At 43.2% G+C, this 129,928-nt stretch overlaps 5 protein-coding genes and 1 pseudogene across 22 annotated transcripts; 4 read left to right on the forward strand and 2 right to left on the reverse strand.

Annotated features, from left to right (window-relative positions):
* Positions 1 to 18,799: 18,799 nt before the first annotated feature.
* On the forward strand, positions 18,800 to 74,734 carry OTUD7B (OTU deubiquitinase 7B). 14 transcript variants are annotated; one of them, XM_036273727.1, is made up of 16 exons: positions 29,232 to 29,407; positions 29,594 to 29,636; positions 33,823 to 34,023; positions 39,055 to 39,217; positions 40,767 to 40,876; positions 50,158 to 50,307; positions 54,815 to 55,003; positions 58,937 to 59,164; positions 61,879 to 61,980; positions 62,754 to 62,881; positions 67,231 to 67,343; positions 69,009 to 69,136; positions 69,457 to 69,606; positions 70,188 to 70,302; positions 71,292 to 71,376; positions 72,460 to 74,734. In XM_036273727.1, exons 5-16 carry the CDS (start codon positions 40,864 to 40,866, stop codon positions 73,666 to 73,668), a joined length of 2,610 nt encoding a protein of 869 aa, XP_036129620.1. In that variant the 5' UTR covers positions 29,232 to 29,407; positions 29,594 to 29,636; positions 33,823 to 34,023; positions 39,055 to 39,217; positions 40,767 to 40,863; the 3' UTR covers positions 73,669 to 74,734. The 14 variants fall into 14 exon arrangements, with proteins under 14 accessions (XP_036129621.1, XP_036129623.1, XP_036129632.1 ...); XM_036273731.1 differs by lacking the exons at positions 29,594 to 29,636; positions 40,767 to 40,876 and adding exons at positions 39,803 to 39,928; positions 49,298 to 49,394; XM_036273728.1 differs by lacking the exons at positions 29,232 to 29,407; positions 29,594 to 29,636 and adding an exon at positions 18,800 to 18,925 and having other exon boundaries at positions 33,827 to 34,023.
* Positions 74,735 to 79,974: 5,240 nt separating this feature from the next.
* Positions 79,975 to 88,040, forward strand: MTMR11 (myotubularin related protein 11). 3 transcript variants are annotated; one of them, XM_036273743.1, is made up of 18 exons: positions 80,211 to 80,276; positions 80,626 to 80,713; positions 81,147 to 81,268; positions 81,963 to 82,023; positions 82,191 to 82,333; positions 82,782 to 82,860; positions 82,980 to 83,115; positions 83,360 to 83,447; positions 83,597 to 83,685; positions 83,770 to 83,894; positions 84,334 to 84,400; positions 84,641 to 84,711; positions 85,230 to 85,396; positions 85,700 to 85,873; positions 86,143 to 86,325; positions 86,764 to 87,057; positions 87,373 to 87,536; positions 87,793 to 88,040. In XM_036273743.1, exons 1-17 carry the CDS (start codon positions 80,211 to 80,213, stop codon positions 87,514 to 87,516), a joined length of 2,097 nt encoding a protein of 698 aa, XP_036129636.1. In that variant the 3' UTR covers positions 87,517 to 87,536; positions 87,793 to 88,040. The 3 variants fall into 3 exon arrangements, with proteins under 3 accessions (XP_036129638.1, XP_036129636.1, XP_036129639.1); XM_036273745.1 differs by having other exon boundaries at positions 79,975 to 80,276; positions 80,641 to 80,713; positions 87,373 to 88,040; XM_036273746.1 differs by lacking the exon at positions 80,211 to 80,276 and having other exon boundaries at positions 80,500 to 80,713; positions 81,232 to 81,268.
* Positions 88,041 to 88,854: 814 nt separating this feature from the next.
* On the forward strand, positions 88,855 to 94,874 carry SF3B4 (splicing factor 3b subunit 4). The gene is made up of 6 exons (XM_036273749.1): positions 88,855 to 88,921; positions 89,379 to 89,507; positions 89,746 to 90,288; positions 90,608 to 90,814; positions 94,151 to 94,324; positions 94,506 to 94,874. The coding sequence occupies exons 1-6, from the start codon at positions 88,888 to 88,890 to the stop codon at positions 94,691 to 94,693; spliced, it is 1,275 nt and encodes a 424-aa protein (XP_036129642.1). The 5' UTR covers positions 88,855 to 88,887; the 3' UTR covers positions 94,694 to 94,874.
* A 10,066-nt stretch (positions 94,875 to 104,940) lies between these two features.
* On the forward strand, positions 104,941 to 119,556 carry SV2A (synaptic vesicle glycoprotein 2A). Of its 3 annotated transcripts, XM_036273741.1 has the most exons (14): positions 104,941 to 105,046; positions 108,767 to 108,791; positions 108,996 to 109,720; positions 110,952 to 111,132; positions 111,912 to 112,063; positions 112,177 to 112,310; positions 112,939 to 113,028; positions 113,254 to 113,364; positions 113,549 to 113,637; positions 114,276 to 114,440; positions 114,650 to 114,783; positions 116,369 to 116,575; positions 117,167 to 117,326; positions 117,730 to 119,233. In XM_036273741.1, the coding sequence occupies exons 3-14, from the start codon at positions 109,099 to 109,101 to the stop codon at positions 117,911 to 117,913; spliced, it is 2,229 nt and encodes a 742-aa protein (XP_036129634.1). In that variant the 5' UTR covers positions 104,941 to 105,046; positions 108,767 to 108,791; positions 108,996 to 109,098; the 3' UTR covers positions 117,914 to 119,233. The 3 variants fall into 3 exon arrangements, with proteins under 3 accessions (XP_036129634.1, XP_036129635.1, XP_036129633.1); XM_036273742.1 differs by lacking the exon at positions 117,730 to 119,233 and adding an exon at positions 119,357 to 119,556 and having other exon boundaries at positions 108,767 to 109,720; XM_036273740.1 differs by lacking the exon at positions 104,941 to 105,046 and adding an exon at positions 108,293 to 108,326 and having other exon boundaries at positions 108,767 to 109,720.
* Positions 119,557 to 122,614: 3,058 nt separating this feature from the next.
* Positions 122,615 to 123,171, reverse strand: LOC118638013 (annotated as a pseudogene).
* A 633-nt stretch (positions 123,172 to 123,804) lies between these two features.
* BOLA1 (bolA family member 1) lies at positions 123,805 to 124,957 on the reverse strand. Its single transcript, XM_036273750.1, has 2 exons — positions 124,873 to 124,957; positions 123,805 to 124,527 (listed from the first exon to the last, which is right to left on the reverse strand). The coding sequence occupies exon 2, from the start codon at positions 124,522 to 124,524 to the stop codon at positions 124,111 to 124,113; it is 414 nt and encodes a 137-aa protein (XP_036129643.1). The 5' UTR covers positions 124,525 to 124,527; positions 124,873 to 124,957; the 3' UTR covers positions 123,805 to 124,110.
* Positions 124,958 to 129,928: the final 4,971 nt, after the last annotated feature.

Below are 129,928 nucleotides of genomic sequence, written 5' to 3' on the forward strand. Positions count from 1 at the left end.
GCCAGGGTGCATGTTTTATTTTAAGTAGACCCACCCCTAGCATTGGTGGGACTTAGGCAAGAGTACAAATAAAGGCCCATACATCATATCTCGAAATAATGGAAAGTTATACATAAAGCTAACAAGTTGTTAGATAAAATATATACTTGTCTACCTTAACAAGTATATTTTTATAACAATGTAAAAGGCCAGGTTCAAATTTAGGATTATTAGACTCCTGGGTTGTGTCCTGGAATATGGCCATGTGAGGTGAACTGGCCTTTCTGGGGTGGTATCACCCTCAAAAATCTGGACCCTGTGAAGAGGCTCACACAGGCCCTGGAAGTGGGCTCAAGACATTTGCGCTGGAAATTCCAGATTCCCAGGAACCCAGAGGGTGCTCTAGAAGGGGTGGGTGGTAGGGGGGCTGTCCCAGGCTCCAGATGTGTATGCTTCCTGATTCTATAGTCTCCTCATCCTATGGGGAGAGAGAAGGCCAGAGGAAAGTCAGAATGGTGCCTTTTCAAGTTCAGGGCTCAGGGCATAGAGGTCCCTTGCTGGACCTAAGGGTGGTATGATTTGTCACCTGGGAATCACCCTTTATAATTCCTACTTTACGACTAATCCTCTGTCTTGTTTTGCCTCTTTTCTTGCTTACTGTCGTCCTTCAGAACACACAGAGGCTACCTATTGGTCTGCTTAGATACTTATTTTACTAAATAGGACACAAATATGCTATCTTCCATTATTTCTCTCTTTGATTCTAATTTCCTTTACTAATTATCTGGGACCTTTCTTATTAGCAAAGTTTACCTCTGGGAGGCCTGTCAGAGAAGAAAGAGCGTGAGTGGCAATAAGTCAGGGTGAGAAACTTTGTGTTTTCTTTTCACTGAGGAGAAGGCCTTCAGAACATTCCTGTTCTTAAGGTTGTGGCCGATTCCATCCCCCTAGCCTAGGTAGAGGGAAGGGCAGCGACCCCAGCAGCATTCATATGAAAGGAGAGAACACAGCTTGCTGGCCACAGCTGGAGGAGCAGAAAATGCATGATGGACCAGGCCTCTGAGCAGACCATTTTAAAGGAAAAAAAAATGAAAAATGAAGGGCAACACTATGATTACGTATTTATTTAGTAGAGTGCCACATGGGGCCCCCGTAGGACTCACAGGGAAAGGGAATAAAAAGAGATTGAATACACAGTTCTCATCAAATTGTAGCCCATGTTTCTGTGAAGGTGCCAGTGAGATTGAAACGAAACTGCTTTAAGACCATTCTCCTATACAGTAAGAGCCCCCAGTCACTCCAGGAATTCTGGAGGTGGGGGTGGGCCCTGTGCTTTTCTTTGTTACTGATTGGCTCAATGGATGGATCCTTTCAACAACTCTAGTATGCTGCTGCTATTCTGCACCATCTTGCCCCTAGACGGGAAACAACTGGTTTCATTTTCCCTAGAAAATATTCCTCACACATGATGTTTGTGCGTATGTTAGGCTTTGCTGAAGATCTGGAGGCAATGGAGAAGCTTTATATTGCTGTGTTGCTTGGTTCTTTATCTTCCTTTAAAGGTTCCTCATTTTCCTGACCCCCTTCCATAGGGCTCCCCTTTTATTGTTTGCTTTATTCTTATTTTATTATAGCCAAGGACTCATTAATATGTCCTGCTGAAATATTGATCATCTGTTCCATTCCCATCCTGAGCCTCAGAAGAACCAACAGAAACTTCTGATGGCTACCCCTTCCTTCTTGCAATTTTGTACGGAGGAGAGGCAGTGTGAAGAATTTTTTCTTTGCTATAGGAATTATATGATTTCTTAAATTTTTTTTTTTTTAGAGAAAGAGGAAGGGAGAGGGAGATAGAAACATTGATGTGAGAGAAAAACATCGATTGGCTGCCTCTTGCTCACCCCCTACTGGGGTTCAAACCTGATATCCAGGCATGTGCCCTGACTGGGAATTGAACTAGGACCTCTCGGTCCAAAGGATGATGCTCAATCCACTGAGCCACACCAACCAGGCTATATGATCTCTCTCTCTCTCTCTCTTTTTTTTTTTTTGGTATGTGCCCCGAGCGGGAATTGAACCTGGGACTCTCTGGTCCACAGGCTGATGCTCCAACTATTGAGCCAAACTGGCCAGGGCTCTCTCTCTCTCTTTTTTTTAAAATATTTTTTTCTTTATTGCTTTTATCCTCACCCAAGGACATTTTTTCCATATTTTGTTCAGATAGAGTGGGAGGGAGAGAGAGGAAGAGAGAGAGAAACATCAATGTGAGAGGGACACATCGACTGGCTGCCTCCCGCACGACCCGATCAGGGCCGGGGACAAACTGCAACCGAGATACGTGCCCTTAGCGGGAACCGAACCCAGGTCTCTCTGAACCACAGGCCGACGCTCTAACCGCTGAGCCAAAACGGCCAGGGCTCTTTATTGCTTTTAGAGAGAGGAAGGGAGAGGAAGATAGAAACATCAATGAGAGAGAACATTGATTGGTCGCCTCCTGCATGCCCCCCACTGGGGATCAGGCCCACAGCCTGGACATGTGCCCTGACAGGGAATTGAACCAGTGACCTCTTGGTGTATGGGTCGACGCTCAATCACTGAGCCACACTGGCTGGGCATATATGATCTCTTTTAAAAGACAGCAGCTATAGACAGTTTAGATTTTAAATGACCATATTTTCTTTCTCAGTTTACAAAATGACCCCAAAGCAATCTGTGAGATCTCTGAATTCTTTTAGTTTCTGAGGAATGTAAAGTGCTACCCACTAAAAAAATATATTATTATAAGTATATCATAACATAATAATAATAAAATAATATATATAGCATATATATTATAAATAACATAATACTATACTTAAAACATTTTATTTAATGTTATATACTTATAATAATAATTATTATTATTGGCAGTAGGTAAATTTCTCTTCAAGGACAATTGGAGGTTTTTGTTTTTTTTATCCTCACCCGAGGACATTTTTCCATTTTTTGTTCAGATAGAGTGGGAGGGAGGGAGAGGAAGAGAGAGAGAGAAACATCGACGTAAAAGGGACACATCGAGTGGCTGCCACCTTCACGACCAACCAGGGCCGGGGATAAACTGCAACCGAGGTACGTGCCCTTAGCGGAAACTGAACCCGGGTCTCTCTGGACCGCAGGCTGATGCTCCAACCGCTGAGCCAAACCGGCCAGGGTGACAATTGGAGGTTTTTCAGTGGGGAAATGATGTGATAAGTTTTTTTGGTTTTTTTAAAATTATTTATTTATTTTTTTTGTTACAGATGTTTCTCCTTTTTTACCCCATTGGCACCCCCCTTCCACATCCCCCCCGCCCCGTCCCCAGCTTTGTTGTCCATGTCCATTGGTTATGCATATAAGTTCTGTGGTTTATCTCTTCCCACCACCACCACCCCCACCCTCTCTTCTGAGGGATGTCAGTCTGTGCCCTACTTTCATGTTTCTGGGTCTACCGTATTCCTCAGACTGTTATGTTCATTATATTCCGTATATAAGTGAGATCATGTGGTATTTGTCTTTTTCTGCTTGGCTTATTTCACTTAGGATAATACTTTCCAGGTCCCTCCATGTCGTCTCAAAGGATAAGAGATCTTTCTTTCTTACAGCTGCATAGTACTCCATTGTGTATATGTACCACTGCTTTTTTATCCATTCGTCTACTGATGGACACTTGGGCTGTTTCCAAATCTTAGCTATTATAAATAGTGCTGCTATGAACATGGGGGTACATATATTCTTCTTGATTGGTGTTTCAGGCTTCTTGGGGGATATTCCTAGAAGTGGGATCACTGGGTCAAATGGAAGTTCAATTTTTAATTTTTTGAGAAAACACCATATTGTCTTCCATAGTGGCTGCACCAGTCTGCATTCCCACCAGCAGTGTACTAGAGTCCCCTTTTCTCCACACCCTCGTCAACACTTGTTGTTTGATGATTTGTTGATGGCAGCCATTCTGACAGGTGTGACGTGATACCTCATTGTTGTTTTAATTTGCATCTCTCTGATGATTAGTGATGTTGAGCATTTCTTCATATGTCTCTTGGCCATTTGTATGTCCTGTTTGGAGAGGTGTCTCTTCAGCTCCTCTGCCCATTTTTTAATTGGGTTCTTTGTCTTCCTTTTGTTGAGTTGTATGAGTACTCTATATATTTTGGAAATTAACTCCTTATCTGATGTATCATTGGCAATGATGTTCTCCCATACAGTGGATTGCCTTTCCATTTTAATGATTGTTTCTTTTGCTGTGCAGAAGCTTTTGAGTTTGATGTAGTCCCATGAGTTCATTTTTTCCTTTGTTTCTGTTGCCTTAGGTGATGTACCAGTGAAAATTCTGCTGCGTATGATATCCGAAATTTGGATGCCTACATTTTCTTCTAGAATTTTTATGGATTCACGGGTCACATTTAAGTCTTTTATCCATTTTGAGTTTATTTTTGTGTATGGTGTAAGTTGATGGTCTAGTTTCATTTTTTTGCATGGAGCTGTCCAATTTTCCCAACACCATTTATTTAAGAGGCTGTCTTGACTCCACTGTATGCTCTTGCCACCTTTGTCAAATATTAATTGAGCGTATTGCCTTGGGTCCATTTCTGGGTTCTCTGTTCTGTTCCACTGGTCTATATCCCTGTTCTTGTGCCAGTACCAGGTTGTTTTGATTACAGTGGCTTTGTAGTATAACCTGATATCTGGTATTGTGATCCCACCTACTTTGTCCTTTTTCAAAATTTCTGTGGCTATTCGGGGACTTTTTTGGTTCCCTATGAACTAGTTCTATGAAGTATGTCGTTGGTATTTTGATGGGTATTGCATTGAATCTATAGATTGCTTTGGGTAGTATGGACATTTTAATGATGTTAATTCTTTCAATCCATGAACAAGGTATGTGCTTCCACTTTTTTATATCTTCCTCTATTTCTTTTTTTCAATATCCTGTAGTTTTCTGAAAATAGGTCCTTTACTTCTTTGGTTAAGTTTATTCCTAGGTATCTTAATTTTTTTGGCGCGATGGTAAATGGGATTGTTTTTTCAGTTTCTCTTTCTGTGAGTTCATCATTGGTGTATACGAATGCTGTCGATTTCTTGACGTTAATTTTGTATCCTGCTATGTTGCCAAATTCACTTATTAAGTCTAGTAGATTTTTGATGGAGTCTTTAAGCTTTTCTATGTATAATATCATGTCATCTGCAAATAATGACAGTTTCACTTCCTCCTTTCCAATTTGGATCCCTTTTATTTTTTCTTCATGTCTGATTGCTGTGGCTAAGACTTCCAGTACTATGTTAAATAGGAGTGGCGAAAGTGGGCATCCCTGTCTTGTTCCTGTTCTTAATGGAAATGTTTTTAGTTTCTGCCCATTGAGTATGATGTTGGCTGTAGGTCTTTTATATATGGCCTTTGTTATGTCAAGATATGATCCCTCTATTCCCACATTGCTGAGTGTTTTTATCAGAAATGGATGCTGGATTTTGTTGAATGCTTTTTTCAGCGTCTATTGATATGATCATGTGGTTTTTATTCTTCATTTTGTTTATGTGGTGTATCACATTTATTGATTTGCGAATATTGTACCAGTCTTGCATCCCTGGAATGAATCGCACTTGGTCATGGTGAATAATTTTTTGATGTATTGCTGGATCTGATTTGCTAGTGTTTTGTTCAGGATTTTGGCGTCTATGTTCATCAGGGTTATTGGCCTGTAGTTTTCTTTCTTTGTAGTGTCTTTTTCTGGTTTTGGAATTAGAATTATGCTGGCCTCATAGAACGAGTTTGGAAGTCTTCCTTCTTGAATTTTTTGAAATAGTTTGAGGAGAATGGGTGTTAGTTCTTTTTTGAATGTTCGGTAAAACTCCCCGGTGAAGTCATCTGGGCCTGGGCTTTTTTGTTTGCTGGGAGAGTCTTGATTACCTCTTCAATTTCCTTAGTTGTTATTGGTCTGTTCAAGTTTTCTATCTCTTCCCGGTCCAGTTTTGGGAGACTTGTGTGTTTCTAGAAATTTGTCCATTTCGCTTAGATTGTCGAATTTGTTGCCATCTAGTTGTTCATAGTAGTTATTAATGATCTTTTGTCTTTCTGTGGTGTCGGTTGTTACTTCTCTTCCAGTTTTAGGCAGGGCGTGAAGGGTAGTAGAAGAGAGATTAAAGGCAAGAGACCAATTGTAGAGTTATTTTATAGTAGTTCAGGTCAGAAGTAATGAGCTAGAATTGTGGCAGTGGGAATTAGGAGAAAGAAATAGAGATAATGATTCAGTATAGAGGTATGGACAGTACATTCAGATATGTAAAAATAATCACCTAGGTTTAAGTAAGGACACTAGTAACAAACTGAGCCTGTGATGTAATATAACTGGATGTGTGTATGTCCAGAGGTGAGGGTATCCCACAGGCATAGTCCAGAACAACTCCAATTTACTGGGCTGTGCTTCAGGGTTAAGGAGCAACCACTGTCAACCACTGTGCTCTCTTTCTGTTGTTTTTTTTTAAATTTTATTTTTATCCTCACCCGAGGACATTTTTCCATTTTTTGTTCAGGTAGAGTGGGAGGGAGAGAGAGGAACAGAGAGAGAGAGAGAGAGAAACATCGACGTGAAGGGACACATCGAGTGGTTGCCACCCGCACAACCGACCAGGGCCGGGGACAAACTGCAACCGAGGTACATGCCCTTAGCGGGAACCGAACCCGGGTCTCTCTGTACCGCAGGCCGACGCTCTAACCGCTGAGCCAAACCGGCCAGGGCTTGTTTTGTTTTGTTTTTATCCTCATCCGAGGACATTTTTCCATTTTTTGTTTAGACAGAGCTGGGGAGAGAGAGAGGTAGAGTGAGAGAGAGAGAAACATCTACACAAAAGGGACACATTGAGTGGCTGCCTCCCGCACAGCACTGACCCGACCAGGGCTGGGGACAAACTGCAACCGAGGTACGTGCCCTTAGTGGGAACCGAACCCGGGTCTCTCTGGACCGCAGGCCGATGCTCCAACCGCTGAGCCAAACTGGCCAGGGCTGTGCTCTCTTTCTGAATGTTAGATGACGTTTGCTGTATAATGGCCTGTAAATACTATTCATTTAGAGAAGGGGAGGACGAAGCTGAAGATCAAAAGGAAAGTGTTGTAGGAAGCAGGAAATCAATGACAGAATGTAATGTATGAGTAGTAAAAATCAGCCCTTTCAGTTTCTTCCAGGAATAAATGTCAGTAGTCAAAGGCCACATTGTCCTTCTACAGTCTGCACCACCTCCCATCTTTTTTCCTGGGCAAGGTGAAGGCCATGTGTCAAGTTCAGAAGCATATGGACTTCTACTTCCTAATCTTGCTCGTGAAAGCTTCTGAAGGGCAATGATTGTATCTTTGTATGCCTTACACAGGGTGGGTGCTTAAAAAATATCAACAGAATTCACTGAATTGTGTCAATTCCCATTTTGTTGAGCTTTTGTTGCTCCTCTAGTGGATCTAGACAAGGTGGCAAGCAGTCTGCTGTTATATTCAGTATAATTTACTGGCAAGTAAGAGCAGAGCTGCCACTTATGTGTAATCTCTGGCCCAGGTGAGGAGAAGAAGGGCACCCACCACCCAAGGGGGAGCTAGCCCACTTAGCAACTGTTGTAGTGCAGCATCCCTGATTAGCATTTGTGACATTGTTCTACCACTTCTCATTACTCAGCTCCTTAGTTTTCCTTCCTCTCTCTTCCCATAGTTAATGCTTTCTTTTTAAAGTTCCCCCAGGTCTTATACTTTTCTCCTGGGTGGTCCGAGAGTATTTTACTTATCCATGGATCCCTCCCTAGTTCTTGGTCTTCTTCCACCGATTTCTTCTGACCTCAGGATTCTATCTGGTCTGGAACTAAGAAGGTTACCTAACACATTAGGTAAGTGTAATCTAAGGTAATCTAAGTAACTGTAACACTTTTTGATTCTAGCTTTTTTTTTCAGCTGAAAAAACTGTCATCCATTTACTTCTTTATGAAGAGTTGCTACTATGATCTGCTGGCCTGTTCACAGACCATATGCCACATGGGAATAACCCTGATGCTGATCAGGTCAGTAACCTGGAAAAAATAATCAGAGGGTACATCACTAAGAGAAATTCTAGTAGATGCCAATTAGATACAGTCACTCAACTCTGGAGCTCTCTAATGCAGGAAAAGAAACTATGTTTATAATTTAGAAACATTCTTAGTGTGTAGTACCTGCAGTGCTCAACACAAGCCATTAGTGACACAAAAAGAGGGAGTTTGGTGCAGTGTCACATCTTCTATCCCCTGAATGCTCTGTCAGTTTCCAGTAGCCTGAATTTGGCCTGCTTCCCAGTGCTGACCTAGTCAGGGGACAGAGTGACTTAGTTACTCCATTCCCCTGGCCTCTCATTGTCCCAACCAATGTGTTGGCAGTCTAATTATTTGCTTTTCCTCCAAGCCTGAGGGTGTGTCACCTGTGAGGTGGAGATGAAGCTGACCTAGCTGGCTGGCATTCCAATCAGGTAAGGTAGCACTTGCTCTCTTCAAAGCCTCAGGACCCAGCTTCTCTTCCTTACCTACCTGTTGCTAGGCCTCTCATGGCCTTAGAAGCCCATTCTTACATCCTCGGGGGATTTGTAGGACCAGAGTAGAAACATGCTCAATCTTGCCAAGAGTCCTTTAGTTAATGTCCTAACACAGCTCTCCTGAGGACCAGCACTTGCAATAATTGAGAGCTGATAAATCCTATTTGCAACAAAGTACCTCCAGTGATCTTTAGTGCTAACAGGCCTGGAGGCAGGGATTTTCTTTTTAGGAGTTCCCCTAATGCCTAATCCTAGGAACCCTTTACAGGGTACAGGAACATAAATGGTGTCACTGAACTCTTCTTTCTTAATGTTTTATAATTCCTAGATTTTTTTTTTCATTAATTGATTAAACAGTTGACTGAAGAGTAAATACTTGTGAAAAATAACAATTTCAAGGCAATTTTTAGGTTCCAATGGATTGATAAATATATTTACAATTTAGGATTTTATGGGAAGTCTTTAAAAGGAGATAATACAGGCTGGGCCTTGAACTCTAGGGAGAAAACTTACAGGCAGAGGAGAAAGTTGGAGAGTAGCCTGGTGGTGTGCTCTCACGGGCTTGCTGCTGCCGATGCACTTCTCTTTCCAGTTCTGTGTTCAGTGCCATCACATTCGTAACATGAAAGTGTCAGGATATTTATACCATGGAAATTGGTAAATGCTATAAATCCAAGCTTTTTCCTACCAGAGAGCTGGTTATTAATTTACCAGAACACCACTGGTGGTGAAGAAAGTAGAACACAAATTGTAGAGATGGAAATTAATAATCCATATTCTGGAGTTAGGACTAGACTGGGGTCAGATTATACAGGATTTTATAGGGCAGACTAAAGCATTTTGACTTTATTCTATAGGTATCCAGAAGTTGTTGATGGCTTTATATAAGTTGAGATGTTTTTGATTATAAGTAATAGAAAAACTAAATTCAAAATGGCTTAAATAGTAAGGAAGATGTATTATGTCATATAGTAAGGATTTCAACCAACTATGCATAGATAACTGCAGTTAAATATTTGCTGCATTTTTTCCAGTCTTTTATTCAATGTATAAATATTAAAATCATTTTATAGTTGAGATGATACTGCATATATGGTACTGTATCTTGTTTTTTCATTTTTCATGAGCATTTTCCCCATGGCATTAAAACTGTCTTTGAAAAATTGAAAGCATTTTGCACGGTCAGCATAACTGAAAATGTCTTCTTGGTGTGACACATGTATCTTTGTAAATTGGTTTGATTTAATGCGCTTTGCTTCAATAAAAGTTCAGTATTACAATTAAAAAGAAAAGAACATTTCAAGTAGGACCACTCAGTTTTGGCTAATTTAGCAATTCCCTCAAAACGCAGACTCTTTTCATCTTTTTGCTCTGCCATTCTTAGTATGTCAGCTTGTCCTCCAACTAGAACATCTGTTGAAATCTAACAACATTCGGCAGCAGAAGAGAATCACTTCATATTTCTCTTTGTCTCTTTGTAAGAGCAAGGAAGTCTAGCAGATTTCCTCCACTCTCTTCTTGGTCAAAACTTTATCACATGCCTAAACCAGGCACTGGCCAGGGAAATGGAACCCTGTGAGTGGCTTTCCCATCAGTGTTTCACCCATATCCCTTCCACTCAGCCAGCACCCCGCCACACTTGAGACAATCTCCCCTTAAGCCCAAGGTCATATAGAGAAGGTTGGCTACATGAACCTAATTAGGGTTCTATAAGCAAGAAGGAAGAAGGGGGATGGGCATTGGTTAAGTAACCAACATGCTGCTATAGATTTTAAAAAGAGAGAAACTATCAATGAAATATTTTAGGAAGTGTAATCCAGCAATGATGTGCAAGCAGGTAGGTGGGCTGGTAATAGAGAGACCCAATTATATTGTTATAAGAGTCTGGATGTGACCCTATTTGAGTCTGGTATGTGTTACCAAAGCATAGTTCTCAACTGCCAATTTATTCATTTACACATTACTCTATTTAATGAATGACTGCCATGGGTCAGGCACTATGCTAGGTACTATAGATGAAATGGTGAGCTTATTTCATGGAGGTTCACAATCTAATGGGTGAAGCAAATATCAATAAAATAATCCACAAGTAAATGTAAATTTATAACTCAGTTAACTGTTACAAAGGAACACAGGATATTTGTTTTCAATTTTTTAAATTGAGGTAAAATAAAATTCGCACAGTAAAATGTATAGATCTTAAGTACACAACTTAAAGTACATGTGTAACAGCTACACTATCAAGATATAGATCATTTCCATCACCCCAGAAAGTTTCCTTGTGCTCCTTTTTTATTCAATCCCCACCTTCCCCAACAGGCAACCATGGTTTGATTTCTTTTTTCTTTTTTTATCCTCACCCGAGGACATTTTTCCATTTTTTGTTCAGATAGAGTGGGAGGGAAAGAGAGAGAGAGAAACATCGACGTGAAAGGGACACATCGAGTGGCTGCCTCCCACAAGACCCAACCAGGGCCGGGGATAAACAGTAACTGAGGTACGTGCCCTTAGCGGGAACCAAACCCAGGTCTTTCTGGACTGCAGGCCGATGCTCTAACCGCTGAGCCAAACCGGCCAGGGCAACCATGATTTGATTTCTATCATCACCATTACTTTTGTCTGTTCTCGAATTTTATATTAATGGCTTCTTTTTCTCAACAAGTGATTTTGAGATTCATCCATTTTATTTTGTTTAAAGGGAGTTCACTTTTAAATTTTGTATTCCATTGTTTGATCAATGTATTTATTTTTCTGTTGATAGACATTTGAAATGTTTCTAGTTTTGGCCCATTAGGAATAAAGTTGTTATGAACATGCATATATAAGATTTTTTGTGGACATATCTTTTCATTTCCATTGGGTAAATACCTAGCAGAGAAATTGCTGGGTCATAGGTTAGGTATGTGTTTAAGTTTATAAGAACCCTAGATTTTAGAACTAGTAAATAAATTTGATAAAGCTGCAGGATAAAAAAATCAATATACAAAAATCTGTTGCATTGTTTCTATACACTAACAAAAAACTATCAGAAAGAGAAATTAAGAAAACAATCCTACTAATGATTGCACCATAAAGAACAAAATACCTAGGCATAAATTTAACCAAGAAGGTGAAAGACCTGTACACTGAAAACTATGACAATAATAAATGAAATTGAAGAAGAAATAAAAAAGATATTCTGTATTTATGTATTAGAAGAATTAATATTGTTAAAATGTATATACTACCCAAAGCAATCTATAGATTCCATACAATCCCTACAGAAATTCCAATGACATTGTTCACAGAAATAGAACAAACAATCCTAAAATCTCTATGGAATCACAAAAGATGACAATTAGCTAAAGAAATCTCCAGAAAGAACAAAGCTAGAGGCATCATGCTCCCTGATTTCAAACTATAATACAAAGCTATAGTAATCAAAATAGCATGATATTCATATAAAAACAGACACATAGATCAATGGAACAGAATAGAGAGACCAAAAATAAATCCATGTATATATGGTTAATTAATCTATGACAAAGGAAAGCAAGAATATACAATGGTGAAAGGACAGTCTCTTCAATAAATGGTATTGGGAAAACTGGATAGCCACATGCAAAAGAGTAAAAATAGACTATTGTATTACACCATATACAAAAATTAATTCAAAATGAATTAAAGACTTGAGTGTAAAACCTGAAACATAAAACTCCTAGAAGAAAACATAGGCAGTAAACTTCTTGACATTGGTCTTGACAAATGATTTTTTAATCTCATTCCAAAAGCAAAGGCAACAAAAAGAAAAAACAAACAAACAAGTGAGACTGTATCAAACTAAAAAGCTTCTGCACAGCAAAGGAAATTGTCAACAAAATGGAAAGGCAACCTATGAGTAGAAGAAAATATTTTCAAATCATATGTCTAATAAGGGGTTAATATCCAGAATATATAAAGAACTCATACAACTCAATAGCAAAACAAAAACAAACAATAGTCTGATTAAAAAATGGGCAGAGGAGTCCTGGCTGGTTTGGCTCAATGGTTAGAGCATTGGCCTGTGGACCAAAGAGTCCTGGGTTTAATTCCGGCCAAGGGCAGGTACCTCGGTTGCAGCTGGTCCCTGGCCCTGGTTGGGGTCGTGCAGGGGGCAGCCAGTTGATGAGTCTCTTTCACATCGATGCTTCTCTCTCTCTCTCTCTCTCTCCCTCCCTCCTACTCTATCTGAAGATAAAAATGTAAAAATATCTTTGGATAAGTATTAAAAAAAAAAAAAAATGGGCAGAGGACTTGCACAAGCATTTTTCCAAAGAAGACATTCAGGTGGCCAACAGGCACATGAAAGGATGCTCAAAATCACTAATCATCAGGAAAATTCTAATCAAAACCACAATGAGATATCACCTCACACCTGTTAGAATGGCTATCACCAAAAAGACAGACAGTAACAAGTGTAGGCGAAGACACAGAGAAATGGGAACCCTCATGCACTGTTGGTAGAAGTGGAAATTGGTGCAGTTACTATGGAAAACAGTATGGAGGTGCCTTAAAAAATTAAAAATGTAACTACCATATGATCCAGCAATTCTACTTCTGAGTACCTGACAAAAATGAAAATCCGAATTTAAAAACCTATGTACCCCCATGTTCACCAAAGCATTATTTACAATAGCCAAGATAAAGAAAAACCTAAGTGGATGAATGAATAAAGAAGAGATATACAATGAAATATTTTTCAGCCATAAAAAAGAATGGAATCCTGCCATTTGTTACAACATGGATAGACCTAGAGGGTCTTATGTTAAATGAAATAAGTCAGACAGAGAAAGACAAATACCATATAATCTCACTTATATGTGGAATCTAAAAAAAAACCCCACAGCCCTGGCCAGTTTTGCTCAGCGGTTAGAACACTGGCCTGCAGTCCAGAGAGACCTGGGTTCGGTTCCCACTAAGGGCACGTACCTTGGTTGCAGTTTGTCCCCGGCCCTAGTTGGGGTTATGTGGGTGGCGGCCACTCGATGTGTCACTCTCACATCGATGTTTCTCTCTCTCTCTTTCCCTCCCACTCTATTTGAATAAAAAATGGAAAAAAAAGTCCTTTGGTGAGGATAAAAAAAAACCCCACAAAACAAACAAATAAAAAACAAACCAAAAAAAAGCTCATTAGTACAGAGAACAGACTGGTGGTTTCCAGAGGCAGAGATGATGTGAGGGGTGTGAAATGGGTAAAGGGGGTCAAAAGGTACAAACTTACAAGTTATAAAGAAGTCACAGGGATGTAATATACAGCATAGAGACTATAGTTAATAATACTGTATTGTGCCCTGGCCAGTTTGGCTCAGCAGTTAGAGCGTCGGCCTGCAGTCCAGAGAGACCCAGGTTCGGTTCCTGCTAAGGGCACATACCTCGGTTGCAGTTTGTCCCTGGCCCTGGTTGGTCCTGTGGGTGGCGGCCACTCGATGTGTTCCTTTCACATCAATGTTTCTCTCTCTCTCTCTTCCTCTCTCTCTCTCCCACTCTATCTAAATAAATAAAAATAAATAAATAAATAAAAATAATACTGTATTGCATATTTGAAAGTTACTAAGAGAGTAAATCTTACAAATTCTCATCACAGGAATAAAAATTTTTATAACTGGAGTTAACTGTGGTGATCATTCACAGTGTATGCGAATATTGAATTACTATGCTGTTGTACACCTGGAACAAATATAATGTTATGTGTCAATTATACCTCAATTAAAAAAAGAAAGCCTGTGGCCTGGCCAGTGTGGTTCAGTGGATTGAGCATCATCCCGTAGACTAAGAGGACCTGGTTCAATTCCTGGTCAGGGCACATGCCGGGGTTGCGGGCTCCATCCCCAGTAGGGAGCATGTAGGAGGCAGCTGATCCATGTTTCTCTCTCACATCGATGTTTCTATCTCTCTCTCTCTAAAAAAAATTAAAAATATATATTTAAAAAGGAAAAGAAAATCTGTGGATATTTTAAAAATATAGAATTAATGGTCCTCAGTCCCGAGAATTTTGAATTAGTGAATCTGAGGTTCCTAGGCATATACAGTATGTAATTTTTGAAACTCCACAGAACCACTGGTCTAAATTATAGTGGTGGTAGTGGAAAGGAAGTTATTTTGGTTTGGTTTTCTTTTCTACCACAAAAATATATAAATGCAAACAATTTTTTCCTGGTTTGCTGCAAAAAATAGCTTTTTCTGAACATTTCCCCCTACTCTATCCATTAGCCCCAGTGTTTAAATAATCTCTCCCTTTAGTTTATCTTGTGAAATGAAAAGCTGTTTTTTCTGCTCTTGCTTAAAGTGAAGTGAAAGCTTAGGGAGCTTCTTGCTGCAACCCTTAGAATTGCTAAAATGAGTAAACAAAAGCAAGTCTTCTGGGTGGAAGAGAACTTTGTACCAAATGGCAGATGAGGGTGTGTGGCCCTGAGTACCCTAGTAGGATTTTCTCTACTGCTTTTACTTTTTTCCCCTCACTGTTCTTCTACCTGTCAGGGAAAAAAAAAAAAAAAAAAAATCCTCTGTGTTCTGGTTGCCGACAATTATATCACAGCTACTTCTGAGCATTCAGCAGAGTGACAATCTGAATGGCTTGTACATCACTACAGAAGAGGTCCCCAGTTTCTAGGCAGACAAACTGACACAGAGGAATAGGAAGGGAATCACTTAATGAATTAGGGAATGGCTGAACTGGGACCAAAACCCAGGTGGCCTGGCTCCCTGCCTGGCTGACCACACTGCTACCCACACAGACGGGCTGACCCCAAACAAGCAGTCCATTGAGCAATTGCACAAACAACAATGAGTGATGGATGGTCAGAGCAAGAAACAGGCACAAAGCAACTGCAACCCCATCACTTCCTGGCCCCTAAATTTCCAAGCAAGTCTGTAAAGTGTGGTTTCTTAAATGAGTCTGACCAGCAACATGGCCCAGCTTTCAAATATGGAAACTTTTTGTAGTTACTGCCAAAAGTAAAAGTCTGCCCTGTACTGCAGGTGGAGAGTGCCTTTGAACTCCACACTTGGCCCTAATAAGTCTGTGGTAGTTAAGACTAGAACATAGTTAACAGATGGGCATAACCTAGTCCTGGGAGGGCCTTTGTAAAACAAGACAGCTTTAGATTTTTGAGGCTCCTCATCTGTGAATCTGTCTTCCTACCTTAGACTTATCTACCAAGGGGTAGGTGTGATCAATGGAGTTCAATCAGAATCAACTTAAATGACCAAGTCTCATCATACTCTCCTCAAATTTGCCACTGAGCCGTAGCAAAAAATTGTAGTACCCACATGTTTGAAGCTCAGGCCAAATGGCTCTGCTTGCCAAGCTGTATTGTTGGTCCTGGGTATAAGGCACTCTGACCTGCTTGGCCTTGGTATGGCCCTAGGCCCAGGCCTAAATTTTCAATTCTAAACCCAGGGTATCCCCAAGAGATATAGCTAGCTAGGAAGTTTCCTGTTTCAGGTGTCGATTTTCTAATCTTGAGCTGGATAATTCTAAAATGTCTCTGTTTCACCTGTTTAGAAACTGAGGCGTTCAGAAAGTAGTGAGGGGACAGGAAAGTTGACTGTAATATTTGTTTTTAAATAGACCTAACAGGCACACTTTAGACAATAGACATTTTGAATATGCAGACCAGGAGCCACAATGTTAGGAATTTGAATGAAGGATTTTCTTGGTCAGATTATAGCAGAGACTGGCCCCATTTTGTGTTTGTCCTAAGAGGTATTTATTAAATGACACCTCTTATTTGAACCAGTCCACATTCTCCTAATATTTATTTATTCATTCAACAAATATGTAAGGTCTGCTAAGTGCCCGGCAAGCTTATGTTCTCATAGCCATAGCTTATTGTAACTCACATAGTACATATGTGAGTTCTGCCTTATATAATATAGTTTTATGTATTTTACTTAAGTGGAAGATCCCTGATGCCTGAAATTGTCTTGTTCATTTTTGTGTCTCCAATATCAATTAGTGCCGTGCATAGTGGAGACTAAATATTTGTTAAATTGAATTATGCTGTAATGCTGTTAAAAGGCATTGCCAAAAAAGGTTCTATGTAACTTTTTTTTTTTATTGTGCTAACAGTCTAAGGCAGATGTGTCAATAAGATATCATAATTATGCAAATCAGAAGGGTATGTTTACTTCGTGAGTGAAGAAAGGAGAGTGCATAACTGGGTGGAGGCTGTTGTGGAAGAAGCGTTGTTAAAATTCCTCTAGTCTGCCTAGAATGATTGAGTCTTCCCGTTCTATTCTAACTAGAATTTCAGTCTTCTCATTCTAGAGTATTTTCATCCCTCTCACCTTTCTAGACCTACCCCACTTTCGGCTTCTTCCCAAAGTGCTGTAGCCAACTGAGTCTACCGCAAAGTCTCAAGAGCCCATCCTGGTCCCTTCCAGGCTCAGTTCAAAAAGTCTCCAGACCAGCCGCTTTAGTAACACCGGCCAGGAAAACACCGGGTCACGCGCAGGGCAGCGCCAAACTGGCCCCAGCCAGGGGAGCGGCGCAAAGGCGGGGCTGCTACGGGGAGGGGCGGGGCGGGGCGGGGCGGGGCGGGAGGAGGCCCGGGGGCGGCTTGGGTGTCACCACCAACCCGCTCCGGCCGGAAACTGGCGCTTGTTTCCGGCCGGACGACCGAAAACCACCGATCCTGAACCAACCACCGGAGTCGGAGCGGCGACCGTGTGTGGAGTAGGCAAAAAGCCACTGGAGGAGGCTAGTCCGGATCAGTCCCGTCTGGCTCCAGCTCCTGATCCTGTGTGGAGCAACAGCCGCGGTCGCAGTCTCCGCCACCGCCTCCGCCTCCATCGTCGTCGGGGGAGGGGCCGGCCGGACCCCGGGGTCACAGCAGAGGAATGAGGAGAGGCGGCCGGGCCCCGCGCTCCGCCCCGGCCTAGGGCCTTGCCCCGGGAGCCGCGAGGGTAACGGAGCCCCCCGCCTTGTCACCCTCCCCCGTCTGCTCCCGCCCCTCCCGCCTCTTCAGTTTCCCAAATTCTGACCCTCTGATCTCCACTGTCCCCCTTCTCTTTTCTGATTATATTTCATCCGGAGCCAGCGCCTCTCGGCACCCCTTCCTCGTCCTGACTGTTCCTTGCTTCGTCCCACCCTTTTCCCTGTTACTCCTTTCACCTGTGTCCCGCGTCGCTGGCCCCCCGCCCCGTTCCTGGCCTCCCAAGTGTGCTGGGCAGTTTGGACGGTCCCCTCTTGTCAGCTGGACTTTCGGGGAGGGGTGGTGGAGTTTTAAGGAGTGCAGGTTACTAACCCGCAGTGGGATAAAGTTCATTGTAAAGTCTCAGTAGAAAAGTAAAATGAAAAGACAGCGAGCTTGTTCTCCCCTATCGATAGCCAAACCGAGGTGCATCCAGTAATGGAGGAAGGGAGCGAAAAAGTGTGTTTGAGTGTGTGCGCGAGAGAAAGCGATTCTAGGGCAGGCTTGTGAACTTCAGAAAACTGCAGAGTTGCCATGAGCCGATGGAAACTTTAGAAGCTGATGATGAGTAAGCCGGGGGCTGCGTGATCTCACTCCTCTTCTCATAATTACTAGGTTAACGGTGTGGCTCCGGTCGGGATGGAATGGGATTTGTTTACTGGGCCCGCGTATTTTTAGCTTGTCGGCTCACATGGACCAGCGCTCCGAGTCCCTCCCTCCCTCTCTCCCTCCCTCCCTCGCCCCAGCCCTCTCCCTCTCTGTCTAGGTAGTCTGGCTAACGTAGGTGGCTCCCCTGGGCACAGTGCAGTTATAAATATTAAGTTGAAAGAAGCTGACTGGGGAAATTTTACGTAAGAGATTCTCTCCACATTCTTCAGGGAGTTATGAATACAAAAGCAAGAATTAGCGGGACTTTGACTCTTATTTTCCTATCTTTTTATAAGTACGTATTTAAAATGCTTTTTAGAAAATCAGAAACGTAATTTTTCAGTCTTTACCTTCTCATACTGTGTATTTAAGAGATCTTAGAGGAGGCTGGCTGGATTCCTTTGTTTTTCAGAATCTATTTCTAAGGTAGGAAAGGACAAAGTAGACGGAAGAGTTGGTGGTAAGGCTAGTCCTAAAAGGTAGCTAATCCTACATCTTTTAAAAACATTTTCTATATTATACAAATTAAAAAACTTCCTTTCTAGTAAATGAGATTGCATTCCTGATTGGGTAGAGAAGACTGCAGGGACTTAGGTGGCTAGGGAGAATCAGACTTGTAATTAAACATTTGCTCTGCATAATTTACAAATGAATACATTATAGGCAAACAATTACACTCTTTGTCCTCATTGTTTTTGAGCAGATCTTTTCAAGTTTACTAATCATTCTCCTGTGCTAGTCTATTGATATTTTGAAGACTGAACCAAACTGTAAAATAAATGAAGTTAATGTTGCTCATCTGGAGTCTGAATATGGGTATGTTATAATTTCCACTAGCTACCCTGTGTGCCTCAGAGCACCTCCCTGAATAAATGGCCAGTTACTATGTACTTTGGGATTGCAAATGAATACAAATATTAGCTCATGCTAGGAATAATTGAGAAGGTAAACATGCTGAAAAGATATTCCAAAACTGAAATAGGTTATTTAAATTTTTTTTCCATTTCAGATTATCAGCACCTTTCTGCCGATAATTGTCCATTAACATGAATAATTTAGAATTGAACAGATACCCACTTTGGACATTATGCATTCAAGCAGGAAGGAAAAATGGAGGGAAGATTGTTCCCAAACTATTATAGATTTGTTGTTGTTGCCTGATTTGACTTATCCCTCTCATTTAATGCCAAAGACTCCCTTGTGAAAACACACACACACAACTAAACCTTTGCCAAAGGAAGGGCTGTCTGCTGACTTGTATTAAGGCAGGCTGACCAGTACTGAATGCTAATTGTTAGTTGGACTTGGTTGAGTTATGTCACCAACTACTTGGAAATTTTTCTGAATCTTTACTTCCTTAATCTGGAGGTTAAATATAATTTTTAAAAATCATAACACACCCTCTCAGAGTCTGCTGTTGATCAATAATTCTTTCAATATTTGAGTTGGTTTGTGTCAATATTAGTGATGATATCTGGTAAATTCTACTTATATCTGTATTTAGCAACTTCCCCTAGTTGAACTACATGTATCATTCCGTGGCAGTGGGAGTAAGGTTTGAAGGGGTTGAATAAACCCAGGATTAAGTACACGGCTGCCAAGTAGCCTACCACTATTCTCAGTTTTCAGAAGGCTTTGTTTGCAATTTTGAGATTCAATATGTTTAACCAAGTGAATTATGATGGAACAACTCAGTATTAAAAATTAGTTCTCAATTTGTTATGGGGAAGCACTGAATAATACATGTTAAAAGTTTTAGCGCTCCTAAATGTGTCAAACATGCTAAGGGTTCTGGCAGAGGACATTGTACCCCTTTTTACTGTAAACATTCATCCCATCAAGGGGAAAATCCCAAAACAATGCTTTGAAATGTGACTTCAGCAGTATCTTTCCTATGGGAACCTGGGAGCTGTGGAATGGCAGACCATGGAATCTTCTCAACAGCCCCTGATACATTTAGATAATTAATATCTGTGTAACTAGAATGTCGATACAGGGCAGTTTTATCATGAGTGCCTGAACTCAGTTGATTTTTTTAATATGATAGAAGGAGGGAGTTTTTTTGTTTTGTTTTAAGAAGTCGATGCTGAATAATGATTGAACACTCTGGTGGATAAAGCCATTTCCAAACTTCAGTGACAGGCTTTGGGAATATATAAAGGGTATAAAGACAGGTGTTTTTGTCCTTGGGATGGGTTGGGGTTGGGGAAGGTGCTATATAGTAAATGGGAAACAGACTGTTACATACTTTAACATTTAGGAAACATGGAAATCCAATTTTATGTGCTATAATTACAGTATATCAAGTCTAGAAAACTTGAAGTAACAAAGTAAGAATTGGATGAATTAGCCCTGGCCCGTTTGGCTCAGCAGTTGGAGCGTCGGCCTGCGGTCCTGAGAGACCTGGGTTCGGTTCCCGCTAAGGGCGCGTACCTCAGTTGCAGTTTGTCCCCGACCCTGGTTGGTTGTGCGGGTGGCAGCCACTCGATGTGTTCCTTTCACATCGATGTTTCTCTCTCTCTCTCTCTCTCTCTCTCTCTCTGTTCCTCTCTCTCCCTCCCACTCTACCTGAACAAAAAATGGAAAAATGTCCTCGGGTGAGGATTAAAAAAAAAAAAAAAAAAGAATTGGATGAATTAGGGACTATTTCTGAATCAGTAAAATCTGAAATGGATTAGAGTAATAAAGAGGCAGGGGCTATAGAGTTAGTTGAAACTTGGTTCAGATCTTGGTTATGGTTTATGCTATGTGACATTGGGACAATTTACCTCTCCATCCTTATCTATAAAATAGTGTGAGCATTCAAATAAATGTTAGGAGTAAAAGAAAAGATCTTCCAGGCAGAAAGTATAGAATGTACAGTGTGCACTGGTGGTATGAATGACTAAGTTGTGTTTGTCAGGGGGAATAAACGAGAGTGACTGGAGAGAATGTGGGTTGGTCAAGTTATGGGTAGAGCAAGCAAGAGGGTGGAGAGGACTCAATGGCTGGACTCTGTTGTGTGTTGATGGAAGGGTCAATAGAGTCATTGTAGGTTCTTGAACAAAGGATGGATTTAATAAAGAGTATTGAGCCTTCTGGTCCAGGAACTCAGGGACAAGGAATCAGGCAGGCACCAGTACATTGTGACCCCTCTGCTTCTCTTCTGGACCATCCTGGCTTAAAAGCATCAGCCAGGAGACATAAAATCCCTTGTAGAAGTTTTTGTATTAACACACCTTAGTCACTATGCTGAGCTCTGTTTGTGCCTGTCTAACATTGTACCCATCTGTGGGGAAGTCTCAAGACTAGGGCTGGATTCTCCTTATGAGCTTATGGTAAGGTTAGTATCATGTTTGAAGTACATTTACTTTTCTCTGCTATTGTAGGGAGCACTGGTATAGGTAATTCAGAACTTAATAAAGAAATTTCTTAGTTTAAAATGCATTATTTTTTAGCCAGATTTATTTTCGTGTTTTGGGATCATACCAATATTGAAATGAATGTGCAATTCTAAGCTTATATTACCTGATGGTGAAGAGAATATACTGATGGTGAAGAACAGTCAGTCTTGGATTAAAGCTTTTGCCTCAGAAATCCACGAAATGAATAATCCATTTTTGGGTAATCAAGACTAGGCTACATATGTTAAGAACAACTTCTTTTCAAAGTCTGTGTGGGTCCAGTGTGGCCTCTCTGGCTGTCTGCCTTATGCTTAAGAGCGATTGGTAGATGATGCCTATGTTGCAGCCAAAATGTGTCTCCACTCACAGTATTTGGAGGAATCTTATTGTGATATGTTGCACTGTTGAAGATTAAGGTGGCTTTTTCAAAAGACTTGTGCTTTGTAGAGGCTCTTCCAGATGTCAGCTTCACTGAATATCTGTCAGATTTTTTTCTCCTGAAGTAAACTTGTTTGACAATATGGCCAATTAAAAAAAAAAAAAGGAATAAGAATTGTTAACATTTAAAAATAAACAAACAAAAAAAGTCACACAGCTGTTCTTTCAATAGACTTGCTTTCCTTCATTCCTACCTGCCCCCCTCCCCCTTCTCATCATCATTACCAAACTATGTGCTTATGATGTCATGAGCACAGGATTATTATTTACCTCTTGAGTCAGAAGACTAGTATCTCTGAGCTGGACATCAGAGGTAGAAATTCAGGAATCTTAATTTATACAGTATAGTTCAGGATTATTTTCAACTGTGTTTTTTAGGACTATGTTTTACCCCTTTATTTCCTCAAAGAAATAATTTTGGATGGGAGAAATTACTAAACTATTATTTTTAATGACGTGCTCTGAGTTTAGTTCTATGCTAGGTGCTATGGAGGATTAGATAAAATGACAGTTTTGTATCCATTGAAGAATTTACAGTCCAGTTAGGAATTCAGAGAATAGGAAGGAAGGAATAACTATTGAGTCTCTATTATGCCACACAAATACAATTTTAAAATGTGAAAGTATACTATCCACTGCATAGCACACACTTCATACATACCTTAGGTATTTTTAGAGTATGGTCCTCAGGTAGTTATAAGTGATGTCACAGAGGAATTGTGACTGATTCCAGATCTTAAAAAATAAAATAGTATTAGGTACAAGGGATAAAGAGAATAACAAAAATTATTTCATTTTGAAGCTGAGAGGGCTGAAGTAAAAGCCTGGAATAGGAATGTATTCAGGGTGTTCTTGGGGCAGTGTAAGACTGAGGAGCAATGAATAGTAGTGAAACAAAGGTGGTTAGGATGGTTTGGAGCTATGTTTACAAGAGGTCTTGAAAACCAGGCTTATAATTTTAGATTTTAAATGATAGAAGATTGTGAACCACTGAAAAAAATTGATTGGGATAGTAATAGGATGATAGTAGGGAACAAGGTTGGCTTGGAGGGAAGGGAGATTGGCACCTGGCATGTGTGAGGTGATTCATTAGACTTGTGTGGACAGAGTGGGCTAAGGAGAGTAGTGAAAAAGAGATTGTGAAAGAAAAATTGAAATCATGAGGACTGGATATGGAAGATGAAGGAGAGTGATCAATCAAGTATGACTGTGCCATTTTAAGTCTGGGTTTCTGAGACATTGCCTGAAATGAAGTTAGGAAGGTTTTGTCATATTTGGGGGGCGGGGGGGCGGCGAATATTTTGAGTTCAATTTGAGATGTGTTGGCTTTAAAGTGGCAATGAAACGTCCAAGTGAAAGTGTTCCAGTTGTTAGAAATGAGCCTACAGCTGGGGTAGAGGTGGGGATTACTACGTTGCAAATGTGGTTTTGCAGTTCTTCGGCATAGATATGATAGCAATAGCCAAGAGGATGAAGAAGGTCTCTGAAGACTAGAATTAGGGAAAGAACAGAAGGCCAAAGTTGGTGGTACTGATAAACACTATTCTCTACTCTTCAGGCCATCCTAATTGATTCTTCGTTCTCCCTTCCTGTGTTCTATACTTCTACTCCCTACTCTGTCAAATATCCCTTGAATGAGTATCATCTTATAAATACTGTTTTAGGCATTGAGGAAACAGATGAGTCAGGCAAGGTCTCTACCTACAAGGAGCTTATGGTTCTAGTGGGAGGAGACAGATATGCAAATATCTAGATGGAATGAAGGGTTATAGATGCTGCACAAAAGTATGTAGTGGGGAGAGTGGGGGGCCTAAAGGTCAATTCTGCCTTGGGCATGCAGAAGTTTGAAAGTGCCTTCCAGAAGAGATGACATTTGAGCTGAGTCTTGCAAGATGAGTTAAGGATATACCCTACAGATGACAGGGTAAAGTACACTACAGGCTGAGAAAACAGCATGAACAAAAGCTTAAAGGAAGAAACAGCAAGACTTCTTCAGGTAACTTTAATTAATTCTTACGGCTGGAGGACAGGGTTGGAGGGGAGGCATGAGGCTGTGGAGTAGGTAAGGCTGATTATGGACAGTTTTATCTCATGTTGAAGTGAATGATGAACCACATTGGGTGATAAAGTAAATTTCACGTTTGAAAAAGATTATTTTGTCAGTAGTGTGTAGGGTGGATTGGAGAGGAACAAAAGGGCGGTTTTAAAAAAATGGTTTTACTGATTTTTTTGAGAGAGAGAGAGGAAGTGAGAGAGAGAGAAAGAGAAAGAGAGAGAAACATCGATTGGCTGCCTCCTGCACACCCCCATCAGGGATTGAGCCCACAACCCGGGCATGTGCCTGGCCAGGAATCGAACCGGGACCTCTCAGTCCATGGGACAACGCTCGATACACACCGGCCAGGCACAAAATGAAGGCTTTTAAAATAACTTTATTATGCTTAACAGTAACACATTTGTTGACTGATCATGTTTATAGAATCAAAGAACTAGAGGGGCTATTATGCTTTCTTAGTCTCCCTTGTTCACTTTCAAATGCCTGAGATTTATTTATTCCGGATCATGGAAGTAGTTTTGTGTTAGCTTGGTCTGGAATTCAGTCTTCAGTGCCTGTAATGCGCTAGGTGATTAATAAATGTTAGGTCACCTCTATAAGTCCCTCACAAGTCCCATTTTAGTGCTCTTTACATTCTCCCACACCGTATTGTGCCAGAAGACAGAGGGATTTCTGTCGTTCCATTCCATTGTCCTTTTTACCGGTCCAAAGTGAGCAGCGGTATTTTCCCAGGTCTGAGTACCTCAGGGAAATAGGGACTTTTGACCTTGGCAGTTGGGTGCCCTGGAGTGGAGTGAAGAGGATGTTAGCATTATTTAGCTATAATGATTTAGATGTAGAAGAATGTCAAGGTATTTGTTTTATTGAGTGTGCAGATGTATTTATCTTTCCTGATAAGTTCCCTTCAAACTATTTTCTTTTAAACTTAGTTTTAAGTTGTGCCAATGAAACTTAGGTAAAAGAAATTAGGCACTGACAAAAAATATATTTATCTAAAAAAAAAAAACCCCACAACCCCCCCCCCCCAAGATATGACATTATATTTGGCTTCTAAATCTTTTTATTTTTAATTTCTTTGGATTTTTGTGAGGAAAACTGTTTGGGTTTAAGATGCTAAACAAGTTTGGATTTTGTGTTTTTAGTGATTTTTGCTGGAGAAGAGCCTAAGAACAGGATAGAAGACATCTTAGAGGTTCTTAGATTTCCCCTGGGGAAAGTTGGGACACAGGGGATGTGGAAGGATGGATACCTTCCATTGATAAGTTTTTCTTAAAACTTAACTGACTTGTGATTTCTTTACTCTTTCTCTGGCTCTGTCAACATCTTCAGAGAAGGGCCTTGGTTTGGAAACTGTCCACTTTAGCAGAGCTGCCAGTTCTTAATTCTTTCTCAAGTGGGCAAGGGTACATTTTGTTTTTGTTTGTGAGTGTTTGGGGGTGGGGAGGAGAGTAGAGATAGGAGGCACAGAATACTCACAGTGAGTCTTTATCTGAATTCCTGTGTAACTGGAAGTTTCTTTGGCTTTATTTTGGAGAGATGACTTGGTTATACCGACATTTATGTTATGTGGAAAAATGGGTCTTACTTCCCTCAGATATCTGATTTAGGATGGCAGTGACAACTTGTTCCTGTCCGTATTTGTCAGCCCCAGCCCACTCTGTTCTAGGTGCCTTCTGTGCACACAGCGGGAGGGAGATGAAGGGTTCTCTTCAGGCTAAAACGGAACTAATCAAGTATTCCCTTAAAGTTTAAGAGACTCATCCTGCTCCTGACTATTATTTTTATGTTAATGATTCCTCTGCTCCAGTCACCTGGCCCTTTCTTAATTTAAAAATTTTGGGTGATTTATTTTAAATACTATTTAGAAAAGTTCAGGGAAAAACCCCTAACACAATTTTGAACCAACAACCCAAATTTAATGGATATTAACATTTTGTCCTAGTTGTTTTAAATGTCTTTCTCACTTTAAGATATAAAATGGTAGATATAGCTAAAGCCCAGCTCTGCATCCTTTCCCCCTTCCTCTTTGTCAGGAAATGACTACTGGCCTGGTTTGGTATGTATCATTCCATTTCATGTTATATACCTTTTTTTAAATTTAATCCTCACCTGAGGACATTTTTCCATTTTTTGTTCAGATAGAGCGGGAGGGAGGGAGAGGAAGAGAGAGAGAGAGAGAAACATCGACGTGAAAGGGACACATCGAGTGGCTGCCACCCGCACGACCCAACCCGGGCGAGGGACAAACTGCAACCGAGGTACATGCCCTTAGCAGGAACCAAACCCGGGTCTCTCCAGACCGCAGGCCGACGCTCTAACCGCTGAGCAAAACCAGCCAGGGATATACCTTTCTTTTTAATTTAACATATTATATATACACAAACAATATATAGCTTTGTTTTTAAATCTTACATAAATAGAATCATAGTGTTTGTATCGTTTTGCATCTTTTTCTCCCTACATTGTTTGTTTCAGATGTGTCCACATGTAGATCTAGTTCATTTAATCACCCAGTCTTTAAGTCTCTTTCCTCCATTGCCCTCCCCACTTGCCCTGTTAAAAAAATCCTACCCATCAGAGTCCCAGTTTAAATCATATCTTTCATGAAAACTTTTCTGATTTTTTTTTTCTTGAACAGGATATGATCTTTTCCACTTCTGAATTATCCTTTCATTTCATTGGTACTTGTCTGGTGGTAGTTGTATATTCTTGTATTTTAGTTCATTTGTGCCCTTCTCATGCCTCTTCTACACTGTAAGTCCTGGAAAGCAGATAAGTGGTCTTTTTTATCTTTGTATCTCTTGTGGAGCTTGTCACAATAATTTACACATAGTAGGCATTTAGTACCCATTAGCCACTAAATGGTTAATTAATGAATAAGAAAATAAAGACAGTCCGTTGTGATGGTGAACTGTTAGTTTAATTATGAGTATTATAGTGACCCCCATGAAAAATAAAAGCTTAAAAAGAAACTTTCAGCCTGAAAATTATATAAAACTGTACATAAATAGTGAGAGCAGTTAAGAGTAACTTGCTATAGGAGATGAGAGCAAACATTCCCTGAGAAAAATGGGAATTGATCACTGATCTCATCCCAGTGAGCAAACTCCTGGGAGTTGCTCCTGATGGCCTTTGAGGCAGCGTGCTCCTCTGGCCAGACTCATTTCACTAGCTATCAAATTCTGCTATTGTCATCAAGGTCTTGACACCTTCACTGGAGATGGGATATTGGTGTTGAAAAAAAGCAGCCTATCTGTTTACTTAATGAACACTGCTGAAAACCAGGAATTCTTTGGCCCCTAAAGAAGAAAGCCTAATATACACATATGTACATGTATACTATGTACATATATTTTTAATGACACCTTTTTTATTAACAAGGCCAGATTGTAACTCAGCAGAATATTTTGAAGCTATTAATTCTGGACCATGTAGTCCCAAAATAACATCATCTTGGCCTCACAGAAGTTCTTCCCTCCCCCACCAAGAAGACATTAAATATTAAGTTGAACTATATAAAATGCAATTTTGTAGGTAAAATCAGTTGAATATCAGCAGTTTTGTATAGCTAATCTCGATACTTCAGGCCTTGATTTCTTTTGGGGTTCTGAAGAACATTATGAACCTTTTTGAGGTGGATAATCCTACCCTGGCTGGTTTTGCTCAGCGGTTAGAGCATCAGCCTGCAGACAAGAGAGTCCTGGGGTTCGGTTCCCACAAGGGCACATACCTTGACTGCAGTTTGTCCCCGGTCCTGGTTGGGGTCGTGTGGGTGGCAACCACTCGATGTTTCTCTCTCTCTCTCTCTCTCTCTCTCTCTCTCCCTCCCTTCCTCTCCCTCCCTCCCTCCGTCCCCCTCTCTCCTTCCCACTCTATCTGAAGATAAGTGCAAAAAAATGTCCTCCGGTGAGGATTAAAAACAAAAAACAGATGATGAAGTGGATAATCCCAAGTCCATTTGTGATTCTAAAATGCATTTCTAAAATTTAATTTGCAACTGACCTTCTTTTGTAGTTATGTGTAGCTCAAATTTTTTATAAAATATTTTTATTTTTAGCGCACATTTAATATATTTGGGAAGAATTCAGAGGCTTGTGTGAGGGTTGTAGGCCAAGGTAGGCTCTGGGAAATAAGCCTGAGATGAAAACTTGCTGTCAATAAATAGCAACCTAGAATGGATTGAGTGGGCTTTAATAAGCTTACAGCTCCTTTGAGTAAATGATTCCCCACACCTTTTCCTGCTACCCCCATGTCTCTTGTCTAGTCTTGATAAGGGAGATATGGTGGTGGCAAAAACCACAGAAGAGAAAACTACCTGTGGCCCTTGATTTTATTTGGAGACTTAATAGGGAAGAGGGCAAGAGCCCAGCTCCTGGCACCAGAATCTTACCTTGTAGTTTCCCACACAGTTCTTAGGATAAGGGATAGGGGAATGCAGAGGTCAGGGAAAGGAGCAAAGAAACAGAGTAGATAGCAGGAGTTAGCAGATACAGTATAGGATTGAAGAACAGGAAAGGAAAAAGGGGATAAAGAGGTTCTGTTTCCTCTCATCCTTCAAAATCTGGCTTACAAGTCTTTATAAACCTTGTACCTTAACTATATCAAAGTTGTATCCAGGCCGCATACTAATTGGAAAACATCATATATAGAAATCAGCTTTGAAAGTACAGTTTTATGTTCTAAAATAGTTCTTTGAAGAGTCAGGGTTATTTAAAATGCTTTGGTCTACTAGTGCTTTTTGAATCATTAATAACTGACATGAAAGGAAAAGAAGAAAATTCCTTCAAAGTTTTGTATTAGTTTTGATACTGGAAGATATCAATCCTGTGTGAGGAATCGAGGCAAGACAGTGAGAAAATATAATGCTGCTAACAAAAATATTTTAGATAGCAGGTTTTCAACTGTTTCAAATGTACCTGCTCTTATGAGGTCATTTTGCCTTTGTCTTTGAACTGGAAGCTCACCTGGCTGAGTGTTAGACTATTTGTTTTCGGAAATTTTCCATCAGTACTAAGGACAAGATTACCTGATGTGAAGGATTCTTAGTCTCTGTTGTTTACTGACCAGGGATAGAGACTTCCCATACCCCTCAGAATTCTGAAAATAGAATTTGAGATTTAGACTTAAAATATGCTGCATCCTCGCTTCTTTTAATGCCTAAAATAAATTCCTAGCTATTTGGCACAAGGTGACCTCTCATTTTAACAACATTAAATTACTTCTCCCTCACATTATCTTTGTAATTTTTTGTAATATTCTAGTTCATTCTAGAAATGAAGATTTAAAAATATCATCTGCGTAAATTTCCCTTGATGTTTGCTGCCTGGTTGAGACTATAAATTCCTTTCTACTGAACACCTGCTGTGTACTGGAATTTGGACAAGCTGTGTAACTTCGAAGATGTCAAGGAAATGTTACCCAGTAAATAAACAAGTAGTAGGAGAATTGGTCCCTTGGGAATATATATTCTGGGTTAAATGGAACATAGTTACATATACATAAATACATATATAGAAATGTGAGGAATAAATACAGGCTGTTAGTATGTATACCATCATGTAGCATTTTAAAACTGAAAGGAAATTTACATATTGTCATGTTTTCTAGGTGAGGAAAATGAAGCCCAGAAAATTTAAATGACTTGTCCGAGGTAGTAGTTATCATCAACATTTTATTGAATATCTGCCTTCTGAAAAGTTAGGCCTCAGATATAGAAAGAGTTAAAGTTATAGAGAACTTAATAATTAGTTGTGAAGACTGAATGCATAAAAAGATAAATTGTAATACTAATTCTTGAGTACTAAGTGTCACGTGAGGAGTACAGTTATATAGAGTTATATGGAAGTTTAGAGGGAGTAGGTAGGCATATTTTTACCTTTAGGATAACCTAGGCTTCAGAGAAGAGACAAGACTAAGTTTAGAGGGGAAACATTCAAGACAGGAGAGCAAGGAGCTGAGCCCACCTTGGTTTGGGGGTAGACTGAGTAGACAATTTGTTGCATAGTGTTTCACCTAGGAGAGCAAAGAGACTGGCAAAGTTGGAGAGGGTCTTAAATCTCAGGCAGAGAAGTGGTTTATCCTTAGAGTGAAAAATCCACGAGTAGGGAATTTTATGTGTAAATTAGCACTTTAGGAAAGTTGAGTCAGCCGTGTGGTATATAGTGGAGGAAGAGAGACCAGTTAGAGAACTATTGTAATAGTTCTGGGAAGGAGTCTCTTTAGAATGATGGTAATAGAGAAAGGGGAGGATTTGAAGGAAAATAAATAAAATTTGGTAACTGTTTTTGTGGGAAAGGGATAGATAAGAACAATGTATATGTTTTTAATCTAGGTTATAGCAATAGTGGAGCTGCGTTTGGCTAGGTTCTGATTACATCTACTCTCCAAAGGGATGCCTCATGGGAACCTTTGAAGAGCTCTGAGTCTAGCTCCACATTATCAGTTAATACTAAATACAGAGAGTTTAAACATCTGATTCAGTAGTAGAACTTGGTGTAGAGCCCATTCTTATGAGTGTCATTCAGTGCTCTTTCTACTATATCATATTGCTTAGGAGGTGGATTTAATGGTTAAAAAGACAGCAGATGCCTGGGAAGTGAAATGGGAAGTCAAAGACCACATTATGATGAGGTTTAACCACAAGCTGTTTCAGTTCTGCATAGGTTTTCCTGATATTTAGACATTAAATATGTATACTTCTCTCTGTCAGGCTCATAATATACTAGTGACTCAGGTTTCTTAGAGCTTTCTTCTTCTGAGATTCAGTTCTTCATAGTCAAGGAAAAAGATTTCTTCAAATTTTGAATTTAATTGCATATACTCTCTTAACTTCAGTTTTGAAGATAAAATAATTCTTCCCCATGTAGGTAGATAGGTTGCTTTGGTTATAAGCTGTCAGTGAAGTAGACTCAAAGGCCCCGTTAGTCATTTTGGAGTAAATGGGAGAAGAGTTTTGGACCCAAATCTTTCATGTTCATTTACCCTACCAGCAATTAAGAACAATTTACTTACACTGATCTTATTACCTAAAAAGGCCAGTAAATACTGTGAATCAATATTTTTGCTAATGGGAAGTTTTTAGAAAATTGAATAGCCTTCTAAAAAATTAGTGTGTGTGTGTGTGTGTATATATATATAAACTATCTTACTGATTTTAGTGAGAGAAGAGTGGAGAGGGAGGGAGAGAGAGAGAAATATTAATGTGAGCGAAACATTGATCACCTTGATTGGCTGTGCACTCCCTACTGGGGATGGAGCCCGCAACCCAGTCATGGAATCAAACGGAGACCTTTTGGTACATGGGATGATTCTCAACCAACTGAGTCACATAGGCCAGGGCTTTAAAATATGTAGACAGGTGCCCTGGCCGGTTTGGCTCAGCAGTTAGAACTTCGGCCTGTGGACCGAAGTGTCTTGGGTTGTATTCTGGTCAAGGGCATGTATCTGTGTTGCAGGTTCCATCCCCGGCCCTGGTTGGGATGTGTCTCTCTCACATCGATGTTTCTTTCGCTCCCTCCCTACCTTCCCTTCACTCTCTCTAAAAAAAATAATTCAATGGAAAAATATTCTTAGGTGAGATTAACAAACAAAAAATGCAACTCATTCTCACCTCTTTTTTTCTTTTCAGCCAGGCTTTTAATCTGTCTGGGAACAGGTACCTGAAGACTTAAAATAACGTTTTCTGGACCAACTAATATTTATTATGTAGAGACTATAAGGGTCTGACACTGTTATTTAATTTTATCTGCCAAGATTAAATATTCCTGGATTTTATGACTAGGTCCCTAGTAGTAAACATCTGCCAGTGCTTGGCTTCTATAATTCCTATCCCCTCTTAATCCTTGCCATGACTCATGTGTTGTAACTTCTGATCTGGCTGAGGATTAAAGGGAAGAAAACTTTATTATTTAATAGTGAGACCCTACCCTGAGTTATACTAAGTGCTTTATATATTACCCCATTTAATACTCCTAATAATTATGTAAGATAGATATTTTAAAACCTATTTACAAATTCATCCAAAATATGTATTACTGTTAATGAAATACTTATTAATTCATCCAAAATAGTTAAGCACTGTTTAAGGTGCTAAGGATACCACAGTGAATTAGAGATAAGGTTCCTGCTAAGGTACAGAAATGTTAAATAACTTGCCCAAGTTCACACAGCAAGAAAGTGACAGAGCTAGGATTTAGAAATAACATCTGATGGATTCCAGAGGGAATATCTGCAACCATTATTACATTATTCTGCCATTTACATATATTTCTGGTTCTCTGTGATTATATAAATAAATCAAGTGATAAATATAGGTGAGACCCTCCCCCCACACACTAGTATTTCTTTGTTTAAAAAGTTCTTGATGAATCTAAGAAAGAAATCTGCCTTGGTGCTGACAAGCACACCTGTCCTATAATGCTTTCCTTCTCTTCCCCTTCCCTGTTCCCACTCCCTCTTCGCCCACTCATACCTGGGTATAAATTGGACAGTGTGACCTGCTTTGGCATTTGAACGTGTTTGTGCTTTGAGGACTGGGAGAGTTTTGTTTGTTTCCTTGGCTTCTTGAATGTTCCTTGCCCACTTGCAAGTTCTTTCTTGTAGTACAATGGTGAGTAATGTGTTGTTAACATTGTAATGTAGTCATGCCAGTTGGAATATTTTTACTTTTCCCCCCACTTCTCTGATGAACCTTGGGTCAAATTTGCCTTCTGCAATTCATTCAAATAGAGGAAAGCTTTCTGTATTCAGAGGACTAGGTAATAGTCTTGAAGTTGGGAAGACTACTTAAAATCCAGTGTCTTCTGCCCAGCTGAAATTCAGTTTTGTTAGCATTCTAGGTTTATTCTTTGGTTTAACTAGTATAATCCAAGAGAGTACTTGTTTTAGATATGACCATTATCACAGTGTACTGTACTGAGACGAATGCTGTTTATTATGAAGTTAGGAGGTTAAAAATAGACACAAGGAATTTTTTGGTGAGCATGATTACCTAGTAGAAAGCATTAAAAAATGCTTCAGTCGGTGAGAGTGAGGAGCTGAGTTCTAGTAGGAATTGAGGTCCAGTTGAGTTCTGGGGATTAATTAGGTTGGATCAATATTGCAAATGTTAAAACTATTGAGAATTGCGGATCCAGTCAGTTTAGTTTTGGGGATTCAGGAGTATCTGGGCATATTCGTGAGGTTAATGAGATGATTTATGTGGCTCTGTCTCATCTAGTGCTTGGTACTTTTATTGGTGCACAATAAATGGTAGTTAAACTTTAAAAAGGAATGCTAAGTGTTTTCAGTTTGTCTTTCTTGAGCAGCTTCCTAATTGTTAAATATTTCTTCTTCAGAAGAATATTTATTGAACCTTAAACTGTGGGTAAAGCATTTGGGAAAGGGGTTGGGGTGACAGAGATTTACAGTATCAGATTCTTGCTGAGACTATGGTCTTAACATTTCCAAATTAAACCAATTAGGCCTAGCATTTCAGGGCACATTTAAGGAGAAATTTGTGATTTTTGCATTGCAGGAGTCAGCCCTCGGCTTTTTTGATAGAAATAACTTCTTGACCCTTTGGTAGGATTGAAAATGCTTGCTTTTCAATTCCAGTTAAACTGGGTTGAATTTTTGATAGATGAGAGTGGCCTCTGATGTTTCCTCTATCTCCTCACCACTTATTTCTGTGAATTGCTACCACCATTGCTACCAATAATAATATTAAAAATATTAATTGGGTAGAACTCATAAGGATTGGTTTCTTGAATTAGTTTTAAGAAGAAAAAGTCAGGAAAATGGGATATTTGCCATATGACTTGTTTACTAATTAATGCTTTTTGTATTTTATGTGGAAGGAAGAAGGAAAGCAGAGACCTGTCACCTGAAAACTTGGCCTGGTGCTATGTCATCATGAAGGGTTGCCTATACTGCTTTGACATACTGTATGGGGTCAAGAAAGTGTAACAGGATTTGTCACATGTTTTACTTTAGAGGCTTATAGTGCGTTCTACTGGAAGCATCTTTCTACAAAGGAAACAACTTATCTCAGATTATTGGTAAGGTCAACCACAATATGCATCTTAAAATAACAAAAATGTATCAGTCCAAGACAGTATCTGCCTGGTCTCACTAAGTAGTAGGATTAGGGAAATAGTATCTTTGACCCAAATATTTGGTTAGGTGTTATCATCAAAAGCCTTTATAGCCAACTTCTGATACTTGATGTTCTTGGAGAATATGTGGTTTCAGTAATTCAAACGAGCAGGTTGTTTAGTAAATTTTGAAAGGACCACTTTCTAGAATTTCCTCATCCCCCCCGCCCCCCCTGTTTCTGGAGCCTGGCACTCAATAAATCTTTGTTGAATAAGGGAAGTTAGCTGTCTTGAGGTTTTCTCTGGAACCAGCTCATTAGATGAACTTAGAGAAAGCAGGGATGTCCAGCTGGTGTGGCTTGGTGGATTGAGCGTCATCCCATGGACTAAGAGGTCCAGGCTCGATTCCCAGTCAGGGCACATGCCTGGGTTGCAGCCTCGATCCCCAGTAGGGGGTGTGCAGGAGGCAGCCACTAGATGTTTCTCTCTCACATCACTGTTTCTATTTCTTCCTTACTCTCGTTCTCTAAAAAAGACCAATAAAAACATATTTAAAAAAAAAAGCAGGGATAATGACTTATTGGCTAATGTGTCCCCTTCACTTAGCAGACTGCCTGGCACAGAGTAAGCCCTTAATAAATGCTTATTGAATGACACAGTGACCTGTGTGCTGCTATGTTGATGGTTGCCCTTTCTAAAAGAAAGAAGAAATTTAGCTTTCCTACAAATAAGCACGAATAAATGTGAATATGAGGAAAGTGGTTGCTTTGATGCTTTCAGGTATTTTATCCTTTTGGACAATGAGATGTAATTTGTTAAAAGTTGGTGTTTTATTTATTTCTTGGTTTTTATTTTTGTGTTTTCCTGTTCATAATGTAGTTATTGCTGTGATTTCTTAATGGCATATGACAAGTATATTATAGCCTTAAACTATACATGGAAGAGAAAAATATTTATACCTATGTCAAACATAATTTTATCCTACTCTCTTGCTACAATACTTAAGACCTCAGGGATATGGTGCTAGACAATACTTTCAAATCCAGTTTATATCTTTAGAGGTGATGAGCAAAACATAAATGATGATTTGATTGTACCATGCCTTCATGATTTTTTTTAAATGATTTTCCTTTCTTAATATGGTTTGCTTAAGTGATTAAATTTCCTAAATATTCATCTTTTTCTTAACAGTAAGGATTTAGCTGGATGGCGGTAGGACGTAAAGTCACAAAATGGATCACTTAGAGAATTGAAAGTTATCTATATATGTGAAGTCAAGTAAAGATTGCTGGAATGGGAGTCAACAGATTTATGTCCTATGCACAGTTTTATCACTAGTTAGCTCTGTGACTATGGGCAAGTCTCTAAAACTTACCTGGTTCTCAGTGCTGTCATCTGTAACTTGAGGGTATAAAGTGAAGTGATCTCTGATGTCCTAATTCTAAAATCCATAATGCTAAAGTGCTAAACAAGGAAAATAGACTGACTCTCTGTACCTCACCACCAGGCTTATTCCACATAAGTCCCAAATGTGAAGTGTCAATTATGTAAATAATGGAAGTGTATAGTCTGTATTCTCAGGTAGAATAGAATTGTCAGATTGTGTTAAATGTTTGTAACTAATTTTATATGCATAAATATAAGAGGCCTGGTTGCTTTTGAAAGAAACATTAGCACAAAAGGCACAACCTGTACAAATAAATGTAAGAGCCCCAAATGATACTTAGGATAGAGTATCTGGGTTAGAGTTTCTGCTTCTTAACAGCAACCTGGAAATAGAAGTACATATGTGTTGATGGGATTGGTAGGGGTTGGGTAGGATGGTGATGGATGAACATGGAAGGTATTTTTATTTTTATTTATTGATTTATTTTTAAATGTTTTACTTGATATTTTAGAGAGAGAGGAAGGGAGAGAGACAGAAACATCAGTAGGCTGCCTCTTGCATGCCCCCTACTGGGGATCGAGCCCGAAACCTGGGCATGTGCCCTGACCGGGAATCAAACCAGGACCTCTCAGTCCATGGGACCAGCTGGGCTGGATAGATGGTATTTTTAAAAGCAAAATATTAAAGAGTTCTTTAGCCTGTGGAGTTTGTATGACAAGACTGAGATTTAATTTTGCTGTACATTCCTGGAGAGCTGATATGAACCCTGTATTTTTTTTTTTTTTTAATCCTCACTCGCGGACATTTTTTTGCACTTATCTTCAGATAGAGTAGGTGGGAGAGAGGGGTGAAGAGAGAGAGAGAGAGAGAAACATTGACGTGAGAGAGACACATCGAGTAGTTGCCATACACATGACCCCAACTGGGGCTGGGGACAAACTGCAACTGAGGTATGTCACCCTAGCGGAAACCGAACCCGAGACTCTCTGGGCCGCGGGCTGACGCTCTAACTGCTGATCCAAACCAGCCAGGGCTGAACCCTGTATTCTTATTCAGAAGAATTTAGGCCACGCTTCTTATTTTCTGGGTATTATTTAAGCGTCAACCCATACACCAAGAGGTCACCGGTTCGATTCCTGATCAGGGCACATGCCCAGTTTATGGGCCAAATCCCCAGTGTGGGGCATGCAGGAGGTGGCCACTCAATGTTCTCTTTCATTGATGTTTCTATCTATCTCTCCCTCTTCCTTTAAAATCAATAAAGAAAAAATAAAATAAATAAAACCAGTAATAATTCACATGCCTATTTTAGGCATAGATTAGCTCTCAGTTGTCTACATATATGGACTAGCATGTATAATTTAGAACCACAAATATTTGTTAGGCATCTGCTATGTGCCAGACAGTTTGTTAGCCTGTTTAAATATTTTAAAAGTGTAAAAGAAAGGTGCCAACCTAAGGGATCTTAATTCTGTTTAGAACGTATCTTGTTCTCCAGCCTGTCAAGCTCTTACATATCCTAAAGACTCAGTTTGAAACTCGGCTAAACTGGTTGCTCCTTATACCTGTTCCTACCCCATTGGGCACTAATAACATGTTTAGATTTCTGTCTTCAGACTGGAGTGCCTTGAAGATAGACTTGTGGCTTCTCTTCTTCGTTTGTATCTCCAGGCTCTAGGGCAGCAGTGCCTAGTACATGATAGACCCAGTTTGGTATTTTTGTTTGTTTGTTTGTTAATCCTTATTCATGGATACTTAATTGATTTTTAGAGAGAGTGGAAGGGAGGAAGGGAGGGGAAGACATAGGGAGGAAGAGAGAAAGAGACATGGATGTGAGAGACACATCAATTGATTTCCTCCTGCATGACCCCAACTGGGGATGGGAATTGAACCTGCAACCCAGGTGCATGCCCTTGACTGGAATAGAATCTGAGACCCTTAGGTCCGCAGGCCAGCGCTCTAACCGCTGAGCCAAAATGACCAGGGCCCCAGTTTGGTAAATTTTGAATGAATGACTGATAGTCAAATTAGAGAGATAAGATGTGAGTATCAGGAAGCCTAGCTAATATCACAAGCCACTTTATTATAACAGCAAGTGCCAGTGAATATTTTACATACTGACCTATAGGAGCTCCAGCGAGGTTTAGATATGGCCAGGAAAGATGGAATTATGGAACTTGCAGATGGAGAATGAAAAATAATAATAGTAATAACAAGTATCTGTTTTCGCCTGTTAATCCTCACCCGAGGATATTTTCCCATTGATTTTTAGATAGGGGGGAGAGAGAGAGAGAGAGAGAGAGAGAGAGAGAAAATCGATGTGAGAGAGACACTTTGATTGGTTGCCTCCCCCATGACCCTGACCAAATCTGCAACCCAGGTACATGCCCTTGACTGGGAATTGAACCTGGGGCTGATAATCTAACCGCTGAGCCAAACCAGCCAGGGCACAAGTATCTTTTTTTTTTATCCTCACCTGAGCATACTTTTCCATTTTTGTTCAGATAGAGTGGGAGGGAAAGAGGAGGAGAGAGAGATAAATGGACGTGGTAGGGACACATCGACTGGTTACCTCCTGCACGATCCTAATCAGGGCCAGGGACGAACCATAACCCGAGGCACATGCCCTTGACTGGAATCGAACCCATGACTCATTGGTCTGCGGGCTGACGCTCTAACTGCTGAGCCAAACTGGCCAGGGCACAAGTATCTTTTTTAATTGAATTATATAATTTTATAAAAGGCAAGTTTTTGTTTTGTTTTTTGTTAATCCTCATCCGAGGATATATTCATTGATTTTTCTAGAGAAAGGGGAGGAAGAGAGAAAAAGAAACAAACATCCATCAGTTTCCTTTAATACTCATGCTGATTGGAGATCAAACCCGCCATCTAGGCATGTGCCCTGAATGGGAATGGAATGCGAGACCTTCCCATGTATAGGATGATGCTTCAACTAACTGAGCCACATTGGCCAGGGCCAGTTTTTAAAAATTGTTTGAAGCATTAAAAGCACTGGCCAGCTTCGTTCAGTGGTTAGAGCGTCAGCATGCGGTCCACAGAGACTGGGGTTCGGTTTCCGCTAAGGGCATTTACCTTGGCTGCAGTTTGTCCCTGGCCCTAGTTGGGTCGTGCAGGTGGCGGCCACTCTATGTGTCCCTTTCACATTGATGTTTCTTTCTCTTCCTCTCTCTCCCTCCCGCTCTATCTGAATAAAAAATGGAAAAATGGCCCTGGCTGGTTTGGCTCAACGGTTGGAGCCTTGGCCTGCAGTCCAGAGAGACCCGGCTTCGGTTCCCGCTAGGTGCGCGTACCTCGGTTCCAGTTTGCCCCCAGCCCTGGTTGCGTCGTGTGGGTGGCGACCACTTGATATGTCCCTTTCATGTAGATGTTTCTCTCTCTCTCTCTCCCCCACTCTATCTGAACAAAAGAATGGGGAAAAAAATGAAAAAATGGCCTCGGGTGAGGATAAAAAAAAAATTAGTATATATATGTTGAAGGAAGTTAATTTACTAGAAGAAATTTACAAAGTGTATTTATTTCCAATGGATAACTAATTGCAGATAGATAGTACAGTAATTGGAATTTTTTTTTCTATTTTTTTCCCCCAGTCAATGAAAGGAAAACTTTATTGAGGCCCCAGGACCACAGCGTTCAGGCAGGAGGCTGCCCTGTGGGCCAAGGAGGTGGTGGAAGGGCCTCATTTAATCTTCTTGGAGCGCAGGTGGTTGGTGTGGCCATACCTCTGCGGCATTTGACAGCGCAGGGATGCAGGTGGGCTAACGCTTGCAGATTATATTGTCAGTTGTAGTTCTGGGTGAGCTGGTGGAGGGAAGGCTCCATGATGCCTCCCCTCAGATGAAGCGCCAAGGGCAGGTGGACTCTTTCTGAATATTGCAGTCTGAGAGTGTGGCTGTCCTCCAGCTGTCTGCCCGCCAAAATCAAATGCTGCTGGTCCATGAAGATACCCTCCTTTTCTTGGATTAGATTTTGACATTCTCAGTGATGTCACTGGCTTCAACCTTGAGGGTAGTGGTCTTGCCAGTCAGGTTCTTCACACAGACCCGCATCTCTGCCTCCGCTGCCTCGTTAAAAAGAAAGAGCTAATTGGAATTTTCTTTCTGTCATTTCCCCCTTTGAATGGAAGTTTTGTAACTGACGTGAAATGCCCTATAATTAGAAATCAGAAAAAGGGAGAGAAAATTGTTAGCTACTGAATGTTTGAGGGTTGATTCTAAAGAAACTGTGTTTTGCTATTAGACTAGTCTCTGTTGATTTGTAGTATTTATTTTTTCTCTCATGTCAAAAGTTCAGTTATCAGAATCTTTAAGGGCTCAAGTAGAATTTTTGTTTTTATAGGCTATTTTTTTAAAAGTTGAATTTGTTTGAGAACCAAACCTTGGACTATCGATGGCCCTACCTGAAAGGAAAAACAAAAAATTCATTATGTGTGGCATATAGACATACTGGTCTGAATCTGAAAAGGTAAACATTAACATGATTGCCGTTTCTATTCAAATTACTGTTGTTGTGCCAATATAATAATAACAGACTTTCTCTCTGACTCTCTCTGCTCTTATTTTTCCAAAGGTCAACTTCCATTGTACAAGCCTTCCAAATTATTAAATTTCCCAAATAACTGTAACCCAAGGAGCCTTTTATCAGTAGCACCAAAAAGATAAATGCCAGTTCACAAGGAGTTCTCTGTGAACATCTCCGTGATCTTTATAGTAGCATTTGTCTATTAATTGGATTTGTCTCTTAGAGATTTGTTTTGCTATTTGCAGGCCTTATTTAAAAAAAAGAAAGAAATAGTTAAATCATGTTCTGACTCATACCAGTGATAGTGATGAAGCCATGGGGCCAACTTTTGAGTCTTATTGATATGTATCCACAATAGCATATGGTAAACTAATAAATTGTTTGAGGAGCGGTAAATTATATGATTGCATTGAGTTTTTTTCTCTTAAGTTTGACTTAAGGGAGAAGGTACACATATGCTGAGTATATACTGTGGTGGAGGTAGAAAACATCCCAGAATTGTGCATGATGAGTAGGAGGAGATGTAAACATTTCTTTCCAACAATCCAAAAAAATGGATAACATGTATGAAATTAAGAGAATATGATAACGTCTTTGAATCTGGAATGAGTCAAGTAGTAAGGAGTAAAGGTGAGGAAGTAGAGCTGGTAGATTAAGACATTAGAATTTCAGTAAATATATGTGAAATGCTGGTCCTGGAGATTTGGAAATAAATGAGCTCTTTAGCTGTGTCTGTACATCTAGGAGAGGACAGATATATTTTTTTGCTGTTATTTTTGAGGGATCTTCTGGTAGAAGGGACTAAGGGACCTCCTTTACAACATTTTTCTTGAAGGCTCAAAGAGTTGAAAGACTGGAATGGGAATGATGGAGACTGGATGCTGTGTGTATGTGTGTGTTAAGGCTGTGCCTTGGAAATGGTTGTAGGACTGGAGGGTTTGTTTGGGAGGAGCAGAGGGAGCTTTTGAAGGAGAGATGTAGGGACTGTGCTGGGCAATAGTGGAGTGAAGCAGAGTGCGTGATAGGGATTTAGATAGAAAGAAGGCAGCTGACATTTTTTGAGGACTTACTGTGTGCTAGGCACTGCCCCAAAGGCTTTACAAATCTTAAATTATTTAATCATAACAAAAAGTCTGACATCCAGATATTTTTCCCATTTTATACATGAAGAAATGGAGGCACAAAATGGCTATATTACTTATCCATGATTGCATAGCCCTTAGTGGTAGGTTGGGGATTTGAACCCAGATCTGTCTAAACTCAGAGTCAATTCTGTCTTGCAGTGTGAGATGAAAGGAATTAAAGCAGTGAGAATGGACTTCCACATGACTGCCCCGCGCTTTCTCCTTGGGGGGTGTGTAGGAAGCAGCCAATTGATGTTCTCTCTCATTGATGTTTCTCTCTCTCCCTTCCTCTCTAAAATATAAAGAAAAAAAATATTCTAAGTGTGGAATAGTGCAAGAGTCCGGTCTTGGGAGGGAGATAGGCTGGATTCATAAAAATCCTGGTCCTACCACTTTTTACCTCTGTAACCTTGGGTAGATTACCTAACCTTTGTGAGCTTTAGTGTCTTCATTTATAATGTGGGGTTAATAGTAAAAACAAACCTCTTAGAGTTATTTGGAAGTTTAAATGAAATAATATCTAAAACGTTAACACACATTACTTCTTTTCTTTCTTTTAGGCTCATGTTTATTATCCCTGGGTTGTAACATTTAGTGATAACATAGGTCTCTTTAAGTATGGAATTTGGTCATATTTTCTTTTTTTCTAAGATGCTTGTATTTTGTTTCTTTCTCTTGGAAGGAACCATATTAACTAAAAACAATCTGCCAAGATAGTCTTTCATCTCTCCCTCCCACCTAATCAAGATTGTGTGAAATTTCTAAAGGTTTTTGTCCCTCCTCTTTCTCCCTGTCTGGATTCCTCTGGACTGACATCACAGACATGGAGGAGTCTCTGACCTTTGAAAATTCTTCACAGTCTTAAAGGTTGTGGTTTTCCAGTGAGTTTGGGGAGGAGTTGGAGAGGACGCAGACACAGCTGTAATGTTTCAGTGGAACCAAGAGAGTGGGTATGCTGGAAGAATGAGGACACTTTGGGAGATATTGTAGACGAGAGAATGTAGGGTCAGTGGTTTCTCAGGCATTTTAAAATAGCTCTATTATCTACAATCAGTATTTAACTTTGGGTCATTTTTCTCTGTTACTAAACAGTTGGGTACTCAGAGCATGCAGACTGATTTTAATATTAGTTTGAACTAAACAGTGTTTGAGAAATCTATTGCAAATAAGATCATATAACAATCTTAAGCAAATGTCTTTGAGATGAGCCACTGTTTTAGACTCACCTGTTTACAACATTGATTATTTGATTATCAGCAAATACCGTGTGTGTGTGTGTGTGTGTGTGTAGTGGGGTACTAGTACAAATACAGTTCAGTCAATCTGAACAAAAACGGAGTGCTAGGTACTAGGTACTTTGATGCTAGGGATACAGGATGAACAAGACAAAATTCCTGCCCTTAAATTGCTCATGGTTTAGTGGGGAGACAAAGCTGCAAATAAGCACAAACACTGTGCAGTCTGATTAATAATATGATAGAGGTACAGTACAAAGTGTATCACCAAGGAGGTGATCAATTTAACTTGGGGGACCAGAGAAGGTTTTGCGATTGATGTAGTGCTCAAGTTAGTCTTAGAGAAGAGATAAGAATTCACGTGCTAGACCAGGAGTCATTCCAGGCAGAGGGAACAGCGTGTGCAAAGGAACTGAAATTTGAAACACATAGTGTACTTGGGGAACTGCCAGTACAAGAAGGTGGATGATGAGAAATAAATTAGGCTGGAGAGTTAGATAACAGCTGGTCATGAAGGGCCTTATTTATCATGTATAGGAATTTGGATCTTACACTTTAGTCATTGCAGATCCATTAAAGAATTTGGAGCAGTAGGATATAATAATACCATATTTGCATTTTAGATTGATTAGCCTCCACAAGCAGCCACTGTAAATAATGGCTGGGTAGAGGAAGAGGGAGAAGCAGCTAATGAAACTATTTCCTGGGGTCCAGGTTATGAAAACCTGAGAGAGAATAAAAGAGATGTAGCAAGTGGAAGGTGGTAGATGGATTTGAGAACAATTTTAAAGGTAAAATTAGTAAAACTTAGTAAAAGACTATTTGTGAGTGAGGATAAGGCAAGAGAGAAGTCCTGGGTGGCTCCCAGGCTTTTGATTTGGGTGATGGTATCATTTTTTTAGAATAAGCAATACTAGATGAGAAATAGTTTGAAAGGGTTGGGGACAGAGACGAGAGAATGAGCTCATGTTTTAATGTGCTGAGTGTGAAGTGCATGTGGGATTCCCAGATGAGGGGAGATATAAAGAGTTTGGGGCTGTCAAGTACATTTGGAGTCATCAGCATTTGGGTGCTCAGGGGCATGTATGAAGTTTCTCATGGGGATCATGTAAAATGAAAAGATAGAAGGCCTGAGGTTAGAACTGTGGGTGCATACCTTTGTTGACGGCACAGGAAGAGGAGCCCACAAAGGTGAATGAGATGCAGAGTCAGAGGCCGGAAGAATGGTCAGTAAGTATCAAATGCTACAAAGAGATCACTTTAGATAAGCAGTAAAGGGGACCGTGATGATCTTATCTATGTCAGAGATATTCTCTTTTTTTTTTTTTATCCTCACCCGAGGACATTTTTCCATATTTTGTTTGGATAGAGTGAGAGGGAGAGAGAGAGAGAGAGAGAGAGAAACATCGACGTGAAAGGGACACATCGAGTGGCTGCCACCCGCACAACCCAACCAGGATCGGGGACAAACTGCTACTGAAGTATGTGCCCTTAGCAGGAACCGAACCCGGGTCTCTCTGGACCGCAGGATGACGCTCTAACCGCTGAGCCAAACCGGCCAGGGCTTCTCTTTCTTTTTAAAAAATTTTATTTATTTTTCAGTTATTGTTGACATATAATAGTATATTAGTTTTAGGTGCACAACATAATGAATAGACATTTATGTACCTTACGGATTGATCACCCCAATAAGTCTAGTACCCATCTGGCACCATAGTTATTACAATATTATTGACTATATTCCCTATGTTGTACTTTCTATCCCTGTGACTGCTTTTATAATAGACAATTTGTACTTATACCTTTCACCTTTTCGACCCATCCTCTAACCCCCTTTGCATCTGGTGACCATCAGTTTTCTCTAGCTGTGACTTTGTTTCTACTTTGTTTGTTCATGTATTTTATTTTTTAGATTCCACATATAAGTGAATGCCTATGGTATTTATCTTTCTCTGTCTGCGTTATTTCACTTAGCACAATATTCTATAGGCCCATCCATGTTGTGGCAAATGGCAAAGATTTTATTCTTTTTTTATGCCCAAGTGATATTCCATTGTATGTATGTACCACATCTTCTTTATCCATTCATCTTTTGATGGACAGTTAGGTTGCTTCCATATCTTGGCTATTGTAAATAATGCTGCAATGAACATAGGGGTGCACATATCTTTTTGAATTAGTGTTTTGAATTTCTTCAGATAAATAACCAGGAGTGGAATTGCCAGGTCATATGGTAGTTTGACTTTTAGTTTTTTGAAGAACCTCCATTCATTTTCACTAGAAGCCTATTTTAGTAGGTTGAGGACTGAATATAAGGTGAGAAAGTAGCATCAGTAATTATCTATTTTAGGGAGTTCTGCAGGGAGGAAGAGACTAGCAGCCAGCAGATAGGAGCAGAGGAGGAAATTTGAAGGAATTCTCTTGCCTTGTTTTGTAATTTTTTTGTGTGAAATTAGAGGCAAGGTCATCTTCCAAGAGTAAGAGAGGTGATAAGTAGGAGGCTCAAAGAGAATGCTGAAGGTATGGGATAATATAGAGAAGTTTGGTTGAGGTACCAAAGTCAATCAGAAGACAAGCAGTGTTTCTTTGAAGGGAATGAGACTGAATACCATTATTTATAGTTGTATTGCTCTGTAAGGTTATGTGATCTGTCTTGCTCAAAACCCTGTTAAGTACCAGAGAAGTTGAATGTGGGACATGTCCACATTGGGCAGGTGAAATAGATTAAGGATCTAGGTTTTTACAGGAAAATAAGTGATCAATCACTGGGTTCACATTCAGTTATGGAAGAAGGGACAAAGTGGAATGTATTCATTTTTCTCAGTTTCACTGCTATTATTCCTAGTCCAGCTCACCATCATCTCTTTTGTAATAATATTCTAATCAGTTCTCCCTAAAACCACTTTTGTTTCCTCCATACTATTTTTTTCACTGCAAGTAGAGTGATTTTTTTTTTTTTTTTATCCTCACCTGAGGACATTTTTCCATATTTTGTTCAGATAGAGTGGGAGGGAGAGAGAGAAAAACATCGACGTGAAAGGGACACATTGAGTGGCTGCCACCTGCACGACCCAACCAGGGCCGGGGACAAACTGCAACCGAGGTAGGTTCCTTAGCGGGAACCGAACCCGGGTCTCTCCGGACTGCAGGCCGACGCTCTAACCGCTGAGCCAAACCGGCCAGGGCGTAGAGTGATTTTTTAATAATTCAAATTTGATTACATCCTGCTTCTGCCTACAACCCTTCAATGGCTTCTGGTTACTTTTAGGAGAAATCCCAATTGTTTTTTAAAAAATATTTTTAGTTTATTGATTTTAGAGAGAGAGGAAGGGAGAGGGAGAGACAGAAACATCAATGAGAGAGAACATCAGCTGGTAGCCTCCTGTATGCACCCCACTGGGGATCGGGCCCACAACCTGGGCATGGTGCCTTGTCTGGGAATCGAACCAGTGACCCCTTGGTGCATGGGTCAGTGCTCAGCTGCTGAGCCACACCAACTGGGCTAAATCTCAATCTTTAACAGGATCCACTAGGCCCTCTCTTCATCCTCATTTTGCACCATTCTCATCTCTCTTATGTTTTCTCTCCTTGGAGCATTCTTTCCCAGTTTGTCTCTCCAGTTTCTACTTGTTTTTCTGTTCTTTGATGTAATAGCACTTCCTTGGGAAAACTTTTCCTGACTTCCTATAGAAGATAACACCCCTCCCCTCAACATTTCTTTAGTAAATTATAGTTGTTTGTAAAATTGTATGGTTTTCTTTTTCTATAACACAAATTAGGCATTCCATGAATTTTTGTTGAATTAACGAATATGTTGATTAAGAAATTGGATGTGTTAGTCTCAGAAGAGGATGTCTTGAGATGAGAGAGCAGGTTTAGTAGTGGAGAGGAAAAGCTGGAAGGAGATGAGGTTGTAGCCAGAGTAAGAGGTTGGGAGTTAGAGATTTAGAGTGGAATGGTTTCACGAGATGGTAGAACCAGGACTGAGTTGTTGGTGGAGAGATGGAGGTTTTCACATTTGATGGGATCATGGAACTCTGAGGTAGAAATGTTAGATGGATTGTGTAGGTGGGTGTTGAAATTGCTGAGGAAAATGGTAGGATTTGAAATGAGGAAAATATAAGGCAGGTGTCTAAGTCTTTAATAAATATTAGAGAGAGACACAGTCTTTTCCTATTGGTGAATGAATTAAACGGGTAAGAATCAGTACGGTTCTGGGAATCAAGAAAGTCCTTGTCCTTTGGGAGGCAGTGTGGTAGAGAGAGAATGTGTTCAAAATATCTGAGTTCAGACTTTGAACAACCCACCTGACTTTTCAAGCCTTGTATCTCTTTGTAAACTGGAATAATAAGCCTGCTGCAGGAGGTTTGTCATTAATGAGTAAGATAGTATTTTTGAGGGTGCTTAATATTGTTTTTTATTCTTGATTGTTGGCATCAGTTCAAGAGGGTACAAAAGTAAAAGTAGGGATGAGAGGCAAAGATAGTAGCAGAAGTGAATTTGGAATAAGGTACCCAATTTCATTCCACATGTTTAATTCATACTATAGGGTCACTCAAACATTTACAAATGAATACAGGTAAAAGCAAGTACTGCTTTATAAGAGAGGATTTTGTAAAATAAAGGTCACTGGCTGGCTCATAACATCACAGTGCTGATCCAGAACAGATTTTTATGTAAAGAAATGCTGAATAATTTTCCATGAAAATTTCATCATTCCTGGGAATAGATTTTATTGTTCTGGAGAACAGAACAAGGACCATTATGTGAAAGTTACAGGTGCAGGAGGGCTGGTGATTTATTTTAGAAAGAATGTCCTAACAATTAGACCTGTCTAACAATAAGACCTCCTGGCAAAGGATGATTTCTTCATCAAAGCTTGTATTCGTGTGGAGACTGGATGGTTGATCTGTCAGATATAATAGAAGGCTTCTTGCATGGGGACAGACTATGGATTAATAATTGCTAAATTCTCTTCCATTTGGAAGATTGGAGGATTTTGACTCCAGTTGAGATTTGTCTGAATACCATTCAGTTAACAACTATTTGAGAGCTTCTTCTGTTTCATTTGGAAGTTTGAAAGCCAGTGTTTTGTTTTCTTCATTTCCTTCCTGTGTTCTGAGACAGCCAAGGATTGTGAGTTTTAGTCATTGGCTTGGATATTCCCATTTGGAATTTGAGAAGCTCAAGCCATTTGTTGATGGTGATGTAACAAAAGCTGCTGTCTTCACCTGTTGGGTGGGGTTAGGGTGGAGTTCATAGCATGCACCTGAAGACACCAAATATAAGAATGCTGCCAAGAAGTATGGTTTAGTGTTTTGAATTTTTGAGCAAGTCATGCTAGATCATGTTGGACCTCTAAGTTATTTAAAAAAAAAAAAAAAGTTCCTGAAAAGAATGACCTACTATGTTGCCATATGAGATTTATGATGCCTTGACATTGATGGTTTTCATTGGCTTCTCTCACTCAGAAGCCTGTGTCTGGCTGGGAAATTGCCTTACGTTCGTTCCTGTGGCTTCACCAACTCTTCTCTACTGAGCACTTTTTTGCTGATTGCTATCTCTGTGTTTATTGTATATTTCCCACTTTCTTTCAGAAGGTTATTAAAGTGGGTTGACTAAGTTCCTTTGCACATTGTTTTTAAAGGAGATTGAGATTTTCAAGCATGCTCTTGGTTTTGGATTATTCATGCATTTAAGTTATTTGGGCTGCTGCTATCTCCTGTGACTAAAATGGGACTAGAGAAGAAATCTTGCCTGTATTAGGGGAGGGAGAAGCCACTCATTCATCTATGAATTCTGAAGAAATTTAATTAATTATTTATTTTTTTAAATCCTTACTCGACATTTTTTGCACTTATCTTCAGAGAGAGTGTGAGGGAGAGAGGGAGGAAGAGAGAGAGAGAAACATCGATGTGAGAGAGACACATCGAGTGGCCGCCACCCACATGACCTCAACTAGGGCCTGGGACAAACTGCAACCGAGGTACATGCCCTTAGTGGGAACTGAACCTGTATGTAATCTCTGGGTCTGCAGGCCGATGCTCTAACTGCTGAGCCAAACCAGCCAGGGCTGAAATTCATTTTTTTTTTTTTAAGTCTGGAAAGGGTCTTAGAAGTCACTGACTCCAAATATAGGACATACAAGAGGCAGCTGAAACCCTGTATGTAATTTGACAAAAGTCACCCAGCTAATACATATAGGTGTAGTTAAAAATCGTATGCTATGAGGATAGTGGAAGTAGTGATAGTACGGTTGATGTCTCTTTAGAAAGGAGAGTTTCTAAAACTTCAAGTGATGGACTGGGACCAGGGAAGACCATTAGAAATAGGGGAGTGATATGAAGTATGAAGTACCTTAGAATTTCTGATCTGCTGAGATAAGCCTCAAATTGTTTGGTTCAGTGGTGGCTTATGTGGAGGTTCATATAATAATTTATTAACTGCCTACAGTATTGTAGATGTTATGTTAGAAATTGGGGCTACAAATATGCATAAAACATGCCCTGGCACTTGCGTATCTCTTTTGCTACTGGAATAGTACAAGAGAGAATACTTTCTATTTTGCCATCTCTCTCTCATATGAAAATTCATTGTTACTGAGTTAGTGACCTCTACTGGCTTTATAACCCCCAAATGATTGCCTTAATGTTTCTAAGGAGTGCAGAAAATCAGGATCTGCTCACACCATTAAACAAACTGTGTCCTCGGGTCAAGGGTGGAATGAAGAAAAAGTGTCTGAGATGTTTTGGGAGAGACAGTTACTCGTTACCTTTGAGAATTTTACTTTTGCCTTCCCCAAAAGGCGAGAGATTGCTATAGGTGTGGTAGGGCAGGTGTCTACTTGGTGAATTCATAAGCAAGTCGTCTTCTATAGAGAACTGTAAACAACCTGTTTGATATGGCAGAATTTGGTTAGAGATTGTTCTTCACTCCATTTATTGCTTCCTCAGATGGGACTGCTAACTTCAGAGGAATGTGGATTGGTGCCAGGCTGTCAGTCAGGGATATAGTTTCTGCCAAAGTCAAGTCTGAAGAGATCTTTTTCAGGTGAATCTATTTGGCAGTCATTTGACCTGAGTGGAGTTAGTGGACAAAGATTGACTTTTGTTATGAACCTTAGGATCTCCACTCTGTAAATAGCTTATGGTTTTATTTTGAGTTGTTCTAGCTATCAGTTTGCTCCTCCCATTTCCTTAGCTAGCATCAGAAGAGTGGTTAGCTGTAAAGTTATTTAGTGTATAATTTTCATTCATTCATTAACATTCAGTAAATACTTACTGAGGGCCTGTGTACCAAGCACCGTGCCAAGTGCCAAGTGATACATGCCAGGGACATATAAGTGAACAGCACACACAAGCTCCTTGCTTTCAAGAAACTTACATATTGGAGGAAGAGGCTAGATAGTAACTAATTTAAATGATTTCAAAGTTTGTTAAGTGCTGGGAAGGAAGTAAACAAGGTGCTGTGTTAGAGAATAATGCAGGTGAGGAGTTCTTCAGGGAGGTTATCTGCTGCTTCCTTTCATTCGTTTAAATAAGCAAACTGATAGGTAGAATGTAGTACTCTGGAAAGGTAGGGAAAAAACATTATTCAGAGTGGTATTATGGTTATGTGGTTAATGTAGTAGTTAAGGAATTAATATTAATGAGAAATTAGGAAATGAAGTGTTACTCTTCATAATAAATTCAACTGAAATGAATGAGCTAGGATGGTTAATTTCTCCATGGGGTTAGGAAGGAAGCTGCTGAAATTGGGCTATGATTATCATGGTTCAGTGTAATTTGAGCCTTATGTGTTTATTTCTTCCTAGGTGGAGGCTTGAATTTTGATCTATGTTCCCCCTACATCCACTGCCTGAAAGTACTTAATGATCACATGACCCTGGACATGGATGCTGTCCTGTCGGATTTTGTTCGTTCCACAGGAGCTGAGCCAGGGCTGGCCCGAGACCTCCTGGAAGGTAAGAAGTCATTGAGGGAAAATGTAAAGAAAGTAAAATGGGATACTTATTAGGATGATTTGGAACATTTAAATTGATCAGGAAGACATTTTGTGTATGATAGGCCTTGACTTTTTAAGTTACTTTAATCTACTCTATGTTTGATCCACCATAATTTAAAAATGCATACTTCTCCTTTCACCTTAAATTTTTTTGGGGTAGCTTTCTCCACAGCCAATTTATGCTTAGGTAATGCAAGTAAAATTTTATATTAGTTCACTAAAAGCGTAACTAGATCTTTAAGACTTCTTTACATATAAATGACTTGGATTTTCATATTTGGGATTATCCATGGTTTTGATTCTTTCCTTTCCTATTTTGTATGGGTAATTCTATGTAGAGTGAATTAATTTAATGTTTTCATTTTGTTGCTTTTGTTTACTTACATGTGTATATATGCATAAGTGTGAATGTTCTAGATTTTAAAGTCCATAAGGCTTGGAATTGTGCAGTGTGGGATTCTTATAGTCATTATTAACAGATGCTTTTTGTTTTTGTTAATCTTCACCAGAGGATTTTTTTCCATTGATTTTTTTTTTTTTTTTTTTTTTTTTAGAGAGAGTGTGAGGGAGGAAGGGAGGGAGGAGGGAGTATGGAAAGAGAGAGAGGAAGAGAAACATCGATATGAAAGAGAAACATTGATCAGCTGCCTCCCATCCCCACCCCCCAACTAGGGATCAAGCCCACAACCTGGGCCCTGACTGGGAATTGAACTGTGACCTCTCAGTCCAGGAGACATGCTCAATCCACTGAGCCACACTGGCCAGGCTGATTGGGTAATTTTTTAAATAGTCAGCCCTTAGAAAGGTGTGACAGTTTGACATTTGCTTAGTTTGGATATGGAATATCAGGGTTTAAATTCCCAGCATTATAATTTTAAAACAGGTTCAGAGAGGTTAAGTCAGATTTGAACCTAGACAGTCTGGTTTCAAAGTCTGGCTCTTAATAATTATATTACAAATTAATGCTTGTGTGTATTTTTCTCTCTCACTTTCTCTCTCTCACACACACACACGTTTTCTCTCACACACACATGCACACACACACACCCATACACCCATACCCATGTGCATACACGCTCATGCTATGGAAGTGTAAGAGAGAAATCAAAATGAGATAGAGAGTGAAGAAAGGCCTTCGAGAGGAAATGACATTTGAGCTGAACCCAGAAGGATGTGTGGGAGTAGCAAGACAAAAGTATGTAGAAGAGAGTGCTTATGTAAAAGAAATAGCTTACGCAGGGACTCTAAGGTGAAAGAGAGTTTGGCACATTGGAAAAATGAATACTGAGTGAGGTAGGAAGCTGGTTAGATAGGCAGGAAAGAAACAGAATATGGGGGGCCTTTGTAGATTATGGTACAGAGTTTAAATTTCTTTTTTTTTTTTCCAGTGGGAAGCTGATAAAGGATGTTAACCAGGGGAGTGACATAATTAAATTTGAGTTTTTATCAGTGTACTGGTTGAAGGATGGAATGGATTGGAAGGTGGCCAGAAAAAAAGTGGTAAAATCAGTCAAGACTATTTCTGTAGTTTAGGTGAGAGATGATGGCGAGATGAACTACAGTGGTAGCAACAGAGTGAGAATTGGATGAACTTAAGATATAATTTAGAAGGGGAATCAAAGGATCTGATTGTTATTTTCTCTCTGTCTATTATCTTTTTTCTTTAAAAGTTAACTCTGGTTGTAATGTAAAGAATAAATTAGAGAGAGGAGAGATTAGGAGTAGAGACTAGAAAGCCCCTCTCAAAGACTAAAGACCAGGTGAAGATTATAAGAACTTGGCTTAGGACAGTGACAGTAGAAATGGACAAGAAAGAATGGACTTGAGAGATGTTTCAGGGGTACAGATAGAGTTGGATTGACTGGATAGTGAGGGGAGAGGAGAAATGGGATCTGAGGCAGAACCAAGAGCTGAAGATGACTGAAGTTTCTGGCCTGGAGGAATTGCGACACCATTACTAACTTAGGCAATATAGAAGGAGGAGAAGCAAGTTTTGGGAGGGAAGATGATGAACATTTAGTTTTGGACATGTTGATTGTTCAGGAGGACCTGATTTTAAGGAGTTAAGCAGACAGTTGGAAATATATGTCCGGTGTTTAAGACAGATGTCATTCATTCATTCCTTAGGACAAAAGTTTTCTATTTTCCAAAAAATATTTATTGAGTATCTACTATGTGCCAGGTCTTAAATATTTGAACAAAACAAGCAAAAATCTCTGCTCTTACAGTGAGAAAGGTAGTTAATAAATAAAACATTATAACCAAGTAAATTATAAAGTGTATTGTAAGGTGTTATGGAAAATAGTGAGAAGAATGATGAGGTTGTGTTTTTTTTGTTTTTTTTCCAATATGTTTTTTTAATTGATTTTTTTAGAGAGAGAGAGAGAGATAGAAACATCGATGTGAGAGAGAACATTGATCGGCTGCCTCCTACAGGTCCCCTGTTGGGGATCAAGCCCATAACCCAGGCATGTGCCCTGACTGGTAATTGAGCCAGGACCTCTCACTTCATGGGACAATGCTCAATCCACTGAGCCACACTGGCTGGACGAGGTTGTGAGTTTTAATTGGGTGGTCAGGGTAGGCCTTATTAAGAATGTGACATTTGAGCAAATACCTGAAGGAGATGAGGAGTGGTCTGTGTAGATATACTGGGGAAAGAGCAGTGAGAATTGTTAGTGGAAAGGCTGTAAGTGGGAGCAGTTTTTAGCATGTTGTAGGAACAGCAAAGAGGCCAGTATGACTGACGCAGAGTGAGCAGAGGGAGTTGGAACAAATGATGAATGTAATGGTGCAGAAGTAAATTTAGACGTGGATGATTAATACAGCTTAACTGGAAACTTATAATAATAACAAGAAACACAATAGCATCAGCATTAAATGCATATATAATGCTTTCTGTGTACCAAGCACTGTTCATAATGCTTCCAATTCACTTAATCTTCATAACAACCCCATATGATATCTCCACTTTCATACCCAGGGAAATTGAAGTACAGAAAAAAGGCTAGAAAAATAGATCAGGTAGTAGAAAGCTTTGAGTGTCACAAAAGAGCCTAGGCTTTTTATTTATTTATTTTTTTAATCCTCACCCGAGGACATTTTTGCATTTATCTTCAGATAGAACGGGAGAAAGGGAGGGAGGAAGAGAGAGAGAAACATCGATGTGAGAGAGACACATCGAGTGGTTGCCACCCACACGACCCAACCAGGGCTGGGGACAAACTGCAACCGAGGTATGTGCCCTTAGTGGGAACCGAACCTGGGTCTCTCTGGATTGCAGGCCGACACTCTAACCGCTGAGCCAAATCGGCCAGGGCTAGAGCCTAGGCTTTTTTTCCATAGACAGTGGTAAGCCAGTAAAGATTTTTATTTATTTATTTTTATTATTATTAATTTATTTTTGTTACAGATGTTTCTCCTTTTCCCCCCATTGACACCCTCTTCCCCACTCCTGTCCCCTCCCCCCTTCATAGTATTGTCTGTGTCCATTGGTTATGCATATATGCATATAAGTTCTTTGGTTTATCCCTGCCCCCACCCCCCTCACCTTCCCTCCTCTGAGGTTTGTCATTCTGATCCCTACTTCTGTGTCTTTGAGTCTGTTTTGTTCATCAGCTTATTTTTTTATTATATTCCACAGATAAGTGAGATCATGTGATATTTGTCTTTCTCTGATTAAGCCAGTAAAGATTTTAATTATGAAATTAAAATGATTAGAACTTACTTTAAAAGAATAATCTTGTGGAATTCTTTAGGTTGGATTGGAGGTGGGATACTAGGTGATAGGAATTGAATTAAGGTGGTAGCAGATGCAATAGAACAGAAGGAAGTGTGAACAATTATGTAGTGTGTTATTTATTGAATAATTTAACTGGAGAAAGCAACAGAAAAATCCATTATGATAAATCTGTCTTTTAGGGTCTTCAGTAGAGCGGTAATTCTTAAATCTGATGACAGCTAGTAGTAGCTCTTTCTTTAGAAAAATGCACATGCATATAACCTTGCATACAATTTCAGATGGCTTAGGACACCCTAGAGGACATCTAGGTTAAGAACTCTCTGGATCTCAAAATGAGAAGACCTGGTCTTGATTCTTGCTGAGCCCTGGTGCAAACTAACTGTGACTTTGGGCAAGTCATTCCATTTTTTTAGGCTTCATGTCCTTTATAAGTAAAATGAGGTTAGTAGGCCACCAAGGGCCCTTTCTGCACAGAGAGACAAAGTTTCTGTGTTTATGGAGTTTAGTTAGGAAGTAGACAATAAGTAAATAAAGAAATTGTGATGTTTCAGATAGAAGTATTATGAAGAAAATTCAAGTAGGGCAAAGAAAGGAGAATGATTGAAGTGTGCACGAGTATATATGCCTGCTAATTTTGGTAGGATGGTTAGAGTGATCATTTAGTGTCTTTCTTTAATTTTCCTATACTAAGTGCCCAATTCACTTTTGTTTTGTCTCCTGACAGGAAAGAATTGGGATGTGAGTGCTGCCCTCAGTGATTTTGAACAGCTACGTCAGGTCCATGCTGGGAACCTACCCCAACCCTTTAGTGAAGGGAGTGGTGCCTCCAGGACCCCTGAAAAAGGGTTTTCTGATAGAGAGTCTACTCGCCCTCCTCGACCTACCCTACAGCGGCAGGATGACATCGTTCAAGGTACCGGAGTAACTAAGGGATATTTCATATGGAGTAGACAGGAAGGGTGGGGTCTGCCAAATGGATTCAGAGAATTCAGTGATCCTTTGGAGATGATTCCATTCCTCCCCGCAGCCAAACTGGTCAGAGGTGGCCTTACTCTGTCCAGGTGCTGGAGCCCCTTACTGTCACTCTGCATCTTGAGTGTTATCCTGTATAAAGGTCTTCTTCAGATACTGTGAAAAAATAGAGGAAGGAAGATACAGTCTAATTGTTAAGATAAGATACATATAAAGATAGAATTCAAAAGGTCCATCTACTTCTTTAGAGGCCTTTCTGTTAATATTGTCAGTATCTACCAAAATTTAAAAATGCATATATACACTGACTCAGCAATTTCAGTTCTAGCAGTTTATCATATGTTTATGTACATCTGTGTGTGTAGGTGTATACACACACACTTTAAATAAATACATATATAAATAGACACTTATTTAGTGTAAAGCTTAAAAGTTAAAGCTTGAAAACAACTTTTAATATCCATTAATAGAGGAGTGGTTAAATAAACTGTAATCATCCATATTGTAGAATATTCTGCAGCTGTTAGAAAGAATTAGGTGGAACTTGATGTGATGCTTTGGGAAAAAATCTCTAAACTCTATTGAGAAAGGTAAGATGCAATATATAGTATGCTCCTGTTTAGGTTTTAAAAATGATTTTTAACAGCTATATGTGCATCTATGTGCATAAAAAAATTTAAGAAGACTATATAAAAGGTTGCCTCTGGGGAAGGAATCAGGAATTTTGAATGAGAGGAAGATTTCTTTGTAACACTTGGTACTTTTTGATAGTATTTTGATTTTTTTTTTACCATGGGCATGTGATACTTTTTAAATATGTAAAAAAAAGTTTAAAAATAACATCACTATAAAATAACTTTTAGACAAGTCTCAATTTAACTTTGTGCATCATCTCTGGCAAATACTGGATTAAGAACTGCTACCCAACACATTTTTTTTAGTGCTTTTGATTATCTTTATATAACTCAGGCCATGCAAATGAATTGTAACACTACACTGAAGCAATTTATGATCACAATGGGATATCTGCTGGGAAACTGTAAATGCCTTGTGTTCAAAATAAATGAAATAATTTGAGGCAAAATACTTCTAGCCAAGATGGCGGTGTAGGTGAACATGGTACTCGCCTCCTCCCACAACTACATCAAAAGTACAGCTAAACTACAGAACAACCATCATTCGAGCTGAGTGGAAATCCTACAACTACAAAATTAAAGAAGCCACATCAAGATTGGTAGGAAAGGCAGAGACATAGAAGGGCTGGTCCCACATCCGCCATGTGGCGGATAAAAATTGAGAGGGATATCTCAGCTGCTCAGGTCCCCCCTGAGGAGCGAGGGGTCCTAGTCCCACACCAGGTCCCCCAGCTCAGGGTTCCAATGCCAGGAAGAGACGTCCGCATAATTTCTGGCTGTAAAAACCAGTGGGGATTGAGGCTGAAGTCTGAGGCTGCTGAAGTCCCAGGCAGCTCCTCTTAAAGAGCCTGTGCACAATTCACTTTCTCACATTCACTCCTGAGCTTTAGCACGATTCACTTTCTCACATTCACACCTGAGCTTCAGCACAGGCAGCAGCTTGAAAGGCACCAGAGATATACTGAGAGGAACTGAATTGTTTGGCATCAGGGTGAGCTGGAGGGGCAGCTTTCTCCCAGATGGAAGTGTTGGCAGAGCCCATTGTTCCTTTGATGAGCCCTTCCTCCTCAAAGCCAGCAGATGGACACCATATCTGAGACTCCATCAACCTGGCCCACACTGTTTGCCCCACTCTGGTGATAACCCTGAGACCCTGCCCTACCCAACTTTTGGGCTCACCCAAGCTGTTTCCAGTGGCCTTACCATAGAAATGGCCTGTGTTGGCTTATGCTTCAAATTTTTATAAAATCTCTCAAACAAGGAACATTTGGCCTCAGCGAGCCCTATACCTATTGCTAAGTGGCTGCAGGCACCTAGTGGGCAGCTTCAGACCACATCAAAGCACCACCACCCAACCACCTCCACAAGCAACACACTCAAGGGTGTGGACACAATGGGTACTAGAGTCATGCTGAAGTAAGTCCTGCTCTTTGTGGTGGGCCCCTGCACAACTGATCCTCCAAGGTGGTCGGTGGTCAGTGGTCAGTGGTCACAGCCAGTTCTTGCAGCTGACCAGCCTGGGTAAATCCCTCCCATTGACCTGCCAGCAGCAGTCAAGCCTCAATTTCGACAGAAAGGTGTACAGCCCACACAGGGGGTGCACCTTGAGTGCCCAGCTGGGATGATCAGGGAGGCTGTGCCACCGGACTCTACAGGATACTACATTAGGCCACACTACCAAGCCTAGGAGACTTAGCAGCTCTACCTAAGATATAGAAAAAGAAACATGTCCAACCGGTGTGGCTCAGTGGTTGAGCGTCGACCCATGCACCAAGAGGTCTCTGGTTCGATTCCCGGTCAGGACACATGCCAGGTTGTGCGTCCAATCCCCAGTGAGGGGCATGCAGGAGGTGACCAGTCGATGTTCTCTCTCATTGATGTTTCTGTCTGTCTCTCCCTCTCACTTCCTCTCTCTCTAAAATCAGTAAAGGGAAAAAACATTTTTTTTAAAGAAAAAAAGAAACATGTCCCAAATGAAAGAACAGAACGAAACTCCAGAACTAAAGAAAATGGAGACAAGCAATCTACCAGATGCACAGTTCAAAACACTGGTTGTGCCCTGGCCAGCTTGGCTCAGCTGTTAGAGTGTCGGCCCGCAGACCAAAGAGTTGCAGGTTCGATTCTAGTCAAGGGCACGTACTTCGGTTGCAGTTCGGTCCCCAGCCCTGGTTGGGGTCGTGCAGGAGGCAACCAGTTGATGTGTCTCTCTCATGCTGATGTTCCCCCCGCCCCCATCTGAAGATAAATGGGAAAAAGTATCCTTGGATGAGGATTTAAAAAAAGATAAAAAATATGATCAACAAAATGGCAACAAATACATATTTATCAACAATTTAATCTAAAAAACAAAATGAACAAGTAGAACAGAAACTGACTCATAGATACAGAGAACTTTTTGTTAGTGGCCAGATAGAGTGGGTGAAAAGATGAAGGGATTAGTACAAATTGGTTGTTACAGAATAGTCATGGGAATATAAAGTACAGCATAGGAAATATAGTCAATAATATTGTAATAATTAGGCATGGTGCTGGATGGGTGCAGGATTTATTGGTGTGATCACTTATTAAGCCTTATAAGGTGGTCACTGGGGTGTACACCTGAAACTAATATAATGATGTATATGCCAACTGTAAGTGAAAATAAAAAGTTATTTTAAAAAAGAAAGAATTTGAAGTGCTGTCTGCATTATTATCTTCCTCTGTAGCATGTTGAGTAAGAATTGACTGTACCTATAAATAGGAGTATCAAGAAAAGTTGTAGTAAATAATGTAAATGTTATTAATGGTAGATAAGGAAGTTCCTGAATGTGTAAGATTTTTCATTAATTTTCTATAATGGAAATTCTTTTCATGTTCTCTAAGACGCTGAAAATTATTGGAGAGATTATTTAAGTCAGTCTAGCCAAATGCAACCCCATTTCCTTATTCCCTCTTCCTCCCACCAAACTGACCAAGTTGACAAATGAATGTATCTCTATTATGTTGGGAAATAAAAGTGGAAAAAGACAGCCATGGGAAGAGGAAGTTCAGGCAAATTCCCAAAAGTGTAGAAAGAGGAATGTATATTTGGTGTTAATGTGAATGCACAAAATACCACTTTCTCTATTTCTCCAGTTATATTTGGCTTGAGAAAGAAGATCGTGGTTTTGGTAGCCAGTGAGGTTCAAAGTTTTTCCCTGAGTGGAAAGTTCTCTGAATGAGCTGTGTATATTCTAAGGTGACTCCATTTCTCATTGCAGAAAAACGCCTGTCTAGGGGCATCTCCCACGCCAGCTCCAGCATTGTTTCCCTGGCCCGGTCCCATGTCTCCTCCAATGGTGGGGGTGGGGGGAGCAGTGAGCACCCCCTGGAAATGCCCATCTGTGCCTTCCAGCTTCCAGATCTCACTGTGTACAATGAAGACTTCCGCAGCTTCATAGAGAGAGACCTCATTGAACAGTCCATGCTGGTTGCCTTGGAACAGGCAGGTCAGTGAGTGCTTCCTTTTCTATACTCTTCCCTCTGCTCTCTACCTCTGGGCAGCCACACAGTGGGGCAGGACTTGATCAGTAGCTTCCACTCTTAGGTGTGTGATCTGGTTACAGTCAAAGTTAGCAGTCAGTCAGATAAACATGTACTGAGCTAGGTGCTTCTTCAGGTTAAAGAAAGGACACAGTCCGGCTGGTGTGGCTCAGTGGTTGAGCATTGACCCATGAACCAAGAGGTTGCCGTTTCGATTCCTGGTCAGGACACATGCCCAGGTTGTGGGCCCGATCCTCAGTGGGGAGCATGCAGGAGGTGGCCAGTCGATGTTCTCTTTCATCGATGTTTCTCTCTCTTTCTTCCTCTCACTTCTTCTCTCTCTAAAATCAATAAAGGAGAAAAAAAGGAAGGACACAAAATACCAATTAGACACTTTCCACTTGAAATTTCCTGTTTGATGGAAGGGAAACCAGATATACACACAAAAGGCCTAGGAATCAATATCTAAAAATTAATATATGAAAAAGATACAAATGAATTCTAGTTGGCTCTGGAACACCCTTGTGAACAGAAAGAACCAGTGCTGTAGACAGTACACAGTGGTGATAAATCTGAAAATCACATTTATTTATATAAACTTTCCCCAGATGATTTGTTTACCTTTACAATTGTGTTTGTCTTAAATTATTGTTAAAATTAGTTAATATGATGGGATATGATAGCCAGGAGTTCTGGGAAAGCTGGTCAGGTATTAAAAAACTCCCATGGAAGGACTGGGGAGGTGAGGGGTGTGGGCATGGAAAGGAAGCTTTTCTTTTTCATTTTGTACCCTTCTATACTAACCATGTGAATTGATTTATATATATATTAAAGTTAGCAAGGTATCTAGTGATATTATAGGCCAGTTTTTCTTTCGATAGACTCTTTAGTAATTCAGGAAACCTTTATTGTTACTTTTTTTTTTTTTATTCCTCACCTGAGGACATGCTTTTATTGATTTTAGAGAGAAGAAGGGAGAAACAGAGAGAGAGAAATGTCAGTGTGAGAGTGCAGCATCAATGAATTGCCTTCCACATGCACTCCAATCAGGGATCAAACCCAAAATCTGGGTATGTGTCCTGACCAGGAATCAAACCTGAGACCTTTTGGTGTACCAGGAGATGCTCCAACCAACTGAGCCACATTGGCCAGGGCTCAAAGAAACTTTTAAGCATCATTCGTAAAATAGTTTTCTCATATAAATAATGGATTGGAAGTTATGGGATGACTATACAGAATTGAGACTCGCCCTGGCCGGTTTGGCTCAGCGGTTAGAGCGTCAGCCTGCAGTCCAGAGAGACCTGGATTCGGTTGCCGCTAGGGGCATGTACCTCGGTTGCAGTTTGTCCCCGGCCCTAGTTGGGGTCGTGAGGGTGGCGGCCACTTGATGTGTCTCTCTCACATCGATGTTTCTCTCTCTCTTCTTCCCTCTCTCCCTCCTGCTCTATCTGAACAAAAAATGGAAAAATGTCCTCGGGTGAGGATTAAAAAAAAACAAAACAGAATTGAGACTCATCTTCTTGGGTGTTTTATGTACTTTGTCTTGTTGTTCATGTCTTTAAAGTCACACCATAGCACTGGCCAGTTTGGTTAAGTGGTTAGAGCGTTGGCCCGCAGGCCAATGAGTCATGGGTTCGATTCTAGTCAAGGGCATGTACCTCGGTTGCGATTTGTCCCTGGCCCTGGTTGGGGTCATGCAGGAGGCAGCCGCCCAATGAGTCCCTTTCACATCGATGTTTCTCTCTCTCTTCCTTTCTCTCCCTCCCACTCTATCTGAACAAAAAATGGAAAAGTGTCCTTGGGTGAGGATAAAAAAACAAAACAACAACAAAAATGAAGTCACACTATGTACATGCCAACATGCTGACTGTCGTATAAGCACATGATATTTGTATGACACTTTGAACACATGCTTGGAGTTTGTTTATGTTTTTTGTTTTTAACTGATGATGGATTTGTGCTGAGCTTTGTTGCTATAATATTTATTAATCTCCTAACCGGAGTGAAGGAATCAGACCAAGTAGCCAATACAGATTTCAACCTATGACCTTGGCCTTATCATCTAACCCAAGGTTACTAAATCTTAGCACTGTCGACATTTAGGACTAGATAATTTTTTCTTGTGTGAGCTGCCTTGTGCATTTTGTTGTGTTTAGCAGCCTCCCTGGCCTCTACCCACTAGATACAAGTAGGAGTCCCCTACCAGTTATGACAACCAGACATATTTCCATTAAGAACCACTAATAGCTCTGGCTGGGTGGCTCAGATGGTTGGACCATTGTCCATATGCCAAAAGGTTGAGCGTTTAATTCATAGCTAGGTTGCTGGTTTGGTCCCCGGTCAGGGTGCGTACAGGAAGCAACCAATTGATGTTTCTCTTTCACATTGATGTTTCTATCTCTCTCTCCATCCCCATTCCTCTGTCTCTAAAATCAATAAAAACATATCCTTGGGTTGAGGATTAAAACAAAAACAAAAACACTGATCTAACCAGTTGTACCAGTTGTGTTCACCAGGTTCTAATCAACTAGACATAAGTGAAGAAGATATAAAGAGTAATAGCATGATGGTTTTATTCTCGTAGGCTTCCTAGAGGAGGCAAATTTGGAATCTGTTTTAAAAATAGGGAAGTGGGAAGGGCTATATGGGTAATCTGCTCTTCTTTTCTTCATTTCTGTAGGGCGCTTGAACTGGTGGGTGAGTGTGGACCCCACTTGTCAGAGGCTACTTCCTTTGGCAACTACTGGAGATGGAAACTGCCTCCTGCACGCAGCCTCTCTTGGTGAGTCTTGAAAGTGGCCTTCCATTCCCTCGTAGAAAGGAATCAGTAGAGTTAAATGTTATGTGCAGGACTTGCTCCAACCAACCTTGGTCATAGGCAGAAGTGAGGTTCAGAGCAAGGATCTGTGTGTATGTGCAGGAGGAGAGGGAAGAGAGCCCCTCTTTGGCTTTTCAGGCTAATTCAGAAATCATATGGAGAACACAGAATTATCATGGGTCCCACATTGAGAGTTGACCCTCAGAAGTAATGAGCAGCCGAAAGCAAGCGATTATCTATAGCTCTATGTATTTGTATATAAATCTACTTACTATTTATTCTCTTGGTATATAAAAATGTTTTTATCAGTCCTTTGTGAGACTTGTTAACTTTAAATTACAAAGGCTATTTACAATTCAATATACAGTTGCCTTAGCTTTAAAAAAAAAGTATTTTCTAACCATCCCTTAAGTTTTATGCTGATCATCATGTGCCAGACCTGTTTTATCTGCTGCTATCCGGTTTCGTTTGTTAGACTTGCATCAGGTGTGAGGGCTTTCTGTCAAGAGATTATAGGATGTGGTATATCCCTCACTTTGAAGTCCTCAGAATTTCTGAACTCCTAGAGTAGAAACATCTTTTCTTTCTTGATTAGTATCTTTTTCCTAAATCACAGAAGAGTTTCTTTGAACTTGGGCTTCAGCCTGATTTCCTGCATGCCAGGGTCTGTGTATCATAATTAATAAACAAAGTTGAGTCATGGTAAGGTGTCTTACTGTTATGTTTTCTTGCCACAGGGATGTGGGGTTTCCATGATCGTGACTTGATGCTGCGGAAAGCTTTGTATGCACTGATGGAAAAGGGAGCCGAGAAGGAAGCATTAAAACGACGCTGGAGGTGGCAGCAAACACAGCAGAATAAAGAGGTGGGGGCGCTTGGGTGGAAGCACCTTGTTTTCCAAAGTTACCCAGGAGAAATGCCCAGTGCCTGCCAGTAGGAAGTATCTCCCGGTGCTTAGGTCCTCCTGTAATCCTGGAAATTGCAGACAATGCAGATAACGCTGTGGGATAAATGCCTTCTGATATAGTCATGAGTACTGGTGTGGGGAAGCTGAGACCTATAGAGGAGGTATCTAACTCTGATTTTTACCTGATAGTGCTCAGTAAGTCTTTATTAACAGTCTTTTGCAAAATGAGATATGACAAGTCCATAGGATTTTTGTGTTGTTTTGATTTTATTGCTTATAATAAGAATAGAGCAATTTTTTAGGGCTTGTTTTCAACCCGTGTATAAATATAAATGCTTAAAAATATTTTTGGCCATATATATCATTTATTTTTCAAATACTTAGTGTTTTTAAAAAATTAAAAGTATGCCTGTTAAATTGAGTTTGGTACTTCTCAGGGGTTTAGCAAATGTTGAAGTTGCTTTTGTATAAGAAAGTAACAATGGACTGTTTCCATCCCCATAACAGAGGTTGAGCAAACTATGGCCTGTGAGCCAGATAATACCAACTGATTTTGTAGGGGGGGAGTTTTATTGAAATACAGGCCAGCCCATTCATTTACATGTGTAAGTTCATATAACTGCTTTCCTGGTATAGCAGCAGAATCCACCCCTTTCCTTTAATACTGACATTAACATTTATATAAAGACAATGGGTCTGCCTATTTCCTTTTTCCCTGTTTCTGTCTTCTATGTTTATCTCCCGCTCTTGGGGTATATCTGTTTTTTGCATTGTTTATGGCTGGGTGTTTCTGGCATTGATGTGGGAATATATCTTCAGAAACTTTTGATCTTTTTTCTTTTTTTATTGTTCTATCGTAACTGGCCATATATAGAACTAAGATTTTTTGGTTTGTTTTAGTCATTAGAATTTTATGTCCTGAAGATTTAAAATACGGAAGTAGATTGTGTTCTGTTTCTTTCTCAAAAACAAAGAACCCATTGTTAAACTTAGGGTGATATTAAGATCAGAATACTGTCTTTGATCAGCCATCTGCCCCAGAAGATTCCTGAGGGAAATACATGCTCAGGGCAAGGCCAAGTAAACGGCAGGTTCTTTATACCACCAAACCCCATGGTTTCCTGGTGAGCTGAATTGGACCTTGTAGAGACCTTCTTTTGCCTGAGCTAGAGCCAGGCCAAAGTTTGCCTTCTTCACACCATACCTGAACCTTAACCTTAGATTTAACCACTCCAGAGACAAGAAAAGGCCAAACCAGAGCATGCTGGTTATGAAGTAGAAGTGCCAGCAACAGTCAGAGAATAGGTGTGTCCAATTCCAGCTTTTAAGCTGTTATGGTTATTATTTTATTTTTATTGATTGATTTTTTTTTTTTTTGAGAGAGAGACAGACATCGAGACATCAATTTGTTCCCCTTATTTTATACATTTATTAGTTGATTCTTGTATGTGCCTTGACCAGGAATTGAACCTACAACCTTGGTGTATTGGGACGATGCTCTAATCAGCCAGGGCTACAGTTATTGTTTTTAAATTGGGGTTAGATTATGATGGTATTTAGCGAGGAAACCCAGAAATACCCAAGTTCTATTTTTGGTCAGCCACCCATTCCCTCTCAAAGTCTCCAGTGAAAATATGTGCAGAATAGTAGCTATCAAAGGAGGAACCTTTTTACTCCTTTTGCTAGGCATATTGAAAGTTCCATTCTAGAAATATGGCCTAGGTAATTGATTTAGCTCAGATCTCTCAGACCTTGGAGTGAAAATGGGGGGAGAGTGGTGAGACTGGGGAGTTTCTATTAACCAGTACCAAAAACCAAACAAAACTAAAATGGTTTTAATTTTCCCAGACTTCCTTCTTTTGTGTAATTTGGTGATGAAACTCAGTGCGAACAGTTTTAGGCTAGAAGGTTATGCCACCTAGTGGTTGTGTGTATAAGAACAGCAAGCAGAAATAGGGGAAAGGCAGAGGGAGACAGATCCTCCTGGATGTGTATCAGTGATCGCATATCAGAGTGACCAGAGCACCCCATATATAACTTGTGCATTGTTCTTATGCATTATTCTTATTCTTTTTAATTGAAAAAAACTTTGATATCATTTTAAGTTAAAGTAGAATGTGCTCACAATGGCTCTTTAATTCCTGTTAAATTTGTTCCTGATGCCCCTCATGTTTCTTTCCACTGTGATTGTTTTTACTCTGTCAGTGTATGTTTAAGCATTTTAATACTAATGTAAGGCAAATATAATAAAGTAGGGATTTATCTCCCAAATCATCATATGTATCCTAAAACTAATATGATATTCTTTTTTTTTTATCCTCACTCGAGGACATTTTTTTCCTTTTTGGTTCAGAGAGAGTGGGAGGGAGAGAGAGGAGGAGAGAGAGAGAGAAACATCGACATGAAAGGGACACATCGAGTGGCTGCCACCCGCACGACCAACCAGGGCCAGAGACAAACTGCAACCGAGGTACATGCCCTTAGCGGGAACTGAACCCGGGTCTCTCTGGACCATAGGCCGACACTCTAACCGCTGAGCCAAACTGGCCAGGGCTACCAGGGAGATTTAGGAAAGGTTTCCTAGAGGAGTGGTACCTGTGTTCTCTCCTGACAGCTGAAAAAGTATTCACCGGGTGGATAGGGAGTGGGCTGCTCCAGACAGAGGGAGCAATTTAGACAGAAACTCAGAAGTATAAAACAACATGGTACATTCAAGAAACTCTAACTAATTAAATGAGATTAGAAAGGTGAGTAGAGGCCAGGAAGTGGACTTTGTATGCTATGCTTAAGGAGTTTGAACTTTATCTAGTAGGTAATGATGATTCTTTTTTTTTTTTTATTTTTTTTATTTTTTATTTTTTATCCTCACCCGAGGACACTTTTTCATTCTTTGTTCAGATAGAGCAGGAGGGAGAGAGAGAGGGAGAGAAACATCGATGTGAAAGGGACACATCGAGTGGCTGCCACCCGCACGATCCAACCAGGGCCGGGGACAAACTGCAACCGAGGCACATGCCCTTAGCGGGAACCGAACCCGGGTCTCTCCGGACCGCAGGCCGACGCTCTAACCGCTGAGCCAAACCGGCCAGGGCGGTAATGATGATTCTTAAAGGAATTTGTAGCAGGAAGCAAACATCAGATTTTAATTTAAAAAAACATCTTTCTGGTGGCATTGTAGAAAGTGGATCAGAAGAGTATATGACAGGAAGTAGTAAAACCAGTCAAGGGTCCATTGCAGTAGTTTATACTTAATGATTGTTGATTGAAGGGATCCAGGTTTGGGTACGTGAAAGGAGAGGAGTCTTTGATAACTCACTGGTTTCTAGCTTGGGTGTTTGAGTGCTAGTTAGTGCTCTTCACTAAGGTAGGAATATAAGAAGAAGAGTGGGTTTGGAAGAAGTAGGAGTTCAGTTTGGACTGTATAGTTTGAGGTAGTCGTGGGCAGGTGGCAGTCTTCAGTAGGCAACTGAATGTGAATTATAAGAATTATATTCACTCTTCGCAGAGCCTTGGACTCAGCACTGGGAGAAGTGCGGGAAAGGGGACATATAGACCCTTGGGGGAAAAAACAAGGTGTAATTAGAACAATGCAAAATTCTCAAAAAATTTAAGTTGGGGTTAATTGAAGAGGCTTCTTAGGAAAGAAGAATTAAGCAGGGGTTGGAATGAAAGTGGGGACCCAATTGGCAGAGTGGGGAAGAGGGATTGCTCACTAGGCAAGAACATAGCCTTAATAATTATCTTTGTGGTTTCCTACAGCTGGAGAGGGAGAATTTAGAGGCCTGAGCATATAGATGGCAGTAGATGAGACCACCTAGAAACAACCAAGGCTAAAATCATTAACACACAACAGTATTTCTGTGGTAGCAGAGTTCACAGAGGTATGAGAAAGTAATGTTGTAGAAGCTAAAGGAGAAGGGAGCTCAAAGAGGAGATCAAATGCCAAATAAAGACTAAGAAAGATGAGAACCAATGAGTCCACTGAATTTGGCAATTAGAAGGTCACTGTCCTATGCCCAGAGTTGGTTGGGTGACGTGGTATGTGGGGGTGAAGGGCATAGGCTAGAGGGCAGAAACAGAAGCTAGATTGCAGTGGGTTGGAAAGAATGGAAGAAAAAGAAACATGAGAGAGATCATAGACTCATGGATCTTGGTTTTAAAAGGGAGAAGAGATTTGACTTTGTAGTACAAATTGTAAGCCAGATGCTAAGAGAATAGGGAATGGGGTAATGTGAATGAATTGGAATGGCTATTGCCTCTTGAACCTAGCCTCTAATTGCTTGATATCCCCTGCCTGTCTTTCGTAGTCAGGGCTGGTATACACAGAGGACGAATGGCAGAAGGAATGGAATGAGCTGATCAAGCTTGCCTCAAGTGAACCCCGCATGCATCTAGGTACCAACGGAGCCAATGGTGGTGGGTAAGTATGGCTAAGTGGGGAACAGAAAATAATCTTAACTGAGTCCTCAGAGTCTAAAGAGCTCTGTGCTAAGAGGATGTTAGGAGGAAAGAGAGATGCCGTGGCAGGGACACAGAAATGTGTAACAGTGTGGTTGGTATGTTTAAGGAACTTTAGGTAGTTGAATATTGCCGGAATTTAGAATATGTGGCACATGGAGAATGATAGATGAGGCTGGGCAATCCAGATTATGTGTGCCATCCTCAGGTTTCTCTTGTACCATTCTAAAGAATTAAAATTGTGTCCTATCCAGACTTCAGGAAAATGCAGGACAAATGACCCAATTTCCTCAATAAATAAATTGCAAGGAAAATAAGGGAGAGAGAACGGAAGTTTAAAGACTTAAGAGACATATCAACCAATTGCAATGTATGGACATATGTAAGACAGTTGAGGACGTGAATAGTCTACACGTTTGATTATTGTTAACTTTTTAAAGTGTGTTAGTGATGGTATTGTGGGTATTTTAAAAAAGAGTTCTTTATGTTTTAGAGATAGAAACAGAAATATTTATGGATGAAATGATATGTCTAGGATTTGCTTCAGAATAATTGGGTGAGGTGGGGGTGCTGGCTGATAGGGAAATAGGTGAAGGTATAGGTGAAATGAGACTGACTGTGTGTTTATAATTGTTGAGGCTGGGCAATGGATACATAAGAGTTTAGTTTAGTTTACATTGTTACTTTCTAGTTTAGAATGTTTAAAATTTTGAAATTTAATAAAAAGTTAAAAATTATAACTGATCCAAACTTTATTGTGCATGAAAATAATCTGGGAAGATTCTTTAAAATGCAGATTTCAGGACCTCTACTCTAGAGTTGGACTGAGGTGAGGCCCAGAACTCTGCACGTGCAGCAGGCACCCAGTGTTGAGTAACACTGTGTTATGGGATAGAAAGCCACTGAGTTGTGAGTATGTGAGGGACCGGAGCAAATTCGTGTGTTTAAACACACTAACAACAGAGTGGGTGATGAAGTAGGGGGAGAGAGACTAGAGGCAGTTGTAGTAATCCAAGAAAGAAAGCCACGGGTATAAGGAAGAGTAGTGGATTGCAGATAAGCCAGAGGAGACAATAGACATTTAGGAGATGGAATTGGCCAAGCCAGGTGATTAGTTGGAGGTGAAAGATAAAGAACAGTAAATATTTTACAGATTTCTGATTAGGCTACTAGGTAGATAGTGAGGCTATTCTCCAAGTAAGGGAACATATTAGGAGGAGTTTTTGTTTTTTGTTGGACAGAATATGATGTGTGGGTGGTTGTGATGAGTTGTGGTGGGTAAAATCAGCAGGATGAGGCTACTCAGTTGTGTATTTAGCTGCTTTATAAAGAGAATTGGGGAAGGTTGTTGAGCAAGATGAGTATTAATGGAAGAATTGCCTTCAGATTCCTAACACTTGAACCATATAACCAGAGCCTTCAAATCTCTTGGATTTCCCCATCTGTGAAACTGAAGTAGAAACAGCCATGGTGGCATAAAAGAATCAGCTATGTCTGTGGAAACCTTAGGATTAGAAAACCAGGAAAAGATGATCCTCTTTTTCCTCTTTGCAGAACTGGTCTTTAGGTGTTTCTTGTTTTGTTTTCTTCCCTCTCCCGTCCACTCTTTCCCTTCCTGCATCTCTAGGGCAGAGAGTTCAGAGGAGCCTGTATATGAGAGTCTAGAAGAATTCCACGTCTTTGTCCTTGCCCATGTGCTCAGAAGGCCTATAGTTGTCGTGGCAGACACCATGCTGAGGGACTCTGGGGGAGAAGGTGAGTCAGTCAGTCCTCACTGTACCCTGAGCACCCACTATTTGCAGAGCCTTGGGCTAAACACGAGAGGAGTACAGGAAAGACACACACACACACACACACACACACACACACACTTGGGGGGAAAAATCAAGGTGTAAATTAGAACAATGCAAAATTCTCAAGAGATTCAAGTTGGGGTTAATTGATGAGGCTTCTGAGGAAAGAACTATTAAGCAGGGATTCAAATGAAGGGGGAACTCAGTTGGCAGAGTGGGGAAGAGGGATTGCCCACTAGGCAAGAACATAGCCTTAATAATCATCTTCATGGTTGCCTGCAGCATTTGCCCCTATCCCCTTTGGGGGAATCTATCTGCCCTTGGAGGTCCCAGCCAGCCAGTGTCACCGCTCCCCTCTGGTGCTCGCCTACGATCAGGCCCACTTTTCTGCACTTGTGTCCATGGAGCAGAAGGAGAATGGCAAGGAACAAGGTGCTGAATGCAGTGTCTGTGTCTCTGGTGTTTTTTTGTCTGCTTTATTTTCACTTGGAAAAACTGTAATGAGAGAGCATTTAGGAGCAAGCCAGTCAGCGCATGTTGATACTATTATACTAAGCTATAAGATATACCAGGGTTTTTTAATTAAACAAACTTAAAAATAAGGTTTGGGGAAAAACACAGTAGTCTATATTCCCTGCTCCCTGTTGTGAAATAAAGATCTTATGTATTAAGGTCATAGAACCTTCCAAATGATGCTTTGCTGTAGTTGTCTTAGTGACTTTCAATTCCCTGAATTCACATTAACTGGAAAGAAAACATCACGTTAGTTGACTGATTGGTGGAGAGTCATGGAGATTAGTGGTCTAAATTGTGTGCTGGGTAGTAAGGAAAAACCAGCCTTTTAGTTTTTAATGCCTGGGTAATAATTTACATGTAAGAACTGAGAAGTGACTACAGTTATCATACCATATCTGTAGTATGATTCAGTCTCCTTTTTAGTGAAGTTGATCTGTGTTCAGTTGCCTTCCTCTCTCCTTGAAGAGACTCCTTGATGACATGTTTTTCCCCCTCAGCTGTGATCCCACTTACAGATTCAGAACATAAGCTGCTGCCCTTGCACTTTGCTGTGGACCCTGGAAAGAGCTGGGAGTGGGGCAAAGATGACAATGACAATGTCCGATTGGCCAGGTGAGGCAGGCTTGTTCATTTCATATGCTTTGTAGCTGTGATCTCTTCCACATACATCATCTGTCTCCTGGGAACTTTACCTCAGCTCCGAGGCAAGATAGTCACATCCTAGCTCCCATGCCTTTAGGAAGATGGACAGGTGAAAAACAGGTTGGGCACCAGGACTCTTGCAGTGTGGAACTGCTTTTTCTCCCTGTGAAAGATGGGAATCCTGGGCTCTCATCTTGTTCTTTCCATACAATATGAAGAGTGTTCTTGCACTAATACCTCCCAGAATCCCCAAAGAAGTGATCAGAAAATCAAGATACTCAATTCACAGTCCCTCTCCCAGACCAAGAGAAAGAGGTTTTAAATAGTTGACCAAAATAATTTACTCCGGATTTCTGCCTTTTTGGAATTTAAACAGCAAGAAAAATATCTTCTCTCCCACTGCTTGCCCTGCCTCCCAGAAGCTGGTTTAGCCATCATCCTGCTTCTCGCCACAGTTTCCTGTGAAGAGTGGATGAATGTAAAGGCGCCTCCCCTACCTCTTAACCTAGCACTTCCTTCTTTGAGCTCCTAAAACTAAGACCCAAATGAGAGGGTTTGATTAAAAAACACAGAGTTTATGGCTTTTTAACTAAGCTCTCACCTAACTTTCAAAAGCTCTTTCTAAATATTTACAACAACAACGACTGCTATTTAGTGAGAATTTCCTGTTTTCTAGACACTGTGCTATGTCCTTTCTAAATGCCATTTTAATCTTCATAACAACCCTATAGGATATATTATCTGTACCCATTATCGACCCTATCTGAGTTTCAGAGAGGTTGAAGTGACTTGCTTAAGGTTGTCAAGCTTAGTAATTGGTAGAACTATAATTCAAACCCAACCTTGTCTGAGTCCTAAGCCATGGGCCCTCACCCACCCTACCTCCCAACTAATAATACTGCTTTGCTTTTGATAGGTCACAGAACACTTCTAATTCCTTCTTTTTCTCCTTTTCACAGTGTAATCCTATCCTTGGAGGTCAAGTTGCACCTGTTGCATAGCTACATGAGTGTGAAGTGGATCCCAGTGTCCTCTGATGCACAGGTGAGGACATCTCCACTCGATCCTTGTTGGTCTTCTTATTTTCAGTGACAGGGAGAACAGGGAGATCTGGAATTGCTCTCTTTCTGAATATCTTCTGAGTGGTGGCTTATGATTCCAAATTAGGGATAACTGGAAAACATCAGATAAGTTCCCCAAAACACTTTTCCTGCCTTTCTATCTGTTAATGCCACCCATTTTCTACATCTGCTCTCCAACCAAGCTCTGCTTTCTGATACTAAAATATATTCTTCAAGAAGAGTCTTCTGGACTTTTTGGTGAACTTGAGGTTGTCATTACTTTATCCTAAGCTGTCTATACATAGACCTCTGTGTTGATACTAGAGGAGGTAGAATAGCTTAAAGAACTCCTGAGCCAGTAGGTTCTGAAGATATCAGTATCCACAGAACAGAAACACAGGAGCAAGGGCAAGTTGAGGGGCTACAGTATGTTTGGAGTTGGTTGGTTGTGGTTAGAAAAGACTTTCTTGAGTTTAATTTTGGGAAGAATTTGGCATAAAGAGATTTGGAATAAAATAAAGGACACTGGCCCTGGCTGGTTTGGCTCAGCGGTTGAGCGTTGGCCTGCGGACCAGAGAGTCCTGGGTTCGGTTAGGGGCACATACCACAAAAAAATAGAAAATAAAAAAATAAAATAAAGGATGCTGTAGTGTCTATAGAATATTCTCTATTCGTACCCAGAGGCCATGTGTTGTATAGTTTCATTGCTCTAGAAGAGTTATCAGGCTTCATCGTCATATCTCATTACAGAAGGAAGTCATTGCAGGGGTGACATAAAAGTTAAATATTAGATACATCTTTTCCTTGTCCATGGGAGAGCGACTGGAGCTGGGAAAGGACATCGTGGGTGACCCTTTCCCATCATGACAGCAGCCCTTCTCTAAAACTAGCAGCCGCTCTAAGCATGGAGTTCATAGGGGCATTACCACCCTCTTCCACTTGGCTAATTGCTATAGCAATGACTGTCGGGAGCCCCATGAGCCATATGGATAAACTAGGAGTCCCTGGGGACCACCCCAATTCAGACCAATGGGATAACTGACAACCCTGTTTTTGTCTCTTCCAGGCTCCCCTGGCCCAGCCTGAGTCCCCCACAGCCTCAGCTGGAGATGAGCCCCGGTCCACTCCTGAGTCTGGGGAATCAGACAAGGAGTCAGTTGGCAGCAATTCTACTAGCAATGAGGGCAGCAAGCGGAAAGAGAAATCAAAACGAGATCGGGAGAAGGACAAGAAGAGGGCAGATTCTGTGGCTAACAAACTGGGCAGCTTTGGCAAAACCTTGGGCAGCAAGCTCAAGAAGAACATGGGAGGCCTGATGCACAGCAAGGCTTCCAAGCCTGGAGGGATGGGAGCAGGGTCAGGAGTGAGCAGTGGCACTGAGACATTGGAGAAGAAGAAGAAAAACTCGCTGAAGAGCTGGAAGGGTGGCAAGGAGGAGGCAGCTGGAGATGGGCCTGTGTCTGAGAAGCCCACATCTGAGTCTGTGGGTAATGGAGGGAGCAAGTATAGCCAGGAGGTGATGCAAAGCCTGAGCATCATGAGGATTGCTATGCAAGGGGAGGGGAAGTTTATTTTTGTTGGAACCCTGAAGATGGGTCACCGTCACCAGTATCAGGAGGAGATGATCCAGCGCTACCTTTCTGATGCTGAGGAGAGATTCCTGGCAGAGCAGAAACAGAAGGAAGCAGAGAAGAAGATCATGAATGGAGGGGTAGGGAGTGGGCCTCCTCCAGCCAAAAAGCCAGAGCCAGATGGCGGGGAGGAGCTGCTGACTGCCCCTCAAACAGAGTCCAAGGCAATGGCATTTTCTACTGGCTACCCTGGGGGCTTCACAATCCCTCGGCCTTCTGGGGGTGGAGTTCACTGCCAGGAGCCCCGGAGGCAGTTGGCAGGGGGTCCGTGTGGGGGTGGCCTGCCACCATATGCTACCTTCCCTAGACAGTGCCCTCCTGGGCGATCCTACCCCCATCAGGACAGCAGCCTTTCTCTGGAGCCAGGCAGTCACTCCCAGGATGGAGTTCACAGGGGTGCATTGTTACCACCCCACTTTCGAGTGGCTGATTCCTATAGCAACGGCTACAGAGAGTCCCCTGAGCTAGATGGATGGGCTGGAGGGCCCAGGGGATTTCCCCCAACCCAGACCAAATGCAAACAACCGAACTGCAGCTTCTATGGACACCCTGAGACAAACAACTTCTGCTCCTGCTGTTACAGGGAAGAACTGAGGAGGAGGGAACGGGAACCGGGTGGGGAGCTGCTGGTGCACAGGTTCTGAATCGGGGTGACTTTGGAGGGCAAGGGGGCTAAACAAAGTTAAGCTCAGCTAATTGGCTCAAGATCCAGCCCCCACGTTGACGGGGCAAATGCAGTAATGTTTGTGGGAGCCTGGCTAGAAACGTTGAAGTGTGCGCTGGAGAGCTGCCAGGCTTGCACGAGCAGGTCAGGGCTGGATGGTACCTCGTGGCTGTACTAGTCCTCTGCAGATCTTGACTTGATGGGACTGAGGAGGTACAAAGGGGAAAGGAGGTGATTCTGTCTCATAACCCCTTGGGTCCATGAAAGCAGTAGGGGCAGGTTTGGTGTGTCAGGGCGGGGAGGTGGTTAACTGTCTGGGAAATGAACAGGCAAAGGTGGTTCTCGGTCAATAAAAGAAAAAACAGACCAAAGTTCTTTTAGGTTGAAAAAAAGCACATGGTGGTGGAGTTGGGAGTGTGGAGAGAAACTGGGAAATTAGGCAAATTTGCTATTGATTTGAATTAAGATAGAAATTAGGGTTGGATAAATTCTTTCTCCTGAAGGATCTGGAAAGACAGGGCAGTAATGTGTGTTTATGGGTACCTATTAGGAGGGAGGTAGTTTAAATCGGTTTATTGAGATGGGAAAGGGAAGAACTTAAAAGGGGAAGTCTTTTCCTCTTAAGTTTTATTTCCTTCTAAACACCATCTTGTCATCTGTTCTAGTTTGAGAGGAGACGGCTGATTGCCCCCTTTCTTTTCCTCATCCTTTTTGAGGGCTGAGCTCAGCTAAGTTAAGATGGTTGTGATTTTTTTTAAAGACTTTATTTTTATTAAAAAAAAAAAAGTTCCCTCTGGGGAAGGGAGAGAGTGATGAGAAGAGCAGCTGTGTGTGTTGAATTTTCTCCAGGTGAATTGGTGCAGAGGTGATCTTTTTTTTAACTACTTAGCAATAACCACATATTGGGGTTTGAGTGTGCCTTGGGAGGGATGGGAGAAGGACAGACCTTTGGCCAGACTGTTTCAAACAAAACCAAAAACCTAAATAGAGCACTACCATCCTCTGCTGCTGCATTTCTGTAGAAAGCAACTTTTTTTTTTTTTTAAAGGAAAAAGACCCCAGCAAGCAAAAACATTTTAAAAAATAATTTTTTTTTCCTATTTAAATGATTCTTTCTCCTTCCTCTCTACTTTTGGAGAATGAATTTAACATCCCGGCTTCTTTTGTTAAGCCATAGCTGACCTTAATCTGTGGTTAGTTTATTAAAATAATAAAAAAATACTTTGTAAGAAGAAATATTTTTTATAATAGTACTGATGTTAAAACATGGGGTAGAGGCTGGGGAATTTATAAAAAGGTAGGTAGAGAAATCTATTTTAGTGAACTATAACCACAGATCACAGATTACTCCCAATGAGCTGATCTGTCTTTGAATTTCCCCCTTTCCCTGATCCAGTCCTTTTCCCCAAGGGGAGGGAGTGGGCCTGGGGACACAGTGGGGGGAGCTCCTTTGCATTTTGCACAAAGCACAAGTCTGGACAAGCCTACGCTCTGGCCAGCACCATTTTTAAGAGCTTTAAACCAGAGGACTTATACTGGGCCAATTTTCCTTTTCCTTTTCTTTTCCTGGGAAAAAAAAAATCAACTATGCAATTGTATACACTCCTAGGTATATACAAAGAAGGGGAATAAGTATACTTAAATGTCCAGGTGTTAACTGGGGCTATTTTTCTGCATTTGGATTTCTCTGGAAGTATGTACTCATAACCCACCCCATGGAATGTAATCCCCACATTTGATCTGAAGTAGACGGGCTGGGTGTATGTGGTGGTGGGGGCTTGTGTTTGCCATATGTCGCTTCTGCCCAATCAGGAAAGTTGTCATCCTGTTTCCCCCTTGGTAACAAAGCCACCGAGTCTGTCCTCTTTATTGGAACTGCTCATATTTTAGAAAGTTTCCTTCCTCCTCAACAAACTTGAAAGTCACTTGTTTTCTAAATCTGATAGTCTGTTGATTTTATCATTTCCTATGGCTATGAATTCTTAAGCTTTTATTTGAAAATAGACTAGTTTTAAGGAAGCAATGAGGTCAAAGGAGTTAGGTTCCAGAAGAGGGTACATATATATTTGAGTAGGGCTGGAACTAGTATGAGACAAGCACTTCTCTCAGGTACAAAACTTAAGAGGGTACAAAAAAACTCAGTAATCAAGGTAATGTTTCAATGCAGTCTTTTTTTTTTAATCCTCACCGGAGGACATTTTTGCATTCATCTTCAGATAGAGTGGGAGGGGGAGAGAGAGATAGGAACATCGATGTGAGAGAGACATCCAGTGGCTGCCACCCACACGACCCCACCTAGGGCCGGGGACAAACTGCAACCAAGGTACGTGCCCTTAGCGGGAACCGAACCTGGGACTCTCTGGTCCACAGGCCGACACTCTACCTGCTGAGCCAAACTGGCCAGGGCTCAATGCAATCTTTTACAGTCAATGCAAAAATATGATGAACAAAATATCAAAATCTTAAAGATAGGATTCAACAGGATTAGGGCAAGGGAAGACTGGGTTGAGCAAATGCAGGATTGAATCCTGTCTTTATTTAAAACTGTGATACTTTGTTCACTGTTTTTGTTTTTGTTTTTACATTAGTTTTGATTTTCAAAACATACTGCATTAAAATGGTATCTTGGTTACTGGGTTTTTGGGCACCACCTAAATGTTGTGTCCCAGATGAGTGCCTTGCTCATGTCACCCTGTTTCTGGGGTTAGAACAACACTCATGAGACCACCATCTTGTGGGCTTCCATCCCCTAACATGCACCCGAACAATGAGTGATTCAAACTCACACCCTGAGTTTGCACAACTCACTTAGCTTTCTCATAGGCATCCATCTATATCATAGGATTCTGGCCTGGACCAGTAGGAGTGGAAACAGACCAGAGGTTTCCCTAGAGAATAAAACCAGGAAAGTTTTGATTTTTCCACTGGACTGCTGTGTTTGGATTTGCTCTGTTATTAGTTCTAGGTAATACTTTTGTTTTTAAAAACTGAGGACAAATGAAAACGGAAACCTTGTATCATGTTTGTTTTTGTTTTGATATATAAATTAACCAATCCCAGTTTCTTCTGACTTCTTTTCAAATAAAGAAAGAAATTCGGGGGGGGGGGGGGGTGACCCAGGGGGCGAGTATGTAAAATAGGGCTTTATTTAGGCCCTATATCTTTTTTATTAAGAAATAAATTATTTTTCTTAATTTGGGACGGTAACTATTTATTGAGGCATTAAGAAACCTCTCCATTTTAAGGATGAGGGACCCTGAATCAATGGATGTTTTTCTATAGGGATGAGTAAGAGTTGTTTTGCTTTATTTTTTGAGGGGGTTGTGTGGGATGGGGGAGTGAAAGAATAATGCCTAGGAAATGAAGTTGGGTTGGTTTGTGGTATTTTGGGAAGATGAGGGGGTGGAAGAGGCAAACCCATGCAATTACTGTGTTGAAGAAGGGAAGAGAGTGGTACATGGTGTGCACTCCAACTGAGCAAAAATCCCTTCGTTAAGGAGAGGTCTGTGGGTGAAGGGCAGATTCCCACAACCCTAGCTGAGGGATGATATCTCAGGCTTAAATAAATGCATTTAGTTCTTTAATCCAGGGCATTGGGGTACCTACTGAGGTTTTATTAGAGAGGGGAGATTTTCCCTTTTGATTTAAGGCAGTGCTACCCCTCCACCCTAGTTCACCCCAGCCCTGATGGAAGTAAGTATACTATAAGTCTCCAAAATCCTCCCTTAATCTTGGCTGGTTTTATTGAGGGTTACAGGAGTTAACCAAAAGTTTTCCCCTTATACTGGATTCTATCATCAAAATAAAAAGATTACATATATATTTTTAAGATTCAGTCTCTTTCTGGAGTGGGGATGTTGTTAACACAGTGCTGTACGGGGCCTGGAGGGAAGTACCCTCCCTCTTCTGTCGGCTTAGTTTCTTCTTGAGCAAAACTAAAGCTCATAGAACAATAAAACAAAAATTAGTGGTGACTTTGTATTGTATATTTGGGAGGTGATACTGAGCCAGAAAGAATGGAGCTGGTTCTGAATGACTTCTGAGAATCTAGCTTTACCGTTCTTTCTTCTTTCTAAACAGCCACATGTCCAAGGTAGCAGTCACTTTTTTTCTTTCCCAATAAAAGCCTCAGAGATGATTGTCCCTGAGTTACTTGGACATCTTGGACTCTGTGTCCTCTCCATTCTCCAAGAGTCACCTAGCCACAGGTGAGAAGACAGAATTAGAAGCCCCTTCCTGGCCTGGAATCATCTGCACCTCAGATTTTTCTAATTTCCCTCCAGGCCCTTCAACGTAGAGTCAGTGAGTCATGCAGGCACTGTCTCACTTTGTAGATACCCAGTCTGCAAATCACAGGGGGTTTTGCCCCATGTACTTAAATTGATTAACAAAATATTTATTATGAAGTCTCCCGTGTAGACACTCTCCGTGGCACCTCCCTTCACTGGCCTTGTGGGTAAGGGGCGGTGGAGAAGAGCAATGGAGCCTGGCTGACAGTAGCCGAGGAGTGGGGGTGGGGAGGACTTTGGCCTCTTTCTGTCCTTAGAACAGGCATCTGTGACTCATCTTGTGAGTCACTCGGCTCTTCCTCCTCCAGCTGCCCCTCCTGCAGCCTTCACTCCTAGCACAAACCTACAACCAGATCAGGATTCTGAAATGGAAAAATCTGATACAGCCCTTTGCCTTTCCACCCTTCCTTTCCTCCACTGAGCCTGCCCTGGGAGTGTGTGGGGTGGTGAGAAGTGGTTCTGCTGTTAGCTACCCCTCAGCTGCTGCCCCCATTGCATTCCTGGTTGGGTACTAATCTAAGTCCCCCCACCTTTTTTTTTTTTTTGCCTTTGATGCTACCCCAATCCCCTGATGTTTTTTTTCTGTATTCCTCTGCTGTTCCTTACCTCAAAGTATTAAAGAATAGAATGAGGCTCTTGAATGAAAGGTGGTGGGAGAAGGCAAGTGGATAATGAGATTTTTTAATTGTGGTACACACCTCTTATTGCAACAGACCTTGGGAAGTATTTTCTTCCCCAGAGATTGAGGCTCCTGGAATGCAGGTGGGAGTGGGAGTGCTTAGAGCTTGTAGGACTCGAGAGTCAGGTGTTCCTCTTTGTTCCAGATTGACTCCCTGTTTCATAATATGTATTTTCACTATTTCCGCAGTTGCAGCCAGACAGGGAACTTTTAAAGCTGAGGCCGGAAGGGTGTGTGTACTGGGGGTTGGAGAGAATAAAGTGACACTTTGGAAAACTGGGGCCCCCACCTAAGGATTGCTGCCTCTGTACAGACTCAAAATCAATAAAACAGCAGCTCATTAAGTCTTACTTTGTATTTTATTTCCTGTCTTTTTTCATATCTAAATATAGATGTTGTATTCCTTACTCTAGTCCCCCTACCTGTAGTTCCTTTACTTCCTTCCTAGTGCCCTCCCCCCACTTTTGCTTCTTGGATTGCAAGGGGGAGGGGGAGGAATGGGATTGTTGAACTGAACAGAGGTTTCTAGCCCTCAGCTTTCAGTCTCCTGAACATGAATCATTAATTTGGAGATCTGGTGTCTGGATTGGAGGGAGGGGTCATGTACCTGGAGTGGGCTCCGGTTTCTAATGTGTGTGTGTGTGTGTGTGTGTGTGTGTGTGTGTGTGTGGTGCATTAAATTGATGAGATCTTTCCCTTGGGCCTCCCACCCCCACCCCAGAACTTGCACATAAACATACCTGTACTTGTGTCTGCATCCTGGAGAGATTTCAATTTCTTGCCTTTGCCAGTGCACCCTGCACACGAGGTGTTTCATGCTCTCTGGAGAAGGATGTGCAAAACACTAACTTGACCCCCTCCCCAGTTCTTGGGCATCTCGAGGCAAAACTCCCCCGAGGTCCAATTTCCATTTACTTCTCAACCCCTTTTGTTAGATCTGTCAGAGGAGACTGTAAGGAGGCCCTTCACTATTTTTGTGTTCCTCCCACTTCCTCCACCTCCGCCCCTTTTAAGATATGAAAAAAATAAACCAAAAAAAAGAACAAGCTTCCCAGGGAAGCCATCACTCAGAGTCTAGAGAAATGGCCCAAATTGTTCCAGTTTAATACTCAGTAAACTGCTCCCCTCACACAATCTCCAATGCTCATGAACAGGAAGTGAATAGGATCTAGGAGTAGGGTAAAGAAGGGAATCTGGGTGTTTTTTCCCAGTTCCCCATTTTTTTCTCACCTTTCCCAGGCTCCTTCACTTCCTCTCCACTTTCCTAAAATTGTGTGTATGCTCCTTTAAGGGGCTGGGCATCTCTCCCGCCCTCTCCAGAGCCGACTGAAGTTTCCGAGGAGCCTCCTCTAGCTGGGCTGGACACAGCTTTCAAAGACCCCAAATCGAACTCTGTGTACCTCAAACGTTCCTTTTCCCTGAGTGTTCCCCTGCCCCCATCCGATTCCTGACTTCCCTCCTCTCAACTACAAGATCCATCCTCTCCCCAAGGGGCTTGAGCATCCTCGAGGTTTCCCACCTTTAACTACTCCATCCCCGGATGGAGCTGGAGAAATGTGGTGGGGGGGCCGGGGCCAGAGTTTCAACATTGCCCCCCAGAAGGAGGAGCCAGACATGGGGGTAAGGAGAGGAAAGTTGGGCTTGGGGGGAGGGGTCGGTTGGCAAGAGGGTGTGAGTAGGGAGGATGTGGAGATAGACGAAAAGGATCTGGAGCAGGAGGAGGGTGTGTCTCATTAACTCTGGTTAATGGAGCTTGGTCTGTCTTTTTCACAGTCTCAAGTTCAATATCTCATTATCCATTAACCAGCCCCTCCCTTTACTGTCTGCCAACCTGGTTCCTAAGCTCCCCACAGCCACTGATCTCAGTTTCCCCTGAGAGTCTGAGTGTAGGCCTCCAAAGGTGGCTGCTGAGGTAATCCCAGACCCCAGGGTTGGAGAGGCCCGGGGATTAACCCTACACCCTTCACAGCTCTCTGGACCACAGTCCGTCCAGGGGAGCGGGATGCCAGAGCCCAGGAGTCAGCTTGGCAGTTGCCTGGCCTCTGGATGCCTCCCAGGTAATGTCCTTCCAGTACTTCTGATCTTCAGAAACGACTTCAAATTTCATCCTACTCCAACTTGTTTCATACCTTCACTAAAAACACCCTCGTATTCCTCTCCCGGCTCAGAGTGCTGCTTCTGCCTGAGGCTTGTTCTCTGATCAGAGCTGGCTGGGAGCTTGGACCTTGATGGTCCCTCTGTTTTCTTGATTCTGTTACCCCCTTTTCTCATTTACTTATTCAATAAATATTTGAGTGCCTACTATGTGCCAGGCACTGTTCTAGGCTCTTGAGTAAAAGCTTACAAATTTTCTCCTCCTAAACTTTCATTCTTAGGAGTTAGAGAAGGATCTTAATCTTCCCTCTTTAGATTCTGCTATCTCAGAGGTGTGGGTATACACACGTGGGGGCAACACTACTGGGAATGGTCATAATCTGGCTTCTCCTGTAGGGGAGCAGATTCTAGCATGGGCCCCAGGGGTGCGGAAAGGGCTGGAACCTGAATTGCCTGGAACCCTGATCTGCACCAACTTGAGGGTCACCTTCCAGCCCTGTGGATGGCAGCGAAGTCAGGTGAGATGGTTGGGCCAATGGATAAGACAGCTAGTGGGAAATGGGTAGGGGAGTCTAGAAGGATTTAGAAGTGAGATAGAGTTATTCTTTTTAAAATCCTCAACTGAGGATATTTTTCCATTGATTTTCAGATAGAGTGGGAAGGAGGGAGGGAGAGAGAAAGAAACATCAATGTGAGAGAGACATCAACTGGTTGCCTCCCACATGATCCTGACCAGGGCCAAGGAAGTGAACAGCAACTGAGGCACATGCTCTTGACCGGAATCCAACGGTCTGCATGCCGATGCTCTAACCTCTAACCCGTGAGCCAAACTAGCCAGGGCGTGAGAGTTACTTTTTTTTTTCTAATCCTCACCTGAGGACATTTGCATTTATCTTCAGATAGAGCGGGAGGGAGAGAGGGAGGAAGAGATAGAGAAGCATCAATGTGAGAGAGACACATGGAGTGGTTGCCATCCACACAACCCCAACCAGGGCCGAGGACAAACTTAGTGGGAACCGAACCCAGGACTCTGGTACATGGGCCGATGCTCTAACCGCTGAGCCAAACCGGCCAGGGTGAGAGTTATTCTTAAAGGCTCTCTTCTGAATGTATCAGGAATAGTCAATGTGATCTATTTATAGGAAGGTGAGGGGCTGCTGAGACGGGATGTGAGTTTTCAGATGTTTTTAGCATGTCATGTACTTCCTCTAGGAGACTCCCCTGAGCAGTGAATATGATTTTGCTCTGGTCAACATCGGGCGATTAGAGGCTGGTAAGTGTGGGAGTTTGGTGAAGGGACGCACTGGGGGTGTTGGCTCCCCTCCCAATTCTTCCTCTGTTCTCAGAGGACAGCCAGTGATGCAGTGGGATGGGCAGGAATAGTTCCTCCTAGAGGGACCCTGATCCATCGCTACACTGCTCTCTAATTCTTGACTTCAGTGAGTAGCCTGTCTCGAGTCCAACTCCACCGTCCAGGGTCCCTGCTTAAATTTATCCCTGAGGAGATCCTGATTCACGGCCGAGACTTCCGGCTGCTCAGAGTTGGTTTTGAGGCTGGAGGACTAGAGCCTCAGGCCTTTCAGGTAAGAGGCTCCCCATCCAAGGACCCCTCCTTCCCTTAGAACCTTGGGATCCTTCCCCTAGCAGTTCCCACCACTCCCTTATTTCCCAGGATCCCTCTCATCATTCTCTCTGCTTCTTTCCTCAAGGAGTGCCTAAAAGGCTGGGATAAATAGTATAATGGGAGCAAGTGGCCTGAATTCTTGCCTGCTTCTGCCAATTTTCAGGAGTGAAAACTCCTATAACTGTGGGCAAATGTTTTCCTTTGAAAAACAGGGAGGGTTGGAGGAGAGTATTCCCAATTCCTTTCCGAATTAACATTCTGTGATTCTGTGGTTCTCTATGTATTCTACTGATCCCTGTCCCCATGACCTGTGGGAGCTCCCTTCGTTAGGGACTGTCTTCGCTGTTCTTCTCATTTCCTTCTTTTTACTTCTGAGCTAAAAGGATGGGATGTCCTTTCCTTCATAGGTGACCATGGCCATTGTCCAAGCCAGGGCGCAGAGCAGTCAAGCCCAACAGTATGTGGGGATAACCCTGAGCAAGGCTGGTGAGTGAGGGTGCTTTGGTAAGGAAAGGGTAAAGAATCTGAAAAATCAGGCTGGCTGAAGACAAAAGAGCTGAGAAGCTGCCCTCTTTCTCCTCCTCTGTGCCTTACTTCTGTCCTAGGCCAGAGTTCTGGCTCCAGAAAACCACCTATTCCCCTCTTGGAGACATCAGAAGACTGGGAGACTGAGAGGAAAAAGCAGGGAGCCAGTGGCTGGAGGGTCAGTCTTGTCAATGAGCGATTCGACGTAGCCACCAGGTGATCCCCCTATCCGCCCAACCCCTGCAGCCCTCCCAATCTCCCCACAGTTTTCTGACTCTAAAGCTATGCTTCCCACACACTCTAGCCTCCTATGACATCCACAAAGCTATCCCCCTTACCTCCTAGATCTCTAAACCTGAGATCACTTGGAATGATCCCCTCCTAAGCAGCTTCCTTGTAATCACAGCTTTGCAATATGAGGCTGCTGAGCCAAGATGTGACGTAACTCTCAATTTCACAGCCTCCCCCGTTACTTCTGGGTCCCTCACCGAACTCTGGACAGTGAGGTCAGGAGAGCATTTGGCCACTTTCATCAGTGCCGTGGACCGGTCAGTGTGAGGGTGGGGATTAGAGGGTCATGGGAGGTCAGGGGTCATTGTGGAGGGAGGGGATGGATCCCTGTGAGGTCAGCGTGGGGCAAGGGTAGGGTGGGGCTAGGGGTTTCTCCCACAGTGATCCTCCTCTCACCCATCTGAAGCGCCTGTCGTGGCATCACCCTGGGGGTAGTGATCTTCTCCGTTGTGGAGGTTTCTACACAGCCAGTGACCCTAACAAGGAGGATATCAGGTGAGAGGAGTTTGATGAGAAGAATTGGAAGTTAGATGTTCAGGGTAGACTCCTTCCCTTACTTTCTGACTCCCTCCCCTCCAGAGCAGTGGAGTCTCTGCTCCAGGCTGGGCATTCTGACGTTGTCTTGGTAGACACTATGGATGAGCTGCCTAGTCTTGCAGATGTCCAACTTGCCCACTTGAGGCTGAGGACCCTCTGCCTGCCTGGTGAGAATAACCTTTGACCCCTTACCCCCACTTGTAGGTCTGCTGGCCCTAACCTGGTTTACCATTTGCCCGCTATACAGGAGTAACCCTCAGTGCAATGATCCTTACTTTTCTACTCAATTCTCCCATCTCCCACACATTGATTTCCTATCTTCCAGACCACAATGTATTCTTTTTTTTTTAACAGCTTTATTGAGATATAATTTACATACCATAAAAATCATCCTTTACCCATCTTAAGTGTACAATTTAATGAATTTACAATTTTGTACAAACATTACCACAATTTAACTTTTGAAACCTCATGGCCATTTATATTTACCTTTCATTCCTATCCCCAGCCCAAGGCAACCACTACCCTTCAGACTATAGACCCTGAATCCTGAACCCCAAGTTCTCCTGATATCTTTGCCTTTCTGACCCCTCTACTATCTCTCAGATTCATCTGTAGCTGAGGATAAATGGCTGTCAGCCCTGGAAGGAACACGATGGTTGGACTATGTCAGGTACTCCTTCTTTTTCTAGATATAACTTATAATTCAAACCTCCCCAAACTTCTGTTAACTTGGACTCCTAAGTGGCCTTCCATTAATTTTTCTCCTTGGTTTCCCAAGAAGACTGTTATTTGCTGCTCCTCAGAAGGAGAAGGGGCAGGATTTTGGAGTCTGCCTCTATTCTATCTCATGACTCATTCCCCTCTTCCAGGATTATAATTCTTCCCTCCTCTTCCTCATCTGCCCCTCCAGGTCTTGTCTTAGAAAGGCCAGTGACATCTCAGTGTTAGTGACATCTAGAGTTCGCTCTGTAGTACTTCAAGGTGAGTTTCTTGAGTTAACTCACTCCATTACTTGACTTTTTCCTTTACCCACCTGACTGGATTCTGCTCAGGGAGTGAAACCTATAAGGCTTCCTTGTCCCCTTCTAGTGCTAGCATCCTCCTCTCCCTTTACTAGGAGCTCTAACTCATCCTTCAGTGCTACCTCAGCCTCCCCACCACAGCTCATGGTCCCTAACAGGATTCTCTGCCCTCTGTTCCCATCATTCCATCATGAATGGGGATTGGGGTTGGGAAGAGGACAGTGTGGGAGCTGGTTTGAGATTTATAATGCTGCCCCCTACATGTGAGGCTGGGTATTTCTATCCAGGTGGAGTCTATGAAGTGAATCATTCAAGGTCTTTGTTTTTTCTTCACTTCTATGTGCCCTCTTAATCCTACCTACCCCAAACTTTCCCCTCTGTGCCTCTCACTTCTTACCATGTTTCCTTTTCTCATTCTCTTCTGCCCTAGTTTCTTGGCCCCTCCTTCTTTGTCCCTTATCCCTCTTTATCACCCAGAGCGCGGTGATCGTGATTTCAATGGCCTCCTCTCTTCACTCGTCCAGCTGCTTTCAGCCCCTGAAGCCCGAACACTGCTTGGCTTCCAATCACTAGTGCAGCGAGAATGGGTGGCAGCTGGACATCCCTTCCTGACCCGACTTGGGGGAACTGGGGTCAGTGAAAAGGTGAGAATGTTTGGGGAGAGTATTGGGATGGGGGGGCAGTATTACTAAAGAAGTAAAAAAATAAAAAAATATATATAGTATAATTCATTGGAGGTGAATCAGGTATGAATGGTTCTGAGGTTAGGATGAATTTGAAGGGAGACCCAAATAAGTGAGGGACCACACTCCCTACCTATGTTCAATTCAGATTTTCATTTCCGGATCTCCTTAGTGACCTCTATTCCCTGTGTCCCCCTCATTTTGTCATCCTCCCCCTGTAGGTTCCCATAGTCCCTTCCATCCTCTTAATTTCCCTCTTCTCAGGCCCCAGTGTTTCTAGTCTTCCTTGACTGCGTCTGGCAGCTCCTCCAGCAGTTTCCAGCTGAGTTTGAATTCTCCGAGTTTTTCCTTCTTGCTCTTCATGACAGTGTCAGGGTTCCTGACACCCTTACATTCTTGAGAGACACACCCTGGGAGCGTGGAAAGCAGATTGGACAGGTTAGTGACTTCCATTTTTTACTTGTCTTTCACCCCCTCCCTCCCAGAGAGAAGTGCTTTCAGAAGTTTAGTCTTGATTTATGAAAGTGAGGTCTGTGGATGGGAAAGAGGGAGGTTGGTGCTCTCTCTCAGGACTGGACTTTCACCCTACATATGATTCCTGGAGTGAGATGAGAGTTTCATAATCTCTCTCTCGACATATGAGAAGGATTATATATATTTTTTCTTTGTTTAACCATCTTTTTTTTTTCTTGTTTTCCTCTGTCCAGTTCAACTCCTATACACAAGTCTATACTCCAGGGTACTCCCAGCCCCTCGCTGGGAACTCTGTTAACCCACAGCTGTCTGTCTGGGACTGGGATTTACGCTACAGCAATGAACAGATACTACAATTCCATAATCCTGGCTATGACCCGGAACACTGCCCAGATTCCTGGCTCCCTAGACAGCAGGTGAGATGTCTAAACTCCCTAAACAAACTCCCTTGACTTTCTCACAGACTCATCCCACTAGGTGGGGAGAAGGGGAAAGATACAGTGTCTAAGTTCCCCAGGGAAAGCTACCCCACTCCTCTTCTGTAACTGTCACTTATTGTCCCTGACTGTTCCCAAGAAGACAAAAATCCTAGAACAACAGGGAGCATCCTTTTGGTCCTCCTCATCTTCTGTCTCATGCACACATTTTACAAGTTTCCCTAAAATCAACTTTAATCAGTCCCAAAGCGTATTTTGAAGCCTAATGAAGAGGAAAAATAAAGAGTTCTCAGTGATAAGCTTGTAGTTCCATCACTAGTGCAGTGAGTAGTAGCTGGACACTCCTTCCTAACCCAATTTGGGGAAACTGGGTTTATCTGGTTTCAAGGCACCCGTTAATTTTCCTTTCCCCTTTAGCCAAGCTTCATGGTTCCTGGACCTCCCAGTTCTGTGTGGCTCTTCTCTAGAGGGGCCTTGACTCCCCTGAATCAGCTCTGTCCTTGGCGGAACAGTCCCTCCCTGCTGGCAGTCCCCTCTCGTTGGCTCCCTCGACCTGCTATCTCTTCAGAAAGTCTGGCTGATCAGGAGTGGGGGCTCCCGTCACATTGGGGAGCTTGCCCTTTACCCTCAGGGCTGCTGCTGCCTGGGTATTTGGGACCCCAGATCAGGCTCTGGAGACGCTGCTACCTAAGGGGAAGGCCTGAGGTCCAGGTGAGAAGGGAAGACGGGTTGGGAATGAGAGAAAGGTTTGACTGCTGAACCAGATGTTCTAGGAGAAGCCAGATGTTTCCAGGAGCTGGAAAAGCAAGATACTGGGCAAATTGGGAAGTGAAGTATCATTCATGTTGGTATCAAAGTGGATAGGGGAGTATGGATGGGTAGGGGGAACTGCTTATGGCTCAGATCAAGTGGAACCTAGGGCATAATTGGAGAGAGAAAGAGAATTAAAGACGCCAGAAGTAATGCACAGATTTTAGAAGAGCTGCAATAATACTCCTCCTCTACCTCTCTTCACTCCCTTCCCAGGTGGGCCTCTCAGCTCCCACCATCACTGGCCTCCAGGATGAGCTATCCCGTCTTCAGGAGCTATTAAGGAAGTGGACTCCAAGAATATCTCCTGAGGATCACTCCAAGAAAGATCCAAATTCCATTCTCTCCCAATCCTGTTGAAATTGCTGGCTTTCTCATGGGCAGGGCAAACAGTGGTCTGGGGTGAGTGAGAGTTATGTCTAATCCTTTTGATTTTTCTTACCTGGTTTTGTTGGTGCAGATTTCACACTCCAGCCCTTAAACAAGATCCCTGACTTGGTTTTCATTGCAGATGGATGGTGCTAACCTCCAACTCTTGCTCTGTCCTGTTTGGCTCAAGATTTTATATATATATTCTTGTTATTTGAAGAATTAAGAGGCAAAAACAATCCAGAATACGATCACCTCTTTTTTCAGGGCAATTCCATCCCTTTTGGATATCCAGCTGTTTTTGAGTTCAGAGATGCTGTTCATCAACTCTAACAGGATGGCCTACAGATCTAATTTTCACCTCCTCTTGCTGCTTCTTTAATTGCAATTTCTATTTCTTCCCGTATAGCTTCCTATGGGTATGGAGTGGATATGGGAGACACCGTCTCTCCCAATTGTATATTTTGTAGTGACATTTCTATTTAAGGGGTTCATTAAAGCACAGTATTTATACATGTTGCTGGCATTGTTTCCTGTGTCTGAATAAAGAGTACTAGGTGAGTGGGGTGGGTGTGACCCAAGAGAGGATGGCACTCACCACATTATTGGTCAAGTGAGGCTCTGCACAATTCACATGCAATCTGGAAAAAGAGTTCTCTTTTCAGTGTCTCCCATTTAGGGACAGATGGTGCAAACGCATACCAAGAAGTGGTTGCTGGGGCCAGGAATATTCTGGAGGTTGCAGCCTTTGGGCTTCAATGTCCGCCAAGCCTCAGGTTTCCCTCACCCCGTATGCAATTACCACCAGGGGAGCTGAAGTCTCGTGTCAGCTGACAGGTGAAGTCACCGGCTGACACGTGACTCCAGCTCCCACACTCTGCAACCCTTCCCTTGAAGGAAACAAAATCCTAACTCAAGCCCAGGCCGGGGCTGCGGAACGGAGCGGGAGGCTGCCTACGCGCCCCAGGCAGCCGAGCCCTGCAGTGGGGAGCTCCAGCACACCCTTCTCTGGGGAACAAAATATACGAAAAGGAGTTTTGTTCCTTTAGCTTTCAAGTTTAATTTTGGGAGCAGTATGATCCTGTAACGTCACAAAGCCTCGAGAGGGTCTGGGCATTTCCACCCTGCCTTCCTCGCCCCGAGCGCCCCCAGCGAGGCCTCAGCGAAGCACGAAGCACCACTGACTCCATCACCCGAGCGCCTCAAGTACCAGCGGCTCCTAAGATGGCCGCGGCCGCTCTCGGCCCCTCCCACCGCCGCGGCCCGCCCACCGCCTCACGTCAGCCTTCGCCCCGGAAGTGGAAGTAGTGGCTGAGGTCGGAGGGCGGAGTCGCTGCCTGGAGACGACGGGAGTCTTTCGCCATGGCGGCTGGGCCGATCTCTGAGCGGAACCAGGGTGATTGGCGGGAACGAGCCAGGAATGGGCCCCGAGGGGCTGGGAGGCCTCGACTATGGCCACCAGTATTTCCGTCGGGGCGGGAGACTGGGCCAACCCCGAGGGCGCGAGACCGGGCCCCGTGCCTGCGGGGGGCGGGGGGGCTGGGTTCAGGCTAAGGCCTGTAGGTGTGGTACTTTCTATGTCCAGTCTTTTGCCGTCCCACTTAAAAAAAAAATCCATAAAGAGAATTTGTAGCAGAACTCTAAGTTAGACTTAAGAAGATTCTCTAGTTCCTGTAAAGAGGGAGGTGTAAGGACTTCACCTAACGTCTTTTTGTGGTTGTTGTTTTTTCCTTTCTGCTCCTGTACCCTGTCTCCACCCCCAATTACCCCACCTGGGTTTCATCTTCATGTCCCTGCCATCTCCTTTCCTGTCATACCCGTCTCTGCCCTAACCGCCTTCTCCCGCCGTCCAGATGCCACTGTGTACGTGGGAGGCCTGGACGAGAAGGTTAGCGAACCGCTGCTGTGGGAGCTTTTTCTCCAGGCTGGGCCAGTAGTTAACACGCACATGCCAAAGGATAGAGTCACTGGTCAGCACCAAGGTGAGTACGTTTCAAGAGGTGCATTTATGTACTGAGGGGACAAACTGCTCCAGGAGGATTCCAGCAGTATTCACAACTGTTTTGGAATAAGCAACCCAAACATTTCTCTCTTAAGTATACCTCAGTTTATTTCTGGAACCGTTTTCAATTGAAGTGAGGTTGTTATTTCTTATTTTTTGTGCTTTCAAAGGTGGAACCACTTCGCTTAAGTTTACCTCTTCTCTTCCCACTTCTCCAGGCTATGGTTTTGTGGAATTCTTGAGTGAGGAAGATGCTGATTATGCCATTAAGATCATGAACATGATCAAACTTTATGGGAAGCCAATTCGGGTGAACAAGGCATCAGCTCACAACAAAAACCTGGATGTGGGGGCCAACATTTTCATTGGGAACCTGGACCCAGAGATTGATGAGAAGTTGCTTTATGATACTTTCAGCGCCTTTGGGGTCATCTTACAAACCCCCAAGATTATGCGGGACCCTGACACAGGCAACTCCAAAGGTTATGCCTTTATTAATTTTGCTTCGTTTGATGCTTCGGATGCAGCAATTGAAGCTATGAATGGGCAGTACCTCTGTAACCGCCCTATCACTGTGTCCTATGCCTTCAAGAAGGACTCCAAGGGTGAGCGCCATGGCTCAGCAGCCGAACGACTTCTGGCAGCACAGAATCCACTCTCCCAGGCTGATCGCCCTCATCAGCTGTTTGCAGATGCACCGCCTCCACCCTCTGCCCCCAATCCTGTGGTATCATCATTGGGGTCTGGGCTTCCTCCACCAGGTAAAGCTTTTGATTCAGAATATGTTTGTCTTGGGTTTGGGGTTGGTAGGGCAGGAGGAAGGAAAAAGAACCAATGAAAGGGGACATTGGATCATTGGGTGATAAGAAGGGGATTGAAGGTTGATGGTTGTGGTGGGGAGGAAAGTTGCTGAATTTCTCCAGGAGGCTGAAGTTTGTATTGGCTAACATTGCTTTTGATTTTAGACAGCTGGGAGGAGGAAAAATGAGCTCATCCCACCTGGAGAGGCCACATTGGAACACGCTCACTAAAGACATTCTCTCCTCATTATCATTAACTCTTTTTCCATTTCCTCTGTAGGCATGCCTCCTCCTGGCTCCTTCCCACCCCCAGTGCCGCCTCCTGGAGCCCTTCCACCTGGGATACCCCCAGCCATGCCCCCACCACCCATGCCTCCTGGGGCTGGAGGACATGGACCCCCTTCAGCAGGAACCCCAGGGGCTGGACATCCTGGACATGGACATTCACATCCTCACCCATTTCCACCGGGTGGGATGCCCCATCCAGGTGGGTATACTTTGCTGGGACAGGGAGGGATGAACACGGAAGAGGATCTCTATCACCACTTATGCTGCTGCCCTTTTTCCCATAACAATAATAGATACTTCAGAGCTGTCCTTTCCTTCAGACATTCTTTTACAAAAACAAACACAAGCCCTGGCTGGTTTGGCTCAGCAGTGAGAGCATTGGCCCATGGACCAAAGGGTCACAGGTTTGATTCCGGTTAAGGGCATGTACCTCAGTTGTGGTTTGATCCCCTGCCCTGGTTGGGGTCATTCGTGAAGCCAGCAGTCTGTGTGTCTCTCTCACATCGATGTTTCTCTCTCTCTCTCTCCCCCTTCCTCCCTCCCTCCCACTCTCTGAAAATCAATGGAAACGTGAGGATTAAAAAAAGAAACACACACACACAAAATACTTCACTCTGTTTACTTTAACAACTACCACTTTGTCTCCATTTCTTACTTAAGTTTTTCGAAGGGTTTAACTATACTTGCTGTTTTTTGTTTTCTTAACTTTTATTTCCATTTTGTCCTTTGACTTTTACCCCAAAGCAGTGGCCAAATCTAGAGGACACTTCCACTCCTTATCTGGTTTGACCTTTGTTCTTACTTGAAACTAGCCATGTCTTTTTTTGTTTGAGTTTATTGGGGTGACATTGGTTAATGAAATTATATAAGTTTCAAGTGTACAATTCATCCTATCCCATCACCACTTATCACCCCTTTACCCTCTTCTACCTGCCTCTACCCCCCCATTCCTTCTGGTAATCACCACACCATTGTCTATGTCTGTGAGTTGGTCATGTCTTTTTGTTTGAAATCTTATCTCTTGGTTTTTCTTTCTGTCTCCTCAGTCTCAGCCACCTTAATAGGCTCCCTTTTCTGTTTGTACCTGTGTAGTTTCATTACTTGCACACTGATGCCTCCTAGATCTTTATCTCTGATTCACGGTTATTAATATTCTAGACAATTAATCCTGCTGCTGAATGGACAGGTCCACTTTTTTCTACCCCTTCCCTTCAACCCTGTTCCTCTAGAATTGTTTCAGGTACTAAATTCAGAAATCTGGGAGCTATGTTTGACTACTCCTTATCATACTTTTATTTATTTAATTTATTTTTATTTTTTTGTTACAGATGTTCCCCTTTTTCCCCCATTGACACCCTTCTCCCAATCCCGCCCCTGCCCCCCAGCATTGTTGTCTATGTCCATGGTTATGCATACATGCATATAAGTTCTGTGGTTTATCTCTTCCCTCCTCTCCCACACCCCTCTCTTGAGGTTTGTCAGTTGGTACCCTACTTCTATGTCCCTGGGTCTATTTTGTTCATCAGCTTGTTTTGTTTATTATATTCCACAAATAAGTGAGATCATGTGATATTTGTCTTTCTCTAATTGGCTTGTTTCACTTAGAATAATACTCTCCAGGTCCCTCTGTGTCATCTCAAAGGATAAGAGATCTTTTTTTCTTATAGCTGCATAGTACTCCATTGTGTTTATGTACCACTGCTTTTTTATCCATTCGTTTACTGATGGACACTTGGGCTGTTTCCAGATCTTAGTGACTGTAAATAGTGCTGCTATGAACATAGGGGTACATATATTCTTTCTGATGGGTGTTTCAGGCTTCTTAGGGTATACTCCTAGAATTGGGATCACTGGGTCAAATGGCAGTTCAATTTTTTGAGGTAACGCCATATTGTTTGTCATAGTGACGTGATTGCCCCAGTCTGCATTCCCATCAGCAGTGTACTAGAGTCCCCTTTTCTCCACATACTCGACAGCACTTGTTGTTTGATGATTTGTTGATGGCAACCATTCTGGCAGATGTGAGGTGATATGTCATAGTCGAAACATCGATGTGAGTTGATTGGTAGAGAGAGAGAAAGAGAGAAACACTGATGTGAGTTGATTGGTTGCCTCCTACACAACCCCAACTGGGGCCAGGGATCAAACCTGCAATCCAGATACATGCCCTTGACTGGGAATTGAACCTGCCTTCAGTCCACAGGACAACACTCTAACCACTGAGCCAAACCGGTCAGAGCCTTATCACCCTACTCTTGATACCAAGTCATATTAATGTCTTTGACATTGGCCCCCACTGCCAGTGCCTTAGTTCAGTCTCTCATACTCTAATTATTTCACAACTAATATAACACAGGTGTTGCCCTGGCTGGTTTGGCTCAGCGGTTGGAGTGTCAGCCTGTGGATTGGAGAGTCCAGGGTTCAGTTCCTGCTAAGGGCACGTACCTCAGTTGTGGTTTGTCCCCGGTCCCAGTTGGGGTCGTGTGGGTGGCAACCACTCAATGTGTCTCTCTCACGTTGATGTTTCTCTCCCTCCTGCTCTATCTGAAGATAAATGCAAAAATGTCCTTGGGTGAGGATTTAAAAAAAATAACAACACAGGTGTTTGTACACCCTTAATTCAAAATTCTTCTGTTGCTTCCTTTTATCTAGAGTGAATCCGAGACTCGTTACCATAGCATTCTAGATTTTTCATGATTTGGCCCCTGATTAATGAAGTTACTGGTTTTCTTGGAACATACTATGCTGTTTGACACACCTGTGATTCGGATCCTTCTGCCTTGGGTGTTCTGTTCCCACAGTGTCCACCTGAAAAATTCTTATTCATCCTTTAAAAATAGATCTCTGACCCTGGCCAGTTTAGCTCAGTGGTTAGAGTGTTGGCCCTTAGACTGAAGGGTCTCGGGTTTGATTCCCAGTCAAGGGTATGTACCTGGATTGCAGGTCATCCCCAGCCCCCGTTGGGGTCGTTTGGGAGGCAACTAATTGATGTGTCTCTTTCACATTGATGTTTCTCTCTTTCTCTCCCTCCCTTTCTCCCTTCCATTGTATTTAAAAATCAATGGAAAAAAATCCTTGGGTAAAGATTAACCAAAAAAAAAAAATGTTGATAAATAAAAATAGATCTTTGCCCAGACAGTATCTCTGCTACCTTCCCAAATCCTATCAATAGAATAATTCATTCCATTTGTTATGTACTTCTGCAGTGCTATTACAGTGCCTAAATCATGAAAGAAGTGAAGTGGGTGAGGAATTGATTGGGTAATTGGTTGTTTGTACTGTTGGAATGGGTTCAAGGATAAGGGCACTTTTTTTTTTTTTTTTGGTACGTGCCCCTAGCGGAAACCGAATCCGGGACTCTCGTCCACAGGCCGATGCTCCATCCGCTGAGCCAAACTGGCCAGGGCAAGGATAAAGGCACTTTTTACCAGCCTTATTTTCCATACTCTTCCTGATGTCACTTTTTTCTCCATGTTTTGTTTTTTTTTCTTTCTCCATTTTCTTTGCCCTTTCTCTTGTGTGTCTGTTTTCATAGGGATGTCTCAGATGCAGCTGGCCCACCATGGCCCTCATGGCTTAGGACACCCCCATGCTGGGCCCCCAGGATCTGGGGGACAGCCACCACCAAGACCACCACCTGGAATGCCTCATCCCGGACCTCCTCCAATGGGCATGCCCCCCCGAGGGCCTCCATTTGGATCTCCCATGGGTGAGTAGGCTCTAGCCACTTCCTTCATCCTCATACATCATATTCTTGCAGCTTCCTTTGTCACGCCCCTTTTTTCCTGCTTTCTTCTCACTGTCTCCCTGTCTATTCTGTCCCTACGTTCTCCCAGCATCAACTATCTCCTATTTCTTGCTTTTATTAACTTTTCTCTCTCTTCCTACAGGTCACCCAGGTCCTATGCCACCCCACGGTATGCGTGGACCTCCTCCACTGATGCCCCCTCATGGATACACTGGCCCTCCACGACCTCCACCCTATGGCTACCAGAGGGGGCCCCTTCCTCCACCCAGGCCCACTCCCCGGCCTCCAGTTCCCCCTCGTGGCCCACTTCGAGGCCCTCTCCCTCAGTAATTTCTTATTCTCTTTCCTCTTGTTATATCTTTCCAATCCTTGGACCAATCAGAGTTGCTATAGCTTCCTGGGGTTAAAGGCACTGATCCCTTAGGCCTCTTTTTTTTCTTCTTCAGATTTTTTAATTGGTTTTTAGAGGAAGGGAGAGGGATATATATAGAGAAACATCAACGTGTGAGAGCAAAACATCAATTTGGCTGCCTGCTGCATGCCCCCTATCAGGGATCAAGCCTGGAACTTGGGCACATGCCCCGACTGGGAATCGAACTGGCAATCTTTTGGTGCATGGGATGACACCCAACCAACTGAGCCACACCAGCCAGGGCCCTTAGGCCTTTTTTTTTAAGTGTAATTTTTTTCACAGGAAGTTTTTTTTTCCTATGTTGGTCCTAAGTGTTTTACAAATGCACAGAGATAATAAAGATGAACTCGTTTATTATTCATTGTGGTGAAAGGTAACTTTTCTCTTTTTCTATAAGAAGAGATGTCTGTATACGGGGAGAAGAATGGTAATATAGGAGTAAGGGTGTTTTTTCCACATTTAAAGACCTACACTGTCATGTGCTGCTGTAGTTGCTGGACCACTGTGCACTATGGCAATTGTTGCCTTATGTCAAGCTTACACAGTTACTAGTTTATAATATGGAGACTTAGTAGTAATGGCATAAGGTTATTGTGAGTATTAAGTGAAAACAAGTAAAGTTCTGGAGATATACTGGCAAAACTATGAAGCAACATGGACAAAGCTAGTCATTGTAGTACTATTTGTAATAACTAGATTGGAAACAACTCATATCCATTAGTAAGGGACTGATTGAATAAACTGGTAAATTCACACAACAGAGTACTGAGCCGCAGTAGGAAGTAGTGAGGAAGATGTTAGACGTTGTGAAGAGATCTATCTCTAGGATATATTGAGTGAAGACAGTAACATGAAGAACAATGTAGAGTGTGCCACCTTACCTATCTCAGAGGTGGTACATAATGAATACATTTGTGTGTGTGTGTATATATATTTTTTTATTCTTAGGATACTTTCCTATTTATCATCAGATAGAGTGGGAGGGAGGGGGAGAGAGACAGAAACATCAATGTGAAAGAGCCACATCGACTGGTTGCCTCCTACAGGACCTGACCACAGCCAAGGACGAACTGCAACCGAGGTACGTGCCCTTGACCGGAATCGGACTGGCAACTTAATTGGTCCACAGGCCGATGCTCTAACCGCTGAGCAAAACTGGCCAGGGCTGTTTATATTTTTTAAATGTAAGGATAGCCCTGGCTGGTTTGGCTTAGCAGAGTATTGTGGGCTCGATTCCTGGTCAAGAACGTCCTTGGCTCTGGTGGGGGTTTGTGGGAGGCAACTAGTTGATGTAAGACACATCACTGTTTCTCCCTCCCTGCCTTCCACTCTATCTAAAAATCTGGGAAAATATCCTCTGGTGAGGATTAACAAACCAAAAAAATGTAAGGATTAACCAAAAACTAGTAGAACTTGATACAACTAGGGGGAGGTAGGAGAGATAGAGAAAAGCTAGATTTCTCTAAACATGCTATCTACATTAATGGTTTTTTTAAATCATTTACATGTTTTTTAATTTAAAATTTTTTTTTTCTTTATTGATTTTAGAGAGAGAAGAAGGGAGAGAGAAAGAAACATCAATAAGAGAGAACATTTGATTGGCTGCCTCCTGCATGCCCTCCAATGGGGATTGGGCCCAAGACCTGGGCATGTGCCCTGACTGGGAATCAAACCGACGACCTCTTGGTGCATGGGTCAATGCTCAACCACTGAGCCACACCAGCTGGGCCATACACATGTTTTACATAACTGCAAAACAAAGTTGGAATTGGACATAGGAACTCAGTAAATCTTCATTGTCTTCTTTATCACCAGGTATCTTAGATAAGGGATTTGCATCTTGTTTTTTCTCATTCTCCTTTCAAATCTGATTTACATCATATTTGAATCTGTGCTCAAAGACTTTTAGTAACTAGACTAAATCCAATGGCTTTTTTTCTTTTCTTTTCTTTGCCACATTTAATCTGGTTATATCACTCCCTTCTTGAAGCGATTGTTTTTGACTGCGTAACCATGAACTTTCCTAAACTCAGGCAAGAAAGGGTGAGCCTGGCCCGCTTATTCTCTTGCATCATTCTCCAACATGACATTTTTGTGGTACCTACAAGGAGTCTGTTCTGGGGCAGCTGAAGATGTAAACATGAGCAAGGCCATTCTGTTGTCCAATCATTACTAAGGGTGTAGACTGACATTATTATGAAACAATATTTTGAGAGCATGAGGAAGGCTATCTAAGAAAAAACTTCCTGAGGAAAAAAGTGATACTTGAATGTAATTTAAGGGAAGGGTAGACATTTCCCAGGCAAAGATGAAGGGGAAGCTTATTTCAGGCCTCTGGGAGATTCTGAGCAGAAGCAGAGATCCATCAACAGCATAGTGCATAACATGCTAAAGCTGTTAGGTATTGCCCAGCTGGTGTGGCTCAGTGGTTGAGCAGTGACTCATGCACCACGAGGTCGCCAGTTCGATTCCCTGTCAGAGCACATGCCCAGGTTGTGGGCCAAATCCCCAGTGGGGGGCATTCGGGAAGCAGCCAATTGATGTCCTCTCTCATCGATGTGTGTATCTCCCCCTCTCCCTTTCTCAAAGCAATAAAGAAAATAAATTTAAAAATAAAGCTGTTTGGTATTGAAGGCAGGATGAGGTCAGAGCCAATTCAGGAGTTCCCACAGATCAGTGCTTAGCCCTTTTTCACATCCTGGCACAGAGCCATTTGAAACAGCATATTGAGGGCAAGGGAGGTGGTGCTTTAGGCTGGAGGCAGTTGGCTCAGGAATTCTGGCTGTCCCAGGCTCTGCCTAGCAGCCCAGAGTGCTGAGGGAATAAATATCTGAGCACATTGCCAAAACACTGGCGGAGAAGCTGTTATCCATAATGGGAAGCCACAGTAGGGATTTAAGCAAGGGAGTAGCAGGTTTGTGTTTTGGAACCATGGTAGCAGTGCAGAGTAGATTTGAGAGAGGAAGACTTGGGTAAGTACCAAGTTATGCTTCAGGCAATAATTCAGGTGAGAGATGAAGTCCTAAATGAGGGCTATAGCAGGAGCTGGGATGAAGATGAAGAAATGCATCAGGGAGGTATTTAAAAAGTAAAATAGTGGGATTTGGTATTAGATTGGATGTACTGAATGAAGGGGAGAGTGGAATCAAGGGTGAGAGTATATAGCAGGAAGAATTTGGGGGGCAGGGTGGAAATGATACATTCAGTTTGGGATATGTTAATTTTGAGGTGAGTTGTGAGACATAAAGGTGTAGTCATCTAATGGGTCTCTGGTTATGTATATCTAAAGTGTGGGAAAGATTAGACATATTTCATACCATAACTGGCTAAGGGTGCCAGGCTTCTGAATCATAATGTGATTAACTGACCTCTTAATTTCAAACAGAGCTCTACTATAAAGTTGCTTTGATGTGGTCATAAGCAGGGGTCACAGGAGCACTTGGAACCCTACAGAGCTAGCAGCTGGCCCCTGGCCTGGGTGCAGGAGGCCAGCACTGGCACAGCCCCAGGTGGTGGGAGGCTTTGTCTCAGTCTCTGTCCTCTGGACCGCTGAGCCAAACCGGCCAGGCTCAGTCTCTGTCCTTTTTGCCTTCCTGTCATCTATCAAGTGAATTGACTCTTAACTGATCCTCAATGAAGATTTCAACTGTTATCCTTATGCTTATGATTCTCAAATTTCTAGCTTGTTCTTTCACATAAGCTCCTGTGTGGTATTTTTGGCTGTTAGCTGATATCGAGTTGATGAATTCACAGCATCAGAGAGTAAATCAGTGCCTTTGCTGAACTCCCATCTTCTCTCTTGGGAACCACTGTTATCTCAAGCCTTCATTCTTAGAATCGTTGAGCATTTGTTCATTGAATAATAATTTTTGAGTGTCTCCTCTAGTCATTATGTTTGACTCCCCCAAACTCTCCTTTATCTCTCCACCCTCTAGTTTTTTCAGACTCTGGTGGTCAGCAATTCTCTGAACAGAGTTAGTATTGCTCGTCCACTTAGGTACTTTATTATTCAGTTTATAGTTCACTAAACCAAGGTTTCTCCACTTTTTTATTTTTTATTATTGCCCCACCGAGGAGAAATTTTTTTCTTACTTGCCCTCTCTCTATGTATAAAATTTTAATACATGGGAGGCAACTGATTATACAGCATTATAATAGGTATGCTGTATATCTGCTTGTACACTATGGCCCTTTGGAGGGACACAGACATAATATCTAAGATTCCCCCTCCTGAACCAATTTTGGGGGGGGGTTAATCCTCACCAGAGGATATTTTTCTATTGATTTTTAGATAGAGTGGAAGGGAGGGAGGGGGGAGAGAGAGAGGGAGAAACATCAATGTGAGAGAGACATTGATTGGTTGCCTCCTGCATGACCCATACTGTGCCTGCAACCCAGGTATGTGCCCTTGACCAGGAATCGAACCTGAGACCCCTGGTCCGCCGGCTGATGCTCTAACTGCTGAGCCAAACCAGCCAGGGCCTGAACAAATTAAAACAAAAAACAAAAAACAAACTTCATCCCTGGCCAGTTTGGCTCAGCAGTTAGAGGGTCGGCCTGTGGTCCGGAGAGACCCGGGTTCGGTTCCCGCTAAGGGCACGTACTTCGGTTGCAGTTTGTCCCCGGCCCTGGTTGGTCGTGCGGGTGGCAGCCACTCGATGTGTCCCTTCACATCGATGTTTCTCTCTCTCTCTCCCTTCCTCTCTCTCCCTCCCACTCTATCTGTACAAAAAATGGAAAAATATCCTCGGGTGAGGATAAATAATAATAATAATAATAATAAAAACTTCACCCAAGGATAAGTTTATTGATTTTAGAGAGAGGGGAAGGAAGAGAGAAAGAGAGAAACATCAATGTGAGAGAGAAACATTAATCAGTTGCCTCCCATATGCACCCTGTCTGGGGATCGAACCCACAACCTAGGTTTGTTCTCTGATGGAATCAAACGACAACGTCTTTAGTATACAGGATGATGCTCCAACCAACTGAGCCACCCAGGTGGGCCTAAACCAAACTTTGACCCTTTGGAGAGTGATATTACCCTCACTGAGACTGTGTACTTTTCACCATAGGTTTTTAATGTTTCGTGGGTCAGAGAAAGTCCTTTGAGAATATGACAAAAACTATGGACCCTACCCAAGAAGAATACATACATGCAAAAATATCCAATATTCTGAAGCAAAAATTCCATAAGTCTCATGGATCCCAAACTTAGTATCCCTGCATTAAGCCAAATCCCTTAAGAACCATTAAGGGATCTCATTCTATTAATCTGTATCTCCTGAGAATGTTGAAGGGTGCCTGGCATATACAATAATTATAAAAATAATAATGGCTAATATTTACTGAACTCTTACATTGTGCCGGGTGCTGTACTAAGTGCTTTACATGCATTATCTCAGTTAATCCTCACAGCAACTCTCCAAGGTAGGTTCTTTTATTACCCCCTCTTTAAGATCAGGAAACTGATACCAAGTTACTTGACCAAAGTCACATACTAAGAAGTGGTGGATTCAATATTGAACCAAAGGCTGCTCTAGTCAATTGCTTAATCACATACAATATTATATTTACTGAATAAATACTTGAATGAAAGAATGTTTTGCTTTTGCTACTTATTGGCTTTCTATATGAGGTACCCCCTCTTTAACTGGATTATAAGCTCCTAAACGATAGGAATTTTGTTAGCATCTCAGTGGAACTTTACCATATCTTAGAGGTGCTGTCATTGACCTTGTTTTGTCCCTCTTGACCTTCCCCGTCCTGACAATCTCATGTGCTTAGAGTGTGGTGGGTAGAAGCAGTGACAGAATACAGATGAGTGGCTGATGTTGAAGAGTTGTCAATTTGATGGGTAAGAGGGGAAAGAAGCTACACCAGGATGCAGTATAAGGCAGTGGTTAAAAACCCTGGAAAACTGAGAAGCCAGAAACCCACATACTGTATAAATCTACTTATATGAAACTCTGTAAAAAAAACTAAGGTGACAGGAAGGAGTCAATGGTTGCCAAGGATGGGGAGATTGACTACAGAACATTTTGGGACAAAGGAAATGTTCTTTACCTTGACAGAGGGCATGCTTACATGGCATATTCATTTGTTAAAACTCATAGAACTATACACTTGGAACTGGTGCATTTTAAAAGAATAAGGGCTCGGGATCTATTGCCTGGGTTCAAGTCAGTTTTGCCATTTCTGAGCTTTGTGTTTATATCAAGTTACTTAACGAATCAGTGCATCAATCTCATCTGTAAATGGCGATCATCTCATAGGGTTATTGGGGAGGTGGGATAAGTTAATGTAAAGTGGTCAGAAAAGTGGCCAAGTCAGGTAAATGCTCTAACAATCTTAATCATCTCTACCCATATACCTCTTTATCACCTCCTGGGCCACAGTCTTATTAACTCCCTCACACAATATAAGCCATTTGTGGAGAAAAGCTGAGTCTGGGGGATAGGAACAAGTCTATACTAAAATTTGGGGCAACTCTCAGTAGGCGATTTATATTCTTTCAAACAAAGTCTTTACCTAGTCAACACTGATATTTAGTGGGAGGAAGAAAAATTTATCACATGCACTAAAGGTAATATTTAACTTACTTGGAATAATCTTTCATTAAGTGTTTACTTAATGGATACTGGGGATATAATGATAAATATACCAGCTAAGGTCCTTGCTCCCTTAGAACTGACAATCTAAGTATGAGAAGACAAAAAAATAAAAACAAAAAAATATAATTTTAGATAAGTATATATTATAAGAAAGAAAAATAAGGTGGGGTGATAGGATAGCGACTGGGGAGTGGGGAGAGTTATTTTTGATAGGTTGGTCTGATGGGGTGACTTTTGAGTAAAGACCTGAATAATAAGGCAAAGATCTGGGAGAAGGCAGTTCCAGGCAGCTGGACCCTCACTGCCAATGTCCTCTGATGGGTATGCACTGGGCATGTTTGAGGCACAGAAGAGAGACCACCAAGGCTGAAGCACAGCTGAAGCCTGAGAGAGAGGTGAGGAGGGGTTGGGGAGGCAGGCAGGGGCCAGACCATGCAGGGCCTTATAGGCCTTGGTTAGGAGTTTGGATTTAATCCTTAGTATAATGGAAAGACATTAGACGATTTAAAGAATGGAAAGTGATAAGATCTCGTTAAAACATTTTTAAAAATTGTGATCACACACACACACACATACACACACACGCAGATCTTCAGTGGATTTTCACATATGTATTCACCCTTATAACTCCCATCCAGATCAAGATGTGGTAGTTCAGTACCCAGAAGGCTCCCTTGTGCCCAATCACAGTCAATTTCCGCCTCCCAGAGGTATCAACTATTTTCTCTACTACAGTAGATTGATTTGCTTTTTCATGAACTTTGTATAAATGGGATCATATAGTGTGTACTCTTTTTAGTCTGGCTTCTTTCATTCATTATTTGTGAGATCTTTTTATTCCATTGCATATATTAGTTCAGCCTTTTAAAAATTTGTTACATAGCATTCCCTTGTATACTACTATTTGTTTACCCAAGTTTAACTAGTTTCTGGTTGATAGTTGAAGTTTTTGAATATTACAGATAAAGCTGCTATGAAAATACTTGTATTTTTCTTTTTTGTGGGACATATGCACTGATTTCTTTGCTGGGTCAGATCTAATTTGTTTTCAGAGGATCTGCTGAGTGTAAGTTTTAGATGTGCAAGATGGGAAGCAGGGAAACCAATTCCAGTTAAGAGGCTGTTGCAGTAGCCAAAGAGCAATGATGATGGCTTAGACTAAGGAAGAAGTGATGGAGCTGGTGGGAAGCGGTGGAATTCTGAATGTATTTGGAAGGGAGGACTGACAAGACCTGCTGATGTAGACATGAGAGAAAAAAGAGAAGAAAGATAACTAACTTCATGTCTCTTTTTGGCCTGAGCACCTAGTGAAGAGACATTCCAGGGGTGCCTGGATCAGAAGTTTGTTTACGGATCTGTTAAGTCTGAGACGTATAATAGATATCCATATAATAATGTTGGATTGACAGGTGGAGATTATGAGTTTGGGTTTGGGAGAAAGATCTGGACTGGACATATAAATGTGGAAACCACCAGCACATAGACAACATTAAAGTCATGGGACTGGCTGAGGTGACCAAGGAGAAGAGAGTAGGTGGAATGGGGGAAGGGCCCAGGACTGAACCCCTAGGAACTAAAACGTTAATGGACCCAGCAAAGGTTAGCTGGTGAGGTGCATGGGGTCATGGTACCTGGGAAAAACTAAAGTCTTTCCTCAGAGCTTAAAAAGGAAAATCGAGCTTTCTCTCTAAGAGTACAAGATTTCTATTTTAGCAAGTAATGGATCAGTGGAGAGTATGCAAAGTCACCTTAAAGAGATGAAATGGCTCCCTGCCAGCGGTACTTGGCTATAACCTAATTGAAAATATTAACATACTTAAATAAAGAATGTGTCAGCTTTGAAGAAGGGTCAGCAATAAAAGCCTAGTAAAGGGAGAGTCTTTGAGGCCCACATGGGCACAGCTATTACACTCTTACCATCCTGGAAAGAGTGCTGGAGCCGCCAGTTGGAGTAGTCCAGGAGCACTGGCCAGGCTGCCATAACATAGAGCTGGGGGTGGAGAATTGTAGCCAAGAAGAGTTTTCTGAACCCATTGGCACCACTCCTTACTGGGGATGGCCAGATGCCATTAAAGATACAAATACTCCTGTTTAGTTATGTCATTGTGCATTTATATGTATACACTATGATTCTGATTTGGCTTTATAAGGGTGAGAATGTGCTGGACGTGCAAGCATGTGTTTTCATTGAGTCTGACAGCTAAACTTCTCATGGTAAATTAATATGTATGTATTATGGCTTTATATTTAGTAAACTGTGAACAATTAGTATTTCTAAGATGTAGCTTCAGCGTCTTGGAAACCCAGGCCCACATCCCTATCAGTGGTAAATTCAACATCACAAATGTCACCTGTGGGGTCTCTTGGAACATAGCCTGCCAGTGCTCTCCATGTAACATATCCCAGCATTATGAAACCTCTATGTTTAGCAAAGCAGACTCACACACTATTAGATCTGAAAGAGATCTGATGCATCATCTCATCCAAGCCCCCCATTTTCCCTGTTTCAGAGAGGCAGAGAACTTGACCAAAAAGCTCATAGCTTGTTAGACTGAAAACCCAGGTCAGAGCCCCTGGTCAGCGCTCTGTCCAGAATATCCTAAGCCTTAGCTGGAACAGATAGACACACTGTGCATGTACATTCCCAACAACTGCATAGCCCTTCACCCCTAGAGCAGGATTCTCACCCAGTGGTACGTCTTGAATCTCTGAACCCAGATTATTGGTACAGGAACAAAGGAAAGATGAAAGGAACGAACTGAAAACAACACATTCCTTCCTGCCCTGGTAGCAGGAGTGTGTGTGTGTGAAAAGAAAGTGGGGAAGAGTACTGAGGGAGTACTTTTTTGAGTCATTGGAGCAAATGAATAGAAAGGGAGAGGTCCAGTTGTCAGGCTTGTAAAACCCAGCTCCTCCAGCACTCACCTCTGCTGCCACCAACTGAATGGAGGATGGGGAAGTCTGCATGTAATTAAATAATCTGGACTCTTTCTGGAAAGAGAGGGCAGGGATCCAGGAGTCTCTGCCTCTGGCAGCTCAGGATGGAAACCACACCTTGTTATTCCTGCTTTCTCTAAAATAGCCAGGTAAAGTTGAAGTCTGAGCACTCCGCATTCGGGAGAGGGTTGTGGGAAAGGCTTCTGGCCGGGGGCAGCGGGGAAGGGGAAGGGGAAGGGGAAGGGAGGCGCTCTGAAGGCAGAGAGAGCCCCTAAAGCGTGTGGGTCCTGCCATTCTGGGACTGGGGCACTAAGAAGGGGGCCGCCCCATTTACCACCTGCCGTTCTGTCTTCCCGCTTGTCTCCCTGAGATCACTATTTCTTTTCTTAGTTTCTTTCATCTTTTACTAGGAAGAGGCTGGGGAGGGCTGTGTGTCATCTCCAGCTGTCCCCGTGACAACCCACCTCGTCCTTCATCATTTCTCTCTGGTGCCCTGAGTCCCTCCCCATCCTTTTTCCTTCTGCCCCCCACCCCCAACAATGGTCTCTCCCGAAGCTCAGCGGCACGGGGGGGGGGGGGGGGGAGGCGGGGCCGGAGCGTGGGGGGGCGGGCAGGTCTGCAGTGCCGCTTCCACGGTGCCGGAGCAGTCGCCGCTGCCGCCAGCCCCGCGGCCGGGACCCCTGCCCTCACCCGGGACTCCCTTGCCCGGGGGACCCAGCCCAGGTGAGATCCCTCCTCTCAGTCTCTCACCTCCACCCCGCCCAGGGCAGAAGCATCCTTGTCTCGCCTTGCAGCCATTTTATCCTCCGATGCTTTGCTGGTGGGGAGGGTGACGGTCCCCGCTTTAGGGGTGAAGGGATTGGTAGTGGCTTGAATGGACATTTATTTCATTTGCTGTGCTGATTAAAATATATATGGAGAGAGAGAGAGAGAGAGAGAGAGAGAGAGAAGAGAGGTGTTTTTCTTCTACTCTCCTCCTCCCCTCCCCAGATATTGATGGGTGGGGGGTTGTTAGGCGGAATAAGGTTTCCTCAAACTCCAATCTCCTCCTCACCTTGCCCCCCCCCCCCCCATGAATGATAAATGACCTTGGCTGGGGCCAGAGAAAGGATGCTGCCTCAGTCTGCTCGCCTGGATTTGATGAGGAGGCAGTGGAGGAAGGGCAGGTGAAGGAGGGAGGGAAGGGGGATGAAGAATAGAAATGCTGGGTAGATGGAGATGGCAAACCACCAGGGTTGTGGGCAGGGATGGCGGGTCTGGAGGCAGATGCTTCAGGGTAGGGGGAAGGGGAGTTGGGTGATGATGGGCACTTGTCCAGCAGTAGGACCAAGGTTGAGGGGAGGCACTGAGAATCCAGTCAACTCTAGGGGCTCCTCCCTTACAGCAGAGCAGAGGTGGGATGGGGGGGTTCATGAGGGTCGCCACAAATGCTGGTAGGGGACGTCTCTGTGCCTATGCATGTGCAGAGGTCTTCCTTCTCCCTGCCTGTCTGCCCTCGGTATTCCAGAGTGTGCATTCTCAGCTGACACCTTTTTTTCCCCCTCAGAAATATGGATGCTCCATCTTCCTGGGGTAGACTATAGGGAGGGCAGGTGCATGCAGCCTTGGCTATTCTGGGGTGGGGGCTGAGGCTCAATGGCCCATCTGTAACAGGGAGAGGTGCTCCAGTACCTCCTCCCTCATGGTACCCCCCCCCCCCCCCCCGTGGATGTTTTGATAAGTGACTGCTTCTTAATGACCTTGTCACCTGGGCTCGAATGGGCTGGAGAATCCTGGTGGCTCCAAAAGTAAGTTGCTTTAGTGGGGTGGGGGGGCTTCTGGACCCGCCTCTTATCCAGGGATGAGTGAGTTGTCCTGAAAGGCAGCATTTGCTCAGGAGTCGGGGTCCCCCACTCCTCTGCGGAGAATCTCTTGGGCACATTTTTCCAGTCAGGTGAAGCCAGCCAACCTTAAAGGGCTGTGTAACCCTGAATCTTGTCTCCTTTAGCCTCCACCTCTCCAAGTTTTGTCTCTCTCTCAGGGGCTTAGCCACCCTGTGCTGCTTTTGGGGCTAAAAATAGCATCACTTTCTCACCAGCGCAAAGAATTTGTCTTCTCTCTCTCCCTCCTGACCTCCTGGGCTTGTTGGCCCTGGGGGAGCTGGCTGTGGAGCCCTCACAGCCTGCTGTGGCTCTGGGGCCTTCTACGCTACATGTATCCTGAGGGGAAACAGTGTGAACAGACATTGGGGATGGCTCCTGGTGGGCCCATCTGCTTCCTTCAGGGTTTGGGGGTGGGGGCGATCCTAGCTGGGAAAGAAAGAAGAAGAAAGTGAATTGCCATGCAATGAGGGGATTCCACAGTTCCTTCTCTTTCAAGGGGGACGGTTTGGGCCCTGATCCACAAAGAAAAGAAGGTGACATAGGGGTCACTGGTTCTGGTCATCATGGTCCACTGCTCACATCTGTCCTTGAGAGGGTAAGGCTCTGCTTGCCAGTGCTTCTCTCTGAACCACACAGCACAACTTACCCCATTCTCCCAGGGCTACTGTGCGTGTGTATATAACATATACTGAAGGCCTTGATGGGTGGGGGCAAAAGGAGGCAGGATATTTTAGGGGAATGATCTCTGATGAGAACCTAGTCCTGCTTCCTCTGCCTTTGTGGAGGTTCTCCTATGTCTCCCTCTGGAGGATGTCTTTTTTTGGGGGGGAGGCTCAAGGCACCCTTCATTCTACACCAGCCTCCAACGCAATGCGGTATTTGTGGACTCCCTTTCCCTAGACTCCTGGAGGAGGAGCAGAAAGGATTAAGGGGGATTAAGAGGGGAGGCCCTGGAGGAATGAAGTATGACTACTGTAGACGTTAGACCCCCTCATGTTGGAAGTGCACGTTTGATCAGTCTCCTCCATTCCCACCCCACCAGTGATGAGGTCCTGAAGGGAGGTGGTAACAGCCAGTCATTACCTCTTTCTTAGCTTTTTGATCTGCCTTCTTCATGGCCTCAGTTTCTAGGTCTGCCTTCTTTTGAGTCATCCCTTGTTTGTCTGGCTGGAGACAGTGGGGGTCAAGCTGCTGGAATTAGTTTGAACGCAGATGGGTTTTGGGAGGATATGGGGCAATAGCACCCAAGTATGACCCTCTGCTTTTCCCTTGCTGTTTCCTGCTGCTTTCACTTTTTTTTTTTTTTTAATCCTCACCCGAGGACATTTTTCCATATTTTGTTCAGATGGAGTGGGAGGGAGGGAGAGAGAGAGAGAGAGAGAGAAACATCGATGTGAAAGGGACACATCGAGTGGCTGCCACCCGCACGACCCAACCAAGGCCGGGGACAAACCGCAAACGAGGTACGTGCCCTTAGCGGGAACTGAACCCGGGTCTCTCTGGACCACAGGCCGACGCTCTAACCGCTGAGCCAAGCCGGCCAGGACATTCTTTCACATTTTTTAACCTAATAGGAAGAAAACTAATATTTATAAAATATCTACTGTGAGATTAAATTCTCACATAAGAAATAGAGATTATTATCCCCAGTTTAAAATAAGGACATTGAGGTTTTGGGAAGTTAAGTAACCTGCCCAAGATTGGTTAGTAAGTCAATGGCAGAGCTAGGATTTCAACTCAGGTCACATAACTCAACATACTTTGAGCTGAAGCAGCTTTCTCCTTCCAATTTCCCTTCCTGCTGCTCACTCTCAAGAGCACCCAGAAGTGGCATTTCACTAGATCATTATCACCACAAAGAGTAATACTCATTTTTATTCATCCCTTTTTATGTGCCAGGCACTATGGTAAGGAGCTTATATGCATTAAGTTACTTAATCTTTACTTTCCCCTTCTTAAGTAAGAGGAAACTGAGGCACGGATGTTCAGAGACTTAGCTAGTAAGTGCTGAAGCAGGAAGTCAAGCCCAAGTCTGGCAGCCGAGCTCTTACTCACTGGGCTCTCCTTGGGAGGCGTATAACATGGCAGCTAAGGGGAGGACTTTGGAAACTCCACGTTCAGATGCCATCAGTGGACTGAAGGTAACAGGCTGGACGACTTGGTGTTCCTTGTACGCATTCTCCCCAAGCTCTGCCCTCAGTAAGAAACCCAGGGCAGACTAGAGTAGGGGATTCTGGTTTCTCATATTTCCTGTTTTATCCTTTGTAGATTGGTGGTAAAGGAAGGAGTCTGATCTGGATGCGGGGTGGAGGGTCAGGAGAAGAGCTCTGTGTAGATGACTGTGACTCAGGAGAGGATCCCATGGATCTGGTCTCCAAGGTCAAAGGAAGGGGGTTTACACTGAAGGACCTGCAGTTGGCCCCAGTGGTCATCCTTTTTTACTGAGTGAGGGCTTGAAGCAAGGAGACCATCTCTGTACCACGTGTACAGATGGGGCTCTGGGTCGACAGGAGCTCTCTGTTGGCCTTTGTTACCATCTTAGGCCTTACAACCTCTTTTTTCTCCCTCTTATTGTTTCTAGATCTCCAGAGGTGCCTGGAAGAGAAGTAGGCAGCTTTTCCTGAGTTATCCTGGCTCCCCAGCTTAGCACCCCCAAGCTGGCTTCCCCTCCCCTTCCCATTCCCCTGTTCCCCCTTTCCCTTCCCTGTGCACCCAACTGAACTGGGTGTAGGTCAAACCTCTTCTCCCTCCTTTCTTCTCCTAGACACTCATTGACCAGGTCCTATTTTTCTCCTATTCTGTGCCCAAAGATACTTGAACACACTTCATATAAGTAACTGGGAGAAGGGTCTTTCTGACTCCACGTTCTTAAGCAAAAGCTGAATAAGGAGCAGGGAGTCGGGGAGACCCGTCATGGAAGAGGGCTTCAGAGACCGGGCAGCTTTCATCCGTGGGGCCAAAGACATTGCCAAGGAAGTCAAGAAGCATGCAGCCAAGAAGGTGGTGAAGGGCCTGGACAGAGTCCAGGACGAATATTCCCGCAGATCCTACTCCCGCTTTGAGGAGGATGATGATGACGATGACTTCCCTGCCCCCGCTGACGGCTATTACCGTGGGGAAGGGACCCAGGACGAAGAGGAAGGGGGTGCCTCCAGTGATGCCACAGAGGGCCACGACGAGGATGATGAGATCTACGAGGGGGAATATCAGGGCATCCCCCGGGCAGAGTCTGAGGGCAAAGGCGAGCGGATGGCAGATGGGGCACCCCTGGCTGGAGTGAGGGGAGGCTTGGGCGATGGGGAGGGCCCCCCTGGTGTCCGGGGGGAGGCACAGCGGCAGAAAGAACGGGAAGAACTGGCCCAGCAGTATGAAACCATCCTCCGGGAGTGTGGCCATGGTCGCTTCCAGTGGACACTCTACTTCGTGCTTGGTCTGGCGCTGATGGCTGATGGTGTGGAGGTCTTTGTGGTGGGCTTCGTGCTGCCCAGTGCTGAGAAAGACATGTGCCTGTCTGACTCCAACAAAGGCATGCTGGGTAAGATACATCGGGGCACTCTAGCCCCGTCCTGCTCCAAACTCTGTAAACACCCCATGCTCCTGAAAACCCCTGTCCTCACTGCTGGGCTCCCTAAGACCCTGCTCTCAAGATGTCTCCAGAGGACCCAGGGTTCCTCTGCACTTTCCCCTCACACATGCCCTCCTCTTGGGCTTGGGTCACAGTGAGGTTCTTTGTTCAAGGGGGACTGGGGGAGGACAGCAGGGCTGGGCTTGGGCCAGTGATTGGGTGGTGGTCTGCTTAGTTCTGCAGGAGGTGGACATGGTGGGAGGGACCCCATTTAATGTTTCTCCAGAGCCTCTCCTCTTGCTATTTTGCTCCCTTTCCCTGACTGGGGCAATAAGAAGTCAGTATTCAAACTCCCTAGGTTGTATGGGAGGGGTCAGTTTGGGGTGGTGGGGGTAGGGGAAGAACCCTGGGCCTACCTCCAGCTAGAGAAGCTCTTGGGAGTCAGGGGTCAGTGAGTAGTCTCTGGTGGTCCTTCCTGACGGAGACCCTGAAGGAGGAAATTCCTAGACTCACTCAGAAAGGATCTCAGTCTTGCTCTGCCACCAAATTGCCATGAGATATTGGGCAGGTCCCTTTTCCCTGGGGCTTGGCCTAGGCATGGGTGAAGCATAGAGTTTGGCGTAGATGATTTTTAAGATCGATTCCAACTCTGAATTTATGAATGAAGTAAGAAACAGAAGCGTTTTAGAAGAAATGGAACTACAAGGAGTAAAGAATGGATTTTGTGGGGAGGATTTCCTGGGAGGAGTGAAGGACTGGAGCTCTTTTCCCAGGGAACGTGAGAGACACCTCCGGCTACCTTGAGGGTGTCAAGGCAGGGAGGATGATGGGAGTCTAGGGAGATCCATTCCCCATTCCAGGCAAGCCAGAGGTGAGGGTATGTGGTGTGTGTGACAGCTAGAGCAAGAGAAGTGAGTGAGCAAGAGAGAATGAGAGGGAAGCAAAGGAGAATCCTGGGGCTCTCCTGTATTTGTGTTCCTGCCTTTGAACCGCTGGCCTGCAGAGAAGACCTTCCATCTTTGATTCCACAATTCATCTTCTCTAACTTGTCTTTACCTCTGGATAGGCTTAGCTTCTCGAAGCCCTTCAGGCCCTTGCTTCATTCTGCTGCAGTTTCAGATCGTGTAATGTTCAGTAAGTGGAAAAATTGAAGTGGGTCTATAGACTCATACCCCTCCTGCCTCTGTTTTCCTCCTTCTAGGCCTCATCGTCTACCTGGGCATGATGGTGGGAGCCTTCCTCTGGGGCGGTCTGGCTGACCGGCTGGGTCGGAGACAGTGTCTGCTCATCTCTCTCTCAGTCAACAGCGTCTTCGCCTTTTTCTCATCTTTTGTCCAGGGTTATGGCACTTTTCTCTTCTGCCGCCTCCTTTCTGGGGTCGGGTGAGTGTCTACCTCCTAAGCCCTGGGAGAGCAGGACTGTGCTGTGGTCACTATTATATCTCTAGGGCCCGCACAGCGCCAGGCACACCAGATGCACTTGAAATATGTATGAGTTGAGTGAATGAATTCCTTTCTCCACCGTCAGGCCAGCTTCTCCCTGTCCAGGACCTGTCTACTGCCTGTCCAGAATGCCATTCCATGTCTGGTCCACTCCTGAGTCTTCCACCCCACTCTTTAGTTCCATGCTGAGCCTGGCCCCATGGGAGGCCTAGTGGGTCCCAGCCTCACCCTGGGAACGTGCGGACCCTTGAGTTATTCCCTTCCCAGAGACTACATATTGCCACATCTGACAACCTGAGCTCTGAAGCCTTGACCCGTCCTCCTCCTGCACTTCTACCTGCATGTGCTTTCTCCTTGTTTCTCAGCTCGTTTCTGGTCTGCTCCCTCATATCTGCCCTCAGACTTTTCTTCGCCCATTTTTTTTGGGTGGGGGAGGGCTTTCCCTTTTTCTGTGATTATCTTCCCTTCCTTCCAACTCTAGTTCTTCAAGATTCAATGTTTGTCTCTTTCCTTTTCCTGAGACCTGCTGCCTTGTTCCTAGGGTCCCACGGATGGGTGCTTGATGGCTGATGGAGGGAGCTTGTAGGGCACTAGGTGTGAGAAGGAGTCTCTTTAGAAAGGTCTGAATGATGAAAGGGACTGGGGGAATCCAGGGCACTGGGGCAGGAGGTCAGGAGGATGGCTGTTTTCCAATGCTGAATTCTTACAACGCCCTCCAGGATTGGAGGGTCCATCCCCATTGTCTTCTCCTATTTCTCGGAGTTTCTGGCCCAGGAGAAACGTGGGGAGCATTTGAGCTGGCTCTGCATGTTTTGGATGATTGGTGGAGTATACGCAGCTGCTATGGCCTGGGCCATCATCCCCCACTATGGTGAGCAGCCCGCAGGGAATGCACTCCAGACTGTTTCCCTCCTCTCCTGTGCTCCCTGGGCAGGAACCCCCAGCCAATGGCCTCTCTGTTAACTCTACGACTTTCTCTGCCAGGGTGGAGCTTTCAGATGGGGTCCGCGTACCAGTTTCACAGCTGGAGGGTCTTTGTTCTCGTTTGTGCCTTTCCTTCTGTGTTCGCCATCGGGGCTCTGACCACACAGCCTGAAAGTCCCCGCTTCTTCCTGGAGGTGACTGGGCTGGGGCTGGGTTGGGGGTAAGGCAGCAGGGGCTCCTGTGTTCACACACTACTGTGGGTTTTGTTTGATACTATGTAGCTGCCTTCCTTCCTCATAGGGTCCATACTCTGTCACACTTTAGCTTACTTCCTTTATATGGAATTTATAAGGGTTCTGTGGGTGGAGAAGCCAGGGGACCTGTTCAGCCATGGGTGGCTTAAAATGTTACAGGCAGGGACCCGGGCCCTGACTTCATAGCTCCAGAGAAGTTCTACCCCCTCCACTTCCTACTCTCCCCTCCGAGTATATCTTGGTCCCACAGGTTAGGATGCTGCCCGTTTCTGACCACATGGTTGCCCATCATCATCGTTTGCCTTGTTTTATTTTTTCCATTGTACCAAGGGATCCCTAGGACCTATGCTTGTATCTGTCTCCTGGACTCCCCTCAGTCTTGCCCAAGTCTGATTACATCTTGTTTGGGCTCTTTCAGAGTGGGTAGTGGGTGTGCCCATAGGTGAGGGGTTGGAGGTGGAAGCCTTTTTGTGTTCTGTGACTCCAGAAGCCAGATTGGAGGGAGCAGGGTCTATATTTCAGGGTCAGGGAGGGGCTAACCTGCATATGGGGATTCTGTTGAATCTAGAATGGGAAGCATGATGAGGCCTGGATGGTGCTGAAGCAAGTTCATGATACCAACATGCGAGCCAAGGGGCACCCCGAGAGAGTCTTCTCAGTAAGCAAAAGTCCTACCCTTCAGTCCTCCAAGCTGCTGCACCCCAACCCCTACCTGGCCCCTCTCTGGATACCCCCCTTTCCTAGGCATCTCTTCCTCAGTGACATCTTTTAGGGTATCCACCAACCCCTTCCTCCCATTTTGCTACTGCGGGAGAAACTGAGACACCTGGAAGGGTTGGGAAATACAGCCCAGGTGACGGCTAACCCCTTCTCTTGACCCCAGGTAACCCACATTAAGACGATTCATCAGGAGGATGAGTTGATTGAGATCCAGTCAGACACAGGGACCTGGTACCAGCGCTGGGGTGTCCGGGCATTGAGCCTTGGGGGGCAGGTAATAGGGGATTGTATGGTGGAGAGAGAGAAGGAAGTGGGGGGGGGTGAAGAGGAAGACAGGGCTCGAACCTGTGTGTAGGGTAATGGGTAAGCTGAAGGGAGGTGGTCGGGCAGAAACATGGGGACATGGGGGTGCTAGAAGTTAGTGTGGCCACTGTCTGACTTCATTCTCTTTTGCCTAGGTTTGGGGGAATTTCCTCTCTTGTTTTGGTCCAGAATATCGACGTATCACTCTGATGATGATGGGTGTGTGGTTCACCATGTCGTTCAGGTGAGAAGGTGGGTGGGTGGATGGTATGTGGTGGATGCGATGGTGTGTGGGTTGGGAGAGAGGTGGAGACAATGGAAATGAAGGGGGCGAATGGTGAGGGGAGGTGCCATGCAGATCCCCTCTGAGCCTCCACCCTGTTCCTCTACTCCATTCATTAATCCAAAACACTTGTATTACAGGCTGTACAGTAGTAAGTTTCTATTCTCTGTCAGGCACTGTGCTGGGCTGAAATAGATGTGGTCCCAGTCCTCAAGGAGTTTACATCTTGGGCAGGGAGCTAGACAAAACTAGCATAGAGCAGTGTGATGAGTGCCACGTCGGGGGAAGTACAAAGGGTTCTGGGGGCACAGGAGAGGGGCTTCCTAGCCCAGGTCTGAGTCGTGAAGATGAGTGGGAGTTTGGCTGAGGGTGGGCTAGGGAGGATGTTTTAGGCAGAGGGAGGAGCAATTGCTTGGAAGATAAAGAGTATGGTTGGGAGGGTTAGAAGAACCACTTCCAGTGGTGAAGGGAGGAGTGGTGGGAGGTAAGGCTGGACAGGTGAGCAAGGTCCTGATATGGGCTGACCCTCGATTCCCCCTCATTCTGGATTGCCTAGTTCCAGCCCCTGAGCCCTGATTCCATTGCCCTTGACTCTTCAGTTACTATGGCCTGACTGTCTGGTTTCCCGACATGATCCGCCATCTCCAGGCGGTGGACTACGCAGCCCGCACCAAAGTGTTCCCTGGGGAACGTGTAGAACATGTGACTTTTAACTTCACCCTGGAGAATCAGATCCATCGAGGGGGACAGTACTTCAATGACAAGTATGCGGGGACTTTTACACTGCACTCCTCTCCTGTCCCTTCTACCCCTTGTTTCTTTTATGAGCCTGGGAGTTTTGAGACAGGTATTTTCGGGGCAAAATTAAGTGGTTTCTCCTCAATGGCACCTCTTCCCATGACTTCACTAAAGGAATGAGACTGAGGAGGGGTGAGGAGGAGGGGAAGTGCCCCTCACTGTCTTGGTCTTTCAGGTTCATTGGGCTGCGTCTGAAGTCAGTGTCCTTTGAGGATTCCCTGTTTGAGGAGTGTTATTTCGAGGACGTCACATCCAGCAACACGTTTTTCCGCAACTGCACATTCATCAACACTGTGTTTTATAACACTGGTAAGGTGGAGTGGCCGGTGACCATCAGACCAAAGGGTTGGGTGTCCTTAGCTCAGGTTCTCAAGCTGAGCCCTCTGGAGCCTTGCAGGAAGGTGGTATGGGGCCTACTAACTACAACCAATAATTCCAAAACTCTAATGGAAATTTAACATTTCCTGTGACAGTTAAAATATCTGACAAAATACCAAGTTTCTTTGTCTTTGCCTGGAATTAAAACAAGTTAATGTGGTGGGAGTAATGCACTTTTGAAGAGGGCAAAACTCATTCAAAACAAGGTCCTTGGGTAAAAGAAAAACAATAAAAGATATTGGGTGGGGAAAAGGTTGAGAATCATGGCATTAATCCATTTATTTAACAGTGATTCTCAAACTATATGCACAAAATGCTGAATTGTTAGACTGGGGTTTCCCATCTCTAACTGGAGTACTGGGTGAGCTTCTCCCACCTCAAAGGAAAAGGTAATAGATAGGACTTTTAATTATTATTTTTTCATTAATTTTTGAGAGAGAGAGAGGGAGAGAAACATCGATGTGAGAGCAACACCGATCGCTGCCTCCTGCTTGCCCCCCACCAGGGATCGAGCCCAAAACCTGGGTATGTGCCCTCACTGGGAATTGAACCAGTGACCTTTCAGTGCACAGAAGGATGCCCAAACAACTGAGCCACACTGGCCAGGGTGGGACTTTTAATGATTTAAAAAATATGTGTGTGTGTGTGTGTGTGTGTGTGTGTGTATTTATTTATTTATTTATTTATTTATTTATTTATTTATTTATTTTTGTATGTGCCCCTAGCGGGAACCAAACCTGGGACTCTCTGGTCTGCAGGCCAACGCTCCAACCGCTGAGCCAAACTGGCCAGAGCTGAATATTTTTTGTTTTCAGTAATTTTTCCTAAACCCATGGCATTGCTACTGCTAACAGTCAGCAGGGTGGACAGAAGAAATGAACAGGAAGCAGATTATTCACTTTTATTTTTATGTTTTTATAAGAGAACATTTAGTCAAGGCATATGCCCAGGTTGCAGGTTCGATCCCCATTAGGGGGAGTGCAGGAGGCAACTGATCAATGTTTGATCAATGTTTCTCTCTCACATCGATGTTTCTATCTCTCTCTCCCTTCCTCTCTCTAAAAAATCAATGAAAACATATTTAAATACAGAAAGACTCCCAACTGAAATTAAAAAAACAAAAACAAAAAACATTTATTTGGAAAATCATAGAGGTAGAAGAAGTAATTTGTAGAAGAAATGGGCTTAGGAACGTTACAGAGGCAAAGGAAGGGCCCTTGGAGCTTACAAGCGAGGAAGGTAAAGGTGATGTGCTGGAGAGGAGAGGGAGAAGGAGGGGAAAAGTGGGGTGGGGAAGCAGATTATTGATTTAAAAATTTGGAAACTGAGTCACACTGTTTCATTTGATAGACTACTGACATTTTCTGCTGAAAAGATTTCTAGTTCCTATGGTGATGTTATTTGATGTTTTGAATAAGTGCTAAATCCCACAAAGGCAGAGCCCTGAGCCATAGGAGTAGCAGCCTCCTTCTCTTATTTGACATGATCGCCTGCCTGTCTTGACCCTCACCCCCAGACCTGTTTGAGTACAAGTTTGTGAACAGCCATCTGGTGAACAGCACATTCCTGCATAACAAGGAGGGTTGCCCGTTAGATGTGACAGGGACGGGCGAAGGCGCCTACATGGTATACTTCGTCAGCTTTTTGGGGACGCTGGCTGTGCTTCCAGGGAATATTGTGTCTGCCCTGCTCATGGACAAGATTGGCAGGCTCCGAATGCTTGGTAAGGGGGAGAGGCTGGGTGGTGGGGTCGGAAATGATTAGGGTGCTGCGGGGAGGAGAGACTGTCAAACTTCTCACTTAGTCTGTGGAAGAGGTTAGTCAGAGAAGGTTCTCTCACGTTTTCTGCATAGGGGGTGGCTGCAGGATGGGGGGAGCCTGGCTTGGAAGCCCCTCTGGTGAGTAAAGGAGGTAGTGGGGTAGCAGTGGCTCAATGCACAGGCTTTGAGGTTATAGGTTTTGAATCTCAGCTCTACCACCTACCTTAGACAAGTTTCTTAACCTCTGTGAGCCCAGTTGTCCATCTTAAAAATAAGGCTGATGACAGAATCTGCCTTAGAGGGTTGACATATTAGATCAGGGCACGTAAAGCATCAAGTTGTTTGGTCCATAGCTAGCACTGAAGAAGTGGTTGGTACTGATATTATTAACGAGAAAATTATAAGGGAGGCTGGGGATGAGTGATAAGCCTTCCTTTTGGGTGCCTTGGGAAAAGTCTCACCAGAGCTGCACTCCGCACCAGTTGATGGGACAGGGTGGGTGGTGGATGGTTCCCTCGCTGCCAGGCTTACCCCGCTCTCCTTCCTGGTTCCAGCTGGATCCAGCGTGATGTCCTGTGTCTCCTGCTTCTTCCTGTCTTTTGGGAACAGTGAGTCAGCTATGATCGCTCTGCTCTGCCTTTTTGGGGGGGTCAGCATTGCATCCTGGAACGCGCTGGACGTGTTGACTGTCGAACTCTACCCCTCGGACAAGAGGTAGTTGGAGTGGGGGCAGGGCAGCAGTTTGAGGGCATAGAAGGTGGGGGAGATGTGGGGTGAGGAAGAGGGGCTGAATGGGAAAAGCATCTTTAGGGGTAAAAGGATACACATTCCCATTGTGTTTCTCCTCTAAGAGCTGGTTAGCTTTTGTATTCACTCCTTGAAATCTTAACTTTTAACCTAATTTTCGGTCTCCTTACCCCTTGCCTCCCAATTTATCTGTATTCCCTGATGTGCATCCCTCATCTCTGACCTCTGCCCTTCCTCTCCCTCTTGGACACTGCCTGCCATCTCTCCTTTACTTCCCCATACCCGCCCTTCCCCCACAAACCCTCCATGCCTTTCTTTGTCTCCCTCCTGGGCTGGCCCATCCGTGCTGCACTGGGGGACCCCTGAACAGGACCACAGCCTTCGGCTTCCTGAATGCCCTGTGTAAGCTGGCAGCGGTGCTGGGGATCAGCATCTTCACGTCCTTTGTGGGAATCACCAAGGCTGCCCCTATCCTCTTTGCCTCTGCTGCCCTTGCCCTTGGTAGTTCTCTGGCCCTGAAGCTGCCCGAGACCCGGGGGCAGGTGCTGCAGTGAGGGGGTCTCTGGGACTTTGGGGTTGGCAGGCACACTGTGAGACCAATGACTTCTTCCCTCTCCCTGCCCTGCCATCCTGGCCCCCAGAGCCCTCACTCCCCATGCCCCCGTGTTTGGTGTCTTAGCCTTGTGTGTGCGTGCGTGTGCATGTATGTGACCCCGTGGGCAAGGACTACAGGGAAGGCTCCTTCATCCCAATTTTGGGAAGCAGCTCTACTCCCCACCTCCTACCACCCTTGACTTTGCACAAGAGAAGGCTTGGCCCCATCCTTCTCCCCAGTGTTAGAGAGGGTGTCCTTGCTCTTCTTAGCTCCAGCCGTTCCAGAACAGGCTTCCTGCCTTTCCTTCTCATTTCCTCTGCCTGGGTCCTGGTGAAGTCATGGGCATGTGGTTAGGCTGGGGGCTGCAGCTTAGTGTAGACTATGGACCAAAAGCACTTGAATTTCGTCAGAAGGGCCTTGAGTGCTCTCTCATGCCTCCTATTGGATGCTGGGGGAGTAGCAATAAACCTCAGCCTCCACTTCCCCCTCAATTTAGGCTATAAGTAAGAAGCCTGAATTTTATGAAATTAGCTTTCTGATTCTTGTTTATTTATATATTCAGTTCTGAAGCAGCTCAGCAGGACTGCGTGTGTGTGACTGTGTGTACACTTATGATGTGTGTGTATGTGCCACAGGGTGGGGTGTCACTATACTGTCCTAAAATACAAGCCAAGGGTAATTTCAGCAGACACACACACAACCCTGCCCTCCATAGCACCACCCCTAATCTTGTTTCCGTGCCAGGCCTGGGAGGGAGGAGCCCTAGGCCAGGCTGGGATAGGAGTGCCACAGTCTAGGGAGATCTGAGGGCACCTTCATTCCTCTCGAGAAGCACAGGCCTCCTCTGGAGTGGGAGGCTCCACCCACTATAGCACAGACTGGAACAGCACAGCTGCCCTCCCACCCCCAACCTGTCCCCTCACAAGCAGGGGAGCAGGGAAGGGAAAGAAACCAGGCATATGGTCAAACCAGCAGATCAAAAGCACAAGGAGCTGGGGCACGGGCAGGAAGCAGGGGCCCTCCCAGTAACTCCTCTAAAGTGGAAAGCGGTTGGGTAGTAAGACAGGGACCCCTAATACAGGGACCAGAGCCTCAGTTTCCCCATCTCACCCTTTCCACACAATAGCCCCTGTAGTTTAAGCTGCCCCTGCCTCGTCCTACTACACGTGGCTGCTTTCTTTGGTGCCCCCTTCCCTACCACTGTAGCTGTGATGTATTGTAGTTTTTAGCTGTTTGTAAAATGTTAAGTTAAAAGGAAAAAGTGAAAGCAACAAAAAAAGAAAATCCAAATTCACCCTCCTCATGCTGCATCTGGTGCCCCCACCCTCTATGGTCACTCCCCCCATTTTGCAACACTGAACCAGGTGGTGACTGTTTAACTCTTTGGTGTCTGTGCTCAAAGGACTGCCTTCTCCTCCAGTGCCGTGCGAGTGTGTGCCCTTTCTTCACCCTTCACTTGCTGGATGCAGCCCTCTCTCCTGCACCCCCTGGAGGGACCCATTCACCTCCCTTGTTCTCCTGGGGAACCCTAAACCCAACTATGTTTGATGTGAAAAATGAGATGAAAAATATTGATGAAAAATAAAAAGAAAACAACCAATCCTTAAAATCCAAAATGGCTATGTCTGCTTCTTTGACTCTGTTCTGCCTGCTGGAAGGGAAGATGGTGAGATGGAAAACAACTCCTCTCCCTCCAAACTAAAAGCCAGAATAACATAAGGTATTACTTTTTTTAAATTAAAAAATTTGTTTTTATCCACACCCGAGGACATTTTTCCAATTTATGTTCAGATGGGGGAGGGGGAGGAAGAGAGAGAGAGAAACATCGACGTGAAAGGGACACACTGAGTGGCTGCCACCCGCACAACCAACCAGGGCTGGGGACAATGGGGACAAACTGCAACCAAGGTACATGCCCTTAGCGGGAACTGAACCTGGGTCTCTCTGGACCGCAGGCCGACGCTCTAACCATTTAGCCAAACCGACCAGGGTTATAAGGCATTACTTTAAGGTATCCTCAATCAGCCTATTCTGACCTTTCCATTTCTACAGATGGAGGGCCCTCTCAGTCTCCCAGATTTGAAGACTCGAGGTAATGTTCTACAAATCAATGGCAAAAAAAAATTAATAACCTGATTTTAAAAATGGGCTAAGGACTTGAACAAATATTTCTTCAAAGAAGACATACAAATGGTCAACAGGTATATGAAAAGATGTTCAATGTAACTAATCATCAGGGAAATGCAAATCAAAACCTCGAGATATCACCTCACACCTATCAGATGGCTCTTACCAAAAAGCCCCCCAAAGACAAAAAGTATTGGCAAGGATGTGGAGAAATTGGAATCCTTGCACATTTTTGGTGGGGATGCAAAATGGTGCAGCTGCTACAGAAAAGAATATAGAGGTTCCTAAAAAATTAAATATAAAACTACCACATAATCTCGCAATCCCACTTCTGGGTACTTAACCAAAAGAACTGAAATTGGGAACCTGGAGCATAATTCACAATAAGATGTAGAAAACAACCTAAGTGTCCACAGACAGATAAATGAATAAAGAAAATGTGTTATATACATATAATGAAATACTATTCAGCCTTTTAAAAAAAGGGAAATGTGCCCTGGCTGGTTTGGCTCAGCAGTTAGAGTGTCAGCCTGCGGCCCAGAGAGACCCGGGTTCGGTTCCTGCTAAGGGCGCGTACCTCGGTTGCAGTTTGCCCTCCGGCCCTGGTTGGGTTGTGTGGGTGGCAACCAGTCGATGTGTCTCTCACATCGATGTTTCTCTCTCTCCCCCTACCTCTCCCTCCTGCTCTATCTGAAGATAAATGGCAAGAGTGTCCTCGGGTGAGGATAAAAAAAAAAAAAAGGGAAATGTGTTCCCTTCAGCAGCACATACTAAAATTGGAACGATACAGAGATTAGCATGGCCCCTACAAATAAATAAATAAATAAATAAATAAATAAATAAATAAATAAATAAATGGAAATGTTGCAACATGTAACATAGATGAACCACAAGGATATTATGTCAAGTAACCCAGCCACAGAAAGACAAATACTGCATGATGATACTTAAGTGTTATCTAAAATAGTCAAATTCATATAATCAAAGAATGCAATGGTGGTTGCCAGAGGCTGGGGGAAGGAAATGGGAGTTACTAATCAACAGGCATAAAGTTTCAGTTAAGCATGATAAATAAGCTCCAGAGATCTGCTGTATGACATTGTACCTACAGTCAATGATAATGTATGGGACAGTTAAAAATTTGTTAGGAAGGCATCTCATTTTAAGTGTTTTATCACAATAAATGGAAATTTACAAAAATAAATGTTAAGATATTTAAAAATAAAAACTTGGGAGTAATGTTCTTGAGAATAGAGCCAATTTTCTCCAAATCCTCTTGTCTTTTAAAGATATAGAGTCCATATTCCATTCTTGTGGAATCAGAATCCTATTTTAGGAAGAGAAGGTACCTAGAATCAACATTTTAAACAAGTTCCCTTGGCAATTCTTATCTGTGAGGAAATCTGAAAACCACTGCCTGGGGGTTACCCTCAACTCCCCTCTCACTCTAATTGATTTCTGTTCTAATTAAGCCATTATCTAACTTTTAATGGTAGCTCTCAAATCAGCTCCTTCCTTTCTATTCCACAGCTGATTTCTAAGTCAGTGTTCCACTTTCAGACTTGGTTAATCTCTGATTTCAATTTCCTATGCCAACCCAATTAAACACATCACTGCCAGATCAATCTGCCCACATGATCTTTGGCATGCTCTTCCTCAAAACTCTTCAATGACTCCCTACTGCCCAACCAGATACAGTCTAAACTCTTTAGCCATAAATGGTCAAGATACATGTAAATCAAACTTTTCCTTTGGTATCTAAGTTCTATTTTCACATTGAGATCAACAGAAATTTGCTTATTATTATTCTTTTTTGTTAATCTTACCCGAGGATATTTTTTCCATTTATTTTTAGAGTGGAAGGGAGGGAGAAAGAAACATCAGTGTGAGACACATAAATTGGTTGCCTGATACATGCACCTTGACCAGGGCCAGGATCCAACCTGTAACCTAGGTAGGATTTGTCCTTGACTGGGAATCAAACCTGCGACCCTTTGGTGAGAAGTTGACACTAACCACTGAAGACACTGGCCACGGCGAATTTTGCTCATCTTGAGCACTCCTGAGAAATATGACTTAATGCCCTGGTTGGTGTGGCTCAGTTGGTTGAGCGTCCTTCCATGTACCCAGAGGTCACCGGTTTGACTTCCAGTTAGGGCACATGCCCAGGTTGTGGGCTTGATCTCCAGTAGCGGGTGTGCAAGAGGCAGCCAATCAATGTTTCTCTCACCGATGTTTCTCTTCTCTAAAAAATTTCAGTAAAACGTACTAAAAAAAATGTATGACAATACTCAAAAGACTCAGGAAAAAGGGCTAAAGTTCTCTCCATTTCCATACTCATTTTCTTCCTTTAAAAAAAAAAAACATTTACAGACTTTATGCTGATATAGTCTTCAAATTACCCACACAAAACTGCTTATGAAGAAAGTTTTAAGCTATATTGATGATTTTAAAACAGACGCAAAACATTAAAAACAATCTTCCTTTATTCCAGGAGAAATGTTTAAGTTACCATCTTTAAACATCTCTGGTATCAATTCTGGGTGAACCAAGATGGTTGCTTCCTGTCTGGTTCAATGATCCTCTTGCCCTGCCCTGATCTTGTTGAGATGGTGTTTCTCCCATGTACAGCACCAGTCCCTGCAGTAGGAGCCTTAAAAGGGCCCCTTTCTTGTTTCCCTATCTGTCTTCTGATTTCTGCAGCCTCCTTGCACACGTTCTTACAGCAATAGCCACAAAGAACGTATTCCAGTTTCAGGTGACCACATTCAGGACAAACGTCTATGTTGTTCTTAACTCTAATAAGCATCTGAGGATTTCTTCTACACCAGTTAACTTCAATGCTGTGTCTGTTTTTGAGCACTGTCATCCAAAAGATACTATCCAAAAGGCTAGAAATCTCCTTCCATTAGTATCATTTGCTGATTCTGTAAATATAGCTGGACCTTGGACCACTAATGCTGGATCCCACAGAGGGCTGGGAAAGCCTGGCTGGTTCTTCTGAAGCTTCTGCTGCAGTCGCTCCCAACCGTTCTGGAGAACTCCCCAGACTGTAGGCCACGGCAGATCCATCAGCACCAACATGGCTGCCAACACCTCTACACTCATTTTCTAAGTTATCATAGATTCACTGCTTTAGTGTCCCTACACCCCAAGGATTTGTCTTACAAATGCAAATCCTCTTAGAAATGTACAAGCTGGCCCCGCTGGTGTGGCTCAGTGGTTGAGTGTGGACCCATACACCAAGAGGTCTCCAGTTCGATTCCCAGCCAGGGCACATGCCTGGGATGTGAGCCCGATGGGAGGGCGGGGGGGGGGGGGGGTATGCAGGAGGCGGCCAATGGATGTTCTCTCATTGATGTTTCTGTCTCTCCTTTTCCCTTTCTCTCTCTCTAAAATCAATAAAGAAAAAATATTAAAAAAAGAAATGGACAAGCTGTTAGAAAGACACATTCCCCCAGTATGAAACTCAAATGTGTCTGCAACTTGTCTTGTCATCAGTCACTGTCCAGTTTAATTTCTATGCCTTTAGGGGGCTCTTCCCTGGCCTGTAACACCTTTTCTTTCCTTTCTGTGCTTTCCTTTAAAGATCCAACTAAGTCACTTCCCCCATGAAACCCTCCCTAACTACCCTAGGCTCCAAACATCTCTCAAGAATATCTGTAGCACTGATTCAACATGCCATTAATATAACACAGAAACATACCTCATATGATAATTTCTCTTTTAATGTACAGGATTATTTCCAACACATCAGATCTGGTGGTTCCTTAGTCACAATTTAACATGAAACGACTGGGCAGCTTTTCCAGAATAGTCCAGGGCAAAAGCAGTAATGAGTGATTCTACTCTTGGGTTAGCTTTGATCTTAAATGAATTACTAACTCCAGTGAATAATGTATGTGCCAGTTGAACGGGGGTCCAGCGGTCCTCATCTCTTACAAATATTGGACTGTACTGAAGGGAAGAAAGCCCAGTAGTTTACTCTCACCCAACCCATCTGGATCCTGGTTCTCACTCTCTTGGGGTTCAGGGGGTTCCTCGAGTTTTCTTGCTCCCACCCAGGCAGGGGGGGCTCACGTCCAGTTGAGGGTTCTCCCTCCACTGGGCAGGGGTCCGCGCCTGTATGGCCAGCGCGTGGACCGGCCCTGCTAGCTCCTCAGCCAGCGCAGCGTGGACCAGCCGGTGCCGCTGCAGGGGGCTCAGTCCCTCGAAGCGAGAGCTCACCACCGCCACGCGGAAGTGTGTCTCGCTGCCTGCTGGGACCGCGTGGCCGCCGCTCTCGTTACGCAGTTCCAGCACTTCGGGGTTCAGGGCCTGCTCCAACTTCGTGCGAATGGTGGCTTCGACGGGACCTATGGTACCGGATCCCGGGCTGCCCCGGGCCAGACAGACGCGACTGGCCATGGAGAACAGGCGCCTGACCAGCTGTCCACTCAGCATCCGCTACCATAGAAACAAGGGCCAGAGCAGTGAGGGTCGGGGTTCCCGCCTGGTGAGAGCCACATCCCTCCACCCTCCTACCCACACCGGCCAACGTCCAGTCTGCAGCGGCAGGAAAGCGGGCTCAGAAGCCAGACCCCGAGACCCCGCCCCTTGCCTCTGTGTGACGTCGGGGAATTTGGCGGCCGCCAGCAGCGAGAGGATTAGAGAAGGCCGGCGCGCAAGACACGTTCGTTAATAAGAGAATTAATAAGGATTGGGGCGGAGGTTGCAAAGGCAGGTATGTGCAACTCCATGCTTTCGGTTGGGCCAGTGTTCCCTCGGAACCCTAGCCTGGGGCCTTTCTACCTTCGGCTCAGCCTTGGTCGCAGCAGTTTCGGTTCAGGGACGCGACTCCTGAAGTTCTAGGCGGAGTGTAGTGCTCGCGTCCTCGCTGAGGCACGCTGGGAAATGGAGTCCTCTCTACCTGATACGAGACCAGGCAGGTGCTACGTGATGCCCCGAGGGCTCACGGGGATTGTAGTCTCTGAGTCTTCTAAATCGAGGTCTTCGAAGTTTCTGCAGCAGAAGAATGCAACTCCCCCCCCCCCCCTCAGCCCAAAAGCACACAAAAAGAAACAAAAACCCGGCAATCCCTGCGCAATTGGGATTGGAATTATTCGGTACGTTTTATTGCCAATTATGTAGCCCAACTCCTTTATTGTACATACAAGAAAATAGAGCTCTGTTCCATTTATTGAACACACAAATATTGTGCGCCAGACCAGTTTGGTAGGTTGGGGAATGAAACAGACCCTGTTCTCAAGGAGTTTATAGAACACTGGAGAAGATGGACAAGTGAGCAGACAGTTGCAAAGTGCAATAATGAGACGTAGAACAGAATGCCAAGGTGGCACGTCACCCAGACTTAGAGGCACAGAGAAAAATGAATGACTAGAGGGAACTAACCCTGTGGAAAGAGAAATCTAGGCAGAGGGAATGTATCCACTACATTCTAGATGTGGCATACTTGAGTGTTCAATAAAATGTATTGAGTGGATGTGTGAACTAATGTATGAGTAGAAAGGGCTGACATCATTATTATTCCTGTTGCACAAATAAAGCTTTGCAAGGGACAAGCTCTATAGGGCCACCTATAGTCTTTGTTTCTAATAAAAACATAGTCAGAATAGTAACTACTGAAAGGTTAAAGTTGGTGGTGCGTGGGCAGGCTAAATAGCAATCCCAGATGGTGAATAAAGAAAAACTGGATTTATTTAAAGAGAAGGGGATGGGGTGTTGGGCATATCCAAAGGGAAGGGCTGCACAACACTGAACCAAGGAGTATTGGGTCAATGATGGCAGCCCTTAGGAGCTGGAATATCTCCTTATATGCAGCCACTGGCGGGAAGCTTTTGTCATCAGTGGGTTTTGGGGTCTTCGTTGGTGGGCTTGGGCAGTGGGGTTGGGTCAACCAGAATGCTGATGTGGGATCAGGTGCTTCTTTGGCAGTTTTAGTTCCTTATATGGTTTGATTGCTGGTGCCCGGCATTTTTGTCTGACAAGTCTTCCTGGTCATTGTTTTCCAGTGGTGGGAAGCTTCCAAAATGGCCATAAAAAATTATATTGCCTTGTTAAATCCTAACACCTACTATTTTGTGAAGGTTTGTCATGGCCAGATTAAGACTTTTAGAGGCTTTAAGCACCTCGGGATTGTGGTGGTCACCTCATGTATAATGAAAACAAAATACACAACAGTAAACCCTGTCAACGTAAGAAACATTCAAACCTGTGAAAAATTTTGTGAGTTTGAGCCAAAACGGTCCACAGTCGCCGGGAGGCAAAACCTCAGTGGCGTGAGATAATGCTGCAGAGAATGGCAGTTTGCATCTTATTTTATACATTACAATAAAAAGAGGAGACATAAATGGGTTACATGAAATTCATTGGTGATAGATTAGGAAGGTGAGAGAAAGCAAAGGGGTGGGGTGGGGTGGGGCTCTGAGATTAGATAAAAAGTAAGATGAGCCTGGCCTGTGTGGTTCAGTGGTTGAGCATTGACCCAAACACTTAAGAGGTCGCTGGTTCGATTCCTGATCAGGGCACATGCCCAGGTTGTGGGCCAGATCTCCAGTGGGGTGCATGCAAGAGGCGGCCAATTGATGTTCTCTCTCATTGATGTTTCGATCTCTCCCTCTCCCTTCCTCTCTCTCTAAAATCAATAAAGAAAAAAAAAAGTAAGATGATACACACGTTTCTTTTACTTAGGTGGGTACGGGGACAGTCAATAATTAACATGATAATAATAACAATGGGGATTTGTGGTCTCTGCCCTGAGGGGTCTGGAAAAAGGAAGGTTACCCTGACATTCCAAAGGTATGTTATGGAGGCAAAAAGACAGTACTGTAGGCTCAATTAAGGTGAAAGTTGACCTTTGTCAGGGAAGATATCAGTCTTAATATCTGCTTTTAGTTAAAAAATTTTAGTTTCAGACCATCCTTTGTGGTTATTTTAGGTCTCTGTGTTTGTCAGGCCGCCACGCAGGCCTCCTCTTGAGCTTGTCACATTTAGTATGTGGCCCCTTTTCGTCCACAACACTAATCTGTAACATGAAGACTGGGATGCCCAATAAAATACTCATCCTCTTCCACCATGATTAGTTCAATATTTGTTCATTAGAAAAAATTAATTTGTGCTTATTGACATACTTTTCATATGAGAAATTTATAAATCTTAACTATACAGCTTAATTTTATACATGAATATACATATACAAGATACAGAAAATTTCCAGCACCTTGGAAGGATTCAGAAAGTCAGTACCATCCTGTCATAGTAATTGTTATTCTAACCTTTCTCACCATAGATGAATTTTGTCTGTTTTTGAACTTCATAAATAGAATCACATAGTATGAATTCATAGTGTTGTCTTTTTTTGCTTAGCATTGTCTGTTAGAGTCATCCATGTGTGTGGCAGCAATTTGTTCATTTTCATTGTTGTATAGTATTGCAGTTATTATGCAAATACAACATTCTTGTACATTTTTTTTTGTTGGATGCAAACATTCATTTCTGCCCTGGCCAGTTTGGCTCAGCGGTTAGAGCGTCAGCCTGCAGTCCACAGAGACCCGGGTTCGATTCCCGCTGAGGGCATGTACCTTGGCTGCAGTTTGTCCCTGGCCCTGGTTGGGTCGTGTGGATGGCGGCCACTCGATGTGTCCCTTTCACGTCGATGTTTCTCTCTCTTCCTCTCTCTCCTTCCCGCTCTATCTGAGTAAAAAATGGAAAAATGTCCTCGGGTGAGGATTAAAAAAAAAAAGAAACATTCATTTCTGTTTGGGGTATATCCAGGGTGGAGTTGCTGGGTCATAGGATAAATACAATGTTTATTTTTGAAATTACAAATTCATTCAAATAATTTTTAGGATGCCCCTGCTTTGTTGGTGCCTAGGTACTGTTCTAAACCCAGAGAGTCAGGCTCTAGAATTTGGGCTCTTAACCATTAAGCTGGTCTGCCTCCTAATCCAGCACTGGGCCTCTCAGGTTCTAGGCTCTGCACTAGGTTCTTTACACGTATTCTCGTTTATTCTAACAAGTCTATATTATTTTTATTTAATTGACAAGCTCCTATTATATCTTCCATCACTCCAACCAACATAGTCTATTATTTATAGTTGGCATTTGGAGTATAGTTGTTGACTAAAGAGAACTATTTTAGAAATGATGACACTAATTCTCTAAGAGTATTGTTTCATTTGGTCATGCCAGAAACATTTAACTACCCAATTAAGAGCCAGGTAGAGGGAATTAAGGACTCCTGACTCAAAGATGAAGACATGGTTTCTCTCTTGAGATGGTCATAGAAAGAAAATGAGACCAAGGTCAAAGCACAGTACAGAGTGGTGTTATCAGCAAGATGTGAACAAAGAGATGTGGGTACACCGAGGCTGTGTATATGAGAGTAGGGAAGGCCTCATGAAGGAAGAGGTGATACTTGGGCTGAAACTGGTAAGATGAGGAGGATTTTGCAGGTCAAGAGGAAGATGAAGCATTCTAGCCAGAGGCAACTGTATGTACAAGGGTGGTAGAAAGGCCTCGCTCATCTCCTGAATGGTGAACAGCTCAGTATGGAGGAGACTAGGGTGGGTTGGAGAGAGGTGGAGGGAAGGGGAAGGGAGAGGACCATGGTTGAATGGTGGGATAGAGCTAGAGTGCAAAATAAATGCTTGATTAATTAGATTGCTTGGGAGGGAACTTATTAAAAATACCATAGGTGTTAAGGAAATAAGATCCAGCCTGCTTGTCTGTGATGGTGTACTACTTTTATAAATGATCTGCTCTGTTTTATTTTAAAAAATATTTTTTTTGGTAATCCTCACCTGAGGATATTTATTTTTTCCCCATTGGTTTTTAGAGAGAGTGGAAGGGAGGGAGGGAAAGGGAGAGATAGAGATAGAGATAGATGATAGATAGATAGATAGATAGATAGATAGATAGATAGATAGGGACATCGATGTGAGAGAGACACATCCATTAATTGCCTCTTGCACGTGCCCTGACCAGGCCAGGGATCAAACCCGCAACCCAGGTATGTGCCCTTGACTGGGAATTGAACTTGAGACCCTTCGGTGCAAGGCTTGATGCTCTGATCACTGAGCCACACCGAGCAGGGCTATTTTATTTTTAAATAGCTCTTGTAAGGGTGTTGGGAAAGGACCTGTGAGGAGCAATAGATAGTGATTGAGCCTGGGATAATTTGAAGGATATTGGCCTATCTAGACGTATCTAATACAGTTTTGTAGCTGGATGGAATCTGACATATTACCTAATTATCTCTCTCTCTCTGAGGAAGAAAGCAATGCTGGGTAGGCTAAGTAGTTTAGTTAGTGAAGTAGTGTGAATGAAGTGGTAAAGAGCATGGTCTTCGACTCAGGAAGACCTGGATTCTAATCATGTCTTAGTAAGTGGCTGTGTGACTTATGGCAAGTCCTTTAACTCCTTATTTGTGAAACAATTATAACTACTTCCTAGGTAGCCCCCAGCATGGGATTTTTCACATAATAAGAGTTCAGGCCCTGGCCAGTTTGCTCAGTGGTTAGAGCGTCGGCCTGCGGACCAGAGTCCTGGGTTTGGTTCCCGCTAAGGGCACGTACCTTGGTTGCAGTTTGTTCCCGGCCCCAGTTGGGGTTGTGTGGGTGGTAGCCACTCGATGTGTCTCTCTCACATCGATGTTTCTCTCTCTCTCCCCCTCCCGTTTTATCTGAAGATGAATGTAAAAATGTCCTCGGGTGAGGATTAAAAAAAAAAAGAGTTCAGTATTATCTCTTTTCCTTTTTCCCTATTAGTACAGGGTCACTGTGATAGAAGCAAAAAAATACCTCAGAGTTCAGAGAGGGGGAAGTCAGCTGGTCTCTCAAACAGGGCC

This window comes from Molossus molossus, unplaced genomic scaffold (assembly GCF_014108415.1).
Source record: "Molossus molossus isolate mMolMol1 unplaced genomic scaffold, mMolMol1.p scaffold_m16_p_20, whole genome shotgun sequence".
Lineage (NCBI taxonomy): Eukaryota > Metazoa > Chordata > Mammalia > Chiroptera > Molossidae > Molossus > Molossus molossus.

What these genes read in the sequence shown, in the direction of transcription:
- SV2A (XM_036273741.1), top strand. Translation starts at nt 109,099, where the DNA reads ATGGAAGAGGGCTTCAGAGACCGGGCAGCTTTCATCCGTGGGGCCAAA. An exon ending in GGCCATCATCCCCCACTATG is followed by an intron (nt 112,064 to 112,176) that starts GTGAGCAGCCCG and finishes TTTCTCTGCCAG; the next exon opens with GGTGGAGCTTTCAGATGGGG. An exon ending in CTCTACCCCTCGGACAAGAG is followed by an intron (nt 117,327 to 117,729) that starts GTAGTTGGAGTG and finishes ACCCCTGAACAG; the next exon opens with GACCACAGCCTTCGGCTTCC.
- MTMR11 (XM_036273743.1), top strand. Translation starts at nt 80,211, where the DNA reads ATGTGGTGGGGGGGCCGGGGCCAGAGTTTCAACATTGCCCCCCAGAAG. An exon ending in GGCCTCTGGATGCCTCCCAG is followed by an intron (nt 80,714 to 81,146) that starts GTAATGTCCTTC and finishes CTTCTCCTGTAG; the next exon opens with GGGAGCAGATTCTAGCATGG. An exon ending in TTCATCAGTGCCGTGGACCG is followed by an intron (nt 83,448 to 83,596) that starts GTCAGTGTGAGG and finishes ACCCATCTGAAG; the next exon opens with CGCCTGTCGTGGCATCACCC.
- SF3B4 (XM_036273749.1), top strand. Translation starts at nt 88,888, where the DNA reads ATGGCGGCTGGGCCGATCTCTGAGCGGAACCAGG. An exon ending in GATCTCTGAGCGGAACCAGG is followed by an intron (nt 88,922 to 89,378) that starts GTGATTGGCGGG and finishes CCCGCCGTCCAG; the next exon opens with ATGCCACTGTGTACGTGGGA. An exon ending in GTCTGGGCTTCCTCCACCAG is followed by an intron (nt 90,289 to 90,607) that starts GTAAAGCTTTTG and finishes TTTCCTCTGTAG; the next exon opens with GCATGCCTCCTCCTGGCTCC.
- OTUD7B (XM_036273725.1), top strand. Translation starts at nt 18,889, where the DNA reads ATGAAGTTAATGTTGCTCATCTGGAGTCTGAATATGG. An exon ending in CCTGCACGCAGCCTCTCTTG is followed by an intron (nt 61,981 to 62,753) that starts GTGAGTCTTGAA and finishes TTCTTGCCACAG; the next exon opens with GGATGTGGGGTTTCCATGAT. An exon ending in GGAGAATGGCAAGGAACAAG is followed by an intron (nt 69,607 to 70,187) that starts GTGCTGAATGCA and finishes TTTCCCCCTCAG; the next exon opens with CTGTGATCCCACTTACAGAT.
- BOLA1 (XM_036273750.1), bottom strand. Translation starts at nt 124,524, where the DNA reads ATGCTGAGTGGACAGCTGGTCAGGCGCCTGTTCTCCATGGCCAGTCGC.